At 44.6% G+C, this 144,179-nt stretch overlaps 2 protein-coding genes across 4 annotated transcripts; both read right to left on the bottom strand.

The window, feature by feature from the left end:
* Nucleotides 1–9,310: 9,310 nt before the first annotated feature.
* On the bottom strand, nt 9,311–25,280 carry LOC308578482 (G-protein coupled receptor 83-like; the record flags this gene model as incomplete). The annotated part of the gene is given in 8 exon segments (XM_081178931.1): nt 9,311–10,391; nt 11,456–11,533; nt 14,831–15,385; nt 18,443–18,576; nt 19,728–19,853; nt 24,448–24,779; nt 25,149–25,242; nt 25,245–25,280. Coding segments are annotated over 8 exon segments (1,389 nt in total). The 3' UTR covers nt 9,311–10,357.
* Nucleotides 25,281–69,289: 44,009 nt separating this feature from the next.
* Nucleotides 69,290–118,458, bottom strand: HEPH (hephaestin). Of its 3 annotated transcripts, none has more exons than XM_081178678.1 (21): nt 118,352–118,458; nt 111,835–112,039; nt 107,746–107,990; nt 106,328–106,543; nt 105,493–105,672; nt 104,056–104,310; nt 102,248–102,416; nt 98,065–98,204; nt 96,373–96,504; nt 93,916–94,127; nt 92,812–92,977; nt 89,547–89,759; nt 88,283–88,496; nt 86,013–86,161; nt 81,320–81,454; nt 79,890–79,996; nt 78,285–78,510; nt 74,201–74,340; nt 72,209–72,371; nt 71,071–71,103; nt 69,290–69,629 (listed from the first exon to the last, which is right to left on the bottom strand). In XM_081178678.1, exons 2-21 carry the CDS (start codon nt 112,002–112,004, stop codon nt 69,391–69,393), a joined length of 3,504 nt encoding a protein of 1,167 aa, XP_081034804.1. In that variant the 5' UTR covers nt 112,005–112,039; nt 118,352–118,458; the 3' UTR covers nt 69,290–69,390. The 3 variants fall into 3 exon arrangements, with proteins under 3 accessions (XP_081034804.1, XP_081034806.1, XP_081034805.1); XM_081178680.1 differs by having other exon boundaries at nt 93,916–94,001; XM_081178679.1 differs by lacking the exon at nt 118,352–118,458 and adding an exon at nt 114,645–114,830.
* Nucleotides 118,459–144,179: the final 25,721 nt, after the last annotated feature.

Raw genomic sequence — 144,179 nt, 5'->3', positions numbered from 1 at the left:
TTCTCGCCCAGCTGCACCGCCATCGCCACAGGTGTGCCTTCCGCAGACACCTTGTTATGCACCATTGGGAGAAGCTCCTCCCAATGCATTCCTCGTTTGGACACCCAGGAGACGCACATGTGGTCGGGGAGCCCGAGCCTGCATCCAAATCTCTGCACCTCTTAGCTCTGCGTTTGGAGCAACGACTCCTCTGCCACTTGCCACCAGATGAAGGGACTCTACGCACTGGGAGATACTCCTCCAAAGACTGGACACTGAGCGCCTCCCTTGAAGGAACAGACCAAACCTGCGCAGAACTAAAAATATGTGAGGAGCTTGGCTGGGAGAAAATTTCCCCTTCCACATGCTGTGCGGGCTGAAGCCCCGAGCTCCCAGAACCTGGAGGTGCTGACTGCAAACGAGGCAGCCCTGACCGAAAGGCACCATAGTGCCCATACTCCTAGGATGACCCCTAGGACTAGCTGGGACTTGTATTCTGGAAGGCTGAAATTGAGACAGCAAAGCTCCAGAAGGATCATAAACCTCACTCCCTTCACTCACATCCGAAGGACCATGAGTCTCAAAAACAGTAGAGGATGTTGAGGGGCCGGGCTGCACATCAGGCTGCCTCCCAAATTGCTGGGCCAGTGACTCAAGTTCTGTATTGAAGCAAGCCATGGCAGCAGGGTCTGAGCCAATATTGGCCATAATTGCACTCAAGTGATCCATCAAGCTGATGAACTGCAGGGGCTGGCACAGAACTCAGTGACTGAGAGGGACCTCTAATGACCCTCTTAGAAGGGAGAGCAGGACTGGGGTTCCTTTTAATAGGTATTGCGATCCTTTCTTCTTGCACAGGGGTACTAATTACAATCACACAAAAGGACCCAGGCCTTGAAATGGTGCTCCAGTGCCAACAAGATGGCACTCCTGCCAAGGCAAAATGGTGCTCCCACAAAAAACTAGTCAGGAACGAACCTGTCCCTGCTATCTAAAATGGCGGCCAGAATGAAACAGGGATTTCCCCCCAGCCCTTAACAAATACCCAACTAAGCTAAAACAAAAGGGGGCACAATCAAGGCAAGGAGAGGGAATTCTAGCTGCAATAAAGGACTTAACAAGTGCTAATAGAGCGACAATCGCAATTGCCCAAAGTCGCATATTTGCTTCTGCTGGAGTCGGAACACCAGCCGCTGCAATGTGAGGGAGTGATAAACAGGCAGAGGCAAGCTCCACAATGGGAGCGCCCGGGGGCTGGAGCCCCAGAGGGGCAAAGCTCCTCTAGAAGGATGGGAAAGGGAAGGAAAGGGGAAGAGGACAACTCAAAAAGGAACAATAAAAGGCAATAAAGAAAGGGGGGAATTAAAAAACGGAAAGAAATCACCAAGACGATCCGTCAAAGGTAAGTCTCTTGGCTGCACAGAGGACACACTGTTAGCTTGTTCTGAATGCACGAGCCGAAAGAAGAAGCTCTGGGTCATGTGCATAGGTATAAATAGGTCCCTCTATCCATTTGGACTGCGCCCCATTGGTCAGATTGAACCCAACATCGAGGGACCTACCAATCAGGTGTTGTGGCAAACCAATCCAACCCACCCACAACATAGGAGGTTGGTCTCCAGGTCTCACTGCAACACGTGCCCTCTTTTCGGGAGGACACAATTTATAAATACAGTGGTACCTCAGGTTACAGATGCTTCAGGTTACAGTCTCCACTAACCCAGAAATAGTACCTTGGGTTAAGAACTTTGCTTCAGGATGAGAACAGAAATCGTGCTCTGGCTGCGCAGCAGCAGATGGAAGCCCCATTAGCTAAAGTGGTGCTTCAGGTTAAGAACAGTTTCAGGTTAAGTACGGACCTCCAGAACGAATTAAGTTCTTAACCCGAGGTACCACTGTACTTAGGCCTTTCGTCTTTATTTGCTTAACAAGTCAGTACTCCTCGAATGCTGTTCATTTGACTCTAAGCTCCAGGTGAAGTCTCTGACTAGGTATGTGCACCAAATTCATGTTTTTTTGTTTTTGTTTTGAAATTGCTTATGTGAAGCACAATGTAATTCACGATTTTGTGCCCTTGTTGAAGCAAGCACACATTGAGTGGGGTTCAGTGAATGTTCTTGGGATTACAATGCCCTGGACCATATTCTTTTCTAAATAGTTAAAACCTTTTCCCTGTAATAATAAAACCTGCTAGGTTAGCTTCCCTTTGTGCAAACGCATATGTGATCTAAGTAGTAAGACTTCACAAAATTACATAAACCAAAACAGGCACTGAAGTTTTCAAAAATAATGAAATCTTGTTAAAGAGAATCAAAATGCTGCACAAGAAAGTGGGTTGGGCTCAATAATTCACAATAAAATGGATGAAGTAACATGACATCACCAATTACATCGCTAGCTGTAACTTCTGGTACAATAAAAGTCTTGTACCTTTGTCCAGTGCCTTTTTTCTGGGGGTTCTCAATGATATGCAGTAGTGGCACATTTCCCCCCTAAATTGGTAAAAGTGTGGCACTTACTATAACAACTTCATGTTACAAAAAAGCACTGCCTTTGACCGATGAGGCCAGAAGGCCAAGGCATACTTGTTATCAGCTAATTGAGAAGCTGGCTGTCCCTGGGCTGCTGTTAATTATAGATGGCAAATGGAGCAGGAATCAATTAACTAGCTATTAGAGTAGAGGTCCATCTGGAAGGAAGTATACAATGCTATGCTTGAATGAGAATGGGGGGGGGGGCAGTGCTGTTTCCTGGAAAGTGAGTCATCAACTTGCATTAATGGAAATTCCTGGGCTAGTTAATAATTCACAGACAGCACAATATCATTTGAACTAACTAGTCGCTTATTCACATGCAGGTCCTAGTGACATTTAAGCAGCTTCCTAAATTGCAGGGGCGGTTGTTCTGTTGGTTCAATTCAAAAGCCCATCTTAGTCCAGCGGTCAACAGCAAGCAGCCAGATACCACTTTGGAGTGGCTCGGGAACTGGACATAGAAGCAACAGCCTGTCTTCAAAACTTCTCTGGTGTTTAGAAGTTCCATCGCCATCCTCCTTTTTGAAATCAGGTTGGGTAGGAATGTGGGAGTAACCTGGTTTGATTCACAATGGGTAGAGGTATTAGAAAAGGGGTTAAAGCTCTGACCCAATATCTTGGAACAAAGAGAACCATGTATAGACTTGAGCAGCTTTGGGGAAAGGTGGGATATAAATGCAATGAGTTAATTAATTATAGAGCCAATGTGGTGTAGTGGTTAGAGATTTCTGCATTGCAGGGGATTGGACTAGATGACCCTCAGGGTCTCTTCCAACATTATGATTCTATGATTCTATCTCACTTGGTATAAGGCAACTTCTTGTGGATTCCCACTCTAAATTTCTGAAGTGCCTCTTTCATGCTGTACTTTTTCTCTCCTGCAGTTTCTCTCTGCTTGAATTTACCCTTTCCAAGATATCCGACTCAGCTTCCAAGAGAATCTCCATTTGTTTCAGGAGAGGGTTTCGAGAAATCTTGTGATTGATGTAATTTTAACAAGGGAGATGAAGGTGTCGTGCTGAACTCCACAGACATAGTGATTCCTTATTGGAAAGAGGAATGCACCCTAGTTTTGACATGATTTGGCTTATTTTCCTGTAATGCTGGTTGAATTACTCATCAAGATGATACAAACCGTTCGCTTCGCTCTCTGTGACTGCGAGTATATGATTGCTTGCTTAGTAGTTACATGAGTGGATGACTGTGAAATGTTCACATGGGTCCTTTAAAAATTCATCAGATGTCGCTATCAAATCTGGCTGCAAAAGGAGCAGTAGAAAAAATGTGTAAAAGGCAGAAGGACACCGAGACAGGGAAGAGGCATCTTATTGCCAATATTATTTCTTAGCAATTATTGCCAATATTATTTCTTGGTTACTCTTCAGAAGCAGAAGCAGAAGCAGAAGCAACTTTATACTCTAATTTGCTCTCTTCAGAATCCCAGAAAAGCAGGAAGAATAACAGAGCGATTGAAAGTACAACATATTCTGTTCTGAAGTGCTACTCACAGACAAGCCACAGGCTCCAAGATTAAGGCAAACCTGGATGAGATGGTGGTGGGAGATCAGATCTTCCATAGTTTTATAAGGATAAATGCAGCTGTCTAGGCTGTCATTCAGATCAGGGTATGGATCAATATATCTCTATCTCTGTCTATTGTTATAGATTTGGGGTAGGGAATTTCCCAGACATAGCCAGGATTCACTCGTTGAAAATGGAATCCTAGCGGAATTTTCGGAAAGCGGCTAAAATGTCCCCAAAAACCTGGGCATAAGTGTTGATTTAGCAAAGAGCTCAACAACTGTTGTGTCTGTATTTTCGCATTTTGAAATATGACAACCCTATTTTTTTTTTGGGGGGGGGGCTCCCTAAACCAGGGATGGTGGGAATTGTAGTTCAAAAACAGCTGGAGAGCCAAGTTTGGAAAGCCCTACACTAAATCCTGGAAATCAACAAATGCTAGGATTTTGATTATTTAGGATGTGAAGGTAGAACAGAAGCTGCAGAGGAATTCCTGGGCTAGCCTATGCAAAATGACCTGACCAGGCTTGGGTCCTTAAGGAACAATAGAGGGCCTTTGAGGGCCATTGGCAATGCTAGAGAACAGTTCTTCCCCATTACTCTGAGACAAGGGTTTGGAAGGTTGTCAGGGTAACTGGCTATGAGGTGACAGGAAAAGAGAGTTTCGAGCAAGGGTTGCTGGGAGAAGAAAGAAGAAGGTCTGGGATCCACCTTGGGCAGGCTGGCAGCAGACTAACTGGGAGAGATGCCTTGGCTCTGGGGGTGCACTGCTATGGGGGACAAGCCCTTCCATGCAGACTGAAGGTGTAATTTGCTCCTAGACCTTGTCTCCAGGAAACAGAGATCCCACTGCTGACACCAGTGTTACAAAAGTATTACTGAGCGGTGGCAAGACTCCAGGGGGTTCCAGGCACTCACCCAGGTTTTGTGTTCCTTTGGAGAATTGAGACATGGCAGAGACTGTCATAGCTTTAAGAAATATGGTTTAGTCACCTTCAGTCTGCATGGAGGGAGTCCAGATCTTACATGGTCCTCTGCATACAGCCAGTCCATGACAGATCAGGGACGAACGAAGGCGTCGTTACACCCGGGGCGGGGCATCACTACGTAGGGCGCATGTGCGGTGTCGCTATGTATGATGCATGCGCTGTACATAGCAACACCGCACATGCGCTGTACATAGTGGTTTGCTGGTGCCAGCGTTCCAGCGCCGTACAGATGGTGCCGGGATCCTCTGCTCGTGGCTGCAGTGTGATGGCTGCTCGCACCACTGCGCCTGGGCTGGGGCGGCAGGACAAGCACCCCACGGGGAACCTGGGGCGCACCACCACCCTGCCCCCCCATTGCGACGCCACTGTGACAGATATAAATGCAGTAAATTAATTTTTCTGAAAAATTATATGTTCACAGAGCAGACAACTAAAACATGAAAGGGGATAATTCTCTCTCATGCACTTTGCATGAACATCTTCATAAGGCTGTTAAATGACAAAGCATCTCTGTCCAAATATTTAAATGTAGAAAGATTGTTCCGATTAGGAGGATTTGGCACAAACTCCAGTTTTGTATTTTGGGAGCCTCAGAGACTCCTCATGAAGAACATATCGAAGGGAACCATGTAGGATAGCCATGTTATCACCAAGGTATGAGGTACCCCCACCCCCACTGCCAGCCCATCATGTGAAACAGCTACATGCACATATATGTCATATGAGCACATAGAGCTCTTCCATGTGAGGGTGTATCCTGGCCCAGCCAGGGTCCCTCACATGGAAGAGCTGTATATGTACATCATTATAGTGTTATGAGTTTGGATGGCAGGGTGGGGGTAGTAGGCTGCATGCAGAGACTCTTCTAATTCCTGGAGTAGGCTAGTTTCCTGGTGAGGTGATAACCCTAGGTCAGGCATAGGCAAACTCAGCCCTCCAGATGTTTAGAGACTACAATTCCCATCATCCCTGACCACTGGTCCTGATAGCTAGGGATGATGGGAGTTGTAGTCCCAAAACATATGGAGGGCCGAGTTTGTCTATGCCTGCCCTAGGTAATGGTACATTAAGGGAAGAAAGGAAGTGATTGTGTGCCAGACAGCAAATAAGTGGGCCAAATCCCTCAACTTACTGGGAGTTAGAAAGACTGAGTCGAGAGTTGAGTTGTGTGAGCTGGAAGCTGGCAAGGTTGCAGGCTGGGCAGCTGGGAGACAGGGCTATGCCTGATTTCTCTTGAAGTCCAGGGAAGAGACGCAAGACCCTCTTGGGGTGTTAATGCTGTGAAGCCCTCCATCGTAGGCTCAGGTTGTATATATGTGCAAATAAACCATATATCCCAAAGAAAACACAGTCTCCACTGTCCCTCATTTGAAAGGAAGCATGAACCCTGCATAAGTGTCTGGAACCCCTGGAATCTTGCACTGCTTGAAGTTTGGGGTGGCATGCAATTATATGTTCATAGGGACCATATGCATGCTTGTCGTATGTGCACATCAGCTTTCCTGAAAGCCCAGCTCCACCAGGCATCCCCTGCCCCTAAACTTGGCCAGCTGGTCAGTATATAAACACAACTGTTTAAGGATTGGATTTCCACCCCCCCCCTTCCCTCCCTGCTCCCTTTTCTTTGTGTGTCATGCCTTTTAAAGGTTGCAAGCCTGTGGGCAGGGAATGTCCTGTTTGGATTATAGGTAAGCTTCTTCAGGTACAAATGCTCCAAATAAATAAATAACATGGAACCAGACTGTTGATCCATCCAGCTCAGTGACACTGACTGCCAGAAGTTCTCTCAGGCAGGGGACATTCCCAGCTCTACCATTTGGGACTGAACCTGGGACCTTCTGCATGCAAAGCAGACGTTTTAGATGCTCTGCCATAGAGCTACAACCCCTCCCTGTCATTAAACTTTCAATGACCTTTAAGACTCTTATGCCACGTGTATGAATGTTCCACCCCTTAATTCAAGTGCAGATCATGTTTTTATCATTTAATATGTACAGTGGTACCTCAGGTTAAGAACTTAATTTGTTCCATTGGTCCGTTCTTAACATGAAACTGTTCTTAACCTGAGGTGCCACTTTAGCTAATGGGGCCTCCCGCTGTCGCTCAATTTCTGTTCTCATCCTGAAGCAAAGTTCTTAACCCAAGGTACTATTTCTGGGTTAGTGGAATCTGTAACCTGAAGCGTCTGTAACCCGAGGTAGCGCTGTAATTGAAATAAATGATTTTATTATCCTGCCAGTACTTTCCTTGTACGTGACATTTGGGACCTTCTGATCACACTTACAACATTCAAATCTGAGGTTTTCCTGGACGGCAGGGTCCTGTATTCATCTCTGATGTGCAGCCCTAGCTACACCTCTGACTGCATGACCAACATACAAGAGGGAGGTCTCAGCAGGCTCAGAGGAGCTCTAAAGTTTGCAGAAGTACAGCAGAGAGGGAGAGAAAGAAAATAATATTCCTAAGCAGCAGTGGCAATGCTAAAACAGCCAATGTGAATTAAGAGTCCATAGAATACCAGAAAACTGGCAGTGGTAGAGAGGATTGTGGCATATTGTGATGTTGGCGGAGCACGGCTGGCTTCCTGTAACAGTAAGCACACACATGCATACATTATTTTATTGTACTTATGCTGGACTTATGCCGCCTTTCTATAGTCAAAACCATGATCAAGGTGGCACAATAAACTTAAACGCACTGCAACGTTCCGTTACAGGTCTCACTCACAATGCTCTATTATTCTGTGCAGAAAATAAGTACAGCATATACCTATCCCTAGTGTCGTTTACTCAAGGACTAAAAGTGTAGCTTCTTCAAAAAAGCTTTTCAAAAGCCTCTTGAGGAAAACTTTCCAAAGGCACTCTCTTTTAATGCAACGCTTTAAGGGCCCGACAAAAGGACAATGATTTCATGTGCCTGGCAAATGGGGGAAAGAAGGAGGATGAGATGCCTTAATAATGGAATCCCCTTACATGATCACCCTTCTTATTTAGAGAGTGTCTTCCTTAGCAGTGCATTTCTCTTATTCTTAGAGGCAATCAGTCCCAAGAACAAGTTGCTGCCTCCATGAGAAAAGCTTGGGTACAACTCCATTAAGCCCCAACCAGAATGGCTGGGATGGTAGACAATATCTGAGGGGCCAGGAAAAGGTGAAAAGGTAAAGGAGCCCTGGACGGTTAAGTCCAGTCAAAGGTGACTATGGGGTTGTGGCACTCATCTCGCTTTCAGGCCAAGGGAGCCAGTGTTTTCTCCATAGACAGCTTTCCAGGTCATGTGGCCAGCAGGGCTAAACCGCTTCTGTGCCAGAGCGCACAAAAATGCTGTTTACTCCCCCCCCCCCGTGGTATCTATTTATGTACTTGCACTGGCATGCTTTCGAGCTGCTAGGTTGGCAGGAGCTGAGACAGAGTGACGGGAGCTCACTTCATCATGTGGATTCAAACCACCAACCTTCTGATCAGGAAGCCCAAGAGGCCAGGTGGTTTAGACAACAGCGCCACCCACGTCCCAGGAAGGACTAGCCAGTCAGAACCCCATTCCCAGGAGGTCTTGGGCTTCAGCAGGTAAATATGAACCATCAGCTTTCCCTGCTCCCAAATAAATACATCTTGCATTAAGATTATTCCTCAAAGAAATGGCAGGGGAAGTTCCAGGTTCTACTTGGTGCAGCTCAGGTTGCCAGACCCACCCTGTGAGTGAGAACTCCTGGATTTTTATTTATTAATTACAAGACTTTGTGGACAGCTTGTGCGCTTCAGTTTGGCAGGAGCTGTCTACAAATTATAGCAGTTATTGTGAGAAAGGGATGCTGCCCTCACCCTCTCTCAGTAAACCTCCACTTCCAAGGCTCAGTGATAGGAGGGAACACAGAAGAAGAAAAAGACCTGGGCTGGGCTCAAGAGGAGGAGAGGGTTGTGAGTGTGCATGTGTACCTGGTGCAAGGGCTAGGGCTGCAGAAGTAAGCAGAGCACATGAAGAGCAGCAACAGGAGCCGAACCCTGCTGTCTCTATCACCTTCAGCAACTTCTGGTTGGCCTTTTGTTCTTCTCAAATGAGTCAAAGACAACAAGGACAAAAATTGACTGAGGGAGACTGGAATGCTAAGAGACAGGAGTGGAGAGTGTCTGGACTGGTTTCAGGTTTGGACCCTAAAATCTCAAGGTCAGAATCTGGGATGCTGCTGACCTGTGGACCAACTCTCTACAAAGGGAACTCAATGACATCAATATAGCATCTAAAGTTTTGTGGATTGCACAACACACTAAGGAAGATAATGACACCAAAAAATTCAATTGCACATTTATTCACGATCCAATTAAAAACAATTTCACAATATTGATTAACTTGATCCAGTGATAACAGCTTTTCAGGGCCATGATTGTCATTTAGCAAGAGTCTTAGATACAACATTTAATAATTACTTCACAACTTCAGTAAATTCTTAATATGATGGATGGGCTTACAATCATGAATTTGTGACACAACACAAATATATGCTCTGATCTATTCTTGAGACTAAAACAAGAATATGCAGCAATGAATATTTCATGAGAAATATTTCTATGCATTATTACCAACAAAAGCATGATGAAGTAAATCTATAGCATAAAATGTTTATATATAACTCTTTACCAAACACACACAAACCTTCACCTTGCACACATGCACGGTAACTAATTTATAAGAAAATAAATAACTATTACCAATAATTGGCTATCTTGTAGCAGCTAAAAATCGTACATACAAAAGTGACCAAACAAAATAGCTTTGAAAGCGACAAGAGCAGTAGAGCTTTAAGTTAAAAGCAAGGGTGGTGTTTCACTCTAGACTCCAGCCTGGTCAATCGTAAAGAAGCAATCAATGCGCTCAGAGTGACCCACCTACACTGACTGTGTGCTGTTCCCTTGCCTCTTGGCACCCCCTAGGTAATCCTACCACCCTCAGGGAACCACTGGTCTAAGATCTTTTAGACAAGAGCATCAGCTGGGAATGGGGTTCTAGTGCTGGATCTACATTGATCATTTAAACGTTATTAAAAATAACATTCTATAACATTTAATGGCAGTTTTTCTTTGCTGGTGGCTTGCTGCTCTGCAGCACCCTCTGGTGTTACATTTCAATAATACTTTTTAAAGTTGTAAACGACAAGTGTAGATCCCCCGCTAGGTCTGTGGCATCAGCCCTCTGCTCATCTAATGAGGACTTGTGTGTTTCAATGCTGGTAAAAGACACGTGATGGTAGGAGACAGCTGTGTTTTGAAAAAAGAAGGTTGGGTTCTTAATTTTTTGGAGTGTGGTGGCCAGTGTTGCAGCACTACAGAAGTGGTGGTGAGATCAATCGACATATCTGTGGTTTCCATTCCAGCACCTAAAGAAATAAAGAAAATTATGCACCTGATAAAGAGTTACATCTTTATGAATTTGTTTTCCAGATTAGTTTGTATTTTACTAATTCTGTTAATAGATCTCTGAGAATAAATACCCTGGATATGATTAAACTTGTGCACATGGTAAGATGGGACTCACCGAATTATATTATTTCATACTAACAGGAATTACTTTGGGGGGTTTTGGAACAGAAAGAATATCTGGCGCATACTGGGGAATATAATGGTCTTATAGCAATCAGTTTCTGCTTCATGGGTGATAATGAATCATGTTTTGATTGAACAGTTACTCATTTTCATACATTTAAAATGCCAGATTAGTGTTGCTAATTTGACTCATTAATTTGAAAAAGTAGCAAATTTCAACTGCAAATTTCTACCAGAGCTATTTATGAAGTGAATTTTACACTGCCCAGAATTCTGTGATCTTTTGCAATGCCTTGCACTGGCTGGCTCTGAAATACTGGATTTCCCCCCAATGTTCAAATCTTATTGTATTTTGTGTTCCTTTCACAAAAATGTTCATTCTATAAGTGACTCTTTAAAATCTCGGAACTAACTCTTTATAGATATATATACTGCACATTAAATATAATATTTAAAGTATGTTATGCATGCTACTGTGATTTCAAAATTTTGTCAGTTCTTTGTCAGTAAACCACTTGAACTGACTGCAAATCCTAGAGCTTGCAACAGGCCTCCCTGTACTGAACATGATTTGAACATCATCATCATCATTAATTGATGACCTGCCCTTCACCCTATGGTCCTAGGGCAGGTTGCAGCATAACAATACAACATTCAAAACTATTTAAAACAACATAAGGCAGTTAGGGCCACCACCAGCAACCATTTCATCAGGCTGAAGCAGAGGGCAGTGCCACTTCACCAGCTCAGCTGAAGGACCCTCTCCTTCTCTCCCTGAACTGTCTCCATTCCAGCTAGACTTTTTTTTAAAAAAAAGGTATTTTAGAACTAGTACCCCAAGTGTTGCTCCCCCCCTTCCTCTTCCTCTTCCCCAACCGCTTCTCCTTTTATGCTGTACCTTTTAGGCTGCAAGCCTGAGGGCAGGAGTTGTCTTATTACTGATCTTTGCAAACTATCCTGAGGGGTCTTCTTTTTCCTGAAGAGTAAGGTAAAAATGCTTCAAACAAATATATAAGCATAAAACAACAGCCATTCTCGTTCCTGCAAACCAGACAGATGGAAGTAAAAAAAGCAGGGTGGGGGGAAGCAAATAAGATTTCTTTCTCTGAAACTACTTTAATCTTCTTTAGGAAAGGATGGCAGTTAGCAAAAGTGATGAGCCACAGTGTAAGGTCTAACTTTCTGCAAGGGTTAACAGAAAACCATTAATCTATCCACAAACTTGTGTCTTCATCCAGCAAGGGAGCATATGTGCGCATATATAGTATGTGCAGAAGCAGCACCACCTAGAGGTGGATATAGGGCACACTAGTGTACCAAATACACAGCCCCTGGGGCTTCCATTTTTCTTTTTCTTTTTCAAAGCAAGTCTCTAGTCTACTAGAATGAAAGTTATAAAGCAAAATGTTTAGGTGCCCTTCTAAACAATTTCTGTGAAGTGAGCCTGCCTGGTAGTGTTTTTAGCTGATGAGTAAAGTCAAGAGTTGTGACTGATGAGTGAGTTTTTTGGGCAACTAAAGAGCTGCTCTTTTGCTCTCCGCTTTCATCCACTTTTCCTGCCCTGGTCTCATTTTTCCCCCCAGTCCTTTGCTCTCTCTCTCTCTTCTCTGCCCTTCTTTTTCCCTAGAAAAACAGGATGCATCTTTTCTGCAGTGGATTCCGATACAGTACACCCCAGAAGATATTTCCTGCAAATACTATTACACACTGAGTGCAAGCGAAGGTCAAAGAACCCCTCTTCCCTGAAATGGCAAAAGCAAAATGTGAAAACTTTGTCCAGAAAAAGGGCATAGGCTTATCTCCTGCTGTGCAGGAACTGAAGTCCAGTCACTCTTAAAAATTCACTATATAGTTAACAAACAATAGAATGGTAAACATGTCTACTCAGCAGTAAGTCTCCGTGATCAATGGGACATACTTTGATGTATGTACAGGGCATGGTTTAGGGTTGGCACTGGGAGAAAGCAGGGTTCTTGTACCTTTAACAGCTGTGTGGCAGGCAGCAATTCAACAGGTTAAGCACTTTCAAGCATGGAAATGCAATTATGGGGAAAGTTCCAAATGCTCACATTTTTGTTGTTTATCATACACTTGTAGTGACTGGTTTATTTTGGGGCCTTCCGGTAGGCACACAAAACAGGGCACAAACTTGTATATGACATGTACCCCGTTTCATGAGCTAGTTGGATGGTCCAAACTATCTACAGTGTAGCAGGCACAGAATATCCTGCTGGCAACTCCTGTGAATCTCAGGCTTGATGAAGAACCATGCATGTAAACAGGGGTGGCATCCATGGTTTCTTCTCCCCTATGCATTAAGAAATAGAGGCTTCTTCCAGGATCAGAAATCACACTTACCAGCTGTTAAGGGAAAAGGATGAGGTGATAGATTCAGTCTCCCTGCACCCCTTCCAGATACAAACAACCAATCTCTCCCACAGCACTGTGAAGATGCCTCCATGCAGCCTAGATTACTGAACACACACCTTGTTGGTTCGAAGACCAGGTTTATCCTGAATTATGAGCATTCCATCATAACGTCGACCATCAGTCAAATTCACCCTCTTGGTTCCTACTGAAATAAGTTGCCTGTTCACCAAAGATCTGTTTAGCATCCTATCATTTAAGCACAGGCCAAAATTTGATAACTTGACAAAATTTGACAATGCAAAACTGGATTTCCTCTCCAGAGGAAAACTGCTCCATCTCCAAAGTATAGAAAAAACATGTTGCCAGGCCTCAACAAGGGAGGGTCTGCTGAAGGTCCTAATGTTTAAGAGGAAAAGATGCATGTAGGACCTTCACATACCCACAAGGGTCCCACTTTAAGCAGGACTTCCCAGATCACAGAAGTCAATTCTGGCTTCTGTTTGGATCCCAGAATGTCCCCCTTTTTTGGTCCAACACTCTGATGCAAGTACTCACACCAGAGCGCCAAACCTAAAGACACTCTGGTGTGAGTCAGCAGGTTCATGCCAGAGTGCTGGACCAGAAGATGCTCTGGCATGATCCTGCTGATGATCCCCAGAGCAGTGGACCAGAAGGTGTGCCTCTCCTGACTTCCCTGTTTTGGGGACAAAAATGTTGGAGTGTATGCCTTCACCTCTCACAATCTCTTTCCTCCTGATGACCAAGATGTAAGCTGGATCCAACCCAGAGCTTTTTGCTTTTCAGGAGGGGTGAAACTATCCTTCTTTGGTCCAAAATGCACCAGTGCTGCTTTTTGTGTGCATGCATTCCTGTGCGCAAATAATAGCCCAGGAAATACTTTCAAAACATGCACCGGTGTCAGGTGGCAACTGAGGCACCATGAGGCGTGGTGAGGCAGTTGCCTCAGGTGGCACACTGGGGGCCGCTGGGAGGGGGCGGCAGATCTGGGCCCTGAGGAGCACAGTGCTTGCAGCCTCCTGCACTTGTTATCCTCATCACCACTGTCCACCCACCTCCATTGCCTGTTGTTCTCTGGCCTCATTTTTTCTCCCCTCCCCCTTCACTGTACAGGGGCTTCCCCCATGCCACCTCCAGGCACTTCATTTTCTGTTTTGCCTAAGGTGGCAAAACATCTGTAGCTGGGCCTGCAAGCTAGGCACTAAGGAAATACATTCTGCATCAATTTACTGACTGGGACCTTCTAACCTGTGATTGAAAATGAAGTCTCAGTCCTAATGGTGGCTTCTGTGCCACAGTCAGAAGAGCTTTGTGAGAATGATCCCTTCTACCAAGCTTGGCCCTCCAGGTGTTTTGGGACTACAACTCCCACCATCCCTAGCTAACAGGACCAGTGGTCAGGGATGATGGGAATTGTAGTCCCAAAACATCTGGAGGGCCAAGTTTGGCCATGCCTGCCTTCTACCAAAATCACCACATCTTTCCTGGAGAGATGCACCCTAAAGCTGTGACTGATTTGTGCAAGAGTGCATTGACTAAGTTCAGGCCAAAAAACAATAATGCCTCTGTTTCTCAAATGCCTGAACAGTCCATGCATCTGTGTATGGAGCTGCTGATATCCCAGAGTTGCACTGGCTGGCTAGCTCCATACACAATGCTGTGGGAGCCCTCTGAACCCATTCATTCTTCCAGAGCAGCCTTCATCAGCCTGGTGCCCCCACAGTAGTTTTGCAACACAGCTCCCTTCAGCCTCAGGCAACACACTGATAGGAGTTGTAGCCCAAAATATGTGGGGGGCACCAGGCTGATCCAGAGATGCATCTACCCATTATTATTGGCTGGACATTGGATATCTCTGTCCATACCAAATTCCTGTGGGATGCACCTCTTGTTTGCTGAAATGGTACCTTGCTTGCAGGGGCAATTCTCACTGCAGGTGTGCCTGAAAGGGGCCATTATTAACTGCAGGGTGTGATTTCCAGTGGCCCTCTTCCTCCAGCACATACGCAGCAGGGACTTGAACTCCGAGCGGAAGTTCTCATTCAGCCAGCAGTAGATGAAAGGGTTGTAGCAGGTGCTGCTCATGGCGAACCAATGGAAAGCGAAGTAAAGGATGTTGTTGCTCTGGATGGCCTTGCTAGACATGAGGACTAAGTAGCAATTTAACGGGAACCAGCAGACAGCGAAGACCAGCACGACCACCATCAGCATCTTCAGAGTCATCTTCTTCTTCCTCTGGTGGGCATAGTACTGCTCCATGGTCACATCACCAATGGCGTTCCGCATCCAGATTTTCTTGGCAACCACTGTGTAAGCGATGGAGATTACCGACAGGGGCAGGAGATACAGGAGAAAGAAGGTGGTCAAATCCAGGTACTTCCAATAAAGATCTTTTGGAGGGGGGAAGCTTGGGAGGCAGACCACACGAATCGTTCTGTTTCTGGAATACAGAAGAAGAACAAATTCCTCCATGAAGAGTAGACAATACTGATGGGAGTTGTAGCCCAAATCATCAGGAGGCCACCAGACTGGTGTAGACTAAGCAAACTAGGCCCATGTTCACACCATCCATTTTAAGTGCTATGGATACTACTACAACCATTCATGGCTCCCCCCCAGAGAATTCTGGGAACTGCAGTTTGTTAACAGAGGTATCATGAGGTTTCAGGCAAAAGGTGAGAAACAGGTTTCCATCTTGCATGGGGTAAGTTGGGCTAGACAGACAGCACAGCCCTCTCATCCCAAACTTGTTGGAGTTGCGGGGGGACGGGGATGGACTGTGATAAATCTAGCATCATATAACCACCATGCTTAACCCTAATTAATGCATGAAGGGGTTAAGACCATAAAGTAAGCTGTGCTGCCAGGCTTTACTCGGTCACATCTCCTCACCTTGGGAGAAAGGGTTACCAAACTCTCTGTTCTCTTCTCTTCCACTATGAGAACCCTACCAGTAAGGTGGTCTAATTTGGATGTTCCAAGCCTAGATTGTGTTGCTTAAGCAAGCCACTTTTGTGTTTTATACAAATAGTTACTGAGAAATATTTGCCAATTTTGAAGTAAGTTGTACTGCTGGTCTTTTCTTGCTGCTGGTGGAATATGGCATTTTGAAGAATTTGTAAGGAAGCCATTTTTAACTTACCAAATGTGTGGTCTCTTTCTAAGCTAAGGGGAAGTGGGGAACTTTGGAAGCAACTTAGAAGGGTTTTTTTAAAAGGTCTATCAGCCTTTGTATGGAGGGAGGGAAGCGGTTCTGGTGAACACCAAGGCCACCTTCACAACATAACATTTAAAACAGTCATGGCTTCCCCCGGAGAATCCCGGGAGCTGTAATTTTGTTTTGTTTTGTTTTGTTTTAGGGCCCTGAGTATTGTTAGGAAATCCTCTATTCCCTTCACACAGCTACAGTACCAGCGTTCCCTGTGAAGAAGGATCGGCTGTTAAACCACTCTGAGAACTGCAATTCTGTGAAGGGAACAGGGGCCTCATCACAACTCTCAGCACCCTTAAACAAACTCCAAGTCCCATAAATCTTTAGGGAAAGCCATGACTGTTTAAGTGGTATCATAGTGCTTTAAAGGTATGGTTTGAATGTTTCCCAAGTAGAGCATGGACACCTAAAGAAGCAGCTAAAAGATAGCAGCAGCATTGTCAGAGCTGAACCCTTCAAATAAATTTCCTCTGCAGTACCTTCCCATCTCTTGAAATGCAAACAGGGGACACAGAAAGGGCTGCACTCCTCAATGCCTTCTTTGCCTCAGTCTTCTCCGATAAAGAAAACAATGCCCGACCTGAAGAATTTGGAGCAAATGATTCAGCAGAGGAAACACAGCCCAGAATAACTAAGGAGATAGTACAAGAATACTTGGCTAGTTTAGATGTATTCAAGTCTCCAGGGCCAGATGAACTGCATCCAAGAGTATTAAAAGAACTGGCAGATGTGATCTCAGAACCACTGGCAGTCATCTTTGAGAATTCCTGGAGAATAGGCGAAGTCCCGGCAGACTGGAGGAGGGCAAATGTTGTCCCTATTTTCAAAAAGGGGGAAAGAGAGGACCCAAATAATTATCGCCTAGTCAGTCTGACATCAATACCAGGGAAGATTCTGGAGCAGATCATTAAGCAAACAGTCTGTGAGCACCTAGAAAGGAATGCTGTGATACCAATAGTCAGCATGGATTTCTGAAAAATAAGTCATGTCAGACTAACCTGATCTCGTTTTTTGACAGAATTACAAGCCTGGTAGATGAAGGGAACACAGTGGATGTAGCCTACCTTGATTTCAGCAAGGCATTCGACAAGGTGCCCCATGTTATTCTTGTAAAGAAGCTGGTAAAATGCGGTCTTGACTATGCTACCACTCAGTGGATTTGTAACTGGCTGACTGACCGAACCCAAAGGGTGCTCATCAATGGTTCCTCTTCATCCTGGAGAAGAGTGACTAGTGGGGTGCCACAGCGTTCTGTCTTGGGCCTGGTCTTATTCAACATCTTTATCAACGACTTGGATGATGGACTCAAGGGCATCCTGATCAAATTTGCAGATGACACCAAACTGGGAGGGGTGGCTAACACCCCAGAGGACAGGATCATACTTCAAAACGACCTTGACAGATTAGAGAACTGGGCCAAAACAAACAAGATGAACTTTAACAGGGAGAAATGTAAAGTATTGCACTTGGGCAAAAAAAATGAGAGGCACAAATACAAGATGGGTGACACCTGGCTTGAGAGCAGTACATGTGAAAAGGATCTAGGAGTCTTGGTTGACCACAAACTTGACATGAGCCAACAGTGTGACGCGGCAACTAAAAAAGCCAATGCAATTCTGGGCTGCATCAATAGGAGTATAGCATCTAGATCAAGGGAAGTAATAGTGCCACTGTATTCTGCTCTGGTCAGACCTCAGCTGGAGTACTGTGTCCAGTTCTGGGCACCACAGTTCAAGAAGGACACTGACAAACTGGAACGTGTCCAGAGGAGGGCAACCAAAATGGTCAAAGGCCTGGAAATGATGCCTTATGAGGAACGGCTAAGGGAGCTGGGCATGTTTAGCCTGGAGAAGAGGAGGTTAAGGGGTGATATGATAGCCATGTTCAAATATATAAAAGGATGTCACATAGAGGAGGGAGAAAGGTTGTTTTCTGCTGCTCCAGAGAAGCGGACACGGAGCAATGGATCCAGACTACAAGAAAGAAGATTCCACCTAAACATTAGGAAGAACTTCCTGACAGTAAGAGCTATTCGACAGTGGAATTTGCTGCCAAGGAGTGTGGTGGAGTCTCCTTATTTGGAGGTCTTTAAGCAGAGGCTTGACAACCATATGTCAGGAGTGCTCTAATGGAGTTTCCTGCTTGGCAGGGGGTTGGACTCGATGGCCCTTGTGGTCTATTCCAACTCTATGATTCTATGATTCTTCAGGCATCATTTGTAATATTTGCAGCGACAAATAATGCAGCGGGTGCCCCTTTTAATGATGTCTTGTTTATTCCTCTTACCCCATAGAAAGCCACATCAGCTTCTGGTAGATGGCATGGGGCAGGGAGAAACAGCTTGCCATTAACCAGATGACAGCAATGCAGATCCTTCCTTTCATGATGGACATTCGAGGCCTCAGTGGATGCACGATGACCTAAGGAAGTCACAGAATGAATAAGGTTGTAAATTCTCATACAGTGGTACCTTGGGTTACATACGCTTCAGGTTACATATGCTTCAGGTTACAGACTCCGCTAACCCAGAAGTAGTGCTTCAGGTTAAGCACTTTGCTTCAGGATGAGAACAGAAATCGTGCTCTGGTGGCGCGGCAGCAGCAGGATGCCCCTTTAGCTAAAGTGGTGCTTCAGGTTAAGAACAGTTTCAGGTTAAGAATGGACCTCCAGAACGAATTAAGTACTTAACCTGAGGTACCACTGTACAGGCCTTGACTCACAAACATATTCCTATGTCTTATGGAGATCAATAGGACTCAATCTCATGTAATAGTGGGCCGAGTCAAAACAGAGGTGAAAAGAGGCTTTGTTTGTTTTTGCAAAAGGTCTTGCAAGCTGCTGAAAATGGTCTCTGCAACTGAGGTGGGCAGTGGCAGGGTTATTGCAGATTTGGGCACAAGTGCTTTTCCCTTTCAGAACGTGGGTGATGTTTACTTGCTCCCACTTTGAATTTGCTTAATATATTATTTCATGAACATAAGGACAAATGAAGAGCCTGCTAGGTCAGGGCCGTGGTTCATCTGTTCCAGCATCCGGTTATCTTACTGGCCACCCAGATACCTGTGGGAAACCCACAAGCAGGATTTGAGCACAGGAGCAGCTCTCTGTTCCAGCTCTATCAAGTAGTATTCAGAAGCGTTGCTGCCTCTGACGGTGGAGCCAGGGCATAGCCATTATAGCCAGTAGTTATTCCATGAATTTGTCTAATCCTCTTTTTAAGCAATCAAGGTTGGTGGCCATTATTGGTCAAATCTGAGGCCCATTTAAAAAACAACATCAGCCCATTCCAGTGTTATGTTTGAAAGACATTCTCGGGAAACACCAGAAAAACTGGCTGTCAGTTGATATGTGAAAATGCCTTTATACACTTGTCTTGGAATGCCAGCAAGGCTGACATAGACTGTTTCAGTGTCCCACCCACCTGCCCAAGCAACCTGTCATTAGCAGGCCATTCTGTTTCTCCCAGCTTTTAAAGTGCATTATTAATTCTGATTGTGGAATCTGCATTCTCTTGGTGCAGATTTCGTATTCTCTTTGTAAAATATTGGGATTTAAAAAAACGATACTCTACCTGATGGCGGTCCAGAGCAATAGCTGTCAGAGTCAGCACAGACACATGGACAGAGCAATATTGAACGAACCGGCTCACGTGGCACATCTGCTTTCCAAAAACCCAGGTTCTGCTAACAAATCGGACCTAGAAAGTATAGCAGGCAATTTGTAAATCATCCCAAATGTGGATTAAAGTGAAGGGGTTTCCCCCCTCCCCCAAACAGGAGCTTAATATCATAACAGATCATTCAGATATCGTAAATGGGTTGCTGGCAAAATGTTTTTTCACATTATCAGAATCTTATTATTTTGGAGGGGGGTAATAGAGATACCATGTGGGTGTACAAAATATTTGCATGTCTGAGGACACATCCCACAGTAGACACCCATGTGGAAGCACTCCTAGTTGTTTACTTGTTTGTTTGTTTTATTGCATTTATATCCCACCTTTTCCTCCAGTGAGCTCCAGGGGCTTTCAGAGGCCTCCTCCTTATTTAATCTCCAAAGCAACCCAGTGTGGTAGGTTAGGCTGATAGGCAGTGTGACTAGCCCCCAAGGTTACCCAGTGAAAGCTTCATGGCTGAGTGGAGATTTGAACCCAGGTCTTAGCCTCAACCTCTAGCCATTTTGTCAGACCAAGGAACACAGGATTCATAGTTCCTCTTCAGTGTATCCTTACAAGAGCATTGTATAGTGAGATAGATTGGCAGACAGGTGAACCTGTCATACAACCCCCCATCAACACACACACACCAGATGCAAATTTGAAAACGAGTTACCAAATCTTCCCTTTTAGGGTACAATTCCCATTGAACTGCATGAATTGTTGTAAACAAGGGCAGAAGACTTTCATCACACCAACCAAGGCCGGCCCAAGACTTCTGGGCACCTCAAATGAAGTACAAAACAGCACCCTGCTTCCTGCCAGGGAAGAAGAGATAAGTGAAGATCTACATCAGGAACAAGAGGGGAATAAAGATCAGCATTGGGATCTGCTGCCCCTGGGGATTCTGCCACCTGAGGCAGTCACCTCACTTTGACTCATGGGTGGACTGGCCCTGAGGCCAATTGTAAAAGTGTCTGTGAGGAAATGGGGCCACAATCCATTTGGGATGGCACAAGAGATTTTCCCAGTGGATTGTACACTGTGTTTTCAAAACATTTCCCAAACTAACATTACTTTGGGGGGGGGGGCGACTAGTTTCTTCTGTTCGGTCAGGAGCTGTTTCAGGAGCTGTCAGAGAAGAGTCATCTATCTGCACACCTCCCCAAGCCCAGTATCAAGATAAAGTACTTTAAGTAAGGAGAGGTGGTGAATATGTGATTTAGGGTTAGATTTGCCGTTGATATCAGACACGTGCCTTCACTGTACTCTCTTTGGTGCCTGCTGAAGACATTCTTATTTAGACAAGCCTATCCAGATGATTAGAAAGTTTTAATTTGTTTTACCGTAATTTATTCTGTAGTGGTTTAATTTTTTTATATATTTTAAATTATGGATGAAGTCAGACCATTGGTCCATCTGCCTCAGTACTGTATACATAGACCAGCAGTGGCTCTCCAGGTTTCCAGAGATAGTCTCTCCTACCCTCCTTACCTGGCCATGCTGGGGACGGAACCTGGGAACGTCTGCTTGCAAGGAAGATGCTTTACCTGGAGCAACAGCCCTTCAGTCTCTCCCACCTAACCTACCTCACAGGTTTGTTGTGAGGATTATTTTTAAAAAGGAAAAGGTGGGGGGGACTCTGCTCTTTGGAGGAAGTGTGGGATAACTATATCATTACTGAAAACTGATTGAAAGAACTGGGCACCATTTTTGTTGCACTGAGAAGGGACAGGAAGTTTCTTCATTTTCTAGAGACGTGAATGGTATACATTCTCCTTTGCTCCAATACTGGGGGGAGTTTTAACTTTGTGCACAAATGGTGGTGGTCCAGTAGTAGAGAACAGAGCAAGTCTCTGCTGGATCAGGAACAAAAACTCCAAATGCTTATTACCAGAAGAGAAATAAAGCCAGCCAGTGCAGCGGTTTGAGTGCTGCACTAAGACCTGGGAGACCAGGGTTCGAATCCCCACTCTGCCATGAAGCTCACTAGATGTGACCTTGAGCCAGTCACTTTCTTTTGGCTTAACCTACCTCACAGGGTCGTTCCAAGGATAGCATGAAAAGGAATTACAGCATTTATGCTACCTTGAGCTCCTTGGGAGGCAAGTTGGGAGACAAATGTAAATAAATAAATAATAGATAATAAATGTACACCTTCCCTCTTATTCCCCTGTGAAATCATCACAGTTGGAGGCTGTACATGACTATACACGGCATTCCAAAATAATAGCATTTGCAGAAGTTTAAAAGGTTTAAAATACACAGAAGCTTAAGCACACCCTAGAAATGCACTTTGGTAATTTTAGACTCAGGACTTAATGGTCATATGATGGGTGGGTGGCTTTTTAAATGTGTGTAACTTCACTCACACCAAACATGTGGCAAGTCAGTCCAACTGCATCTGCTCTCCTCCCCCCCCCCCTATTCTGCTGAGCAGGACCCACGGCTTCTGCCCCAAAGTCCTGCCCTGATGGCGCTATAAACCAAGACATTCTGGCACACTGTGCTAGTGTGGAGAGGTCCTCCTGTGGGTCAGGAATTGGTTAAGTCACAGGAAGCAAAGAGCCGGAATAGATAACAGTTCTCTGAATGAAGAGAAGGAGAAAGCAGAGTCCCCAATGATCCCCACAGAGTACTGTGTTCAGCTCTGGTCGCCTCACCTCAAAAAGGATATTGGAAAAGGGTTCAGAAAAAGAGCAACTAGAATGGAGAGTTAGGGACTTTTTCATTTAGAGAAAAAGTGATGAAGAGGCGACATGATAGAAGTTTATAAAACTACACATGGCATGGAGAAAGTGGAGAGAGGAACGATTTTCTCCCTCTCTCATAATAATGCTAAAACTCGTGGACACCCAACAAAGCTGAACATTGGCAGATTCAGGGCAGATAATTCACTCAGCACATAGTGAAACGGTGGAACTCTCTCCCACAGGAGGCAGTGATGGCCCCCAACATGGATATCTTTAGAAAAGGATTAGACAAATTCATGGAGAAGGTCTACCCATGGCGACTAACTATCAGTGGCCATGCTCTGCCTCCGCAGTCAGAGGCAGCAATGCTTCTGAATACCAGTTGCTGGGAACCACAAGAGTTTGCTCTTGTGCTCAACTCCTGCTTGTACGCTTCCCATGGAGGCATCTGATTGGCCACTGTGAGAACAGGATGTTGGACTAGATAGGCAAGCTGTTCCTACACTCTTATAGACAGACACACTGTGCCCAGCCAGCAGATAAAACTACAGCAGGAAGTTGAAATCCAGTACACACATACCAACAACCTGCACACATTGTAAGAAATCGAGAACCATAGCCAGAACTAGACAGCCAGTGTTGGTAAGGTTGTTAGCGTCCTGGGCTAGGATTTTGGGGGCCAGTCACTGTCTCTCAGCCTAACCTACCTCACAGGGTTGCTATGAGGATAAAATGGGAAGACGTCCGTCCACACATTGGGCTCCTTGGAGGAAAGGTAGGATATAAATATAGTAAGTAAATAAACTTAATAGGAGCCTGCTGGAGCTTAGTTCTCAAAAAAGTGGCATAGTTGTGAAGGATGGGAGGTGCAAAGGTCCTGAGGGGGACTGTTATTTTATTATTTTCTTTTAAAAAAGTAGTTTGCTGTTCACTCCTTGTTGAATAACCCTAGAGCCAGTGTTTCCCAAACTTGAGTCTTCAGCTGTTTCTGGACTACAATTTCCATATTCCCTGCTAGCTAGGGATGATGGGAGTTGTAGTCCAAAAACAGCTGGAGACCCAAGTTTGAGAAACACTGGACAAGATAGTTCTCCTTTGGCTTCTGGGATTGGGGTAGGGTTTCTTAAAGAGGGGTATGAGCGAGCCCCCAAAGGCTTTCAAAGAAGGAAACTGACTCCTAGTTAGGATAGAGGTATGCCTCCCCCCCCCGTCAGTCTATTCCTGCAAAAACAGCAAAGACAAACAAAAGTTTATGCCTGTTCAGTACGTTCATCAGTTTTAAGGTGCTGCAATACTTTCTGATAAACTTGCTTAACCTTGAGACTTAAATTGGAGCAATTGCACAGACAGATAAAAATTATTGATTAACTCTTATATGCTTCACATGGTATGTGGAGCTTTTTGCTGGAGGCTGGCACCAGCACAGAGATTCGGTGTGCAGTTTGGAGCAGCCACTTGGAAAGAGGAGGGAACTCTGCATATCATCAGGGGAACCCTTGCCCCTGTTATTTTGTCTCCTGTCTTGGGACTGAGCCCTGTTTGGGAGCCAACACAATGCTAAATGCTGTGGGCTAGCGATTCTAAGACCTGATGACCCAGCTGCTGCTAGCTTGTTCAGATTTAGATCTACAAAAGGAATTACTCTTCCCAAGGAGCAACATCATGGTGAGGGGGAAACCAGCCTGGTCTCATCCATCCACTGGAGAAGATGCAGCTGGTGTTGCCCTTCCCTGCCAGACTGAATACTTATAAGAACTTTGCAACTCAGAGCTAGCCTCTGGATTGGAGTCCCCCCCCCCTTCCCTACCAATCCCTTTTCCTTTTGTGCTATGCCCTTTATGATTCTAAGCCTGCAGCCAGGAGCTACATAACTTATTTTTGCTCACTGCAACTTGCTGGCTGGGTGAGTAGGGGAGCGTTCCCTTCCAGTGACCATTTCTTACCAAAGTGAAGGGCGTGTTCAGGGTGGTGATCATGATGTCCGCCACGGCCAGGTTGGCGATGAAGAGGCTGGTGGCCGTGTGCATCTTCTTGTTCTTCACCACCACGTGGCAGACCAGCAGATTTCCGAAGAGCGAGATGCAGATGATGACCGAGTAGGCCATGATGAGCAGCGCTCTCACCCTGCTGCTCTGGGACGCCCCTTCGTAGCGCGCACCGCTGTCGAAACCGTCTAGGTCGTCCACGTCCCAGTCGTCTAGGGAGAAGGAGCTCTCGTTGTCGAAGCCCTCGAAGTCTGAAAACAAGTCTTCGCTGCTGTTTTCGCTCTCGGCATCTTGGCTGCGGAAAAAGGGATTTGAGAGGAAGAGAGGCGGAGGCAGCCAGAAGGGCCGCTGCCGGCTCATAGTTGGTCAGAAGCCAAGGGTCTTGCAGCGCCCATTGGATTCGGATCTAAGCTTTCTTGCGAGGGGTCCGGAAAGTTGCGAGCCAGCTGTTGCCAGCTGCGTCCCGGCTGCGGCTACGGAGGCAGAGGGAGCCGCCGGGACGTTGGACAGCCTCTGCCTGCTTGCCTTATATCTGCTTTCTCTCTCCCCCCACCCGGTCAGAGATGGGCTGTTACCCCTGCTTAAAAGTACCCCCCCCCCACAAACACACGCTCTGCTCCTCCCTCTGTCCGCCACGCGAGCCCAGAGTCTTGCTGTACCTGGCCGCGCAACGAAGCCGTCAACAGTCAAGGAATGGGGACTAGGAGTGGGGTGGGGTGGGGGCTGACTGTCCCCTCCCTCCCTCCCTCCCTCCCATTTCCCTTCTGGAGGCGAGGCGGCGACGATTGCATTGAAAGAGGAGGAGGAGGAGGAGGAGTCCTCGCTCGGCCAGAGAGAGAGAAAGAGAGAGAGACTCATCCAGCTGAATGCTCCACGCGAGGAGCGAAGAAGAAAGTGGAATAAAGACCTGTTGAGTTGGAAGGATCGCCTGGCCCCAACCCCCTGCAATGCAGCTGTCCCATACGGGGTCAAAACTGCAACCTCTTTGTTTTATTTCATTCTTACGTTTGCATAGCCACCTTTTCTTCAGAGGAGCTCAAAGTGGCGGCGCCGTTCTCTTCCCATTTTATCCTCACGAGAGACCCAGTCCAAGTGGATCAGGCGGATAGTCCCTCTGGCCCAGCATCCTGTTCTCACAGGGGTCAACCAGATGCCTGTAGGAAACCTGGGCACCCCAGCAGCCCTCTCCCCTCCTGTGGTTTCCAGCAACTGGTATTCAGGAACATTGCTGTCTGCCACTATCAACACAACAACCCTCTGGTCTATGTCAGACTGAGAGTGGGTGACTGGCCCAAGATGAGGTTCATGGCCAGGCACGGATTCGAACCATGGCCTCCCTGGCCCTAGTCTGACACCCTAAACACTATACCACACTGCCTTAATTGCCATATCCCCTGACTCTTGCCACTGATGAGACAGTGAATGCCATAGAAGGCAGGAAAAGGCTGCCACCCAGATATATTTTATATACCAGAGGAGAAATGACCTCTGGGAGGAGGGCAGAAAGAAGAAACTCTGTGGTGTACCTGCATCAGCACAACCTGACACCTTCATCTGCCCCAGCTGCAACAAAACATGTCTCTCCAGCCACAGCAGGAGCTTAAACCTTCCAACAGTTTGACTTCAAAGGTGCAGTCTTCCACTGTCTCCAGAGACAGTCTACATCTCCTTTCCCTCCTAAGATCTCAAGGTTGGGTACATGGTTCTCCCCTTCCTCATTTAATCACCACAACAAACCCTCCAAGGTTGGGGGAAATTGACTGCTCCAAGGTCACCCAGCAAACTTCATGGTCAAGTGGGAATTCAAACCCTGATGCTCTACCTGCTGTAACCTTATTCTGCACTGGTTCTCTCCCTCCTTCTTTCCAAAGTCACTGAGAGTTCTGGAGGGCAAAGGCTGCAACCTCTTTTGCTCCTCTGTTAGGGGTCCCCTTCCTGGAGCCTCCCTCCTTTCTTCTCTGTCTCCAAATAGATCTTTTGCCCCTGATAATTCAGGGGGCAAACTGAGTAAGTGGGGAGAGAGCACCCTTAGCTGGGAAGGTTGGCAGACAGCTTAAGCTGTGGGCGGGGAGGAACACAGATGACTGAAAGAGGTACCTACAGGACAGCTATTTGACAATCCAAATAATCAAAGGGATGGAGCGATTCCCCAAGAGGAAAGGTTGAAGTGTTAGGGACTTTTCAGTTTAGAGTAAGAGGCGGCAGGATAGACATTTATAAATATATGTATGTCCTGGAGAAAGTGGATAGAGAAAAGCAATGAAGGGTACAGGTAAGTAAAAGAAAATAAGAAGAAAAGATTGTTCAGGTGGAAAACATACAATATTGATGTAATAGGAAGCATAAAACCATTTACTTACTTATTTACTTACTAAATTTATATACTGCATTTCATCCAAGGATCCAAGGGCAGTTTACAGAATGAAAACACAAAAATATAAAATAATACAAACAAAACAATAACTACCCCCTGTTTAAAAGGCTATAGATCGTTTAAGGAGCCAGAGACCTGGGAAAAGAGGAATGTTTTCACCTGGCACCTAAATATATGTAATGGGGAAAAGCATTCCATATAGTACAAACAGCCTTATTTGTTATTTCTAGCTCTTCACAGGGCAATTCCGGTGAGTGAAGAATATCTGATTTGGGGGGGGGGGGGAATCTAAATGAGACCCAAAGGCTTTTAAATGCCACAGGTACTCCTTTCTTGTTTGTGTAATAATGAATAAAGCTGTACTGCTCTTATGAAACTAAGCATTCCAAATTATTGTATAATGCAACAGGAGGATGTTGACTGTTAGTTTAATTATTGAGATAATTAATACAAGAATGCCATGTTGAAATAAATTTGTCAGACTTAGAGACTCTACTCTCAGATTCTTTTTCAGTTTTTCCATAAAGGCAATGCACCATACCTTGTGATACAAATATTACACGTAGCGCATAGTTCATCTATGGAACTCACTCCCAACAGAGGGAGTGATGGGTGGCTTTAAAAGAGCCAAATTCATGGAGGACAATAAGCTATCAAAGGCTGCTAGCCATGATGGCTGTGCTCTATCTTCACTGTCAATACCTCACAGCTCTCTACCAGTTGCTGGGAATCCCAAGTGGGGAACAGCTGCTAAAGCACCCAAAAGCCCATTTGCCCATGAAGCTCACTGGGTGATCTTCGGCTAACCACTGCCCCTTTCAGCCTAGCCTACCTCACAGTGTTGCTGTGAGGATGAAATGGGAAAGAGCAGCATCATGTATGCCACCTTAAGCTCCTTGGGAGAAAGTTGGGGTATAAATGTAAATAAATTGCATTTTTGGTCTTGTATTTTATGCTTTGTTGTACACACTCTTGAGATGTCTACATAACTGGTGCTATATAAGTATATGTATTTAAATAAATATATATCTCCATATCAAAAAGAAAACCATTCCCCAAGAACATTCTGACCCTATCCCATATTTATTTTATTTTATTTATTGCATTTCTTTCCCATCTTTTCCTCAGAGAAACTCAGTGGCAAATGATGTTCTCCCCCACCCTTGCTTAATCTCCACAACAACCCTGTGAAGTAGGTTAGGCTGAGAGACAGTGACTGGCCCCAGGTCACACCAACTGAGCTTCATTTCTACTTGGGGGGATTTGAACCCATCTCTCCCAGGCTCTGGTTCTACATTCTAACCACTGCACCACACTGGCATACCCTCCAACATTTCTCTGATAATAATTGGGACTTCCCATTCCACAATGATAATACTACTATTTTTACCCCCCCCCCCATGTTACTAGATTGCCCTGGCCACTCTGGGCAGCTTCCAACATATATAAAAACATAAAAAACCCTTTCCTATATAGGATTGCCTTCAGATGGCTCGGGGGTCAGATAACTCCATACCTTCCAACATTTCTCTAGTGGAAATAGGGAACATTCCAGGATCAAATCAGAAACTGGGATGCCTTCTCTAAATCAGGGGTGTCCCTAGAAAACAAGGACACTTGTAGGGTATGCACTGGCTCTCAAAAAAGTCATTCATTTGTAACTTGGTAAGCATGTTGATTTTCTGAAATTACCGTAGTGTTAACAGATGTGATGAGATGCCTTGCACCACAAAGCAGTAATGTTGTTGTATTTAAAAGCCCCAAAACAAAATATTATTTTGAACCCATCTACTTAGTGCATGTGAAGTGCCAGCTGACAGATTCCCCAACTCTTGGGTTGCAAAGGCCCTGGAATGTTAGCTGAGTGACTGGGAGCCTTGAAATATCACATTTCATCTCTCAGGGGAATTAACGCTCATTTCTGGACGAGATGGATCACCATTTGCCTTGGAGGCTGTTGCATCAAACTTGTGAGTACAGTAGCAGGGACCTGCTGGCTTGAGCCAAGACCTCATCTAGCTCTGCTTGCCTGGAACATTCATCACCCGAATACTATCCACTGAGAAGCCCAGAAAGAGGGCATGAAGTCCAAAGCCCTGGCTGTTCCTTTTTGCTGTCTTCAGCATCTGTCACTCAGAGTCAGGCTGCCTTTCAACACGGAGGGTCATTCATTGGGAAGGAGATGTAGCTCAGTGGTAGAGCACCTGCTTTGCATGCAGAAGGTCCTAGGTTCAATCCCCAGTGGCATCTCCAGGTAGGTCTGAGAATGTTCCCTGCCTGAAACTCCTGAGAGCTGCCAGAGACTCAGTACTGATATCAGACTAAATGGACCAGTGGGTTAATTTAGTATGAGGCATGCTCCTAGGTCCTATCTGAGTTATCCAATCTCTGTCCATAAATATCTGTCCAATCCTTCCAAGCCAACTAAGCTCCAGTTATTGGTAAATAACAGTTGGAACCCATACACAATGTCCCCATGTGAGACCAAACAGACTCAGAAGCCCAGGGTTTTATAAATTTCACAAATGTATGTGCAGTAACTTGGGGGTGTGCCCATCTTTCAAACCTTGGGTTTGCTTCCACAGCTACTGTTATCTTCCAGGACCCTTTAAAGCCGGGGTGGCTGACCTTTTGGAGGTCAAAGGACCTCATTGCAAATTCTCTGGGGTGTGTGTGTGTGTGTTCATGTCACAGTGGGAGGGAGTGAAGTGCCACAGAGGGGTCAAAGTCAAGTGATGTTATCATTACTCAGCAGTCGCCTACGCTTGCTTTGCAAATTAGTTTTCTAATATTCCCAAATAATTGTGACACTATTTGTAAGAGCCTGAATTAATTGACATGAAATAATTAGGCTAGCTTGACCGATACTTTCAAAAGTACCTATAATTATTTGAAAGCTTCCTCTGCTCTTCCATCTTTTGCATTCATTTGAGATAAAAACATTCCCTCCAACCTTCTTTTCCCCATTCCGCCTCCAAACAACTGAGGATGGTCACTCTCTCTCTAAATATATATTAGGTATATATCATGGGGGGGGGGATAATTGGTGTGCACTCAGATTCCAGAATAATTAATTTATTGACCAATGTCTTTCTTAAATAAGTACTTGGCATGTACATGGAATCTTAGCCCTGTCCAGAAGTACAGCTCCTTGCAATGCTGGCAGGAGGATGATCTGCACCTCTTAGACCCAAGTTTTGACCTGGGCTATGAAGAGTGTTTTTGGAAATTGTTGAGTGCACCATGTGCAACTCTAGTCTGCTCTGATTTTATGAAGCAGTCTCCAAACTGCTGACAGGAGAAATTGCCAATGCTCAAGAATGCAGAAGTAACAGTGGTGATGCTGCTTGCCATTCATGTCTCCTAACAAGCCACGGCTGATCCTTGCACCCCCAAACCATATGGCCAATGGTGGCTAGAGAGTATTGGGATAGGACCTGGGAGAGGGTTCAAATCCCCACTCAGCCATGAACCTCATGGGGCTTGTCCTTGGGAGCCAAGTCACTGCTCTCAACCTGACCTACCGCAGAGGGTTGTTGCAGGGATTAAATGAGGATGGGGACAGAACCATGCACAATGCCTTAAGCTCCTTGGAGAAAAAGGTGGGATATAAAATGAATAAATAAATACATCTGCACCCCCCCCCCCCGCAACTGCAGAATGGTTCATGATTTCTGTTGGGTGGGTGGTGCGTGGTGCCACCAATATATTGGCAATTCTGGGGTCCTTGGAAATAGTTTGGGGATCCAGATCAGACTCAAAGACCACTGGTTAGCCATCCCTCCATTAAAGGTTATCAGTGTAATAACAACTCCCTGTGGAGAAAGACTGCAGCATTTGGGGCATTTTAGTTTAGAGAAGAGGAAAGTAAGGGATGGCATGATAGAAGTTTATAAAATGATGCATGGCATGGGGAAAGTGAATAGAGTTTTTATTCCCCTCTCAAAACACTAGAACTTGTGGACATCCCTTGAAGCTGAATGTTGGGAGATGTATGACAGATTAAAAAAGGGGGCTTCTTCACATAGCGCATGAACTATGGAACTCTCTCCCACAGGAGGCAGCGATGACCACTAATTTGGATGGCTTTAAAAAAGGATTGGACAAATTCTCTGAGGGACAGAGGGGAGAGGCTATTGATGGCTATTAGATTTAAAAGGTAAAGGTAAAGGACCTCTGACAGTTAAGTCCAGTCGTGAACGACTATGGGGTTGCAGTGCTCATCTCGCTTTACTGGGCAAGGGAGCCGATGTTTGTCCACATACTGTTTTTCTGGGTCATGTAGCCAGCATGACTAAGCTGATTCTGGCAAAACCAGAGCAGGGCACGGAAACGCCACTTACCTTCGCCAGAGCGGTACCTATTTATCTACTTGCACTTTGACGTGCTTTTGAACTGCTAGGCTGGCAAGAGCAGGGACCGAGCAACGGGAGCTCACCCTGTCACGGGGATTTGAACTGCCGACCTTCCAATCAGCAAGCCCTAGGCTCAGTGGTTTTATTTCAATTATTTCTTTTTTTTTTGGTAAGATATTTATTAAGATTTTCAAAAAATTACAGAATAAAAAGAAAAAACAAAAAAACAAAAAAAATAGTTAAAAAACAGTTCAATCTTTCTATCACATATTTTTCATTTGCTTATTTCCCGGACCTCCTCACGCCTTCCTTTTCTGTATTCCAGTTCCAATTGTTAATTCAGCAAATCCCTCCCCTCTTCATTCATCTTAATCTTCAATTTTTAAATATTATAACATTATTATTTTTTTACCTATTAATAACCATTTTCTCATATTCCCTTATAGCATTACAGCAAAATACCACTTAGTTTCTATCCAACATCATTCTACCATTCTTATTTCAATTATTTCATCTCTGAGCCAAAAAAGAGGAAAGAATCGTAGTGCAATCTGACTACCCTATTCAGTGAAAGATTCTCTGTTACCAATAATGCTAGAATTGGCACAAATAAGAAAACATATGGAAATTCAGCTGAGCCTTGACTTAAATCTGCCTCCATTAAACTAAAATAAGCAAGTTATTGTGGGTTCTGCAACCAGGAGGTCTGGAAACATGAGTCTTGTTTTAGGGCTGCATTCTGTTTTGTTTTACTCTCCCCAGCCATAGGTACATATTGGAAGAGATTGCTTGTATAACCACCAGATCTGTATTAAAAGGTTGCCTAAACAACCACCAGATATAAATAGATACATCATATACAGTCATAACTTTGCTATGGGCCAAACCAGATGAGATGTAGCATAGAATTCATTGCATCTTTTCCGGACTTTATTTTCCTTTGTGTGGCTTTTATTCTTCTGCTGCTTCTGTTTTAGAACAGCCTTGGAGGCTACCAATGAGATCAGAAGACTACTAAGAATACTCTCTGATTGCTTTCTTAATTCTTTCTCTTCCTGTTCATTGTTGATTTGAAAATGAGGTCCCTCTGACATGTTTTTCCACCATGAAGAAAAACGGTGATACGGACTTACTGTATCTTTCACTGTGAAACTAAAGTGGTTTGTGGGAGGGTGATTTTGATTTTCCTTTTCAAATTAAAACATGTACGCAAACACAGTTCAACACAGCACAGAGGAAAAAAGACATAGAAGTTGGACAGGTCTAGTTTTGCCCTAAACCGTAAATGTAGGATCCTTTGTAGGATTTGCTGAAGCAGAAATATGGGCAGCATAAGGGACAGGGTATGGTTCAGTTGTCACCAGCTCTACAGCAGCCTTCTGCAACCAGGTGCCCTTCAGATGTCTGGAACTCTGGTTGCAGCCAGCATGACTAGTGATCAGGGAAGATGGGAAATGGAGACATCTGGAGACTAGGTCAGGAGGTTGTTCCACAGACTCATAAGAATATAAGAAGAGCCGGCTGGATCTGGTCAGTGACCCATCTAGTCCAGCATCCTGTTCTCACGTGACCAACCAGATGCCCATTATGGGAAACCATCAAGCAAGATTCGAACACAAGATCACTCTTACCTCCTTTGGTTTCCAGCAACTGATATTCAGAAGCATAGCTGCCTCCAACTGTGGAGACAGATCATAGCCATCATGGCTAGTTGCCTTTGATGGCCTTCTGCTCAGTGAATGCATCTGATCCACTTTTAAGGCCATCTAGGCTGGTGGTTGTTACTGCCTCCTGAGGGAGCGAGTAAGTTAAGGGAATAAGTTATCAATCCGGAATCTTCCAGCCTCATTCAACTCTTGCCCTGTGCTCTCTTCCTGGACAGGTTTGTGGATTGGACCCAGAACTACTAGAACCCAGTGGAGGTGGCCACAACAAAGCTTGTTTGTTCGTTCCTTTCAGAAGCATTCCTTTCAGGCTGGAGGATGGAAGTACTGCAAGAAGTGGCTCAGAAGTGTGTGTGTAAAGGGAGGAAAACTTTTACGGAGAAAGGTAAGGGGCAATGGCCCATGTACTGGGATTAGTTGTGTGAATTCCCTCTTCACTTCCAGGCTGAGTTGTGAAGCTTTCTCTGCAGATAAAAGAAAGTACTTCCTAGAATAATAGCATTGTAGCATTGGAAGGGATCCCAAGGGCCATCTAGTCCAACCCCCTGCAATACAGGAATCTCAACTAAAACATACATGGCATGTGGACATCCAACCACACTACTCCAGGTGTGGTCTGAACAAGGCAAAATAGAGTGCTCCTATTACCACACTATTCATTCAGCACATAGTTAAAACCATGGAACTCGCTCCCACAGGAGGAAGGGGTGGCCACCGACTTTAAAATATTATTGGACAAATTCATGGAGGGGAGGGCTATTGATGGCTTCTAGTCGCAGCTGGAGACAGCAATGCTTCTGAATACCACTTACTAGAAACCACAGGAGTTTGGAGTGCTCTTGAGCTCAAATCCTACTTGTTGGTTTCCTGAATAGGTAACTGGTTGGCCACGGAGTGAAGAGGAGCTGGATTAGATGGGCCAATGGCCACATCCAGCAGCCTCTTCTTATATCCTCTGGATGAACTTGGTCAGTTCCCCTTCACTCAGTAATCTTTCACTCTGTTGTGGTAAACAAGGCTATAGACATGAAAGGTCAGGCTGACCTCCTGAGTTCTGCTTTTTAAATTATCCACAGCCTTGGCTTGAAGTCAGCTTAAGTCTTACATGTATTTCTTATATGTCAAAATGACAGCGAGATTGTCACTTCTCGGAAACAGCACCCACTTTCTTTCTCTTTTTCTCATTCTTTAAATGTCACCAGTGACCCCCCAAATATCTTATGAAACCTTGTATTCCCAAACATGCACTGCAGTTAATAACAGCATATATCTGTTAAAAAAAATGTTCTTCTAAAGTTGTCCACAAGTTAGTACAGTGGCACCTGAGGTTAAGAACCTTCGTTCCGGAGGTCCGTTCTTAACCTGAAACTGTTCTTAACCTGAGGTACCACTTTAGCTAATGGGGCCTTCCGCTGCCACCATGCCGCTGGTGCACGATTTCTGTTCTCATCCTGAGGTAAAGTTCTTAACGCAAGGTACTATTTCTGGGTTAGTGGAGTCTATTACCTGAAGCGTCTGTAACCTGAGGTGCCACTGTATAAACCTTTGGGATTGGATTTGGGATTGGTTTTCTGGAGCATTTGTGAATATAATGAAACACTATTGTCAGGAGCAACATGCCCCCTTTTGCTGCTTGAGGTAGAACAGGAAGTGCCACCATGACAGGAAGTGTTGCGCTGTCATGGTGTCCGTGACAGTTTCTTAGACTTCCAGATGTGCACCGAGCCCCAAAAGACTGGAAACCATGATTGAATGTATCAGATGTGTGTGTGAAGGATCCTACCAGCCTAATAGGCTGATTAACTACCTCCTGGGGTCTGATTGGTCTGCTCCTGCAGGCCAATCAGGTTGTTGCATTCTAGGATCCTACCTGCCTATTATTCTAGGATCCAAGCCCAGTACATAACAGTGTGTGACAGAGAGCAGGGTATCATCCAAACTTACTTTTCGCCCCACACTTTCTAAGCACAGCCCTGTGCTTTCCTAGTCTATGTCTAAGTGATTTTTTTACCCTGCTGTTTTCCCCAGGAAAACCTGCTCTTTAATGCTGAATCTGGGTTTTCTGTGGGTTGCCATCCACTCCGGTTCAGTGGTAAAGAGTGGGTTTTCAGAGGGGAAAGCACCAGGGCAAATTAGAAGCGCTCTGACAAAGAGCTTTAAACCTCATATCTGTGCCTAGAAACACGGCACAAAAGGAAGTCCAGATGAGCCCAGAGAAAGAGAGAAATAAAAACTTGTGGAATAAAAAGCAATAAAATACAAAATGGTGGAAATTTCCAGATAGTGGAAATAAAATTAAAGCTTAAATATATGTAAAATATGTTGGATGGATTTATTTTACGTTTTTTACAATGCATCCTCCCTATCACTGATGTGTGTGAGCAGAACATTTAGCAGAGTTTAAAAACACCATCCCTTGTAGCATTAAAGTGAAAACTTAGATTCACAAAATGTTTAGGGGTATGCGTACCCCTGTGTCCGCCCAGAAAAAAGCACTGCTTCTAGGTTATAAAATACATAGCGGAGTTCAAAAATGAAGTCTCCACTTGAGCAGATACCAGACAGATATCCATCTGCCTCCGAAACATGGTGGAAAAGAAGGCTTAGTTCTGAGGCAGAGGGAAGTAGAAAGGATTTAACCCTTTTGTCTTTTTCCTGTCAGCAAACTCAAAGGAAATGATGTGACACAGTGCCTTCTCTAGTAATCAGGAACTCTGTGAGTCTTGACCCCTTCATATCCTTTAGAAAAATATGCAGATTATGGCCTCAAATTCCCACAAAATAGGCATAAAGACTGGTCATAACAGCACCAGTTCCTGTCAGAACAAACACTTAAACTTCTTTTACTCCTTCATGGAATATTCAAAGCAGTCCATGATCCTCTATGTTTTGTCAAATAAACCTGTCCCACCTGTGCCTTTTTCTAGAAATAAAAGGTGGTGGTCCTCACCAGGTTAATGGCAATCTGGCTTCCATTGCTGCCGCCCTTTCTATAGGGAGTGTATTGTGGGACCCCACAAAATGTTTGCTGCCTAACAAGCCAGACAGCCAGTTGCCCACCTGGCCCCATCTCCTCACAGTGGCTGGGCTGCATCCAGCCCCCCACCCCCACCCCTGTGTTCCAGGTTTCTTCTTTCCCCACCTTCCACACCCACCAAAAGCACCCGGTCTTGCACACTGACACCACTGGTGGGAGCGGCTAAAAGGTGGGAAGTCAGTGTGCATGTGCAACAGTTAGGCAGCTGCACCATGGGTGCCTCTTGTTAAGTTGTAGGTGAACATATCAGACGACACAGCGATTCTTCAAAAAGCTCTTGTTTATTTACAGGCCAGAACTGAACTGGGCTGAAGGGTTCAGCCAACCTGCTTATATAGAGCTAAACTACAAAGCAACAGTAACAACTTTCTGTAACTATCCAATCACTGAACTTCACTTTCAATTCCTTATTTGCATATGCGGACCTGAGTGAAAACTATCTAAAAGTATCCCCCTGCTGGCCCAGGGTGAGAACTTCAGTACATAACACCTCTGAAGCTTTGCCCTGTTGCTGGGCTGGGAAGGGCCAGGGGATAAAAGAATTCACTCTTGCCTTTCCAGCTAATCAGTCTTTTCTTAGGAATTGAGTGCAGGGGATGGGGGAGGCCACCCCTCTAGGGGCCACATGCCATCAATGTGTATGGCCCAAAGTAGGTGTGGCAACCCCACACTCTTGCACGCATGTACACCCACCCACAGGCACTCAATCCAGGGTCTGCCAGGGTCTAGGATAAGCTAGAGAACATTGATTGGTAGGCTGGATTTACTCACCCCTGCTTTGCTCACTCACCCTCTTAAAAGGGCAGTTAGATAATTGTGCCTGCAAATCACTGCAATCCACAGTTTACTGTGCCGCATCCTCCTGATATTGACTTTTTGGGAACTATAATTTTATGGCAGCACTATTGAGGCTTTTCAGAAACTATAACTCACCTCCTTTTATTCCACCCCCCCTTCTAATTCTGGACAGGAAATTACTGAGGAATGGACTCTTGAATAGTCTCTCTTAACTGCCACTTAACGTGTGTTTCTGTTACTGTGTGTGGAGATGGTATTAATTAACTAGTTTTTCTTCTTTGGATATACGAAATAGGCCGTTTTATGTACTTACGGCACTAAACATTTACAGTAATTGAAATTGCCAGGAATCCTTGCTTGATGGAACTTATTTGAAATTAAATATTATAGGAGGGTCTTGTCTGGATAATGCTGCGATGCACTAAAGTGCTTTGTGGAATCTCTGTTCCTGACAATTGCAGAAAAGTAATGCCTCAATAGCACTGAAGAGGTTGAATTTAGAAGCATACTCTGATAATATAAGAGCAACCAGGGAAACAATTTCAGATTTAAGTAGTGGAGTCTGTGGGTAATATGTGTGTGTGTGTGTGTGTGTGTGAGAGAGAGAGAGAGAGAGAGAGAGAGAGAGAGAGAGAGAGAGTTAAATGTCACTCAGATCCTGCATTTTTTTACATATTTGCAGTTGTTGTTTATGAATATTATTTTATAATAATCCCTTTTTAAAATTTATGCTCAGTGTACTTGTAGCTTGAATTTTTCCCAGTAAAGTTGGAAATCCTAATAATAAAACCAAGGCATAAGAATGTGTATGCTGTCTTGGAGGTTGTGTGAAATGGAGCAGTTATCTCTTGGTGCAACAGGCAATATAAGAAGTATGACAAATGCTTTTGGGCTTTTGTAACAATACTGTAGTTTGGATTTTTTGGTCTTGGCAACTGCGTGATAAAATGTCCCTTCATGTTCTTGACACTTCCAACAAACATTTTAAACATTTTTGTGCATTCCAAATAACTTCTCAGGAGTTAAGTACCAATGATACATCATTTTGTAAAAATTATTTTTAAAATCATAACATAATGTGCATTTTAATTTATTTAACCCTTTAGTTCACGTATGGGTTGTTCCATCTGTTCCATCTGTATATTATAACTTTCCCACCTCCCATTTAAACATGCACTCTTTAACTTGTTCTTCTTGCATTTCAAATTTCCGCAAAAGTTTATACATTTTCTCAGCAATATGTTCATCATCTGTATACAATTGTATTTCAAAATCTGTATTTTTTGTTCTATACCAAAAGTCTTTTTATTCAACTTAAATCTTTCTGCTAGTTGTTAATGAGAAATCCATCGGAAACTTAGTGGTGCATCGCACCAGGGCACTGGCCTCTCAGGGGCACCCCAGCAAGTGGGGGGCTGCACGGCTTTGCCAGCAGCCTCCCCTTTCCCTGCATGCCTGCCAGCTGCGTCCCGCCAACCATAACGCTGGCAGGCGCGCAGCTTCCCTCCCAAGCCTCTGCAGGGATCGCTCTCCTGCAGCAGCATGGGGGAGAGTTGCGCCCCCCCATGCCTGGCAGTGCGCAGCTATGGCCACCCCAACACTATCGGTGGTAATTTGGTGGTGCTGGGCGGATATTTGCACCCCGGCACCGCATCTGCTAAAGACATCCCTGCCTGCAGCTGCACCAGGCCATAATCACCAGTGCCACCGAAAATGGTAAGCAGTCGTTCTTTCCCAAGCAAATCGCTTCTGTTGCATTTGTCCTAAACATCTGCAAGAGAGGGCAACATGAGTTTGATTTGTTCTGCCACCTGAAAAGCCTGTTTGGGTAGGGGAAAAGCAGTTTGTGATCATGCAAGAGAAGCATTAATTAGAAACTGACATAGAGCAAGGCAGCAAGAAACTGTGTTCCGATGGGCTCCGTTACAAAAATGTGATTAATGGATGAAAACAGAAATTCATTAAAGGGACCCCAGAGGAAAGCCACACAACTGCCTGCCTGTTAGAATGCTGGACTGTGGAACAGGGGCCAGTTCAGCTATTAGCTATAATGGCCTGTGTCAAAGCTCAGGTGGTAATTAGTGTGTTGGTGCCATAATATTTATAGAATAGTTGGAACATTTCCCCTCCTAACTGATCTGGTAGATATTCTGCAGCGTTCAGCTAGCACTAGAAGTCATGCCTTTGAAACATTAGCAGTGAAAACATTTCTATAGTTTATTGAGATATTTTTTCCCCTGTTTAAAAAAAATAAAATATCTCCATGAATGTCACCTGTTGAATAAATGAAGGCCTTAAAGACAAATAAAGTTGAAATATGAAAAAGGAGCTCAAGGTGGCACGCATGGTTCTCCCCCTCCTCATTTAATCCCCACAGCATCCCAGTGAGGTAGGTTTGGCTGAGAGGCAGTGACTGGCCCAAGGTCACCTAGTGAGTTTCATGGCTGAGTGGGGGATTTGAACCCTGGTCTCTCCCAGGGCCTAGAGTAGACTAACACTCTAACCACTGCACCACACTGACTCTCTTGATTATATATGCCTCCGTTATCTATATTAATGTTATTTGTAGAACAAAATGAAAAGACCAGTTGAAGCTCAGATATAGAGAACTTGGCCTGCATTAAATTTAGATTTATGAAATAAAAATGTACAGAGACCAGCAACAGTAGAAAAAAATAACTTGTGATGCTAAAGCAATGAAAGGGTTTGTGAAACTAACCACATTCTATTCCGCATGGCATCTATTATGTATACAAAGTAAGTAAGCTATCACCAGCAAATCAGCAAATATGGTTGTCAGTGTGCCATAGAAGGGACTGCTGTAATTGTTCATTTTCTCAGGATATCATATTAGGAGCATCATCAATTACCTGCCAGTTTACAAGCACAGATACAAAATCACAGTTTACAATTCTGAAAACACAAATCCTAGGATAAAAAAGTGTGTCTTCAGCACTCACCAAAAGCTGCATAGTTAAGAAGCCGGATACGCCTCTATGAAGAGTTCTACAAATTAGGGGGCTACCACAGGGAAGGCCCTCTCCTGCTTCCCCCACCAACCGCTGAGGGTGGAGGAAGTACCAAGGGCTCCCCCAATGCTCATCCTAACAGCCAGGAGGGTCTGTAGGGAAAGGAGCAGCCTTTCAAGTATTAGGAGTGCAAGTCATGCAGGGCTTTGAACACTAAAGGCTTTGGCCTTTAAAGACTGTCACTAGATTGCCATAGAAATGTTCTGGTATTACGTACTTAGATGGCAATATTGAAGGATATTAATATTCATCAATCTGTACCACTGACATTTTATGAGAGTTGTAGGGGGAAGGGGTGTACCATGTATTTGTTTGGGCTAAACATTAATTTTTTAAAAAAACCTATTTATGTAAAAGAAAGAAAAGAAGAAAAATAGCTCACTGATACCTCCATGACTTAAGAACATCAGGTGAGCCAGTGTCACGGTGACCAACCAGATGTTTCTGGGAAACCCTCAAGCACAATCAGAGTACAGTGGTACCTCTGGTTATGAACTTAATTCGTTCCAGAGGTCCGTTCTTAACCTGAAACCGTTATTAACCTGAGGTATCACTTTAGCTAATGGGGCCTCCCGCTGCCGCTGCTGCCAGATTTCTGTTCTCATCCTGAGGTAAAGTTCTTAACCCGAGGTACTACTTCCAGGTTAGCAGAGTCTGTAACCCGAAGTGTTTGTAATCCGAGGTGTTTGTAACCCGAGGTACCACTGTACAACAGCACCCCCCTCCTGTGGTTTCCAGCAACAGGTAAAGCTGCCTCCAAATGTGGAGGGGAGAGCATAGCTGCAGTGGCTAATAGCTATTGATAGCCTTCTCCTCCATGAATTTACCTAATACAGGCAATCCTCACTTTGCTTGGAGGTTCTGTTCCAGAACGCTGTGTGCATTGACAGATTGTGCATAAACCCGCCCCTTCCATGACACCTTTATGACGTTTTGGGGCAACTTCCGGGTTTGGTGCCATGCATGTGAGCACAATCATGCATCTTTCGGATATGCCTAAATTGGTTGTTGCCTGTACTCTTTCAAAGCCATCCAGGTTGATGGCCATTACGGCCTCCTATGGGAGTGAGCTCCGTGGTTTAACTATGTGCTGTGCAAATGATTTTGGAACCATTATGCCCTACCATTGTATACAGAATTAGGACTGGCCTCAAGGATCAGCACGATGAAGCTGAAGATAGCCCATTGGACCTGCTTCTCCCTTTTGCCATTGCAACCTCTGGTCCAGGCAACGGTGGTGGTAAGGAGGAGGAGGAAGAGTGAGGCAGAAGGGGAACAATAGAACTTCTGCCTGGAATGAGTCATCTGCACTTGGGTAGACGTCATTCTATGAGAGAAAGAGACATGCCACTTTGCAGATGACTCCTTCTGGGCAGAAGTTCTATGACTGGCAAATGTGAGTTGAGTGGGTTGTCTGGCATAGCACAAGTTCCTGGTTGCTGCAGGAGCACTCACTGTTGCTGTGCATATTCTAAAATTTTGCAATGGCAAATAGGGAAATTGGTACTGAGCAGACCACTCCATACTGTGAGGATCTAGGCTTTCATAAGAATCTGTGGCTGCATCAACATGGCAGTTTATTAAATTTTCCTCAGGTTTCCTCAACAGTTGATTTCCACATTATATCTGAGCTTTCGCACAATGTAAAAGCCACTTCCAGAAATGTAGTGCAAATTTAGTGCTCATTTCTATGTTATTTGCAAAAGGTTTTTTTTTCTTTTTCTGGAAGCAAATAACATGGAAATGAACACTAGATTTGTACTATATTCTGCCACAGAAGTGGCTTTTATGTCATGTGAAATATATACAATGCAGAAATTAGCCATTCAAGGAAATGGAATAAACTGCCTGTATCTTTTTTGATACTCTAACCATGGTAACATGTATCAATCCTGAAAGTGTGATATGACACCATGCAGGCCACGTTCAAAGCACAATCCCACTACTGACACCAATGTCTCATGCACTCCTATTGCTAAGCTGTGATAGACTCCAAGGGTTCCAGTGCTGACCCGGGGTTTGGTTTCTTTGGAATGAAGGCCAGAAGTGTCTTTAGGATATATGGTTTCATTGACCCATGTACACAACCTGAGCACAGGATGGAGAGCATCAGTACATCAATGGATTTTGCTACAAACTGGACCTGAAGTAAACATCAGCTGGAGAACACCTTGACATACAGCAGCCCATTAAATAGAAGACTGCCCCCTGTAAAGGACATATCCATCCTAAATCTCAGGGAGAACAAAGCAATCTTGAAGTCAGGGTACGGGGCTTCAATGCCCTGATGTGGCTCATGCTGGGTGTGGTACTTGCTGCATCCCCATGCAGCCCACCGGAACTTGGGTGGATGAGTACGTTTGGGAGAATTGGGAGTGAAGAGGAAAACTTGTTTTTCTTTAGTGTGGGGGAAGAAGAGAAGCAGATTTTGTATTGTTCTGACACACTGTGTTGTAAAAATCTAAATTGGACTGTAATATGAAGTATTTTTATTATTATTACCATCATCATCATCATCACACTGTGGCATTTGCAGTTCTCCTCAGTATGAAAAGTTCAAACTGATGTGTTAGCCTAAGCTCCCTCAATATAACACTGTGTGGTTAAGAGATATTTTGGGCAAAGCCTCTGAATCCAATATCCCATGGGCTTCCACAACTAATAAAAAACTGTTTGGGGAGCGTGTTTGGTGCTGAAATATGAACATCCTTTGGAAATTGGCAAATGTGTCATCTTTCTTGCTCTTCAAAATATGGTAAGCCTACTGTAGTATGTTCTCGAAGCTACCAGCATGAGTTTGACCAAACTGCAAGAGGCAATGGAAGACAGGAGTGCCTGGCGTACTCTGGTCCATGGAGTCACGAAGAGTCGGACACGACTAAACAATTAAACAACAACAACTGTAGTATGCAACAGTGAGCACACAGTGAGCACATGCATGTGCGCGTGTGCACACACACACACACACTTTTTCCTCATCACTGCCACCCAGTGGGCATCTTGATTCACTGATTCACTTGATTCCATCATGCAGCCCTTTGCTAATAGTGTACGAATCCCTGAACATCTTAGTAGACAAAGCCCTGAACAACAACTGTACTCTTTTTGGTGCCTGCAAAAAACCTGTCCAGACATGTAGAATGTTCATATGCGTTATAATCCATTTTTAGTTTATTGCTGATTTTATCTTTTGAATGTTTTCAAGTATTGTTCTTACTGATAATTTTACTGTTTCGTTCCCTTTGTAAATCATTTTGAGGCTGTGGGGGATTATTATTATTATTAAGCAGTATATAAATTTTGTGAAATAAATAAATAAATGTTTTAAATGGTATTGTACAATTCACACTGTAATACAATAAAATACATTATTTAATTTTTAAAAATGTGCAAGAAATAAAAGATGTGGTAAGAATACAATTAAAAACATCCAGCACCGTTACAATCGCTGTGACAAGCGGAAAAAAAACATTAAGTGGTCTACCAAACAAATTTTGAATGGGGGAAAAAAGTTTGGGGTCTGCTGTACTACTCTATTGTTTACACATCCTAGAATTCCAGTAACCTTTTTGTTGTTGCTACTGCATTGCACTGCAAAAAGGCATGGAGAGGGAGATGGAGGGCACTGTGAGCGTTTAGAGCAGGGGTCAGCAAACATTTTCAGCAGGGGGCCGGTCCACTATCCCTCAGACCTTGTGGGGAGGCGGACTATATTTGGGAGGGCTAATTGGAGGCCAGTTACTGTGGAGGAAGTCCATACAGTGGTGCCTCGCAAGACGAAATTAATTCGTTCCGCAAGTTCTTTCTTCTTGCGAGTTTTTCGTCTTGCGAAGCACGGTTTCCCATAGGAATGCATGGGAGGGAGGAGACGTTCCCCCCCCCCGCCGGACATCGGAGCTTCGTTCCGATGTCCGTTGGAGGGAGGAGACGTTCCCCCCCCCGCCGGACATCGGAGCTTCGTTCCGATGTCCGTTGGAGGGAGGAGACTTTTCCCCCCCGCCGGACATCGGAGCTTCGTTCCGATGTCCGTTGGAGGGAGGAGACGTTCCCCCCCCCGCCGGACATCGGAGCTTCGTTCCGATGTCCGGCGGCAGGAGGAGACGTCCCCCCCCCGCCGGACATCGGAGCTTCGTTCCGATGTCCGTTGGAGGGAGGAGACGTTCCCCCCCCCCGCCGGACATCGGAGCTTCGTTCCGATGTCCGTTGGAGGGAGGAGACGTTCCCCCCCCGCCGGACATCGGAGCTTCGTTCCGATGTCCGTTGGAGGGAGGAGACGTTCCCCCCCCGCCGGACATCGGAGCTTCGTTCCGATGTCCGTTGGAGGGAGGAGACGTTCCCCCCCCCCCGCCGGACATCGGAGCTTCGTTCCGATGTCCGGCGGCGGGAGGAGACGTTCCCCCCCGCCTGACATCGGAGCTTCGTTCCGATGTCCGGCGGCGGGAGGAGGTCCGAGGACAGTGGGGAAGACGCGCTGCGCTTCCCCGCTGTCCCGGAGATTTCCCTATGGGCTGTCGTCTTGCGAAGCAAGCCCATAGGGAAATTCGTTTTGCGAAGCGCCTCCAAAACGGAAAACCCTTTCGTCTAGCGGGTTTTCCGTCTTGCGAGGCGTTCGTCTTGCGGGGTACCACTGTACATTAATTGGGAATCTGCAGAGTGGAAAGGCTCCGGGGAAAGACTTTATCCAAGCAGAGTTGATTACATCAAACCAGCACTGGTGGGCTCCGCTTCTGGCAGCACTTTTTACGGTAGTAAATAACTCGGGCAAGGTACCATATAGCTGGAAACATGCTCTAGTACAGTGTTTCCCAACCACTGTTCCGCGGCACACTAGTGTGCCGCGAGATGTTGCCTGGTGTGCCGCGAGATGTTGCCTGGAGGGAGGCGGGCGAGTCGGGCAGCGAGAGGCGGGGTGGCGGCGGCGAGGAGAGGCCGCCCAGCGCGGGGCTCTCGCCGTCTGCCTGCCTGGCTGCCTGCGAGCTCGGCGGGCAGCGCCTCCGTCCGCAGCGCCCGCCTCGCGGCTCTCATTCCCTGCCCCTGCCAAAGCTCACCCAGCCAAGCCGCGCTCTCCTTCCTGCCTCGCTTTGCTGCCTCCTCCCCCCCACCCCCAAAGCTTGGAGGTTCCCCGGCAAGGGGGAGGGAAAAAAATTGAAACTTACACTTTCGTGCGTCCCTCCCGGCGTGACGCTGCGCGCTGACGTCACGGGGCTGTAATGGTGGTGTGCCTCGAGATTTTTTTCATCAAACAAGTGTGCCTTTGCCCAAAAAAGGTTGGGAAACACTGCTCTAGTAGTCCCAATCTTTAAGAGAGGCCACCCAAATGTACCTTCCAATTATAGGCCAATTAGACTGCTCTCAATAATTGGGAAGCTGTATGCCCATTTCCTCAGTAGCAAACTGACAACTTTTCTAAATGAACATAATATACTATCTGAAGCCCAGGCAGCTTTTCGTGAGAACCATTCAACAGACCACTGTCTAATGCTGTCCTTCCTAGCCGAGAAATATACCAGGCCTCTACAGGGTAAACTCTTCGTGGCCTTCATGGATCTGAAATCAGCATTTGACTCCATCCCTAGATCCCAGCTATGGTCCAAATTAAGTCTGATTTTGCAGGACAAACGACTTCTCTTTCTTATAAAAGCCCTGTACAATGGAACCAAACTGCAGGTCCGATGCGGTCGACAGGGACAGCTATTGAACAGCATCGAGATGACTAGGGGGGGTAAGACAGGGTTGCATTTTGGCCCCCACATTGTTTTGTCTATTCTTAAATGACCTAGAAGAGAACTTAATGGACCCAGATGGACACATTCCAAGAATAGGAATGAGAAGGACCCCCTTGTAGTTATATGCTGATGACGCGGCCATCATCTCACGTTCCAGATCGGGTTTGAATTACCTGCTGAGGAAATTTTCTGATTACTGTTCTGGAAATGGTTTATCCATTAATTATGAAAAATCTAAAATTTTAGTTTTCGAAAGAAGCTTCTCCCGGTCTAAATGGGTGCTGGATGGCCATAACCTTGAACAGATAAAATACTTCAGTCATCTAGGGCTCACATTCCATCATACAGGATCTTGGAAGCATCACTGGCAAACCTCCCTTCAAAAGGCGGAGATTACAAAGCTAGCCATACTCAGATTCGTTTTCACAAAGGGCAGCAAATATGTTCCAGCAGCCTTAAGGGTTTTCAACGCAAAACCCGTTTCCCAACTCCTTTATGCAGCAAATGTCTGGCATAATGGGGACCTGCCAAAGCTAGATGGCTTTCAGGCAAAATTTCTACGATCTCTGCTGCAGCTACCCAACTGCATCCCCAACTCCGTACTTCTGTTAGAAGCTGGTGAATGCCCAATTTCAGCTAGAGCGTGGTGGGCTGCCCTAAAACATTGGCTCAGGATTTCAGTGTTTAATCTAGGGAAGGGTTTGTACCAACACCTGACCAATGAGGAATTTGTCAGCAAATGGCAGAAAACCATGGCTAAAAAAGCCACCTCTATTGGTCTGTCTCCCCCCCAACTGTATTACCTGGGTTATGAAGGGCCCAAAAGATGTTAAAGCAAAGATTATGGGATAATGCACACAGTGACTTGCGATCACGATCACACGCAGTCTGTAGTCCGCTGGCAGTAGGAGTTCAATATGGGTATGTCTTTAAGTTAACATCTTACATTAAAAACCTGACAGTACCAAACTACCGAAGGCTTTTCACCAAAGCCAGACTAAATGTCTTTCCCTCTGCAGTGTTGGATGGCAGGTTGAGAGGAGTTCCCTACCAGGACAGACTTTGCTCGTGTGCTCAAGACATCCATCCCATAAAACACATTTTGTTGCATTGTGCTGGTACCTTTGCTGGTACCTTTTCCAGGAAAATCAGAGGCTCACTATGTCAGGTTCCTACTGGAAGACCAGACAAATCTTAGAACATTAGCAGTGGCAAAGTTTTTATCGGTGGTTGCAAGATCAAATGAGCCCTATATTCTAAACAAAATGCTTGTTTAACCTGGAGGCAGGCTGTGTGAATTGTGTATTGTTTTGTAATGATTTGTAATGATTTGTCTGGACTGTAATAAAGATTGATGATAATATTTAGGAGGGGAGAATGAATGAATTCCTATTCCCCACAAATAACCCAGAGATGCATTCTAAATAAAAGGACACATTCTACTCATGTAAAAACATGCTGATTCCTGGACTGTGTGCGGGCCGGATTGAGAAGGCGATTGGGCCGGATCCGGCCCCCGGGAATTTAGTTTGCTTACCCATGGTTTAGAGGTTGCACAAAGATGGAAAGATGCTACCAATATTACCTTGGACAGGTGCCTTTTAAAAAAAAGCTCGATACATTGCTACTGCTAGGAAACTGCCCTATCAGCTGAAGGTTTTGAAGAGTAGAGCAGAAGCAGAGGGCTTTGTTGCTTTCTGGTAGACTTGTGTAATGCATATGAATAAGCAGCTTCACAAAAACCTTGGGTGAGCTAAATATGGCACCTTTTAGAAATACTCTCAATGTGCTTTTATTTATTTTATGTTTTGCTGTGAGCTCTCTAGAACCTGCTGTTCCTTCTTTTGTCTGGCTTCCTCTGATTCTCTTAATCAACCTCTGCATTTATTTTTATCTTCCCAACCTGCAACAAAAAGATAGGTTTTGTTTTCTTGTTATTATTATTTTGTTCTTTTGCCGTTTTTACACTGTACTTGCCTTTTGACATCATTATATATGTACACACACACACACACACACACACACACACACAAATAGGAAATCCATCTTATTACAGAACTACACAGGGAATGTACTTGCTACCACTGTACCATACTATGACCTCCATTGTGTGTCCTGGTCCTCTTGCTATCTCGAGCACCTGGCTTTTCTGTGGTGGTGGACTCTGCTCCCTTGTAGGTTTTTAAGCAGAGCTTGGTTGACCGTCTGCCACATATGATCTAGTTGAAATTCCTGCATTGCAGGGGGTTGGACTAGATTGCCCTCAGGATCCCTTCCAACCCTACCATTCTATGATTCCCCTTTAGTGCTTGGTATGAGGATTGAGCAATGTTCTGCAGGGAACACCTGGCTCTCCATTCTAAATAATTTAAAATAATTTGACTTTCTTTTGCTTTATAGTCTGTTGGAAATCTCCAAACATGGAATGTTTGGTAATCTGCTCTAGTAAAGCATTATCCAAGTCTTCAGTCTGGCTTGGTGGTCTATAGCAGACACCCACAGTAAGGTCACTGTTGTTTTTACCCATAAACTCTCAATCTGCTTTCCATGCTCCAGCTTATGTCATGGATGTCTTCACATGTGTACACATCCTTTACATACAGTGCTACTCCTCCCTCCTTCCTGTCTGGTCTATTCTTTTTTAGTAGGTTGTACTCTCAATTCCCAGATTTCAGTCATGAGTCTTACCCTCCCATGTTTCAGTAATGCCTACTAGGTCATATTTGCCATCTTGTATTAAAAGCTCCCATTTATCTTGCTTGTTTCCCATACTCTGCGCATTAGTACAGAGACAACTGAAACCATGAGTCATTCGCTTCAGCTGCTTCCTCCTTGTAGTTTCTTGCTTGGTGGTCTATAGCAGACACCACACCAAGGTCACTGTTGTTTCTCTCTCCAATAATTGGTGTGGTGGTTAGAGCACTGGACCAGGACCTGGGTGACCTGGGTTCAAATCCATACTCAACTATGAAACTCATTGGGTGACCTTGGGCCACTCACCATCACTCAGCCTAACCTACTTCACAGGTTGTTGTGAGGATTAAAAGGAGAGGAGCTGGACCACACATACCACCTTGAGCTTCTTGGAGGAATGAATGCCATAAATGAACAAATTCAAACCCAAGGGGAACACTTTCCACTCCTATGGTTTCCAGCAACTGGTACTCAGAAGCATTGCTGCCTCTGGAGACAGAGCATAGCAGTAGCAGTAGCAGCAGCAGCAGCAGCAGCAGCAGCAGCAGCAACAACAACAACAGAATCAACAACAATTTTATTATTTCTGTGCCGCCTATCTGACTGGGTTGCCCCAGCCACTCTGGCTAGTAACCTTCAGTAGTCCTCCTCTCCATGAATCTGTCCAATCCTCTTTTAAAGCTATCCAAGTTGGTGGCAATCACTACCTCCCGTGGAAGCAAGTTCTGTAGTTTAACTCTGCACTGAATGAATGACTTTTTATCTATCCTGAGAATCCCTATATTTCCTGATACTGCCAGCATACCCTCCAACATTCCTCAGAGGAAAATAGGGAAATTTCTTACTCCCCCTGCAAAGGACACTCCTCAAGACCCCATTTTTGTTCCCAGTCCTGTAGAGCATTTCCTATCAGAAGACAGACAAGTTCTACCACCACTACGTCAATGGGATACAGCACACCCACCCACCACTGTCCTGAGAAAACCTCTGAATCCCTATTTTATTCTTTTGTAGCTTTACAAAACAAACAAACAAACCCTCAATTTATTAAAAAAACCCAAGACTCCTTGCACCCCTCTATGCTCCTCCTTTCTTCCCACCCAGGATGGCCCAGCTCTCTGCCTGCCCCTCACAGCAAACACGTCATGCAGGGCTGGGGCCTGGCAGTGGCAGCATCTCCTCCTCCTCCTCCTCCACCCGTCCTCCAGTAGCCATTACAAGCTGTCCAAGACAGGAGGTCAGCAACGGCAGCCATGGAGAGACCATGAAGCGGCCATAGAGAGGTGAAAGGATGCTCTCTTGCAGCTGCCACAGCTGCTGCCACCACTTGGGGCAAGCATTGTTGGCACTGGTTTGTGCTGATGGGAGAAATAGGGACATTCCAGGACTAAATCAGAAGCTGGATGACTTTTGTAATTCCAGGACTGTCCCTGGAAACTAAGGACACTTGGAGGGTATGCGTTAGCTTACAGAGCCCTTCAAAACTGTTCTTTGTCTGTGTCCCACTTGAAAAACCTATTCTCTACTTCTTTAGCCTTCTCTCTTGCTAGAAGGTACAATAAGAATGAGTCGTTTCCTCCAGCCATCTGCTAGCCTTCTTGGGATCATTTACCTGCATCAAGAAACAATTGTCTAGCAATTACTTCCCACAATGCCTGTATATATCAGGCTACTGATACTCCTTTGCCGAAATCCAATACCCTGACCAGCTATTGTCTTAAGGCAAGGGTGGGGAATTTTCAACCATCCAAGACTCATCTAAGACCTACTGTCTCTGACCTTTGGCCAGGCTCTTTGGGGCTGATAGAAACTTGGAGTCCAATCCTGTCTTGAAGGTCATGGGCTCCTCATCCCTGATTCAAGGCTAGTCGAATAAATAGTCCTATTAACAAAAATATGATAGCAAACATTATTGCAATAATTGCTTTTTTGTATAATAATAATAATGTTGAAATTATCTACCTTGGAACATGAGAAATGCCTCTGATGAGTAATAGCTATGGGCTCTTTCAACTGAAATCTATTAGTATGATGTCCATTTAATTTTTGAAATGCATTCTATGAAGCATCTCAGAAGAATTTCACAATGCAATAAAATGTATCTACACTTATATAAGGCAATTTTGAGATGAACTGGGGACTCAGAAGAGCTTGGATACCTTATTACCTGTACTACCGAGGCAAAATGAAAGCGGGCACAGAGGGGATGCAGAAGCCTGCCCCCCCATTGCCGACGGTATGGCTGTTTCAATGAAATTCAGAGCCCCCTGCAGCTGGATTAAAGCACAAACAGGAAAGCTGGGAGACTGAATTGTGGTAAAGGGTGTTGTTTAAGCTGTCAATTTCTGTAATTTTTTCAACCCCATGACATTCTTTTAAGACCAAACTAATGCACAACATTCTAAATGTGACTGCACCATAAATTTATTCTTACATAATCTTCCCCATTTATATAAGTGTTTACTGGCAGAGAACAGAATAGGAAAGTCCTAGAGGGAGGTCAATTTTGGAAGTTTGCCGATTAGTTGGAGAGCTGGGTTGTTGCATTAACTAGTGCTCACAAGGCACTGTGCATATACAATGGTCTTGCAGGTCCTTCCTGTTTATGTTTAATTAGCAGTGACTCCAAGTAAGACAATCTTCAAGGCTCAGAAAGGTAAACGACAGGGCTTCAATTCAAAGCCATCGCTCTAATGAAAGGTAGTATCCTTCCATATTGAAGTGTTCTGAGTTCGTCAAATGAGAGCTCTTCTAAGTGGGAGCTCTGGGAAAGGCCAGAGCTCAGTTAAATGAACAACACATTTGCATGCAGAAGGTCTTCAACTCCATCTCTAGCAGCTCCAGATAGGACTGGGAATGTTCTGAAACCCTGAAAACCTGCTGCCAGTTAATGCTGAGTTAGCCGGACCAACGATCTGACTCGTTCCGATCATTGAGTTCATCCTCACTTTGGCTGCCCAGCCCCCCCCCCCCCCGCATTTTGCTTGTGTTGTCTGAAAGCTTTTCCTCATTGTTCCATAGCCGTTCCATGTGAAAATCTGATCCAATCCACAGAAGTGGATCTTTGCAGATGCATGGGAAATCTGAAGAGTAGTTTTGCTTAACGGAGCTCCAATTCAGTGGGTGAGGTGGGATTTTGCAAGGCACCGCCGTGAAAGAACAAGAAAAGCTGTTGGACTCAAGGAAATTAACCGAGCAATACGATCAAAATATGGGTGGTCAGACAAAAGTGTGGATGAGCCCTCATTGTAAGGCTGAGCATTGCTGAGCATTTGTTGTTCCTGCTAGAGAAATGTAACAACCTTGGGTAATATATCCCCCACACAAAGGCTGCTGTTTAAGGTCTACTTGCAGGGTCTCACTCTGATTTGCTTTGTGCCATTCTCCATGAGTCAGGCAGTCCTTGGGAACATCCACTCAGTGTGGATGTTGATGAACCCTTTGAAAAAGAGGGATGTGACTTGTTCCTGAGTCACCTTGGCAACTCTTTGTGAATGTACTCTGAAGGTGAGAGCCAAACTGGAGTCCCTTCTCTCTCATTTTTAACCATAGCACAGCTGTGAGGAGCTCGGAATTGGATTGGAGCAGCTGTGGAAGCTTAACCATTATTTTGCACCAACTGGCACCCACAAAGAAAGCCACCTTGGACATGTTTTCACATCTGCAGGAGCAGAGGTGTCAGATCAACATATCAAGAGTAATGGACCAGGGTTCAAATTCCCCACTTGAGCACATGAAAGCTCACTGAGTCTGGCCTTGAGCCAGTGGCTGCCTATACCACAGGATTGTCATGGAGATCAAGCAAGAGAACCACCTGCACCATCTTGAATTCCTTGCAGAAAAAGGTGGGCTATAAATGCAAGAAATAAATAAATATCATCACATCTTATGCAGGGGTTCATTCCAAGGATTCCGTACATACATGAAAATTGCCTTTACCAAAACCCTTGAAGTCACCAGGATCAGGGACAACCCCTAAACCAGCTAGGGAGACTTTGCCATAGTTTTTAGCACCTCCACAGTTGGTGAATGTGGCTGTTGTCAAACTGGCTTCTTTTCAGGGCTGTCCCAAATCACCGGCAATGTATTGCAACAACTTCATGGTGAGTTCCAGCACCTGTTTTTCCTGGGGGTGGGGCGGGGTAGAGCACATTACAAACATAGTAAAAGCATTCGTAAACATTACATAAAACATCAAAAGTACACAACCAAATTAAACAATTTCCACAGAAACCCTAATACGATCTAAAATAAAGATACAAGAAATTAATATCAAAGCCAGCAACAATTCACCTCCACCCCAACCCCCCTAAACAATACTCCAACCCAAGAGTCTGTTCAGCAGCCTCAGCTTTCATAGCTGGAGTCAATCAGGGCCCCACCTTCTCAGACCAGGTCGTGGGGTGGGAGTAGGGGTGGGCAGCCGGGACTAACAGCCAAGATGGTTCAACTGCATATGGTTGAAACTGTGCAAGTCAAATCTACGTAGGTTGTGATCACACTGTAAATAAATCAATATCTGGAGCGAATGTGGTCTCAGGCTGAAGAAGCTGGCCACTTTGTTTTAAAGGTTCTGCTGTGCTCACAGCCATAAGGTTGTTTTTGGGTTTTTTGGTCATATTTCGATAACAATTGAATTTTGTGTCTGGTAAACATCTGTCCTTGGCATATGCTGGCACCTTTTAAGTCTGAATGACTCAGCCAGACTCATCATCAGCCGGATACTTTCCTTAGGCATCTCTTAGGCGGAGGAAGCAATGGAAGCTCAGGGTCAGGGCCAACTTGGCATGAAATCTTCAACATTACCACCCAAAAGCCCAAATCGTTTTTTTTTATCCTTGGTAAACACTGGAGGGGGCAGATTTTGTAGGCACACAGAAGCATATTGCTGAGGACACTTTGAGCAGGCCATGTGCTTCAGTTTATTGATTTACTTGGTCCCACAGGTTATAGACACAATTACCTCTAAAGTTAATAGTAATCATCATCATCATCATCATCATCATCATCATCATCATCATCTGCCAAGAGGAACAATCAAGCCAGAAAATTTTCTTACACTTCTTTGCTGGGATAAAATGGTCTTCACCAGGTGCCAGGCATCCAACAGGAAAGTCCAAACCTTCCCCATACTTAGATCAGAGTTGAGTTGGGCCCTTCCATTAAGACTGCTCTGTAAACTGTGGTTAGGAAGCTTGAGAGTAGGCGCTGTGCTCCCAACCTCTTCCCCTCATGGTGAGTTGGTACATCTAGGAATGGATATTGAGGCTAACAGACAGAACACCCAATTTAGGAGGGGGGCAAATGACCACCCAAAGAGTGGTGAATAAGGGAAACCAAGGGAAACAGGTCCAATGCCACCTCTTGGGTCAGCAAGGGGGCCACTGGGGTCGGCGCTGATTACAGCAGCATCTTTTCTATTTTCTTTTTTCAAACAAACAAACAAACAAATAGGGGTGGTTAACTTGTTTTCAGCCCGAGGGCTGCATTGATGGTCTGTCACTCTAACGAAGGCCTTGGTGGAGGATGGGCCACACACACACACACACACACACACACACACTACTGGTCAGGCAGGCAGTGTTCTCTTGCCATGTCCTCATTTCACTCTTTATCTCATACACATAAATACAACCTCTCACACAAAAACATTTACGTACACACATGTCACACAGAGAGAATACCGGTACATACCCTCCATCATTTCTTGGATGAAAATAGGGACATCCTATTCAATAATAAAAATAATTTTATTATGGTTGCCCCAGCCATTCTGAGCCGCTTGCAAAATATATAAAAACATAAGAAAAACATTAAACATTTTTTTAAAAAAAACCTTCCCTATACAGGGCTGCCTTCTGATATCTTCTAAAGGTTGCAAACTTATTTTCTTGGCTCAGGGATTGCATAAGTCTATACCCCCCAACATTTATCTGATGTGAAAACAGGGATGTCCTAAGGAAAAACAGGGCATTCTGGGATCAAATAAGAAACCAGGATGACCTCTTTAAATCTGGGACTGTCCCGGGAAATTAGGGACACTGGGAGGGTATGGGAGAATAGCATTTCCAATGCTCCCCATTCCAGTGCTGGAAATGCTGTCTTTACTTCACACAGATTGTTCTGTGCAAAGTAAAACACAGCATTTATATCTACCCCTCACAAACTCCAGTGCTGGGCTGTGCCCTTGTCAATGTTGTCTTTCAGTCTTCCAAGAGCAGGGAGGTTTTATTAGCACTCTGGTACTTAGCACTAAGTTCCAAGTGCCCATTAGAGAGAGTCTTAAAGCTGTGGGGGCTGACTGGCCAAATACATGTTGCTGCCTTAGGTGAAGGATAAGGCAGCACCTCCCACAGTTCATGTACAAAAGCCAGCCAGGCAGAATGCTGGTGCAGGATAGCATCCTCCAATCTTCCGGAGGGCAGCAGGGCAGCTTAGAAACTGCAGTGTGGGCAATGTGGCACACAGCTTTGTCCATGTCCTCACCATTTGCTACCTGAGGCAGCTGCCTCACTCTGTCTCATAGAAGAGCTGGCCTTATTGTGGGGGCTGCTGGATTCCTTACTACTACTACTATTTATTAAATTTGTATACTGCCCTATTCCTGCAGGTCTCAGGGCAGTTCACAACATAAAGCCACAATATAAAAAACACAAAATGCATAGTAAAAACAAGAACAACCCAACAACCCCCCGTTCTTGTGGTTTGGCAGTTTGGATCCAACCTGCAGGCCCCAGGTTAGCTACCCCTGGTTTATTGTCAGGGTTACTGTCAGGCAGGCATGCTCAAGGTGACAGCTACTGGCTTTATCGTTTTTACTTAAAATATGCATATTATCATTTTGTATAGCAAAGCAAACATGTGTAGCATCCAAGTAGAAGAAACAAACTCCATTTCATTCCTAGAGTTCTGTTGGTGCTGTGATTTAAGTGAGCTTGAAATGTGAACCTGCATATGATCAAAATATTTCTTAGAAGAAAATCACGATTGCCAAGATGGACCCCTCCTTCTGCTCTAACATATCAAGAATCTAGAAGAAGTTGTACAGCATGACTATAAAGTCCAGGATCTAAAATTACCTAGCACCATTACTCCTTCTCCTATTTTATTCCTTTTCCCCTGTTCAATCAAACTACAGTTTACTTTGATGTCTGACTTGGCAAACTCTGATATGTGGGATTCCCTCTAAACCAAGATTGCAAGGGACACAGTTTAATTCTAGTTTCCTGGCTTTTGCTTTTTGCCTTTGTTGCAGTGGTTGGCCAAAGCGTTCTTTTGGGGGCTCTAATGAGGGCACTGATGCGGGAATGCAGAAAACATTTGCACCGCTGTACCAAATATCCTTTGAACACGGAGGTTGTGTTTAGCCTCATGACTGATAGAAAGAGTTTCCGTTGGCAAGGCCAGGGTCAAGAAAGTAGGAGGAACATTGGGTGGCTGGACTCAGTGGTAGTTGTGGGGTGAGTGGCATGGCAGGATGAATGGGACTTGTTGGAAGCAGTGGATATTGCTAACAAGGTACATATATAACTTTGCTATGTTTGAAGGAGGAAAAAACAAAAACAAAGAACCAAACCCTCACTTGGTCATATTTTCTTGCAGTCCCAGCCCCAATTTCTCATCAACACTCAGAGGTCAGAAACTATGTGCTTATTTCTCATCTCTTAAGAGCACTGTAGGGCTGTATTGCCTAATCCTGGAAGACCTTTAATCTTCATAATTTGGATTGCTAGTATTCAAGATTGCTGTTGTTCTCAGGTCCTGTTTGCCACCTTCCCATGTCCAAATAGGATTTGGGACACAAGGCCTCAAAACTTTAGGTGATTTTTTTAATCTAGCAATTCATGAAAGTACAACCATAGTCACCATGCTGCCATTTCTTAAGAGAAAGTTGCAAACAAAAGTCTACTGGAATACGCCTTTCATGGATTGCAACATTGATTTTTATTTTTATTTTTTTCACCTAAAGTGCTTGTGAGTTACATAATATCCATGGAGAGAGCCCAGAGCTTGCTATGATTGATGGTTCAGGCTGCAAGTTCTGCCTTTTCTGGGAAATCATTTCTGAGAGGTACACAATGGCAGTTCTGAGCATCAAGTTCTGTCCAATGCACAAAGAACACAGTTTCTTGTTTCTTTTTATCTTTTAAAAATGTTATTGCTTTATTAATGGGGGGGCGTGGGGCGTAAACATAGCAAAAAGAAAAGAAACAAAGAATAAAAAAAAATAAAACCAAAAAGCACCACAGCCAGGTAGGACAAAAGTACAAACATACAGCACAGCTCCAAAGGAATAATAATGTCTTAACTCATACAAATCTCCCATTTACTCCACCTATATATTCTCCACCTATGAGTTCCATCATTATTGAGAATAAAGGTATCTGGCTCAATTAAGACTATATAGAATAAAGGGTCTGTATGCTCTTAATTGAGCCAGACATTTGCATATACCAGTGGCCCTGAGTGACCATGTGCCTCAATATTCGAATATGAAATAAAATAATATATATGGGGGGGGGGGGAGTAGAATTGGTCATCAACCTCTGTCCTTTATATACTTGTAGTTTGTGAGGTATCATTTCAAGCAGGGCCATTTCCAGAAAGCTTACAAAATGTGTTATACAATGACCTAATTATTCACCTACCACCACCTACTAGGTTGGAACTGGCCCAACATTGGAGATCTCATTCCCACTTCACCTGAAAGGATGAACAAGGTGGAACAAGGTGTGGCAGCTGGCAATTGTAGAAAAGGAGCAGAACAGACAGATTAAGGCTTATCCACGCTTACCTTTTCTCCACTCTCTCCAGGCATGGTTCACAATTTAAAGCTCTGTGTCAGAGTATCCATTTTTGCCCTGAACTTTCCCAGTGGAAACCTGCTCTTTAAAGCTCAATCAGAGCAAACATCAATCCACAGAAAACCCAGAAGTGACTTTTGCTCTGATTCAGCTTTAAAGACCAGGTTTTTGGAGGGAAAGCTCAGAGGGGGGGAATAAATGCTTTGACCTGAGTGTTAAAGTGTGGACCTCTGTCTGGAAAGAGCAGTGCAAAATATAAGTGTGGATAAGCCCTATTGAGAAATCAAAAACATCCTTCTCTGCTGTTTGGTCTCCTTTCTTCATCTATTATGGACTGGTACTATATCTAAGCATTTTGACCTCTAGCCTAAAAATTTGTGAATTACTTCCTTCAGTCTTCTAAATGGCTGTTTCTTCATCTTACATATTTTGTGATCTCTGGATGCTTCAATTTGCTCCCCACCCCATCAATGGGTGCTGGCACCAATATCACAGTCAGTTCTTGTTGTATTAGTGCTACATGGTTCTCATTTAACATTAATAAAAAGGGAGGGGGGAAGAAATGTGATTTGCGTTCTTTGTGCCATGTTCATTTGCTTATGTTGCTTTGTTTGCAGCACTGACCCTGGAAGTATTCATGGGCGTTGCAGCCAACAGGAGAAATTTGTTGTGTCACACCCTCACTGTGGGGTCTGTCAGCTGTTGCTCATTTCCACCAATTACATTCCTATGCTCAAATTATGATGAATATCTTTATGCACAACTTCAGAAGAGCCATCGAACATAGAATGACACTCAGTGCTTGCTGCTCAGCTAGCAATTTTGCTGAATTAAATTTACTATATTAAGTTCCAAGCCTCATACTGTGCTTGCCTAATAAGAAAATTACATTCATATTTTATTGATGAACTATTAAAAAGGCAATACAGAAGTTTTTCAGTAGGTGCACGCACATTTGTTAATCTTCCAGAGTAGATTTTGCTCAGTGCTTTGGGAAGCTACAAACCTTGTTTGGGAAACTAAAGCAATCAGTGTTGAGAGTATTTAGTACCCTCTTCCCATAGAAACAAGGCAACACAGGGAAGGATTGGGTTGTTTTTGATTTTATTATTTTTTGTGAGTTTTTATATTGTGATTCTGGGACACAGGTGGCGCTGCGGTCTAAACCACAGAGCCTAGGGCTTGCCCAACAGAAGGTCGGCGGTTCGAATCCTCGCGACGGGGTGAGCTCCTGTTGCTCAGTCCCAGCTCCTGCCAACCTAGCAGTTCGAAAGCACATCAAAGTGCAAGTAGATAAATAGGTACTACTCTGGCGGGAAGGTAAATGGCATTTCCATGCACTGCTCTGGTTCGCCAGAAGCGGCTTAGTCATGCTGGCCACATGACCTGGAAGCTGTACACCAGCTCCCTCGGCTGATAAAGAGAGATGAGCGCCGCAACCCCAGAGTAAGCCACGACTGGACCTAATGGTCAGGGGTCCCTTTACCTTTACCTTATATTGTGATTCTATGTTGTAACCGTCCTGAGACCTGAGGGGATAGGGTGGTACAAAAAATTAATAAATGATAGTAATAATAAAAGGAACTGCTTTTGGCCCATACAAAAAACTTTTCTTCATCACCTATTAATACATAAGTTTTTTGCGGGGGGTGTCCCAACTACACCTGGTTTTGCTGGTTCAGTAGGCTTCTTCTCATAGACTCTTAATGGCACATACACAGGATCACAGGTTTGGACCCAAAGATATCATCCATATTGACCCTCCAAACTGATAACAGTATTTTTAACATAAAGTAATTTTAGAATATTTAAAAGTAAATTAAAAAAAATATATTATGAGGGGGCATTAAAAAGGGCAAAGTTTTTCAGTGTTGGAGGGGAGCTTTGTCCCATATGTCAAAAATCTGAAAAAAGATACTTAATGCTTCCAGACCTAAACATATTTCCTCCGAAGTCCTATTGATTTTGGTTGTCTGATCCAGCCTTCTGCAACCTGGTGCCTGTTTTGGACTACAACTCCCATCAGCCCCTGCCAGACAGACAATATAAGGCCATGGCTGATGGGAGTTGTAGCCCAAAACATCTGGAGGACACCAGCTGGAGAAGGAGGGTTTAAATTTGAAGCAAGCATGCTTAGGATTGCAGGCTTATTTTAAGATTTTTATTTATTTATCATTTGATTTTGAAAAATGAACCTTTCCTTCAAGTTTCCACAGGGGTCCAAGGATGGGGTTGGTGAGGTACCTCTGCTTCTCCTTAGGCTCCACCTATGCAAAATAATTAATCTTCTCGCTCCTCTCCCAGTTGCTGACCCAACAGCCAATCACTTTCCCACATGCATCCTTTTTCCTATCTTGATCTTCAATTTTAAGATACAGTTCTCCAACCAACCAATGTTTACAAAATGGGTATATTAGGGGAAGGTGCATAAAATTGAATATATTAGTGAAAACAACATACAAAATAATATTAGGGAAGATTGTCTGCAGAAACTATGTCCATTAGTCAAAACTGCATGGAAAAATATGTTCATTGGGAGAATGTTGAAGCATTTTCATGAGGATATTATTATTATTATTTTTTAAAAAGCACAAATTGCTGCAGAAATGTAGAGAACTGAATTTCAGATTTGGGGGGGGGGAGTGAAACAGAGAGAACCAAAATTGCCAGAGCCATGCATCCATATTCAAATCCCAGACAAATAGCAAGACAACACAAGGACCCATCATGACTACAGCATGTTGGCTTGAAATTGTGTTCAGAATTATGAATTTTATAAGAGACAGAAAGTGAAATTTGCTCTTGTCCCTCAGATTCTGCCTTATTACTTTTGAGTCCTTTATACGGGACATTTCTGAGGCAACTCAACAAAACCTTTATAAACTGAGTACAATTTCCAGCATTGTTTGACATCTGAGAATTCACACAGGCTGTTGTCAAAGCAGATGATAATAAATTGTATGCTCTCACAGAATAAGGTTACCAGACGTCCCCATTTCCCGGGGACAGTCCCTGGATTTACAAATCAGTCCCCATACAAAATCAATTGAAGTTGAAAAGTGTCCCTGGATTAATTGAAAAAAAAATAATCTGGTAACCTTATCACAGAATGCATTTTTGACACAATAAGAAACTGGAAGCCAAAGGGTCTGTAGGAGTTTTAAGCAAATAAATTTGGTTTTTCTGTTTCCAAAAATTACAGATAAAGTTGCAAGTCAAGCAACATTGATGCATGCAGGTTTGAGAACTGTAATTTCACACAATGTAAAACTGGTTCTATTGGCCACGCAGACTGGAGCTGATGAGCATTGCATTCCAACAACATCTGGAGGACAACAAGTTCCTTGCCTGTTTGACAAGCAAGGCCATCGGGTGGCTCACTTGTTCAGACAGGATGGGGGTGTGTTTTTGCACTTGGTTCTGGTGCTCTGGGTGTAGGTATATTACCTGCCTTGAAGGGGTTGCATTCCCCTTGAAGAACTGACTGTGTATTCTCAGGGTATTCCTAGATACAATACTGATGTTAGAGGTTAATAATAATAATAATAATAATAATAATAATAATAATAATAATAATAAAATTTATTTATACCCTGCCCTCCCCAGCCAAGGCCAGGCTCAGGGCGGCTAACAACCAATAATAAAAACAAGTTGATTGAAATACAACTTAAAAAACAAGGTTAAATACAACGTTAAAACATTAAAACATTAAAATGCAGCCTCATCACAGGAGGAGAAAGAAAAAAAGAAAGAAAGAGGGGGAGAGCATCAAACTGATTCTAAGCCAAAGGCCAGGCAGAACAACTCTGTCTTACAGGCCCTGCGGAAAGAAATCAGATCCTGCAGGGCCCTGGTCTCATGAGACAGAGCGTTCCACCAGGCCGGAGCCAGTGTTGAAAAGGCCCTGGCTCTGGTTGAAGCTAATCTAACTTTCTTAGGGCCCGGGACCACTAGGGTGTTGCTATTTATGGACCTTAAGGTCCTCCGTGGGGCGTATCAGGAGAGGTGGTCCCGTAGGTACGAGGGTTCTAGGCCGTGATGGCTTTATACCAGCTTTTACATTGGGTGGAGTATATGTGCATAGTTCTCTTCCAGGACTAAAAATGTCCTCCCCCCACCACACTCCTCCAGTAACTAGGGTTCCTTCCCACACCCCAGCTGGGGAAAATTGTTGGGATCATCTCTACTTGTTGCAGAGTCTATTTGCACTGTGATCACTGACATGTTCAACAAGAGTTTGGAATGTTTATATACAGTGGTACCTTGGGTTACAAACACTTCAGGTTACAAACTCTGCTAACCCAGAAATAGTACCTCAGGTTAAGAACTTTGCCCCAGGATGAGAACAGAAATCTCACGGTGGCAGCGAGAGGCCCCATTAGCTAAAGTGGTACCTCAGGTTAAGAACAGTTTCACGTTAAGAACGGGCCTCTGGAACGAATTAAGTTCGTAACCAGAGGTACCACTGTATCTGTAGTTTTAGATGTTAATGTTGCACAGCATAGGCCCAAATCAATCTTGCTGAAAACTGAAATCTATGAAGCTGCTCCTTTGAGAAGCTGTAGCTGTGTCTAGCAGGAGGAAAAGTCTCCTGTGAAGTATCCTTGTTTAGTGCTGAAGGCAGGCACAGAGGTTGTACAAAGGCTAATAGGCCACTAATGAGCTTTTCCAAGGCAAAGATTCCCATTAAATATAATGCAATTTAGCAATTCAGTTCCTTGAAAGGTCATAAATGCAATACAATTGCACTGTTTTTGCTTCTCAACAAATCAACAAGCTATTCCCTGGCAACAAAGAAGGGCACCTAGATACGGCATTTTGGGAGGTGCAGGGCAGAGGCACCAGGTCAGAGAAGCATTTACAGGAACCTACATGGGCAGTCTTTCTCCATGAAGATCAACAGCAGGAATCTTGGGTGCAATCTAGAGCTACAAATTTAATAAATGTGTGAAATGAGAGATGCTGCCTGTAAGAAACAGCTTTTGCTCCTGGAATGCCTTTCCTCTAATTTCCAGTGTTATGTGGCTGGTTTGGTAAGTGAAAACACAACTTACATTTCTCAAGGATGTGTCTTCTTTTATGCACCAAGGTGCAAAGTACCACTAGCAAGACCCATAGGTAGTTCCTTTGGCCAAAGGACTTCGAAAAGTTGATGCAAGTGTAGTGGGGAAATGATCGGTATATACATACATTGACAGATAGTCTACGATGTATGGGCAGTAAAAGAAAGTGTTAGAAGGATGTTCGGGAGTCAGTGTTGTAAAAAGAGCCAAGATTTCTATGAAGATGTGTGAAGGAATTTACTGGCATTGATGGATAAGTTTATGGCCTAGTTCTTCCTCTGTTCCTGTGATTTTATTCTGGTTTTAAGCTGTATTTCAATCGATTGTTTGATTTCATATTTTAATGTATTATATATTTTGATGTTAGCCGCCCTGAGCCTGGTCTTGGCAGGGAAGGGTGAGATATATTATTATTATTATTATTATTATTATTATTATTATTATTATTATTATTATTATACTACCTTTTGATATTCTGATAAGGCCATTGCGTAGATGCCTAATTGTAACCTCTGCCTGTTACGTGACATAGAAAGTGTGCATGTGCTTAGATGTGTTAATCTGGAAGCTTATAAAATTTAACCTGCTCTTGGAGGCCTTCTGAATTCATTCCCCAGAGGCTGCTGCTTTGACTGAAATAAAGGTGACTTAAACATCACAGCTGGTATAGTTAATTGAACAAAATCCACAGCACATGTCCAAAGTGAGTGACATCCTGCATTGACATGATGTAGACGATGAATCACTCAGTCAGATTCATTTGCTAAACGCCACTGGTCATCACCCAATACCCCCCTAGTTCATGCATTGGTTATGGCAAGACTGGATTACTGCAATGCGCTCTATAGGAGTTTTCACTTGTGCTTGATCTAGAAGCTGCAGTTAGTGCAAAATGCTGCACCATGATTGTTTAGTGGAGTTAGGCCTTGTTGGCATATAACCCCCTGCTCAGAGTGCTGCTCTGGTTGTCGATTTGCTACTGGAGCAAGTTCAAAGTTTTACTATTAGTATACAAAGTCCTTAGCAACCTTAACAACTGTTTATCTGTGGGACCGTCTTACCTCATAGATGCCCTCTCAAGGTGTGTTGAGTGTGGTGCCCACCGTTGGCTCTCCAGTTTGCAAATGGGACTATGGGCCCCAAAGGTTTAGTGATCCCTGACTTAGCAGTTTTACTTTTGTTGGGAGAATAGGCCTTTGCATAACTAAAGAGATGGTCAAGCACAGGCTGTGTGTCACCACAGACACTAAATAGCTGGAGATCCTTCAGCAACAGTCAAGACAAAAAAATCCACCAAAACAATTAATACATTTCCGTGCAAATTACAGTCAAGAGAATAGAGTCAAATGGTTGCAATGCAACAACTTAAACATACCATGTTACAGCAATTTGTTTCAACTTATTTTTATATTGTAATTTTAAAATTGTTTCAGCCCACCCCAGGAAATCTAAATTATCACAACAACATATACCAGTAATCCGTAGTGAGCAATATCATCCATCTCTCTCTGACCAGAAAGGGATAGGTAACAATTTACAGGTATTGCAGTAGTGTACACCCTCTAAGTCTGCTGTGGCCCTTGATTGAAATCCCAGGGCAGTAAATGACAGATAAATTGAAAAACAATAGGGTGATACTTGACGCTAGTCCTACTCAGAGGAGATGCATTGAAGTTACTGGGTGTGACTAACTTGGTTTCATTAAGCCTAGTGGGTCTACTCTCAGTGTGGAATACCATAATCAAATCTAAAGTAATAATAACATGGTGAGAATTGCATTGTTTGAAGAGAACATTGACTTAACAAACCCCCCCACTCCTTTGCTCTACTTTTAATGCTCTCAGATCATAGTAGAGTTGGAAAGCACCCAAAGGGTCATTTCCCTGCAATGCAGGAATATACAGCTAAGGTATATGATGGTCTTGTTGGTTCAAATTGGCCCAGGGGGCCTATGTGTGTATGGAGGGAGCCTTGCCACAGAAACTCCTGGAACTGAAAACTCCTTTGTAGGAGCAGTCAGGATTCTACTGTGTGTTTAATGGCAGCAATGGAGACGCCAGAATCCCCAAAAAGTGGGATGTGTCAGAGAAGGTCAGTATGGGTCTGATGAGCCAGAGTGTAAGTCATTTCTGGTTCCCCCTTCCACTATTTTACCTTGTGGTGAGATAACCTTGCTTCTCTAATGAACTTCTGGATTCAGAATGTTTGACTGCAGATGAAGGGGCCTGTTTGTTGATATAAAGGTTGCTCATCCAATGCAGCTCTTTCATGTATAAAGAAGCACTCAGCAACCCAGCCTTTGGTTTTGTATATACAGTTCATAGGACACCTGCAGCATAATGAATTGCTTGCTTCTGTGAAAAATGGAAATCCAGTGGAACCGATTCTCTGGCCAGCTAGTAAATGTGGATAATTGAGCCCATCAAATGCTAATATCCATTTGATAAAACTATTTTTATCAAATGGCTAAGGCTTTCCACTCCAGCACCCAGAGGACTTTATTAAATGGTGAGGCTGATGTTTACAGGGTTTTCTGTATCATTTATGTACGTAACTTCTGCCCCAGCCACCCCCCCCAAAAAAAACATTTTAATTATATAGCAACAAAACCATCCAGTCCCCCCCCTTTTCTTCCTTTGGCTGGTAACTGAATTAGCGGCCAGTTATAGACTGTTTCCCATGTTGTCTTGCAGAATCCGGATCCATATTTATGAGCTGATCAGGTCCCTCTCTCTCCAGGCTGTCCCTCCATTACCAAAGAGGATTTAATCAGATGCTAAAAGGATTTATTCTAATACTGGTTTTGAATGATGTGTGAATGTGAAAATGGTGTAGATGTATGCTTAGGAACATTTCAGTACACAGTGCTGTGCTCATCAAGTAAACACCATTATATTAATTATTTCTACAGAAGACCTTTGTGCTCCAGTTCCTGACTGAAATTTTCTTTCAAACTACTTTCCAAAACAAATTTCTCTTTTACACAAGAGTTTGTGGTGGCCAGACCAGGGCAAGTCCATGGCTAAACTCATGCACGTCAAATTCCTTGGCAGTCGGTGCAGAGAACTTGTTGAATTACAGATTTGGCACAGGACATTTAATTATTGGCTTTGGCTGAATTTAACCCCCACTGGTCTACTACCTCTAGTATTGCAAGACTGTCACAAGAGCAACTGGACTAAAATTGTCATCCAAAAGCTTTACTCCTCTGGTTCATCACAACAGTTATTATCATTGGGCTTCTGCAAAGCAGATAATTTAATTAGACAGCACTTTATATATCGAATGACAGATTAATTTGGCCACGGTAAAGGAAATTTTGTCCATGGTATGATTATTTCCCACCTAGTCTTCTTGACACATTGGCACCCTACTTGCAAAATTTAACAGTCCCAAAATACAGATGTGCTTTCACTTATGCAAGACTGAACATACTGCATTCCGCTGTTCTGCAGGGTCGGTTTAAAAAAATTCCACTGAAAAAGCATTTATGTCCATGTGGAGATGGCAGTATTGAATCAGTAGCTCATGTACTGCTAGATGATATTCTTTATAAAGATTTGAGGAGTGAGGTTATTACCCCTCTACTATACCAGGTTACTCAACCATTGCCACTATGTCTTTTCTTCTGACAGCTCAAAATATCCAGGTGACAGCAAAAACTGCAAAACATTTAGCAGGTACAATTAGAATAAGATCTAATATTTGATTAATTTTTTTAACATTGCTCAGCTATTTTTAATATATATATATATATATATATATGCAGGTTTTGGTGTCTTCGGGTGTCTTCCCGTGTAAGAGTTGGGGTGTCTAGGCGACGTTTCGACGAGGTCTCACTCGTCATCTTCAGGCTGGTGCTTTCGGCTTCTTGTTACTAGAACAGAGCAGGATCTCAGTGTTTGAGTTCCTATAAATACTGTTGAGGGGGTGTGGTGTATAGCCTCCAACGTTCTGGGCAGAGAGGGAGTTCCCAGGTTAGTGTGCCTTTTCTTCTTTTGTTCCTTAATTACTTGAGGGATATCTTGAGTGATTTCTTGAGTGATATTCTGAGTACCACTTAGGAGGGTCATTAGGTGTGGATTAGTTGCTAAAGCTTTCGTGTCTTGACCTCTTGAGCTTGTGAAGAGTTTTTCTGAGAAGATGGCTGTACTGCACTTAGTTGTGCTCTGGCTTGGCTTCGTGTATAGGGGCGAGCTGTGGTTTTGTGCCCTGTGCCAGCCAGATCTGTGTAGGGATTGCAGGGGGGTGCAGCATCCGGAGGTGCCACTATGGTTTGGCTACTGGATGGTGTCTGTACTTTATCTGTGGAGAGGGTCTGGGTTTGGGTCTGGTGTGGTTGATTGGAGATGGCGTTCTGTGTGTCTCTGGTTCTGGTGTCGGTTTTTGTGGGGAGGGCTAATTTCCAGATGTCTGGCAGGCGGGACGTGTCGTCACGCTTGTTCATGTTGTGAGGGTGTTTCTCTATCTCGATGGCTTCCATGGTTAGCCATGCTGATTCACATCTCGATGGCTTCGCCTAGACACCCCAACTCTTACACGGGAAGACACCCGAAGACACCAAAACCTGCATTCCTGTACCCGTGAAAATCTACGAAAGCATATATATATATATATATATATATATATATATATATATATATATATATGATTTCTTGGTTTACAAAATTATGTGCAATGTCTCTTTTCCCAAGTTACGTTTTCTACAGATCAGTTACATTTGTTGAGACATTAGTGTTACATTAGGAAGAAAAGCGGGGAAAGAGGTGGAGGGGGGCATGGCTTCTGTTTCACGTAGTGTATGTGTGGGGTTTTATGTCAGCGTCACTTGTGTGGGTTCTCTTTACTATTTGCCTGTATTCCTTTGGTGGTGAGAGGGGTTGGGGTTGGCCTAGGGTGTGGTTGTTTGTTTGTGATTGACTGTGGTGAACTTTGTTTTCATGTATGAGTGGTGTGTGTGTGTGTGTGTGTGTGTGTGTGTGTGTGTGTTTGGATCTGGTTAGCCATGCTGATTCACATGGTGTTGGCGGGTTCTTGTTGTCTTGTTGGGTTCTGTATGTGATAAAGGGTAACCATACAGGGGTGAAGGCGTCTTCTTCTATTTGTCCTTGTGTCAGTTTCAGTTTGTTGGTTAGTTTTTTCTAATAAGGCTATTTCCCATACTATTTGATAACATTGGTCTATGCTTACTCCTGACAGGTCACTGCCCAGCATTTTTTAAAAAAAATCAAAAGAAAGCCTATTGGCTCACATGTTTGGTCTGTGGCTAAAGGATCATGTATCAGTTTTGTCATTTGTATTGATGTAAAACTCCAGAACGTATTTTGTATAGTCAACTGTTTAACTCTATCCCCAGTATATTTTATCTTATCACTATGGCTAGTGGCTAATGCAAATAAAGTTTCTATCTATCTTGTCCATTCTGACAAATGGCAGCAGTGCCTGAAGACCCAATTCCTTTCGAGGAGGATATAAGTACATAATAGCCTGATACCAGTGGAGGAACTGGGGGTCTCAAATTTCAGTGGCACCCTGTGCGGTGCCAAAATTTGGTGCCCCTTGCCTCTTTGCTGAAAGATCAAGCCCTTTTGCGACATTTTCTTGTTGCATGTTTGAATGGGAAATGGTATATCTAACAGCATCACAGGTAGAGGAGAGTTCTACACATCACTTGGAATACAAAGTTGGGATCCATTCACAAGCTCAGCTGCCAGTGATGGATCAGTTCTGGCAAGGCAAAGCCAATGAGAGTATGTAGATCCTGCAAGAAATCTCTTGAAGGAAAGGAAAATAATGAGCAGGACTCAACTCTGGATCAATATGGAGAGTAGAAGACAACTAACTGATGCAATCAATTTTAAACTAATTGCAAACATAATGTTTGACTGTACATTGCATATTCATGGGATGTTTCTTGTTGGGTGGTGGTATAAGGGAATTGTTATATATATGGAAACTGAAAAATAAAGTTAAGAAGTGGGGGGAAGCAGCCAAGAAACAAGACTTTCAGGACTCTGAACAGAGAACAGGGATCAGAGCGCCTGTTCCAAGAGGCACTCAGCCTCAGCTGTGCTAATACCTCTTCTTTGCTTGGATGGAGGGGTGTGTGTATGTGTATGTGTGTGTGTGTGTGTGTGTGTGTGTGGAAGCTTCTGGCTTCTGTGTGGCTGGAAGGTAGCCTACTTCACATAGAGTCACTGCTGCTATTCTGCCCACTTTCTGCCTCAAGCCCTGTCTGGATGGGGGTGAACAGAGCTTACAAATTGCAAGCCTCCTGCTACTTAGAACAGCAAATTAATGTGTACCTTCACTCATTTGCCCCATCTAATGTTTATACAATCACAAGCCATCAAACACTGATTCCTCCATTTCATTTAATTAGCAGTCATGACTATTTTACTGCAATGGCCAATTAGGAAAAATCACCTCTTTTTCCCCAGCAGAGACAAACAGAAGTCACACTGTATGATTTCCTTGTTTTTACTTTCTGTTCATGAAGGGATGGGAGGAGATAGAAGCAGATCAAAGCAGGGAAAAGAATTTGCCGTTAGAAAACAGTCCCATAGAGAAAACAGTCCCATGGAGTATTTGCTCCCTCCTCCCCTATGCTTCCCTGGGAAGATTCCTCCCCACACATGTTGTTTCTCTTCAGTTGGCTGATAAGGTCAGTTAGGCCTGCTGGAGCAGATAGTAGCCCAGCAGACTGTCTGAAAAAACCCAAATAGGAGCAGAAGGAGAGAGAGCAGCAGGATGGGTGGCTTCCCTGAGCAAAAAAAAGACCAAGGGAATGCTGCAGATCCAGGAGCTTTGATCCACAGAATCATAGAATTATAGAGTTGGATGGGACTCCAAGGGTCATGTAGTCCAACCCACTGCAATGCAGGAATCACAGCTAAAGGGTCCCAAACAGATGGCCATCCAGCCTCTCTCTAAAAAACCCAATGAAGGGGAGTCCAATGCCTTCCAAGGGTGTCTGTTCTGCTGCTGCAGAGCTCTTCCTGATGTATAGCGCAATCTCCTTTCTTATAATTTGAAAAATTGCTCCGGATTGATCCTTGCTTGTCAGCTGACTCCCCAAGTTCTGGAGGATTACAGGATTATTGTATAAATGTGCCTGATTAAACTTATTGTGGCTTACTTTGAGTCCTGAATAAAAAGTAGAAAATTAGGCACTGGGTGGCATTTGGAGATGTTTCCTTTTTTATTTTCCCTAAGAGGACAACATCACGGGTGGTTTTGAAACATAGCTCCCAAAGTGATTTATTTTCATTTTTATTTTGCAAAAGGCATTTCAAGGCACTTCCTCCTTGCACGCAGCTCAAAGGCCACAAAAACCTCCGCCACTCTTCTCCAGATGTTAGTGCTTTTTTGTAGACATAAGCTTGAACCCTTCGTCTAGTATGGACCTCCTGTTGCGTCTCAGCCTCTTTTGTCTCTGCAGGTAAATTATCACTCCCAGAAAGGTGCAGGCAATGAGGAACAGCAAGACACCGGTGACGGCAAGGAAAATAATGGTCGCCTCTACTTGGCTATGTGCCAGTTTTGACCCGAACAAAACAAAGTGATGGCCATTGTCTTCATCTTCAGGAGGTGTCTCTGAGGACAAATGGATGATGAAAGGTCACTTTTTGTGGGCGGGTGGGGAGGAAATGAGATTGCATTAACGGAAGTTAACAGTACAGAATGACAGCAGCAAACAACCACTCTGCTGTCTTTTCAGTTTAAGGGCAAATTCACATTTTCCAAGGAAAAACAGGTACTAAGTCTGCAAAACCTCCACACAGTTAGATAGCTAGATGAGCAATAAGGCTAGTAGAGGAATCTTTTTCATTACCAGGAAAAGTTCAACCTGTTACTTGTACCATGCAAAGAACTTGGAACAACTTGGAACCAGTCCTTAGCCCACTTGACCACTTCGATCGCTGGAAATTATTTATTTATTAATTATTGTATTGTATTACAATTTGAATTCCATGGGGTGTTATGTTTCCACAGATGTCAGCCATCACAACGGCTAACTGGGCTTCCATCTTAACCAGAGTTTGAACACTGTTTGCAAACCATGGCTAAGAGGGAATCTTCCTAGCATTAGATGCAGTTAGTCAGTGAAGATGTAATAGCAAACTGTGGCTAAAGCTGACAAGGTTAATGGCTGCTTACCTGGGAAGCAGCAGTTTGCAGCCTGGTGCAGCCACGGCCCAATGTGTGGGCCATCTTCGGCACAGCACGACCACTGGGGGATGTTAGAACCTCCCCCCCTTGGCCATGTGGCTTGGCACCCAAACCCTTTCAAATGGGCCAGTTAGGAGGCTGTGTGTGAGACAGAGGTTGTGGCAACAGGCCTGGCTTCACTCAGGTCTATCCCTGTAGTATATATCCAGGCCACAACCAGACCTCTGCAACTCAGATTGCCATGGGATTCCATCTTAAGTCTCAACATAGTTTGCAAACCATGGCTAAGAGGGAATTTTCCTAGCATTAGCTAGTCAGAGTCAGTGAAGATGTACAGTGACGGGGGGAAAGTATTTGATCCCCTGCACATCAATCTCTGACTTTTGTCTTCTTGGTTTCTGGGGGCTTTCCTGATGTTATTCTGTCTCTCACACCTACAATAAACCTACCATTAAAATTATGGACTGGTCATTTCTTCGTCAGAGGCCAAACAGGCAAAGTTAGCAGGGGATCAAATACTCCCCCCCCTCACTGTAACAGCAAACCATGGTTAAAGCTGACAAGATAATTTGCAATGGTTATGGAAGAAGGGAGCTGGGTAGAGTGCACACAGAGAACACTGACTCCCAGTTTGCACTCACAGAATCATGGAATTGGAAGGAACCCAAATGGTAACCTGATCAACCCTGTGCAGTGCATGGGGTTTGCAGGGAGCCAGCAGCACTGGACCATTGGGTGAACTTGAGGAATGAAAGGAGAATAATGGTGGACAAAAAGGGTGCCTTGCTAGGCTTGACACCGGGAATTGTCCTTATTCAAGAATGCTCAAAAGGGGTATAAACCTGAGATGCAATGACAGCCATACCTGTATAGGAATTGGTCTTCAGAAGCACTGAATCTGAAAAGAAAGTACACAATTTAGTAGGAAGCTAATGGGAAGCACAAAAGGATGGCATAGGAAGCTGTGTTCTACTTAGACGAATGACGTCCATCCAATGTAACAGTTGCTGGGAAAAGATCTCTAAGGTTTCAGGCAGGGGACAACTCCCAGTCCTACCTAGAGATGCTGGGGACTGAATCTGGGACCTTCTGCATTCAAAGAAGATCTTCTAAGCACCAAACTGTGGCCCTTCCCAAGCACTGGGACACTGTACTGGAAATATTTTTATGGGGGAACTGTTTTTAAATGTTTACATTGTTTTAAATAGTTTTTACACTTCCTTCTTGGGCTGCAAACTGTTTCATTTGTTTTGTAAGTGCATATTTTACCCACCCTCTGACCCAGTGGTGAAGGGTGGGTAAGAAATGAGACAAAACAAATAAGCACAAGAGATCCCTGTGTTCAAGCCAGATAAAATGGGTGTCTGTAGCACCACATTCTAATATTAAGAACACAAGAATAGCCTGCTGGATCAGGCCAATGGCCCCATCTAGTCCGGCATCCTGTTCACATAGTGGCCAACCAGATGCCTGTGGGAAACCTGCAAGCAGGATTCAACCCCAAGAGCACCCTCCCCTCCTGTGAGTTCCAGCAACTGGTTTTCAGAAGCATTTCCTCCCTCCGACTGTAGAGGGCAGAGCATAGCCATCAATAGCCCTCTCCTCTTCCACGAATTTGTCTAATAATCTTTCAAGGCAATCTAGGTTGCTTGGCATCAACTGCCGCCTGTGGGAGAGATTTCTATGGCTTAACTGTGCTTTTGCACTCCTCTTGTGACTTCGTCCTTGGCTCTGCTCTGCTTTTCCTCCTCCTGTTCTTCCATCAGTCCATCCGTCTGAGTGCATGGACAGGCAAGGCGGGTTTCTAGCCACTCGGTGCCAGAGTGGAGAGGCTCAATTTTTGTGTGTCCTTCCCCACCCCCCACCCCGGACCTGCACCCTTGGTGGGGGCAACCTAACCAGCCCCTAGGTACAACCGTGACAAAGGCTCTAAATAAAATAATGGTAATGGTAATGATATAATGATAATGATGTTGATAAAAACCAACCTGCTCTCTCCTTACCATGCTTAGGAAAGACTGTGAAGAGGGTTTCCATTCCAGCATGGATGTGATCGGCCACATGGCAATGAAGCAGCCATGTTCCAGGATTGCCAACCAGCATCTCCACCACTTCAAAGGTCCCGGGGAAGAGGTCCGCCACATCTGCTCTGTACGTCTTGCCACTCTGTCATGTGGGGAGAACCCAGAGAGCAAACATTACTTTGGAACAGGGAGGGCTGCCCCTGCAAAGCTACTGCCTGCATCAAGAAGAGCTGGGTTGCTGGGCCAGGAAAGTCGAATCATGTGACTTCTACCTATAAGGTAAGTTGTTTTGGTGTGTGTGTTTTTTTAAAGTACATTTATTCTGCAGTCTTGTTGATTTTTAGGTAAAGGTAAAGGGACCCCTGGGACGCAGGTGGCGCTGTGGGTTAAACCACTGAGCCAAGGACCTGCTGATCAGAAGGTCGGTGGTTCGAATCCCCGCGACGGGGTGAGCTCCTGTTGTTCAGTCCCTGCTCCTGCCAACCTAGCAGTTTGAAAGCATGTCAAAGTGCAAGTAGATAAATAGGTACCGCTCCGGCGGGAAGGTAAACGCCGTTTCCGTGCATTGGTCTGGTTTGCCAGAAGTGGCTTAGTCATGCTGGCCACGTGACCCGGAAGCTGTACGCCGGCTCCCTCGGCCAATAAAGTGAGATGAGCGCTGCAACCCCTGAGTCGGCCATGACTGGACCTAATGGTCAGGGTCACTTTACCTTTAAAGGGACCCCTGACCTTTAAGTTCAGTTGCAGACGACTCAACTTATCTCATCTTGCTATATTGGCCAAGGGAGCCGGCATTTGTGCGCAGACAGCTTCTGGGTCATGTGGCCAGCTAAGCCGCTTCTGGCGAACCAGAGCAGTGCACAAAAATGCCATTTACCTTCCCGCCAGAGTGGTACCTATTTATCTACTTGCACTTTGACGTGCTTTCGAACTGCTAGGTTGGCAGGAGCTGGGACCGAACAACGGGATCTCACCCTGTCGCGGGGATTCGAACCGCCAACCTTCTGATCAGCAAGCCCTAGGCTGTGTGGTTTAGACCACAGCGCCACCTGCATTTATTTGGGTTCAAATCCCCACTTGGCATTAAGCTCACTGAGTGTGACTTTGGGGGCCAGTCATTGCCTCCCAGCCTAACCTACACTACAAGGTTGTTGTGAGGATAAAATCAGGAGGGGGAGAACAATGTATGCCACCTTGGGGTATAAATGTAGGATTTGAAAAATAAAATAAAAAAGGTTGTCGTTCCCCCCGCTTAAAAATAAAAAAGGTAAGTATCTCATTAGTTGCCTCTAGAAGCAACACAGGGATTGTCATAAGAACGTAAGAGCCTACAGCTGCATCAGGCCCATGGCCCATCTAGTCCAGCACCTTGTTCTCACAGTGGCCAACCACTGTGGGGAACCTGCAAGGAGGAGCCGAGCACAAGAGCCACTCTCCCTTCCTTTATTTCCAGCATCCAGTATTCAGAAGCATGGCTGCCTCCAGAACTATGGAGGCAGAGCACAGCCGCTGTGGTCAATAGCCATTGATAGCCCTCTCCTCCATTAACTTGGCCAATCGTCCCTGGAGTCATCTTCCAGGTTGGTGGCCATCACTGCCTACTGTGGGAGTGAGTTCCACAGTCTGTGTGCTGCATAAACAAGGATTTTCCTGAATCTCCCAACATTCACCTTTACTCGGCATCCAGGAATTCTGGTGTTATGAAAACTTTTCTCTGTCCACTTTTCCTCCATGCCCTGTATAATTTAATAAATGCCTGTCATGTCACCTCTTGCTTTTTCATTAAACAAAAACTTTTCATGTTAACTTCGTGGGAGGGGGTGAAGCTGAGAAGGACACTGACCCCACAGTTCTACATATACGGGCAGAGCACTGCATGGATTCATTACATGGGAAAGCTCTGCTTTGTAGCAGCAGACTGACATTACATAGCGTCATAAGGTTATTCAAGCAACAGCTTCAAATGCTCACCCGATAAAGGAAGGTCTCAGCGTGGAAATGAACTGTGTGGATGTCAATTTCCTGGCCCATTCCCAGCAGGTACCAGTTCACCCAGTCTCCTTCGTACATTGTCAACCCAGGCAAGTTTGCATAGAGTTTACCATTGATGGCTAAGCGGGAGGAAGGAAGGAAGAAAAGGTCTGCTTATTGATAGAACATGAAATATTGCAAACTGCTGCTAGGGGGCACTGTTGGTTTTCCATGGGTTTATACAAGCAGAAACATGGGGAAAGTTGATTTTGGCAGGTTACACGCCTTGTAATGGCACAGAGCTGCTATCCATAAAGACGGTAGCAACTCACCTTGAAGCCTAAAAGTCAGAAAATCCTAATAACTTACATTTTTTGTCCATCTTATACCCACAGGGGTACAGTTATTGACTGGGGCTGGTGGGAATTGTAGTCCAAAACAGTTATGGGGGCTACTAGGTTGGGGAAGGCTGAAATATTTGATCTAAGATCCTCTCTTCTGAGACACCAGGAACTGTTACAATCTCTTGGGATGCTTCTGTGGGTGGGGTATCCCCCCCCCCCACATACAATGGGATCTGGTTGACCACACTATCTGGGAATAAAGAGGAACCTTCCCTAGGAAAGGTTGTCTAGCAACTCCGGTAATGGTTTTAGTTGCCTTTCCCCATAATGTAGCTAGGTAAAGGTAAAGGGACCCCTGACCACTAGGCATAGGCGCCGACTCCATGGGGCTTGAGGGGGCTCGAGCTCCCTCAAAAAATTTTTTGGGGGGGCTCAGCCCCCCCAATAATCTCGGGCGCGCGCCCTTCCAGCAGAGCGCCGCCGCCGTCCCCCGCCTCCTCCCCACCTGCTCCTTCGCCAGCCAGCCAGCCGCGCGCCCTAATCGGAGAGCCCCGGCCGTCCCCCGCGAGATTAGGGAATCCCCGGGGGTGGGGGCTCCTGCCTCGCTGCTTCGCAGCACCACCGCCACTGCCAAGGCACTGCCGGAAATCCCGCAAGAACAGGGGAATCCCGACTGGCCACACCTCCCAGCCAGCCAATCGGCTGGCTGGGGGGGCGTGGCTTGCCCTATTTAGGGCCGGAGCCACTTTATTTGCATATTCATGAGCTTATTTATTATTCATGAGCTTTCCCGGGCCCCCCCCAATATTTTTTCTAAGTCCGCGTCCCTGCCACTAGGTCCAGTCGTGGCCGACTCTGGGGTTGCGGCGCTCATCTCTCTTTATCGGCCGAGGGAGCTGGTGTACAGCTTCTGGGTCATGTGGCCAGCATGACTAAGCCACTTCTGACGAACCAGAGCAGCAAATGGAAACGCTGTTTACCTTCCCGCCGGAGCGGTACCTATTTATCTACTTGCACTTTGACGTGCTTTCAAACTGCTAGGTTGGCAGGAGCAGGGACTGAGCAACGGGAGCTCACCCCGTCGCGGGGATTTGAACCGCCAACCTTCTGATCAGCAAGCGCTAGGCTCTGTGGTTTAACTCACAGTGCCACCCGCATCCCATAATGTAGCTACATTATATTACATTTATATCCCACCTTTCTTCCAAGAAGCTCAATGTGGTATACATGGGTTTATGTCTTCCTTTCCTATCCCCACAACAACCCTGTGAGGTAGGGTAGGCTGATAGACAGTGACTGGCCCAAGGTCACCCAGTGAGCTTCATGGCCGAGTGGGGACTAGAACCCCAGTCTCCACGGTTTTAATCCAATACTCTTGACCACTATGCCACATCGACTTTCCCTCTCTTCTTTACAGATGTCATCTCAGGTGCTTTGCTCCTGTGTGTCCTTCCTGCAACACCCCTGCTCTCCCTAGTGGCAGGGTTCAGAGTTTTGGGGTTGAGTTGGTCTGGTTTCATTAACATTATCAGTGGATTCTAACTTAGAAAGGGCATCTAAGGTACAGCCAAAAGTCAAATCCTAGCAACTTCTCAGTCTTTCACGGATTACTTCCAGGAACTAATCATGTGCAAATTGCTACACAGCAGGCTTTTTTCTTTCACAACTTAGCAACAATTAGAGAGAAAAGCTAATGGCTGAAAGTGGCAGGTTCTGAAGTCTGTGCTGCTGCACTTTTCCAATAAAAGGGAGCTCCCCTGTGAAGTCTGAGATCCTTCCTTAGCCCTCCCTCTTCAGAAGGTGTGTTTAATGGTCCTGAGTACAGGGTGCTAAGCAACACCTTCTCGACTCTTGAAACATTGGGTGAGGGCTCAAAGTGGAACTGAACCTTACACAAAACATTCTCCTGAGTTCTCTGCCCAGCTTCCCCAACACAACAGGTAGTTGGTGTGGCCAACCTCATCACACCATAGTGCTGTGGGCCTCCCCCTCTACCCTCTGAACATCAGAAGAGCCTGCTGGACCAGGCCAACGATTCACCTACTCCAGCATCCTCTTCCCACAGTGCCCAACTGAATGCAAGCAGAATTTGAACACAAGTCCGCTTACCCCTTTTGGTGAGGAAGCATTGCAAGATGGCAGAGGCTTCACCCGGCTCCCCATGAGGGAACTGGAACAGCGGTCCCCTTCCTGATAGGCAGTGGGGGCTTAAGCCCCTTCCGCCTATCAGGAACTGTATCCTAGCCTGTACTTGGCTTTGGCTAATGAGGATGCAGGCTGGGACATGGGCTGTGCCAGATGGCAGAGCAGATGGAGCCAACAGTGGGCTTCCCTCAGATCCGCTCCTTGCCCATTCACCATATTTTTCTGTCTATAGGATTCACCGGACCATAGGACGCACCCGACCATAGGAGGGAGAAAACAGGGGGGGAAATTCTCCCCCTCTCTGCTCAGCGCCCCTTCAGCGAAGCGGCAGGAGAAACAGAGCCCCTTCCATTTCTCCTCCCGCTTCGCTGAAGGGGCGCTGTGCAGAGAGGGAAAACTTTGCAGCGCCTCTCCAGCAAAGCGAAGCCTGGAGAGCAAGAGGGATCGGTGTGCTCTCCAGGCTTCAGGCAGCCGCGAGAACTCCCCCTGCTCTCTGAAGGCTTGCGGATAGCTGCCTGAAGCCCCCTGAGTGCAGCGGCAGTTCGCGCTGTGCTGCGGGTGCTTCAGGCTTCAGGTGGCTATCCGCAAGCCTTTGGAGCGCAGAGCTGTGCTCCGAAGGCTTGCACATAGCTGCCTGAAACCCCTGGAGTGCAGTGGCAGTTCGCGCTGCGCTCCGGGGGCTTCAGGCTTCTCCTTTTTAGCCACGGAGCTGGGGCAGGGGAAGCCTGAGCTTCCCCCGACCCCAGAACAGGTCCAGGAGCGGTGGCAAGGTTGCAAGGGACCCCTGACTGTTAGGTCCAGTCGTGACTGACTCTGGGGTTGTGGCGCTCACTTTATTGGCCGAGGGAGCCGGCGTACAGCTTCCGGGTCATGTGGCCAGCATGACTAAGCCGCTTCTGGCAAACCAGAGCAGCGCACGGAAACGCCGTTTACGTTCCCGCCGGAGCGGTATCTATTTATCTACTTGCACTTTGACATGCTTTCGAACTGCTAAGTTGGCAGGAGCTGGGACCGAGCAATGGGAGCTCACCCCGTTGCGGGGATTCGAACTGCCGACCGTCCGATCGGCAAGCCCTAGGCTCTCTGGTTTAACCCACAGCGCCACCCGCATCCCTTATTGGTCTCTTATTTGCATGGGTTGGGGTAGGGGAGCCCGATTCCTGGTCCTGCAAGACCAGGGGCTTCAGAAGTATTGCTGCCTATCTTATAAATATTATAGTTATTGCTGCTGTTATCATTTATTTATTACTTGCCCTTCACCAGCAGGTCCCAAGACAGTTTGCTAAAGTTTAAAATGAAATACTAAAACCAGTTAACACAGATTACAGTCATCAGAATAAGGTGGGTTCTGAAAACACATAATACCTTGGTTGAAAGGCGGTAGAGAGGTCCCTTTCTTTTCCCTACCCCCATAGCCTTTCCAGTGAGAAACCCAAATAAATAATTATGAACATTACTTTTGAAAAGATGGTACCAGTGGGAAATAGATGGCCCAGGTGTTGTTTTTTTAATACAGACAATTCTAGGCAACACTTTGCAATCCAGGGCAAAGGCAGGCAGCCATGCAGGACGAAAAAGTAATAACACAAAGTCACCGTGCATTTTGTTGCTCTCCAGAAACTCTTCATCCTCTCGGTGGGAATGAACCCAGTCCCCTTGGGCATACTTTTGCACATTCTCCTCCAGGTACCAGGACTGATTTTCATCAAAAATCAAGAAGAGGAGTGCAAACTCCTTGTTGACACCTTTCCTTCTCCCATCTAAATCCAGCGCCCCTTTACGGCAGACCTTTAGGGGGCCAATGAGACCACTGAACACATCCTGGGGGTAAAAGGGCAGAGAAAAGTTAGGAAGGTTATCCTAGCAGTTTTACTTATAGACTCCTGTTAGCTGGGGCAGCTTCTGGAACCAAAATAATTCTCCTCCAAAGTACAGTCATACCTCGAGTTGAATGCGCTTCGGGTTGAGCGCATTCGTGTTGCGCTCCGCGGCAACCTGGAAGTAATGGAGTGCGCTACTTCTGGGTTTCACCGCTCGCACATGTGCAGACGCTCAAAATGACGTCACACGCATGCGCGGAAGCAATGAAACGCGACCCACGCATGCGCAGGCACGCAGGTGCGCCTTGCGTTCCGTTCAGGATGCGAATGGGGCTCCGGAACGGATCCTGTTTGCATCCTGAGGTACCACTGTACATTCTACGGGCTACAACCAAGGATTTCTATAAACCAGGGTTTCCCAAACTGCCATATGTCTGGATTTTCCCAGACGTTACTGGGATTTCAAAGGTGGAATTGGCACCTGGGAGTGATTTCTGAAAGGTGGCACGTTGTCTTTTTTCTCTTTTTTTCTGGTGTTTTTGTAAAACAAAAGCTTAACAGCTTTGGGGTGTCCTGGTTTTTAGTTTTTGAAATATGGCAACCCTATTGCCAGGAGTGAGGAATTCTCTCCCTCTCCCAATGGCACCAAGAAGCAGGGAGGAAACAAGAAAGTTATTTCTTAAGATTTTTTTTGAGTCATCACAGTGAAAGACGAAGAATCCAGTCATTCCTCAATGATATAGCATTGCTCGCACCGAGCTCCTCCCTCCTTCCCTTCTAGCAACAACACCTGCCTCTATGGCGTCCATCCATGGTCAACTGTCTCTGTGCCCTTTGTGCTGCACCCTTAACGAATGTCGCGTTTTGGGAGAAGGGTTGGTTATGCGGTCCAGTGACGTGTCAGCTAACTGTTTTGCCTCCCCTCCTCCATCTCCTAACACCTTACAACTCTTCTGTTTTCCTCTCTCTAAGTTGTTGTTTTCCTCACAGCCCTGCTGTAATTCGAGACTGCCATCCTCTTCTCTGGGAGCTACAGGAGAAGGGGGGGGGTGACCTTCACCATTCCTCCTTCTCTTCAGCCTTGTCCCTGAAACCTGTACAGTGAGCACAGGTCTTTGCTTGCAAAGTGTAAGCTTAGTATGAATAGTTACAGATAGGTAGCCGTGTTGGTCTGCCATAGTCAAAATAAAAAAATTCCTTCCAGTAGCATCTGAAGAAGTGTGCATGCACACGAAAGCTCATACCAAGAACTAACTTAGTTGGTCTTTAAGGTGCTACTGGAAGGATTTTTTTTATCTTATTATGAATAAACATCCTGGTGGGGAGCTCCTTTGCATGGTGGTATAATCCTCTCACAAAAGCTAGAGAAAAACTGCAAACCTTTACAGGATCCACACTGGAATAGTAGATCCAAGAGACACAGGCAGAATCATTAGGTCCTGGGCCAGATCTTTCAGGAACATCCCACCGATAGGTGACAATTTCACCTGAGACAGAGACAGACACAGACACAAATTTATTATTATTATTATTATTATTATTATTATTATTATTATTATTATTATTAGAGAGAAATTGACACCTTTCTACTTCTGTTGGAATCTCAGAGACTTATTTATTTCATAATATTCATACTGTAAAGGTAAAGGTAAAGGGACCCCTGACCATTAGGTCCAGTTGTGAACGACTCTGGGGTTGCGGCGCTCATCTCGCTTTACTGGCCGAGGGAGACGGTGTTTGCCCACAGACAGCTTTTCCAGGTCATGTGGCCAGCATGACTAAGCCGCTTCTGGCGAAACCAGAGCAGCGCATGGAAACGCCGTTTACCTTCCCGCCAGAGCGGTACCTATTTATCTACTTGCACGTTGACGTGCTTTCAAACTGCTAGGTTGGCAGGAGCTGGGACCGAACAACAGGAACTCACCCTGTCACGGGGATTCGAACCGCCAACCTTCTGATCAGCAAGCCCTAGTGGTTTAGACCACAGCACCACCCATGTCCCTTATACTATACAGCACTTAATTATATTTTTTAAAAAAAACCTCTAAAGGGTTTGCAAAAAAAAAGATAATACAATTACCAATGTGGAAAATTAACAATAATTTAAAATTTTTGAAAAGTTAAAATAACAATAGACTAGAAGAAGATTAAAACTTGTATCAGGTTTCTAAACATATCTTACAATTAAGTCATTTAGATATCCAATTATGAAATGTTTCTTATTGAAAATCAGGGGCTTACCCACAATTACCTTTTGCCCTGCTCTTCCCAGGCACAGGCCTACACTTTAAAGCTCTGTATCTGAGCACACACCCTTCCTTTCCCTCTGGAGCTTTCTCCATGATATGCCGCTGTCTAAAGGAGCGAACTGGCTCCTTTAATGGGAGGAAATGGCTATTTGGGTTTTCTTTGGGTTGCCATTTGCTTCCATTGAGCTTTAAAGAGAAGGTTTTTACGGGGAAAGCTCAGGAGCAAAAAAAACAAAACAAAAAAACCAAAAACTTCCAAGGAAGGAGAGTCTACCACCTTCCAATGGAGTCCATTCCACAGTCGAACAGCTCTTGCTATCAGAAAGTTCTTCCTGATGTTTCATCGGAATCTCCTTTCTTGTCACTCGAGTCTATTGGTATGGGTCCCAGACTGTGCAAAATAATAGGGAGCCCACCCAGCCTCTAACCATACAGGTGCCTGAGGATGGACTCCAGGTGGTCTATGTGAGCACTGCAGGGGAAAGTTAATAAGAAGCTTGGCCGCTATACATGACACAGGGGTCTAGACAAGGCAACTCACAGCAGAGGGCTAAGACTCACCAGGCATTGCTGCTTCCGAGCCTTTGTTGCTGTTCTTCTCCAGGATTCCATGAGCATGAAGGGAGTAAGGCCGTGTGGCGTTGTTCTTGAACACAATATTGAGGATGTCTCCCACTTCTGCCCAGATGAACGGACCTAGAGGCAAGGAGATGCTTTAGGGAACAAACGCTGTTGGGACAGTGACTGGGAATGGATGAGAACAACATAAAAAGATGTACACTTGAAAGCAGTGCATTGAAAGCAATACGTGGGTGGCAGAACAGTGCTGATACAGTGATGTGCATGTGCTCATGCAATAGCTGTGGCTATTGCTGGGTCAGTACAAAGAATGATCTCAATGTTTCCACAGTCCAAGCTATTGGAAGAAGTGGATCTACTCAAGCCCGCCAAGACGTGCAGGGGGCACTGCTATACTAGGTTCAGAGTGAATTTAGGACCCAGACCCACCCCCCACTTGCTTGCTTCCCAAAGTAAGTCCCCACTCACTAAGTAATGAGAGTTCTGAAGTGAAATATGCAAGCACTATTTTAACCTGCTGCTTTGGGAGAAAGCAACTCTCCAGGCCTCAATGCAGGCCACGTCTCTCAGTTCTGCACAACCCTCCCTGCTTTTACCTGAGTGTGTTTGATTTAGCCTACTATACATGCCAACCTAGCAGTTCGAAAGCATGTCAAAGTGCAAGTAGATAAATAGGTACCACCCCAGCAGGAAGGTAAACGGCATTTCCGTACGCTGCTCTGGTTCACTAGAAGCGGCTTAGTCATGCTGGCCACATGACCCGGAAGCTGTACGCCGGCTCCCTCAGCCACTAAAGTGAGATGAGCGCCGCAAGCCCAGAGTCGTCTGCGACTGTACTTAACGGTCAGGGGCCCCTTTACCTTTACATGGGCATAGCCGGGGGTGCAGCGAGGGATAGTTGTCCCCCCAATCAATAAAAATAAATAAAAATGCTTAGCTAACTGAGGTTCTGTCACCCCCAAAAAAGGCCTGCCCCCCCAAAAAAAAACCTTGCTACACACCCATGTATCATCTTTGCAAACAATTTTAATTAGCTAAAACACTGAAAGGCAGGAGGAGGCTCACTTCTCCTGAATGAACTGGTTAGAGTGGTGCCTGAATATCTTGCTTCAGAATTCTCATTCTTCAAGGGGAAGAGGCTTTTACAAAAGGAAAGGAAAGCTGCAGAAATGGGGAAACAAAGATCCCCCTGCTACAACTAATTAGCCAAGGAAAACCTGGCAAAATATCGTAATGATAAAACTTATGTATAAGAAACATGCAGCACTTATTTTACTCCTCAGATTAAGAACATAACCAATAAGAACCTCATCCTCCATTTATTATTGGCAATTAGATTAGTGATCATAAAGATCTGGAAAACTTTAAATGCAAATCTTTTTGAAGGCTGAAGTTTGCAAGTATGGGACTTCATGCTTATGGACAAACATTTCACAAAAGGAATATTGATCCAGTGCGATGGGAGGACTAACGCTTTCTATATATCCTTTTATTGGCTTTGTTAAGGCAATCAAACATGGTTTTCACTCTCGACAGACTCAAGGAAACTTATTGAGAGATACTTTCATTTGATTGTCTTTCTTGGAATGTTTAAAAATACAACCATCAGCTGCTATTTAGCTTTCTTTTCTGTACATCTACTAAGCCTCCTTTTCCTAGTATGGCTATATTTTGTTAATTGAAATTGAAAAACCAATTACCAAAAAAACCGAAGAAAGAAAAGAAAAATGCAATCTGAAATAATTAAGAAAACAAAATGTATTGCGAAGTTCTTACATTTCTGGATGACAATGTAAATGATGACATTTTCCCTTTTATTAATTGCCCCATAGAATTTTTTGTTATATTATCCCTTCCGCCTTCCACATCTCATGTTCTCTCCGCCCCCCACCTTTTCTAGTTAATTTGTTTTCTTTTTTCTTCTTAGAAAACAAGAATGCTTCATATATAATAGCTATGGCAATGAATTGCAATAATAACGTTAATAAAACCGTTTTTAAAAAGAAGAAGGAAATAGAAAAGCTGAGAGTCTGGGCCCCAGATTTGTTTTGTGCCTAGTACAGCTGTGCTCCCCTGCAATTATCGTCAGACCCATCTCTTCTGATGGCTTGCACTGTGACTAAGCTGCGGTAGTTATTTATACTGACCCAGCTATTTTCCCATGAGAGCGGGAAAGGCATGGGCAGAAAAGAGTGGGCATGGACAGAACAGCCCATAATAAGGAGCACATAATAAATTTCCATCGCTACCCACAGTATACTGAAGAGCCATGGAGAAGGGAAAACAGAAAAACTTATCAAAAGAACACAGCACTCCAGAGATACAGTCCACATTGACATCATGCCATTAAAGTTCTATTACACAGTGGTGCCCCGCAAGACGAATGCCTCGCAAGACGGAAAACTCGCTAGACGAAAGAGTTTTCCGTTTTGGAGGTGCTTCGCAAAACGAATTTCCTATGGGCTTGCTTCGCAAGACGACAATGTCTTGCGAGTTCCTGTTGGTTTTTTCCCTCCCCCCTTTTTCTAAGCCGCTAAGCCGCTTATCAGCTGATCCTATCAGCAGATAAGCCGCCAAAAGCCACTAATAGCGCTAATCCGCTAATCCTTCAATGGGCTTGCTTCGCAAGATGAAAAAACCGCTAGACGAAGAGAATCACAGAACGGATTCTTTTTGTCTTGCGAGGCACCACTGTACCATTTTAAATAGTCAGTGGCTTCCCCAAAAGAATTATGGGAGCTGCATTATCAAACCACACTGGGAATTGTACCTCTGGGAGGGAAACAGGGGCTTCCTACCAATGTTAATCACCCTTAACAAACTACAGCTCCCAGAATATTGGGGGGGGGGGCTGTCGTGACTGTTTAAAGTGGCATGGTGCTCAGATACTGCTTTAAATGTGCGTTGTGAATGTTGCCACAGAGAGACTCCCACCTACATCTGGAGAGGCATTACAATGGGGGAGAAGACCCTCAAGTGCCTAGACATCCTCAGTTCTTACATTTATAATGGGAGTCTATTATGATGATAATTTGAAGTCCAAGGTACATCAGGCCCAGTGCTATATTTTTTTTCTTTTTTATGTAATAATTTTTATTAGTTTTCAGTTACAATAACCCAATAAAAGCCTCGTTGTCAATACCAATTTATAATACCAAATCATAATACAATTAATAATGCCAATTGTTCAAATAATAATAATAATAATAATAATTAAAATAAATAAATAAATTATTTATACCCTGGCCTCCCCAGCCAGAGCCAGGCTCAGGGCAGCTAACACCAGTAAAATTACAATAAAAACATAAGGGGGGACCAATTTAAAATACAGGTTAAGGTACAATTTAAAAAGCAGCCTCATTTTAATGATAGCCCATAGACCAAAACCATAAGGGGGAGGGAAACATAAGGGTCAGACTGAGTCCAAACCAAAGGCCAGGTGGAACAGCTCTGTCTTGCATGCCCTGTGGAAAGATGGCAGGTCCCGCATGGCCCTAGTCTCTTGTGACACAGCGTTCCACCAAGTTGGGGCCAGTACTGAAAAGGCCCTGGCCCTAGTTGAGACCAATCTAACCACCTTGTGACTTGGCACCTCCAAAATGTTGTAATTTGTGGACCTTAAGATCCTCTGCGGGGCATACCAGGAGAGGCGGTCCCCTGCGTGCTAGAATTGATGATTTGATAATTTACTTTAACTCCGCATTCCAATTACACACCAGTCAGAATAACAAACCCTTATGCCTCCAGTGCTGTTTTTCTAGAAAAAGAGGTGCCAGAACTCACCACGAACACCCTCCTTGTTCTCTTAGAATGGCAATGGCACCCACCTAAGAGGTGCCAGAACTGGGTTTCGGTGAGCTCCAGCTGGAAAAAGAGCAGTGACCGGGCTTGGTTTACACATGCAGACATATGATGTGTTAACAGAATGGCAGGGTTCTGAGGCCGGGGAATGCAATGTACCACCTCAGACCACAAGGCATCCTATTTTTTGAACACTCTCCTAGAGTATCAAACTAAACCAAACCATAAAAAACCCACCACTTGTTAATTAGAAAACTGGTAAATCTAGAAACAATTTCCAGCGGTATAGCTGAGTTAGCCTATTGCTGTGAAAAACAAAAGAGTCCTTTAACACCCTGCTGCATTAAAATTCATTTGCAGAGAATGTTTTTACAAAGGGGCTGATTCATAAGTTATACCCCCACCTGCTGTCTGAAACAGTGCAGTGCACTCTACTGTCTCTAGCTTTCAAACATCTAACTCTGCTGCACGTGTAGACCAGGTCATCTGGACGGGTGTTCATTGTGGGATTTTTGTGCACATTTTTTTTTCAGCGTCCATGCAATGCTGTTTTCATCAAAGTGACAACTGGCGCACCCCCCCCCCATGCATTTAATTTATATTCACCCTTTTCTATGGAAGTAAAAAAAAGTAAAAGCAAAAATAAGTAAAAAAGACCCCTGTAGCCAAAGGCCTGTTTCTGATTGTGCTATCTAACAAACTTGCTTGCAGGTTAAGCCCCTGACTTGCTCGAATGGAACACAGGAACAAAAGAAGATCCTGCTGGATCAGGTCAGTGGGCCATCTTTTAAACCCATTTAATTTGGTGGCCATCACTAACTCCTGGAGAAGTGAGAGGAGCAGCACCTACTTTGTGTACAATCCTTCTCCTTACCCAGGATCCCTAGGTGTTCCTCGCCATCCGTCCTGCTCTTTGGGGTCTTGAACGTCCCATTCGTGTATTCCCTGTACACTGCTTTTTTGTACCGGGAGCCAAGGAGTCCGTTCTTGCCACTCAGAAACACGTCACTATACCTGTGAATGCTGAAGTTCCTTTGTGCGTTAATGATGCTCTGTTGGCATTAATAAAACAATAACACACATCTTGTCTGTGCCGGGCAGGTCATGGCTCTAGGGAATCTGGTTTCTGGAGATGTGAAACCCGCTGAGATGAAAGGCTTCGGGAGATGCCTGGAAAAGGCTTAGCATAGGGGGACCTGGGTACAGGTCAGCTATGAACTAGCAGGGGAACTAAAAGTGATAATATCCTGGTGCATGCCCTTGGTGTTGGTGGTGGAATGGTTTCATGAGATCCCTCCAGCCAGGGATTTCAGGGCTGCATTCCAACATGAGCAGCTTTCAAGGGGCCACATCTCAGGGATCAGCAGGGCCAGAGAGGCAAAAGTGGATGTGGCTAGAGCTAAAATGGCCAGAGCCATCTTTACCATTGGGATTACTGGCACGTTGCGCCAGGGCGCTAGCTTCTCAGGGGCGCTCCAGCGAGTGGGGACGCTGCGCGGCTTTGCCGGTGGCCTCCCCTTTCCCTCCTGCACACCCGCCAGCTGCGCCCTGTCAACCACATGGCTGGCAGGTGTGCAGCTTTCTTCCCAAGCCCCCGCAGGAGGAGAGCGACCCCCGCAGAGGCTTAGGATGGAAGCTGCACCCTGCCAACTATATGGCTGGCGGACATGCAGCTTCCTTCCCAAGCCCCTGAGGAGGAGAGAAATCCCTGCAGAGGCTTGGGAAAAGGTCGACAACTCTGGAAAATGCGGGGTGGGGCGCCGGAGGGATCTTTGCACCACGGCCGGATATGCTTAAGACAGCCCTGAAAATGGATGTTGCTGTTATCTTTCTGAAATCAGCTGCGTTCTAGCTGTGCAGAAGTCGGAAGCTTTTACCCACCCACATGTCTTCCCAGCCTCTTTTCCGGCAAGTGGGAGGCATTCTGTTGAAGGACACTCAGGCAAAAGCACTCAGGTGTGTGCGCCACTGAGGGGGTGGTTGGAGCCCTGGCTGCAGAGGTCCAGAGAGGGCCTCCTTTTCCCTCCAGCCTTAGGTTCCCCACCTCTTTCCTTAGGCATATTGCTGCAATCCGCACATTTAAAGCCTCAAAAACCTTCTGTCTTCCATATAGTGCTTCTGGGGAGCAATAGCAGGGCAAGAGCTAGTAAGCATGTTAAAAGGCCAGAGGGCACGCCATCCCTTTTGTGTGCAGCAATAACTATAATATTTATAAGATAGGCAGCAATACTTCTGAAGCCCCTGGAGGGGAGGGGAGAGATGCTCTTGCAGGACCAGGCATCAGGCTCCCCTACCCCAACCCATGCAAATAAGGGACGTGGGTGGCTCTGTGGGTTAAACCACAGAGCCTAGGGCTTGCCAATCAGAAGGTCGGCGGTTCGATGGGGTGAGCTCCTGTTGCTCAGTCCCAGCTCCTGCCAACCTAGCAGTTCGAAAGCAGTGTTTCCGTGCGCTGCTCTGGTTCGCCAGAAGCGGCTTAGTCATGCTGGCCACATGACCCGGAAGCTGTACACCGGCTCCCTCGGCCAATAAAGCGAGATGAGCGCCGCAACTCCAGAGTCAGTCACGACTGGACCTAATGGTCAGGGGTCCCTTTACCTTTACTAGGCTGAAGCTTGCAAGCTGCACTCACAGCAATAATAATAATAATAATAATAATAATAATAATAATAATAATAATAATATTTTCAGGTGGACTTGTCCACCTGGAGATTCAAGCCACCCCCCTCCCCCCACCTGGTAATGGCTGAGCAAACCTGGGAACTTCAGGAAAGTTCTGGGGTCTGACAACCTCATTGCTCCTTTGGGTTAAAAGGACAAGCTGGGTTTTTAAGCTCTCTGTTTTTGAACTGTAACATTATTTTGTGGGTATGGACTAGTAACTGTCTTATGCTGTCTCTTTATAAAATTGCAGGTATTTGTGTTTTTGTTTTGTTTTTAATATTATGACACTGACTATAAGCCCTCTTATGGAAACTTTTGTTTTGAAAGGTGGCATACAAATCCATACTGTAAAGCAAGCAAATAAAAGTTAACTCAGCCAACTTGGCGTGGAGAGGAGCCAGAAGAACAGAAGAAAAGCCTGCTGGATCAGGCCAATGGACTATCTAGTCCTCCTGCTCCTTTCTGAAGCAGACCAGTTACCTCTCCTCCACAGAGCTGTTATATCTTTCCAGTGCCCAACGGCGATCCAGAGCATAGTCCCACTCCACTTCTTCTGCCATGACGTAGAGGGTCCTCACTTGCTCATATTGCTGGTCTGGAAACAGTGTGTTCTTCCCACACTGCTGAACTGAGTAACGTCCTCTCATCCCAGACTGGTAGTGGTTGCTAGTCTGACAGTATACTTCAAAAGTCCCTAGCGGGCAGCATAAACAGAGATGTGCAAGATGGTTGCAGGCAGGTCCCTCCAGATGTTTTCAATCAAAACTCCCACCAGCCTCAGCCAACACAGGAATGCCCCCCCCCAGTGCCATATGGCTGTGTTGGCTGTGGCTGATGGGCTTTGTAGTCCACCACAGGGAGTTCCACAGTTCAACCCAGTCAGATGGGTGGGGTATAAATAATAAATTATTATAATATTATTATTAACTGTCTGCTTTGCGAAGGACTTCCTTTCATCTTTCTTAATCTTCCAACATTTGGCTTCATTGGATGTCCACAAATTCTAGTGTCATGAGAGAGGTAGAGCAACTTTTCTCTATCCACTTTCTCTTTGCCAGGCATAATTTTTATAAACTTCATTCATGTCACCTCCCCCCCTTGGGTTTGCATTTTCAGGACAGACTTGTGTTCTATCATATCAAGCCATGGGTCTAACTAATGAACCCTCATTTTATCCTCACAACGATTCTGTGAGGTAGGTTAGGCTGAGAAGGAGGGTGTGATTCAAGAGAGCCCACTAAGCTTCATTGCTGGGTGGAAAGTTGAACCCTGGTCTCCCAGGTTCTAATTCAATTGCACTCTGCTCTACAATTCTGTGATTCTACCACACTGTGCCTCAATCTTGAAAGCAAAACAAGACCCTGAAAAATTCATCTCCAGGGATTTAGGAGATCTTGCATATCCAAGGTCAGTGTCTGTACATGGCCTTTATTGAAAGCTTGCGTAACTGTCTTTCCTTGGACAGTAAAGGTTATGATTAGACTGAAAATGTTTACTTGCTTCTAAACTGACTACACTGCTCCACACCATGCACTGGAAGCACACACTCCCCCCCCCACAGCATCCTGCAAAATGTAGCCCATGCCTCACAGAGCTGTAATTCCCCAAGACCCTTGACAAACTATAGTTCCCAGGATTTTTTCAGGGAAACCTTGTGCTTTTAAGCATGCATAAAATATATGGTTTGGGCATGACTTATGTCTCCCTTGAGAAAGAAAGGTTGCAAATGGGTTGAGGCATTTACCTTCGCTATCTGGCTGCATGAGGGCTGTGGCAAATGTGTGAGGGAAGAGACTGGCTCCATCTCGCCTCATCCCATTCATCAAGACCGTATTTCCCTGGAAGGTTGCGCCATGGACGTCGGCTTCACTGCCAAAGCCCAAGAGATGCCAGGAGACAGTTTCTTCCCTGCAGACATCTAGGAGAGGCATGTTGCTGAACAGGAACCCATTAATGGCTTTAAGGGAGGGGGGAACCCCAAAGGAAAATAAACAAAAAAGGAGACATTTATTTATTTGATTCATGCATAGACCATACCTTTTCATATACTGCTTTGAATTTGGGGAGGCTTTTTTTTTTTTGCAACCAAGTAGAGTACAAATTTTACAAAAGAAATAAATGAAATAAATAAGAACATTGTAAGAGCCTGCTGGATCAGGCCAAAGGGGCCCCATCAAATCCAGCATCCTGTTCTCATTGTGACCAACAAGATGCCCCAATGGGAAACCAGCAAGCTGCGCAAGAGCTACACTTTCCCCTCCTGTGGTTTGCAGCAACTGGCATTGATAAGCATTGCTGCCTCCAACTTGTTAACGCAGAGCAAGGCCATCATGGCTTGTAATAATAATATCATAACAGTTTCAGTTACAGATAGGTAGCCGTGTTGGTCTGCCATAGTCAAAATAATAAAAAAAATTCCTTCTAGTAGCACCTTAAAGACCAACTAAGTTAGTTCTTGGTATGAGCTTTCGTGTGCATGCACACTTCTTCAGATACACTGAAACAGAAGTTGCCAGATCCTTCTATATAGTGGGTATACCCCTCCCCACCTTCCCACTATATAGAAGGATCTGGCAACTTCTGTTTAAGGTGCTACTGGAAGAAAATCATAACAGTTTATTATTTATAAGCTGCCCATCTAGCTGGGTTTCCCCAGTCACTCTGGGAAGCTCCCAACAGAATATTAAAAACACGATAAAACAGCAGACATTTAAAACTTCCCTAAGCAGGGCTGCCTTCAGATGTCTTATAAAAGTCACATAGTTGTTTATTTCCTTGACATCTGATGGGAAGGCATTCCACAGGGTGGGTGGCACTACTGAAAAGGCCCTCTGCCTGGTATGAAGAATTGGTAGTGAAGGAAGGAGGGAAGTGGAAAGTAAAATCATACGATCAGGTAAAAATCTATACATACGATTGGTTGAGCTACTTTCAGATAAATGAAATCTTTAAAAAAGAGGTGAAAGAGAGGGGTTATGAAGAGAAGGCATCGAAATTTCAGAGGGAGATAATAAATGGTGATCGGAAAAATCTGTCAAATATGTACAAAATACTGTTAGAATGGAACATGAAAGATGAGAAAGCTAAAACGGTGATGACTCGGTGGGCAAAGGACCTCGGCTATGACATTCAATTAGAGAATTGGGAAAAATTGTGGAGAGTGAATATAAAATTTACGGCATGTGTGTTACTAAGGGAGAATATGTTAAAAATGTTATATAGATGGTATATGACACCCGTAAAACTAGCTAAGATGTTTAAAACAGATAACAAATGTTGGAAATGCAGACAGAAAGAAGGGACGTTCTATCACTTATGGTGGGAATGCGGGAAGATTAAAAGCTTCTGGGACGAAGTATATAACGAAATCAAAAAGATATTAAGCTATACCTTCGTAAAGAAGCCCGAGGCTTTTCTATTAGGTATGGTGGGGAAAGACATTAAGAGAAAAGACTGTAAAATCTTCCAGTATGCGGTAACAGCAGCCAGAATCGTGGTAGCGCAGAAGTGGAAGCAGGAAGAAGGCCCATCGATAGTAGAGTGGAGATTAAAATTGACGGAATATGCGGAGTTAGATAAATTAACAGGGAAAATCAGATATATTAAGGATCAAAAATTTATAGATGACTGGGGAAAATTTGCGGATTATCTGGAGAATAAATGTTTAGTAAATACAACGCTTGCAGGATTTAAAGAGGCATTGTAAAGCACTAATAAGTATTGCTTATTGGAAACAACGTATGAAGGGTGGCATTAATGGCAGTATGAAAGAGTGGAATGCGTTACAAAGAAACAAATACGAATGAATGTCAAGGACGCGGAAGGAAGTCCAAAAGTATGAGATGTACTAAATACGGATATTATGTATATATATGGGAATACCAATAAAACTTTTTTAAAATGCAAAAAAAAAAAAAGAAAAGAAAAGAAAAGAAAAGGCCTTCTGCCTGGTTCCCTGTAACCTCACTTTTCTCAGTGAGGGAACCGCCAGAAGGCCCTCGGAGCTGGACCTCAGTGTCTGGGCTGAACAATGGGGGTGGAGATGCTCCTTCAGGTATACTGGGCCGAGGCCATTTATGGCTTTAAACAGCAGCACCAACACTTTGAATTGTGCTCAGAAACGCACTGGGAGCCAATGTAGGTCTCTCAGGACCAGTGTTACATAGTCTCAGTGGCCACTCCCTGCCGCATTCTGGATTAGTTGTAGTTTCTGGGTCACCTTCAAAGGTAACCCCATACAGAGCGCATTGCAGTAATCCAAGAGGGAGATAACTAGAGCACGCACCACTCTGGTGAGACAGTCTGCGGGCAGGTAGGGTCTCAACCTGCGTACCAGATGGAGCTGGTAGACAGCTGCCCTGGACACAGAGTTGACCTGTGCCTCCATGGATAGCTGTGAGTCCAAAATGACTCCCAGGCTGCACACCTGGTCCTTCAGGGGCACAGTTACCCCATTCAGGACCCAGGAGTCCTCCACACCTGCCCTCCCCCTGTCCCCCAAAAACAGTACTATAGGTTTGTAGCCATCAGTAGTCCTCTGCTCTATGAATTTGTCTAAACCTATAGGTTAGTGACCCATCCTTGGCTCTTCTGGAAGCAAGTTCTGCAGTTCAGCTATGCACTGAGAGAAGTCCTCTCTTTAATCTGTCCTTAATCTTCCTACATTCAGCTTTACTGGATGCCCATGCATTCTGGAGTTATGGGGGGGGGGACTTTCCTCTATCCACTTTCTCCATGCCATGGATTGCTTACAAACTTCTACCATGTTGTCTCTTACATGCCTTTTCTCTAAGCTGAAGTCCCAAATGTTGCAACCTCTGATTACAGAGGGGTTGCTCCACCCCCTTAATCATTTTGGTTGCCCCTTTCTGAACCTTTCCCAACTCTATAACATCCTTTCTGAGGTGATAGCTCAGAGTAGATATTTCAGATAGGTGCTCCGATTAATTTCTAGGTAATCCAATGTTCAACTGTGTCTTCATTCCCTAAGATTGGGAGTGATGACATACCGTGCATCCTGTTGGATTCCTTGAAGTCTTGATCTTGAAAAGGATGGTCTTGATCTTGAAAAGGATGGTCCTTTCTCAAGAAGTACTTCAGATTTGCATCCAGATACCAACTTAGATTTTCATCAAACACACCAAACAAGAGATAAAACTCCTTCTCAACACCTTTCTAGGATAGCAACAACACACAGGATGTCAGGCTTTTGAAAAATACCTATTCTCATGCACTAATCATTGTTGGTTATAGTCGCAAGAGCATTGCTGGTCATTCCCCGAGTTGGTGAGGCTCATTTGACAACAGTGAGAAACTAAGCCTTGAGTGTCATTGGAACTCCCTGCCACTGGGGATTCATGCCTTCTTTGTCAACTTTTAAATTTCTGCTGAAATCTTTTCTATTCTGCCAGGCCTATGCTGGCAGTTAATAACACGTCCTACCACAATAGTTATTTGTTATCTGTTTTTTAACTTTTTAATGGTTTTATTGTATGGTTTTATTGCTGTAAATGGCTTAGATTTTTTAATGACAAAACGGCATACAAATATACAGTGGAACCTCAGTTTTCAAACGTAAACCATTCCAGAAGACTGTTCGACTTCCAAAATGTTCAAAAACCACTCAGTACAGAAGCCTCAATACAATAGGGAAGCTCAAAACAGAAGCCACGTGGCATGTTCAGCTTCCAAAAATCGTGCAAAAGCCGAAGCAGTTACTTCCAGGTTTTCGGAGTTCGAAAGTTGAAACGTTCGACTTCTGAGACACTTGAAAACCGAGGTTCCACTGTACTTATAAATAAGTAAGTAAATAAGTAAAACTTTTTGCTTTGTGTTTAATGCTGTAACTTTGCTATTAATTGCCCTGGACTCAGGAGAGGATAGGCGAGATATAAGCAATAAAATAATCGCCATCGTGTTCCAAGTCTACCCACCTAACCACAAGCCACTGTCAATCAAGTAGGGAGCCAGGGAATTCAGACCCTGTAGGGCTGGCAGTTTTGATGGTGGTCTCATGGGAGTACTAATGTAGGTTGAGTCTCAAACAATTACCCATCTCCAGTCCCTTCTGCTGATACTGGTCAATGGCACAACGGCAAAGCAACAAAGCATACCTGCTTATTATGTTCATCAAGAGTCCCAGGCCGACATATAAGCAAGGGCCCCACTAAGCCAGAATTGGTGTCTCTGACTGGATCTGCTGCAGAAGAATACATCCAGGTCAGACAAGGAGGGTCGGTGGCTGTCGGCCCAACATGTTGAGGGACCATCCAGTGGTACACAAAGCTCCCCAGAGGCTTCACAGCAGCTCCGTTCCTAGATAAGCCTTTGAAAAGCAAGAAGGGTTATGCAACTCCTTGTATCATTAGAGCTAGTCATGGTGTAGTGGTTAGAGTGTTGGAGAGACCAGGGTTCAAATCCCCACTTGGGCATGAAGCTCGCTGGGTGACCTTGGGTCAGTCACTGCCTCTTGGTCAAACCTACCTCACAGTTGTGGGGATTTGATGATGATGGGGAGACCATGCACACCATACCTCAGGCTCTTTGGAGGAAAAGGTGGGATATAAAAGCAAAAAATAAATGAAATTTTAAAGCCGTTTATAGCAGCTGGGGAGAGATAGCATTAACCGGGGGAAACCTGCTAAGTGTTCTGCAAATACTGTGGGACTCCAGTTCCCATGAGTCCCCACAAAGATGGCCAAGGCTGATGGGAACTGGAGGGTGCCAAGTTGGTGAGAGACAGTGCTGTGAGGGGGTTAATTTCATGTTTGGGTAGAAATGTTTTCTCTTGTAATTCTGGATCTTACTGACCAGTGCTGTTCAGCAATCTCCTGAGTCTAAGAATTATGATAGGCAGACACTCATTTCTCAAGCTACATTTTCCATACCATCCATCATTCTATATACAGTCATACCTCAGGATAAATGTGCTTCAAGTTAAGTATTTTTGGGTTGCGCTCCGTGGCAACCCGGAAGTAACGGAGCGCGTTACATCCGGGTTTCGCCGCATGTGCATGCGCAGATGGTCAAAATGACGTGACGCCCATGCGCGGAAGTGGCGAAACGTGACCCGCGCACATGCAGATGCGCGGGCGCGGGTTGCGTTTGCTTCAGGATGCAAACGGGGCTTCAGAACGGATCCGGTTCGCATCCTGAGGTACCACTGTACCTCCACTATCTCCCCACCTGCCTTACCCTCAGAGGCCTCAGAAACTTTAACACCTATGCTTAGGAAGAGTTCTCTAATCCCTTGACAATTCGAGTTGTTGTTTTGTCTACCTTTTCGTGGCATTGTGTCTTCTTAATTTTTGTGGTTTGGCTCGTTTCCCCCACTTCATAACCAAGCTGTCAGCATGGCTTGCAACAATAACACAGTACAATTGCATCTTATTCGGGGTTCAGTTTGTGTCTATCCAAAGCCTTGGAGCCGCCCTACAACTGGAAGGGTGGGGTGGAGAAAGAGAAACCCTCGTGCTCCCAGACCCCATGCTCTGAGTGGGCCTTGCTCTCTCCCCCAGCAAGTGGGGAATCTTTTTCAGCTTGAGGACTGCATTTTCTTCCAGGCAGGTTTCCAGGGGCCACATATCAGTGGTGGGTGGGGCTGGAGGCAAAAATGGGCAAGGGAGCTATTGATGGCTACTAGGCTGGATAGCCATGCCCTGCCTCCAATGCTTCTGAATGCCAGCTGCTGGAAACCGCAGGAGGGGAGAGGACTGCCCTTGAGCTTAGATTCTGCTCCTGGGCTTCTTCCCATTTTGAGCCAGGTCCCTTGGAAACTTGTCCATATGAGAAATCATCCCTCTAGCTGAAAAAGGATTCCTCACCTGATTCCCAGCAACTGTTATTCAGAATCATAATTCCTCTGGCAGTGACACATTGCAGGTGGCTCGGCCCCATGCCTAGAAAGCACAGGACAAGAGGAAAACCACTCGGGCTCATACTTTCTACACATGGGACAAGTGGGAGCATGGATAAGCCCTATGTGTCAACTTTTCTCCATCCACTTTCTCCGAAATGCCATGCACAATTATGCAGATTTCTATCATGCCATCTCTTAAGGCTCATCCACACTTATCAAGCCTCACGCTTTCCAGACAGGTGTCCAACTTTAAAAATCAGTGTCCAAGCACTTTCAAAAAAATTTGCTCTGCAGCTTTCCACAGAAAGACCTGCTCTTTGATGCTGAATCGGAGCAAACAGAACCCCGTGGAAAATCCAAATGGCTGTTTGTTCCGATTCAGCAGTAAAGAGCGGGTTTTTGTGGGGAAAGCACCAGAGGGAGGAAAGTGTCGGACATGGAGCTTTAAAGCAGAGACCTGATCCTAAAATATGTGGCACAAAAGGAGGTCTTAATTAGACCTCACTCCAAACTGGAAAGTTCCAACACTGCAACCCTTTCTCATAGGGAGCTCTAGCATTAAAAGCATTGTGAAACCTGCCCTTTCTGAAATAACTGAAAACAACCTCTACTTCTTCACCCCAAGCGATTTATCCTGGTCTTGCTAAGCAAGTGAAGAGCACAGTTTTTATACAGCTGTTGCTAAAATGAAAATGTGCATGTAAGAACTAACCATCCTGGTAAGCAGTTCCTTCCCATTCCTTTTCATAAAATGCACCATGGGGCTGAATGCTAAAAGGCCAAGAGGCTTTGTTTGCAAACGTAACCTGGATAGTATCTCCGACTTCAGCTTTGATCACTGGTCCTGCAGGGAGAAAGACAGGAATCATAGGTCATAGAATTGTAGAGCTGGAAGGGACCTAGTCCAACCCCCTGCAATGCAAGAATCACAACTAAAGATGGTCTGTAAGTTTGCCCCCTCAGTGAGCCATTTTGTTTTCAAACAGCATGAGCATGCCTTATGTCCACTGAACACTGCATGCAGAAAGCACCTATTTATGAGAATTCTGGCATAGCTAAATATCAGTATTGTGCAAGAGCTCTATATCAGGGGTCAGCAACCGAAGGCCCATGGGCCGGAAGCAGCCCACAGAGGTCATTTGACTGGCCCACAAGCCGCCCCCAAACCGAGCCACCCGCTCGCATGCTGTGCTAAACCGGCGCAGCGTGGGGTGGGGACTTGCTTCTGCGGCACCGGAAATCGCATCTACGCAGATGCAAAAAATCGCGGGCGCATGTGCAATCCGACCCACAGAGGGATCTTCCCGGGACCGATCCAGCCCAGGCAAAATAAACCTTGCTGACCCCTGTTCTATATTTAAAAGCAAAAAAGGAAACGTGTGTCCCAAATTAGCACAGGCCTCCATAAGAACATAAGCAGAGCCCACTGGATCAGGCCAACAGCCCACCTAGTCCAGCATCCTGTTCTCACAGTGATCAACCAGAAGTCTCTTTTGGGAAAACCACAAGCAGAACCTGGGGCAAGAGTACTCTTCCCTCCTGCGGCTTCCAGCAATGGACGCAGAAGCATTCACTGTATCTGGCCATGGAGGCAGAGCATAGTCATCATGGCTAGTAGACATGGCTAGTAGTACTCTCCTCCGTGAGTTTGTCTAATCTTCTTTTAAAACCATCTTAGTAGCCATTACCACCTACATTTTGCCCATAGTGAATCATGGTAACTAGGAGCTGGTAACATTTGCTGTTTTGCACTTGCACATTTCTGGTTAAAAAAAGAAAAACTTTTAAAAATGTGTTTGTGGACAGGTACAGAAATACCTCCATGCATGCCCAGAACAGGCAAAGGTAGTAGAAGACAGGAGAATAATGACTGGGGGTAATGGCCAGAAAACATTGTATCAGAAACTATCTATTGCTGTGTGGACAGGAACCAGCAGGATGCATTTGAAAAATCTAAGATTAAAAAAAACAGTGTGTATTGATAGTCAATCATGTACACAGAAAAATTTGATTTTGTTTGCAACAAAATATGGGAGCCCCTCATTGATTGTACCCAGATTGTGGGACTCTGCCTGCCTAGGGAGGGTAGACTGATTCCTCCTTGGTGGTTTTCCACTGCCTTGTGAATACCATTTTTTTCCTAGTAGGCATTTCATTTTTGGGACTGCTCTTGTTTTTAGGTTTTTGTAACACTGCACTGGCTTTTGAATGACTATCCCTGTTTCCCAGATCATAAAATATTTATAGTTGATGTGAGCAGCATTGAGTGTCTCTGTTAAGACAGAAAGAGTGAGTTACAAATCTTCCAGATAAATAGATAAAACTTCCCACCGTGCCTCTCAAAATGTAACAAGTCATAGCCCATATATCTGGCTGGGCAGGAAAGTTAATTTTGATGTATTACCAAGTATTCCGAGATGCTTTTCTTCTTTTGTCCGCCCCTTCTCCACCTGAAAAGTTCCATCCATGTATTCAGTGTATTGGACCTTCCAATATGTTCCCCCAATCCTAGTGGAATTCTGCTTGAAAAACTGCTCTGAAGAACTAAACACAAAGAAGCAAACATGTGATTCCAGGATGCAACAACAACCAAATCTTTAGATTTTGCAGCTTTTGTTGTTGCTTCTGCAAATCCAGCTGCATCAGCCAAGATCCACAGTAGCTTTGATGCTGAACTATGCAAGACTTGGCAAAAGAAGACTGTTTTCATCGTTAACGCTGTCTTTTTAGGGAGGTGGAAAGGATGTTTATGTGTCACATATAAAGGCTGATAGTGCAGGTGGGTGAGAAAAAGTCCAGCTAATTGCCTTTGGGGAGAAGGGCCAGAGAGGCTCAGTAGCAGAGCATCTCCTTAGCAAACAGAAAGTCCCAGGTTCAGTTGGCATCTCCAGGTGAGCCAGGGGAAAACTCATGTCTGAGATGATAGAAAGCCTCTCCTGCCAATCAATGTAGACCACACTGAGGTCTCTTCCACACTTCTGCTTGTTCCTTGCCTAGAAAGCATGAGTCTCAGCGGCGTTTGATACCATCGACCATAACATCCTTCTGGACCGTCTTGAGGGGCTGGGAGCTGGGGGCACTGTCATACAGTGGTTTCGCTCCTTCCTCCTGGGCCGTGTTCAGAAAGTGGTGGTGGGGGATGAGTGTTCAGACCCCATGGCTCTCACTTGTGGGGTGCCTCAGGGTTCTGTCCTCTCCCCCATGCTTTTTAATATCTATATGAAGCCGCTGGGAGAGATCATCAGGGGGTTTGGACTGGGTGTTCATCAGTATGCAGATGATACCCAGCTCTACCTCTCTTTCAAATCAGAACCAGTGAAGGCGGTGAAGGTCCTGTGTGAGTGCCTGGAGGTGGTTGGAGGTTGGATGGCGGCTAACAGATTGAGGTTGAATCCTGACAAGACAGAAGTACTGTTTTGGGGGACAGGGTGTAGGCAGGTGTGGAAGACTCCCTGGTCCTGAATGGGGTAACTGTGCCCCTGAAGGACCAGGTGTGCAGCCTGGGAGTCATTCTGGACTCACAGCTGTCCATGGAGGCACAGGTCAAATCTGTGTCCAGGGCAGCTGTTTACCAGCTCCATCTGGTACGCAGGCTGAGACCCTATCTGCCTGCGGACTGCCTCGCCAGAGTGGTGCATGCTCTGGTTATCTCCCGCTTGGACTACTGCAATGCGCTGTACGTGGGGCTACCTTTGAAGGTGACCTGGAAACTACAACTAATCCAGAATGCGGCAGCTAGACTGGTGACTGGGAGCAGCCGCCGAGACCACATAACACCGGTCTTAAAAGACCTACATTGGCTCCCAGTACGTTTCCGAGCACAATTCAAAGTGTTGGTGTTGACCTTTAAAGCCCTAAATGGCCTCGGTCCTGTATACCTGAAGGAGCGTCTCCACGCCCATCATTCTACCTGGACACTGAGGTCCAGCACTGAGGGCCTTCTGGCGGTTCCCTCACTGCGAGAAGCCAAGTTACAGGGAACCAGGCAGAGGGCCTTCTCGGTAGTGGCGCCCTCCCTGTGGAACGCCCTCCCACCAGATGTCAAAGAGAACAACAACTACCAGACTTTTAGAAGACATCTGAAGGCAGCCCTGTTCAGGGAAGCTTTTAATGTTTGATGTATTAGAGTATTTTAATATATATTTTTGGGAAGCCGCCCAGAGTGGCTGGGGTAGCCCAGCCAGATGGGCGGGGTACATATAATAAATTGTTGTTGTTGTTGTTGTTGTTGTTGTTGTTGTTGTTGTTGTTGTTGTTGTTGTTGTTGTTGTTGTTGTTGTTTTGTTATTTTCTGCTTGTCCTGCACTTTCTAGCCACAGGTCCAAGAGGTTTTGCCTTTGCTCTGCTGCTTTCCCCTTGAAAATCTGTTCTTCAGCACTAAATTGGAACAAAAGGCAAACCACAGAAAACCCGAGTACTGTTTGTTCTGATTTAGGGCTAAAGACTGGGTTTCTCCAGAGGAAAGCAGCTGGGCGAACAGAGGTGTGGCTAAGCCCTAAGTTAGATGAACCAATAGTTTGACTCCATGAAAGTCGGGTTCCTAGGAAGTAGGGAGCATTTCCCCTTTGCTAGTCAGCTCAGGCCAGAGGTGGATAATGTCATAAGAACATAAGAAAAGCCTGCTGAATCAGGCCCTGTGAGATCTTGCAAGAACCAGTGGGGGCTGCCTAAGCAAGGCAGAGAGCTGAAAACTCTCTTCGTGAAGGGAAAACCTGGTGCTAAAAGAGCTTTAAAGCTCTCTGCCTTGCTTGCATTTAAATTGTGGAATTTTAGCCAGTGGTCCTTCAGCTGTGTGTGGTTGAAATGGTGCGAGTTAAATGCACGTTAGATGTGATCGTGCTGTTTATAACTAGCTGAAATCAAGGTGACCTTGGGTGGTGTTGACAGAACACTGTGTGTACCAAGTGAGCCAAAAGTAAGACAATTAAGAGAAGTAGCTCTCACCCAAATCAAGATTGGAGTAGAGAGGCTCATCCAGAACCCCTAGCTTTAAATGAAGAAACCGAGACACATAGCTGTCAATGTTTTCCTTTTTTTAAGTGAAATTCCCTTATTCTGAATAGGATTCCTCGTAAGAAAAGGGAAAAGTTGACAGCTATGCCCAGATAAAGGGCAGCTGGCAGATGGGATGAGAAAGTGCAACTGTTCAGTAATCTTAAAACACCATCAAAAAAGCAACTGCAGAGCAGCCCCACTATCCCCAAGGACACAGAGCTGTTGCTTTGTAAACATGTACCCAGTGTTCTGTTTCCCAAGGAAGCATAATCCATCCCCTTATTTCATTAAAAAAACACTATACCCAGGTCTATAATGCAGAAAGGTTGCAGCACCTGGGCCAAGTAAGAGGTGACATGATAGAAGATTATAAAATTATGCATGGCCTGTGGAAAGTGAAGAGAGAGAAGTTTTTATCCTCTTCTCACAATTTAACACTAGAACTGGCTGACAATGAAGGAGAATGTTGGGAGACTCAGGACAGATAAGGACTTCCTCACACAGGGCAACTGATAACTACCAGCCAGGATAACTATGCTGTGTTTTCAGCTGGAGGCTGCTATGCTCCTGATTCCCAGTTGCTGGAAACCACAGGAAAGTGATCTTGTGCTCAGGTCCTGCCTGCAGGTTTCCCTTTGGGGCATCTGGTCAGAATAGTATGCTGGACTAGAAGGGCTGCTGGCCTGATCCAAAAGGCTCTTCTAATGTTTTGATGATCTACCTCCCAACCTTGGGACACAGGGAATTAAAAGGGATAGGGAGCTCTCGGGATCTGCAGAAGACTACAATTCCCATGATTAGGGGTCTGGGGTATTATCACCATTATTTTTATTTAGTTATTATTAGACTTTTACCCTGCCCTTCCTCCCAAAGGAGCCCAGGTGTCTATCCACTTGCTGCTATTTCTAACTACAGGAGGGAGGTGGACTAGCCGACAAATTTCTGCCTTGTTATCAAACAGACCACAGGTGGACCAACTGCTACGGTTAACCATTTTTAAGCTGCTTTATATTTGCTGTAAAGGTAAAGGGGACCCCTGACCATTAGGTCCAGTTGTGGACAACTCTGGGGCTGCAGTGCTCATCTCGCTCTATAGACCGAGGGAGCCGGCGTACAGCTTCCGGGTCATGTGGCCAGCATGGCTAAGCCACTTCTGGCGAACCAGAGCAGCACACAGAAATGCTGTTTACCTTCCCACCAGAGCAGTACCTATTTATCTACCTGCACTTGACATGCTTTCAAACTGCTAGGTTGGCAGGATCAGGGATCGAGCAACAGGAGCTCACCCTGTCGTGGGGATTCGAACTATCGGCAAGCCCTAGGCTCTGTGGTTTAGACCACAGCGCCACTCGCGTCTCATATATTTGCTGTATGAGTACCCAAATTCAAAACCTGACCTACCACATTACAAAGAAGCTTGGTTCAAAAAATATTTTGGTTTCTTGGGGCAAAGTGCCACACTGTAGCGCCTTGAAAAGTGCAGGTTTAGCTACTCTGTTGAAAAGTCTCCTGTGCGATGGGGACCCCCTTTCAGCACTGTGTAAATGCATTCTCAAGCAGAGCAGGAAATCCACAAATAAAATCCCCCTTACCTGTTTGGCTGCAGCAGGCTTTCCCCAGTGCCCAGGTCTAACCCTGAGGGTCCGTAATTCCACTGAACTTCCTTTGCCGCTATGTAGTATTTGCGAAGTTTCCCTTTCAGGGCAGGCTCTGGATTCTGATAGGAGCAGTTCCTGACTTCATAGAGAGCCTCCATCCCAGCTGTAGGAAGCACAACAGAGCACAACACACTCAGACTGGCCTGCTTGTCAAAACAGCCTGCAGGTTGAGAGTGATGGAGGCAGGGGAGGTCAGGAGCAGCCCAACAGTCAGATCCTGTTCCCCACCACAGATTCAACTTCCAAACTCTATTTCACTTTAAAAAAACACATTTTTTAATAGTCTATATACACAAGGGAAGAAGCATAAAGAAATACAGTATGATCACATCTTGAGAGTGATCAACATGCACAATTTCATCGTTAAAAGGTTGAACCCAGGCTGGCTGAAACTGTGCAAATTAAATGCATACAAGGCAGAGAGCTTAAAAGCACCTTTTGAGCTGTGCTTTCCTAGTGCAGAAAGAGCGTCTAACCTCTCAGACTTGCCTGCTGGGCTCAGGGATACGCTTGGGCAACCTTGTGGGAACTCAGATGGACCCACAAGACCTCAGAAGAGCCTCCTAGAACACAGTTAGCAAAGCAGAAAGCTTAAATGCTCCCTGCCTTGCTTGTGGGGCAATGTCCATGTGGTGCACCAGCTCCAGAAGGTAAGATTGTTCATGAGGGGCCATTCCAAGGGGGTGGTTCGAGCATACATATTTTTGCATATACACACCACCCCTGGAACATAACCCCTGTGCAAGATGCAAACATGCTGTACTCATAATGTTACAGCAGGTCAAAAGAAGCATTAGGTGGAACACTACCATTAAACTTACTGTTCCAAAACATTACTAATTTTTCCCACCATAGGTTGGTTTACATATATTCTTTTGTATTAGATTAACTTAATCATAGTTAATAGAGACCAATTTTTCTCAATTCGTTCATATGTAGTAAGAGATATGCAGCTTTCATGCTTTGTCCCATATGGAAAATCCATCCTTGTACCCTTAGTGATTGCTGGCATCACACATATATTCCTATCTTGGCTCCCACACCCACACAGCACTTAAAACTTACCTTATCTAGATAAAGGTCCATGTTTTAAAGTGCTGCGTTCGAGCTCCCCCCCTCCTTTTTTTGTCCTGCGTTTTCCTCAGGAAAACCCACTCCTTACCGAAGAATCAGAGCAAACAGCAAATCTGCAGAAAACCCGATCGCTCTGATAAAGAGTGGGTTTTACTGGGAAATATGTCAGGGCAAAAGAAGTAAAAAAGTAAAAAAAAAGTGCCTGCTTTAAAGAGTGGACCTTTGCCCAGAAAACACAGAACGAAAGGTAAGTGTGGATGAGCCCTCTCTGCTCAATTATCCCTGGAGGTATGATTCCCAAAAACTACTGCATGGCCTAGATCAGGAGCCACCCAATCCAGCTCCAGGTGGAAGTGAATCAGCGACCTGATTGGCCTGCAGGAGCAGCCAATCAGGCTTCTAGATGAAGTGAATCCGCAACCTAATTGGCCTACAGGAGCAGCCCAGAATTAGCCAATCACGCGGGGCCCATTGTGTAAATAATGTATATATAGCTAGAAGTTTTGGGGGAAAGTTTCATTCAACGCTACTATGAGCTGAATAAAGAGCATGAAATTCACACTCGACTGAGTATATTTCACCCACTTTCTGTTGTCATGGGCAAGGAATTCAGCAAAGAACTAGTGATCACAGTTGCAAGGGGAACTCAGTCTGGGAGACTTCCTTACCTTGCAGGTGATCATGGACTGCGCAGTTCAGCAGCCATTTCCCAATGTGTTGAGGGATCATTTCTGCTGCCACAAAAGTGGCTGGGAAGAGGCTGGCCACGTCAGTCCTGTGGCCCCGGACAATCAGGGTCTGTCCATGGAAGAAGACGGTGTGGATATCAATCTCATTGCCCATCCCAAAAAGATGCCATGACACATGATCCCCAGCACACATGGTCATCTCAGGGAGGTTCCCAAACACGTAACCATTAATTGCTGCAGAAATAGAGATCAAGATGTTAACATGAAAATGGGGTTTCGTATCAGTGTGTGGGTGTACATATATGTAGCATCCTATATTCATAAAAATGTAAGGCTGTTACTGTGCAACTGGAGAATTTACAGTGCCTCATCACAACCCTGGATTTGCATAAAGTAAGGGTGAGAGAAGTGCAGTTTAAAATGGTGGCTTCAAACAACAGCAGAGGTTTGAATAAAGCAAAGACAGAGGTCCACAGGTTCAATGTATCCTGTTAATGTGCACAGAATTTAAATACCTTCTGCCTACTTTTTTTTTTGTAATGCCCCAATATTAATAGATTTGCTTCATTTTCCTTCTGTTTTGCAGTTTGGAGGCACATTGTGACTCGCCAATGGTTGTGTAATTCCTGTGAAGTTGTATAACTGAGTGGCTTGGGTTGTGTTGTTTCCCAATACAGCGTTCCCAGACTCACATTTGCTTTCATAAAGTATTAGGCATGAGTTTCCCTATGGCAGTACCCATATGAGGGAGCAAGTTGTACATGTGAAAGAACAAAAGCTGTGGCTGAGGAGGCTAGGTTGGAAGGTTATCAGAATGGCCTGTCCACATGATGTTCATTCACTGGTGCTCCAGTGGCAAACCTGTGGACGAGATATAGTTGCTAAGGATGATGAGAGATCCCACTTGCCACCCTTGTATTGTGTTCCCTACTGTCAAGTCACGAGAAGTGACTAACACATTCCTCCACTCTCAGAGGCTTGGGGAGGGGTATCCCAGGGGGAGGGGGCCTTGTAAGCTGCAGGACTCCCTCCTCACAGAGGCTCCCCTGGCACTTTACTATACAACTTCCACACTTCAGGATGCTGAAGACACACCTCTTTATCTGACACCTGAGGCGTATATTTTTTAGGAGTCACTTTATTTTTATGATTGTAAGTTGTTTCAAACTGTTTTCAGTGTTGTTTCAATGTTGTAACATGCCTTGGGAACTTAGGGTGAAGGGAAGACAATCCATCAGTCAGTTAGTCAGTCATTTTAATCAGTTATAATTCTTTCAGTGTTTGGCAGCCCTGAAGTTAATACATCTCTGTTCTGTATGATCTCTGAGTTTATTTGATCCAGAGAGGGTGTGCTACAGCTGTCCCTACCTGGATATAAACAGAGGTCAAGAAAAGGTCCTGCCCAACTGCACCCACCATGCATCTTGTTGCTCTCCCTGAACCCCTCGTCTTCCTCATCAACAGTGCTTGGATCTCCGCAGAAGGAGGCAATGTTTTGATCCAGGTGCCAGCTCTCATTCTCATCAACCACGCTGAACATCAGAAAGAAATCCAGGTCCGCGTCATGCCGCCTTTGAGAAACGCTCTTCAGAGTCCCTGGGCCAGGAGAAGATAGGAGTGAATGGAAGGAGCCAGGAGGCCTGATCCTGTAGGGGGAGCATGCTGGATTTCTTCCTACTTTCAAGAAAACCCACCTCTCTTAGCCCTGAGGGAACACACTTCTGCTCTCAAAGCAAGTCTGGCGAAGGACTGTGGGGCTGGCTTCACACAGTGGTGAGCAGCGTCCCTCCTCCAGGCAGCAAGTGCCACCATTTAGTGCAAATCCACTTCATACATTTAAATCACATTCATTTGAGAGCCAGTGTGATGGCCACTCTAACTGGAGGAAAGTGGCAGGACAAATGGAACTGTGGCCGAGCCCTGATATCTTGCCACCTCTGTATGAGTTCAAAAACCAATAGCACCCAAACAAGAAAATAAAACAACATATTATATATATTTATCCTAAAACAAGGCCTTTGGGCCTTGCTTCTTTCATTTCCAGTTCTGCAAATGGCATGTTACAACCCCTGACCTCTTTCTTTCACTTAAACTACCAGGCTGAATATGGTCTAGAAGTTTGTTTCAGTCAATTTAAACCTGAACTGAGGAACAATTCAGGAAAGGTACTTGTGGCCTATTGCACTGTTTGTGATATAATTTCAAAAATAAGCTATGAAATTAAGCAATCTTTTCCCAAGGGCAGCCTTACCTTCTCTACATATCAGCAGCGGCCCAATTAAGCCAGTGGCAATGTCTTTTGCTGCATCAACATGAGAATGATAGATCCATGTTAAACAGGCTGGGTCATCATCCGTTGGACCATGATCCTCAGGAACAGTCCAAGTATATGTGTGGTTCCTGCCCGGGGGGATGGCATCATCCTTCTTAAGGTCTTGGGAAGAGGACTCATCAGGGTATAGGGATCCTGGAAAAATTGAGAAATTGCAGTATACATTCCGTACAATTTCCATTTAATACAGTTGCATTAGCCTTGAGAAGAGCCTGCTGGATCTGGCCCGTGGCCCATTTAGTCCAGCATCCTGTTCTCACAGTGGCTGATCAGACGCCTCTTCTGGGAAACTCACAAGCAGGATTCGATTGCAAGAGCACCCTCCGCTTTGGCGATTTCCAGCAACTGGTATTCAGAGCACAGCCATCATGGCTAGAAGCTACCGGCAGCCTAATATTCCATGGATTGTACTGTTGCACACAACCCCAGCTTCTGAGTTTCAAGAGACTACAGGGGTGCCAGTACATAGCCAGGGTTCAGTTCCATTGGAATGAAGATAAATAGACTGTGTTGATAGGATATTTGTTTTTACACATATATACAATCTGGGGACGCGGGTGGCAGTGTGGGTTAAACCACAGAGCCTAGGGCTTGCCGATCAGAAGGTTGGCGGTTCGAATCCCCGTGATGGAGTGAGCTCCCGTTGCTCGGTCCCTGCTCCTGCCAACCTAGCAGTTCGAAAGCACGTCAAAGTGCAAGTAGATAAATAGGTACCACTCCGGCGGAAAGGTAAACGGCGTTTCCGTGCGCTGCTCTGGTTCGCCAGAAGCGGCTTAGTCATGTTGGCCACATGACCCGGAAGCTGTACGCTGGCTCCCTTGGCCAATAAAGCAAGATGAGCGCCACAACCCCAGAGTCGGTCACGACTGGACCTAATGGTCAGGGGTCCCCTTTACTTTTTTATATACAATTTGAGCATGGGATGGAGGGGCTCACAGCATTAACACTCTAACCTATAACAGTATACTTGAAGAGCTTCCATTTTGACAGCAGCCTCTCAAACTTAACACCCCACTATGAATTGCTTTTAAATCACCCAATGATTAGAGAGCCAGTGGTTAGAGTGTCTGACTAGGACCTCGGAGACCACGGCTCGAATCCCACTCAGCCCAAAAGCTCACTGGATCACCTTGGGCCAGTCATCGCATCCCATGTACACCTTGAGCTCCCTGGAAAAAAGGTGGAGTAAAAATGCAATATATAAATATATAGATAAATAAAAGCATCATATGCAACATGCCAACTCATGTAGAAACATCCACGAAAGCAGAGGTGAGAGGAAACTTGTTTATTATTATTTATTCAATTTATATATTGCCCTTTATCAAAATACTTACCTTCTGAGTCCTTCTTGTAGAAGACACCATGAGGATGAATGGTGAATGGTCGCCTGCCAAAATTCTTCAGGTGTACAATGATGGTGTCACCCACTTCGGCTCGTATGATGGGCCCAAGGAATCCCAGCCAGGAGGGTTTGGGTATTTCTGATGTGTACGTTTCATCTAAGTATTGCTTATACACAGATTTCCTGTAGATGCTGCCAATTCTGTTCTCGGCAGGCTGGAGAAAACTAGAGGCTATCCTGAAAAGGAAGGGGGAACAGCAATGACAATATTGGTAGCAATTTTCATATGTGCTGATACATCTCTCCTGCTATCTGTATGCACAGCTGGTTGTTTTTAAGGGAAGGCAGAGAGAAGAAAATGTGTGTTTTATTTGTTTATTATTAGTCACTTTATCTTGCCCTGGGACGCGGGTGGTGCTGTGAGTTAAACCACTGAGCCTAGGGCTTGCTGATCAGAAGGTCGGTGGTTCGAATCCCCGTAACGGGGTGAGGTCCCGTTGCTCGGTCCCAGCTCCTGCCAACGTAGCAGTTTGAAAGCACGTCAAAGTGCAAGTAGATAAATAGGTACCGCTCCAGCGAGAAGGTAAACGGTGTTTCTGTGCACTGCTCTGGTTCCCCAGAAGCGGCTTAGTCATGCTGACCACATGACTCGGAAGCTGTACACCGGCTCCCTCGGCCAATAGTGAGATGAGCACCGCAACCCCAGAGTCGGCCACGACCGAACCTAATGGTCAGGGGTCCCTTTACCTTTTATCTTGCCCAGAGCAACCCAGAGTGGCTTACACTCAACCAACCAAAAAAACCAACATAGATACATTAAAACCAAGAGGGGAAAAAATTCAGTGGTACCTCAGGTTAAGTACTTAATTCGTTCCGGAGGTCCGTACTTAACCTGAAACTGTTCTTAACCTGAAGCACCACTTTAGCTAATGGGGCCTCCTGTTGCTGCTGCGCCGCCAGAGCACAATTTCTGTTCTCATCCTGAAGCAAAGCTCTTAACCCGAGGTACTATTTCTGGGTTAGTGGAGTCTGTAACCTGAAGCGTATGTAACCTGAGGTACCACTGTATATTAAAAACATCCCACCCACTTTTAAAAACGGGTTTAGTACAGCAGTTCCCAGACTGGATGGTACCTTCCCCAGGGGCGGTGGGGGGGGGCGGGATTCCTAGTTGACGCTAAGAGACAAGGAGCTGGCAGGGAGGCAATGGAGGTAGAAATGGCTATCAAACTTTGAAAAGTTGGCATCACTGGATCAAGTTTATCAGTTTTGTTGAATCACTCAAACTAAAAACTTTTAATTGGGTTTTAAATAAATGTGCAATTAATGAAACTAAACCATTGGTTTAATAAATCCTGAGTATGTTCTTGTTCTGCTTAAGAAACTCAGCTGTGCTTTACTACATCAGATTAGCAGTCACATACCCCTTGGCAAGAATTCTGCTCTGGCAGTTTACTAGGTAAAGGTAAAGGGACCGCTGACCGTTAAGTCCAGTCGTGGCTGACTCTGGAGTTGCGGCACTCATCTCGCTTTGCTGGCTGAGGGAGCCGGCATTTGTCCACAGACAGCTTCCGGGTCATGTGGCTGGCATGACTAAGCCGCCTCTGGCAAACCAGAGCAGCGCATGAAAACGCTGTTTACCTTCCCACTGGAGTGGTGCCTATTTATCTGCTTGCACTTTGACATGCTTTTGAACTGCTAGGTTGGCAGGAGCAGGGACTGAGCAACGGGAGCTCACCCCGTCACAGGGATTCGAACCGCCAACCTTCTGACTGGCAAGCCCTAGGCTCAGTGGTTTAGACCACAGCGCCACCCACGTCCCTTTTATCAAAGTTAAAGCAACCAGTGGGAGTCCTAAGTCCAGCCAAGCAGTGACGTGCTTTTTATCTCTATTTGAAGGTGAGAGGTGCACAGCCATTAATGTGCACAGCGGCATCTTGGGAGGGGTGTTTCCAGCTACCCCACCCTTTGCCCTTGGAAACTGCTGCAGGAGATGGGCTGTGAGCAACATCATGGGAGGGGTGTTTATTAGGACTAAGGTGAAAGTGTAAAGCTACCTTGTTATGCTTCGGGTGATGCATGCTGTTTAAGGAATCTTGTTATATGTATAGTATTAGAATTTGGTTTTTTTATATGTTATTATATTTGCTGTTGTTTTACTATATTATTGGTTTTTGCAGTGTTTGTTCGAAATGCATCTGTTTCTTTGTTGCAAGCCATTTTTAGCATGGTGTGTGTGTGTGTGTGTGTGTGTGTGTGTGTGTGTGTGTGTGTGTGTGCAAAAGCAGGATACAAATAAAATGAATGAATGAATGTCAGACTATGGAGATTTTGAATATTGGGTGCAGAGGGTAGGGTGGGGGGTAGTTTATGATGATTCCAGACAAGTGGGGAGAGGACAGAGGTGAAACCATCTCCCTCCCCCGTGGGAAAGGCAATCTCTTGTATCTTTTACTGATACAGAAAATTGAATTCTAGTAGATACAATTTCTCTCTGTCCCTTGCATAACAACCTACACCAGCCAAAAGTCCTGTATACCGATGTTCAGAAGTGTAGCCATTCTCTAAGCTGTCTAAAACATACATGTACCTGAAGAGTGGTTGGACATGTACAACTCGTTCACGCTTCCAGATGTTGGACTCCCAGCCAGCAGGGTGCCCCTTGAACCAGCTGTGCAAATGCTTGAATTGATTTTTTTATATACCGTATTTTTCGCCCTATAGGACGCACCTTTTCCCCTCCAAAAATGAAGGGGAAATGTGTGTGCATCCTATGGGGCGAATGCAGGCTTTCGCTGAAGCCTGGAGAGTGAGAGGCGTCGGTGCGTACCGACCCCTCTCGCTCTCCAGGCTTCAGGAAGCTATCCGCAAGCCTTGCGAGCCCGGAGGGAGTTCCAGCGGGCTTGCAAGGCTTGCGGGCAGCAGCCTGCAGCCCGAAGCATGGGGCACCCTCCGGAGGGTGCCCCGCGCAGGTGTCCGCAAGCCTTGCAAGCCCGGTGGGAGTTGCTGCTGGGCTCGCAAGGCTTGCGGATAGCAGCCTGTTCTGGGGGATGGGGTTGGGGGAAGCTTGGGCTTCCCCCGACGCAGCCCCGCGGCTGGGGGGGAATTTATTTTTTTTATTCATTCCCCCCCCCCAAATGAGGTGCACCCTATGGGCCAGTGCGCCCTATAGGGCGAAAAATACGGTATAAAAAAGGGAACTGAAAAAAATCCAGAATTACATTGCTTTTGGGGTGTGTGTGTTAATCTCCTTTAATATTTTCACAGATGGATTCAGGAAGGTTATTTTTGGGCTAGACCAGTGGCTCCCAAAGTGAGCAATACCAGGATGGGGGTTCCCTGAGGAGCATGGGGATGGCAAGGGGGTGTTGCAGCTATAAATGTCTATCAGACTTTGAAAAGCTGGTATCACTGGATCAAGTTATTCAGTTTTGTTGAAATAATTAAATTGAATAGTTTTAATCAGATTTTGAATAAATGCAATTATTTATTACTGTTTTGAATTTGGAGTTTCAGCACCCACTTTTCAAGCAGGGAAACTCAATCTGCTGGCAAACATTCGACAGAAGATATTGTCCCCCTCAGCTCTTAAATGCCATGGCAGTGGCGTCAGTGCTACACACAGAAATTTCTGCTTGTGCATGTGTGTGTGTGTGGGGGGGGGCAGCATTGCCAATAAACCACCAGAGCAGAACTTACAGATGTCTCATTATTGCTGCAATACATGACTGATTTCCCATCACCTTCAGGTTATTTCTCAACCTGGGACCTTCCAGACATCTTGGACTCCAGCTCCCATCAGCCCCAGCCAGCATGGCCAACGGTCAGAGATGATGGAAACTGTATCCAGCATCTGAAGAGTCATGGGTTAAATCACATCCTGGTATTTTGTATGTTACACTACTGAAGCTTGGTAATTCTCCTGTTTCTTAGGTAATGTGGCATTAACCATTAAACCAACCAAGACCAGATACATATCAAGAATGTATTATCCTCCATTTTTTTTATATGAAACTCTGAAGTGGCTAGAGTTAACTAAGTTATTAAGCCAGGACCTAGTAAACCAAGAAATGAAGCTCACATATCATTTGCTATGCTTTGTCCTGTGATGGTGTTCTTCCCCAAGGGAGCATAGTTCCAGTCCACTTCACGGATGCCCAGGTAGTAGACTCTGGTGGCACCTTCAGCCAAGACATGAACAAGGAGGTGGAGGTAGAATGCAGTGTGCCATGTTTGCTTACAGGACAACATATCAGCTCTTGGAAGGTCAGTTCAGGTGTCGAGGTCTTCAAAAAGGGAGGAAATAAAAATAAAATCTTAGCACGAGTGAAGAAGGAACAGAGGACACTGGCTTATACTGAGTCAGGCCATAGGTTCAAGCAGTTTGGTACTGGCCTTGCTGATGGACAGCCCTCTGCAGGCTTTCTGACGTGGCCTGTTTCTCAGCCCACCTGGAAACATTGGGGCATTGAACCTAGAACCTTGCACACTCAACTCCTGTTTTCTGCTGCTAAGCGACAGTCTTTCCGTAAGAAAGAAAGGCAGGAGCCGGTACAAGGCCATATAAATCTGCAGATTTTATTTTCCAACAGATGGTGTTTGTGGGTGAATGAAGAGAAGGTGATGTTCTCGGCATGTAATCCACCCCACTACTGTCCATTTAATTAAGTGCCAGATAATGTCAAGATGACATACAGCTTCAAGGACTCTTTCTCTTTGATGGTGGAGCAGGGGCTGATTTAATTGTATCAGCTAGGATGCAGATTTCAGTCTCCTAGTCTACCCACCACCAGCACCCTTCATGGGGGACCTGGAAAAAATGTCTGTATTGTCTTCCCAGGTTCCATTACCAACGTGTCCCACAGCCCTTTGGTTCCTTTGATCCCAGATAGGCTCTAAATGCTTCAAAGTTGGGGCCTTCACCTGGGCAGCAGCCAAACTCTGGCCCTGCCTGCCTTTGGATGGACTTATCAGCCTGCCAAAACGTCTGAAGGGTACCAAGTTAGGGAAGTCTGGGATAGACTCTCAGTGCCCAATTCAAAGCAGTAGCCCATTCCAAACATGACTAAAGCCTGCTAACATTTTTGTTGTTGTTGTTGGCAAAAATAATTATATGGAATGAAACGAAAACATTTGTTTGCATGCCTATAGCATGAAGGTTAAAAACCCCCAACAATCATCAGTTGCCTGGTTTCATATTTTTAGCTACTGATACAGGCAACAAGACCAGAGGTACATTTGAAGTTAACCTGCTGTTATTTATTTTTATGTAGGAGACTACCAGCCACCTTTTTAGCCAAAGTTATTGAGCTTTCTTCAGTTGTTGAGCCAGGTGCAGTAGCCCCTGTGCCTGAATCCTAAATGTTTTGCTATTGTGAAAATAGGATGCTGGACTCTATGGGCCAATGACTTCCACTCTGAGGAGGACCTGAGTGGCCCTATGGATTTGAAAATGATTTTTAATGTGTAATCATTGTCCAGTCTCTCTCTCTCTCTCTCTCTCTCTCCCCCCCCCCATCCCTTTCCCCTTGTATGTGCTGCTCTTTTAGACTGTAAGCCCTCGGGTGGGAATTGTCTTGTTTTGACTGTATGCAAACCACTTCAGGAGCCATTTTGGATGAAGAGCAGGGTACAAATGCTCCAAATAGATAAACAAACCCCACGGTGGAGGAACAAATCAAAGGCCAAATCATTCTGCTGTGATAAGAATATATTTCCTCCTCAGAAATGATCCCAAACAAGTTGGAGTCAGATAGCAACTGCCAGATGCTTCCAAGGTCATTTGTCTCTCCACTTCATTGGAAGCCTTGTAAGTAAGAAACTTACTGTTTTCATTACTCACTTTGCTTAGAAGGCTTCTGATTAAACACAGAAGAACCTAAGCCCACAAGAATCTAAGAAGAGACCACCTGGATCCTCTTCCCACAGGCCAGATGCCCAAAAGGGCACTCTCCCCGCTGGTGATTTCCAGCAACTGGTATTCAGAAGCTGACGTGAGTGCTGGAAGGAAGACCTGCTCCCTGCTGCAAGGCCCGTTTCCACCTGGCCTAGGGGACGGGGCCCACATTTACCCAGAACAGCTAAAAGGCTCCTGAGAGGCCACTGGGACATTGCTGCCACCGAAAATGCTTTGCAATGTAATTAAATAGTTTTAAATCTGTGGCGTTTTAAATGTTTTGGGTTTTGTTTTTGTTTTTGTTTTTTTTGCTCTGTTGTGGGTGGGATAAACGTTTACCATAGATTCCGGCATATTAGGCCACAGGGCGTATAAGACGACTCCCCAAATTGCCAATTTGAGGGGTCAACTTATACGCCCAGTTGCCTAATACGCAGCATCAGTGGGCGGCGGGTGGCATGCCACGCTGGGGGGAAGCTGCCCAGCGAAGCCGGCTTAGCATCACTGGGCGGCGTCCTCCCAGCATGGAGCCCGCTGCCGCTGCCCAGCAAACCCATACCCGGCGTATAAGATGACCCCTGACTTTTTAGAGGATTTTCCGGGGTTAAAAAGTCGTCTTATATGCCAGAATCTACGGTAGTTGGGACTGGGGACTAGTTTAGTTGTAGCATAAATGCTTTTTTAAAAAAATAGTTTCTACTGTTTTATTGTATAGTTTGTATTTTGTTTTGAAGGAGAGGGGGTCAGGGCTGCCTGGGTGTGGGCCCCAGCCAACAGAATGGCTGGGGCAGGTTCCATCGTGGCGGGGGGATGCACTGGGACATCTGATTTCAGAGATCATGGACAGGAGAAGGAGTCACGCTAAGACCAGACCATGTCATTACTGAGGAGGCAGGTTTAGTCGTCGTTTGAAGACTACCCCTGCCTCTAGGTCTGGTCTTGACCGGAAGGATACTGGAATCATTAAGGGTTGTGTGTCATTTGTGAGCAAGCACATGATCTTAAGGTGCTGCTGTGCAATGCCAGGTCAATGATTCATAAGACCACTGCCATCCACGACCTGATTGTGGATGGAGGATTTGACCTGGCATGTGTAACAGAGACTTGGTTGGATGAAGCAGATGGGCCTGTCTTAGCTGCTGCTTGTCCACCAGGTTTCTCTTACGCACAGCAACCCAGGTCATATGGGCAGGGATGTTGGAATATTCTAGAAAGAACTTGAGAATTGGTCTTGAGCAGGTTGCTAGGCAACAGAAAAATCTACCCAGCAACAGGAGCCTTTATAAAGGGCATGTGATCAACAAGGGTCAGTGTATAAATGAGCATGAGTCAGCATTAGGTCTCTGGCCAGATGGCTGAAAGAGGAAAAGATTGTGTTATTTTATTTGTATTTGACCAGTGTAATTTTTTGTAAATAATAAAGATATTCAATTAAAAGGAAACTGCTGCAAGTCTATTAAAAGAAGAAAACCCAAGAGTAGATGCTGCACACACATCAACAGGGATGGGGAGGGTTGCAGTGATTTTTAGGAAGCTTACACCAGGCATCCTATTGGGAAGACCCAGTTTTCTGAGTGCATGTTCTGGATACAGTGGTTCTGCTCCTTCCTCCAGGGCTGTGTCCAGAAAGTGGTGTTGGGGGATGAGTGTTCAGATCCCTGGGCTCTCACTTGTGGGTGCCTCAGGGTTCTGTCCTCCCCCATTCTTTTAAACATCTATAAGAAGCCACTGGGAGAGATCAACAGGGGGGGTTGGGCTGGGTTGTTCATTAGTATGTGGATGACACCCAACTCTACCTCCCTTTCAAATCGGAACCAGTGAAGGCGGTGAAGGTCCTGTGTGAGTGTCTGGAGGCAGCTGGAGGATGGATGGTGGCTAACGGATTGAGGTTGAATCCTGACAAGACAGAAGTTCTGTTTTGGGGGGACAGGGGACGGGCAGGTGTGGAGGACTCCCTGGTCCTGAATGGGGTAACTGTGCCCCTGAAGGACCAGGTGCACAGCCTGGGAGTCATTCTGGACTCACAGCTGTCCATGGAGGTCAATCCAGGGCAGCCGTTTATCAGCTCCATCTGGTACACAGGATGAGACCCTACCTGCCCGTGGACTGTCTTGCCAGAGTGGTGCATGCTCTAGTTATCTCCCACTTGGACTACTGCAATGTGCTCTATGTGGGGCTACCTTTAAAGGTGACCTGGAAACTACAAATAATCCAGAATGCGGCAGCGAGACTGGTGACTGGGAGTGGCCGCTGAGACCATATAATACCGGTCCTGAAAGACCTACATTGGCTCCCAGTGCGTTTCTGAGCACAATTCAAAGTGTCCTATCTGTAATTCAAAGTGTTGGTGCCCTTTAAAGCCCTAAATGGCCTCGGCCCAGTATACCTGAAGGAGCATCTCCACCCCCATCGTTCAGCTCCAGGAGCCTTCTGGTGGTTCCCTCACTGCGAGAAGTGATGTTACAGGGAACCAGGCAGAGGGCCTTCTCAGTAGTGGCACCCGCCCTGTGGAACCCTCTCCCATCAGATGTCAAAGAAATGAACAACTATCTGATTTTAGAAGACACCTCAAGGCAACCCTGTTTAGGGAAGTTTTTAATGATTGATGTTTAATAGTGTTTTTAATATTCTGTTGGGAGCTGCCCAGAGTGGCTAGGGAAACCAGATGGGCAGGGTATAAAATAATAATAATAATAATAATAATAATAATAATAATAATAATAATAATATTGTGGAGGCAGAACATAGCCATTATGGCTAGTTGCCATCAGTCGCTCTCTCCTCCATGAATTTTCTCTGTTAAAGCCATCTAGGTTAGTAGCCATCACTGCCTCCTTTTGGAGCAAATTTCATGGATGATGATGATGATGATGATTTAAATTTGAATGTTTAACTATGCACTGGGTGGAAAAAAACATTTCTCTATCTCCCATCAAAAACTCCCATCGCTGTAGTGCTGAGGTAGCCAACACAGCACCTTCCAAATATTGCTGGATAGCAACTCCCACAATCCCTGCCCATTGGCCATGCTGGCTAGAGGTGGCAGGATTTGGAGTCCAACAACACCTGGAGGGCACATTGCCTACCTGCCTTCCCCTGCTGCAGAGGAGGAACAGCAGTGAAGGGACTTGGTTACAGAACTGAAAATTAAATTCTAGTCTACCCTAAGTATATTTTGAGTTGTGTGTCATTTGTGAGCAAGCACATGGACCACTGAACTTTATTATGGATCAATCAAACATGCATGGATCCCTTGCTCAAATACACTTCCACAGTGCCAGTCCTATGATAGCACCCCTAGGTATAGATTCCACCCTGTTCACTGGGCCTTATCCCCAAGTAAGTGTTCACAGAGTTGCAGCCTTAATGTCTGACATGTTGCTCACCCTTGAACGAAAGCTGTTCCCTAACTCAGCGTGTTGAATTATCCTGGCCTGCTACCTTTATAATAGGACAACATACCCGTCTTTCAGCATGGGTTGCTAAGCATCCAGTAACAAGATGCAAGGACATCAGCATACAAGAACACTATTGTATGCATGTGTGTTTTAAGACCCAACTTGTTTTTATGACTTTAAGTTGTTTTAAGTTGTTTTTAATATTGTGTTTTAATGCAGAAACACTAGGGTTGCCATACAGTCATACCTCGGGTTTTAGACACTTCAGGTCGTGTTTTTTCGGGTTACAGACCGCCGAAACCCAAAAGTACTGGAATGGGTTACTTCCAGGTTTCAGCAGTCGCACATGCACAGTAGCGCTAAATCACGCTTTGCGCATGTGCAGAAGTGCCGAATCGCAACCCGCGCGTGAGCAGACGCACCGCTGCGGGTTGCGAACGTGCATCCCGCATGGATCACATTTGCAGCCCGAGTATCCACTGTATTTCAAAAAGTGACAATTGGGACTCGAAAGTCTTTGAGCTGTTTTCTGGCAGTTCTTTCAAAATGTCAGGACATATGGCAGCACTAAGCAACATATCCTAGGAGCTTAAGGTGAAGGACATGCCATTATTAATAATAGCTCTGTTGTTTGTCTCTTTTCAGTGGCAGAGACTGCAAAACACTTTTGACGTCCGGAAACTATGAAGAAGATGCTCCCAGTCTTTAAATACTGCTTGATAAACAAAATCCCTGTGGTCTACTTAAAACACAGAAAGCCCATAAAAGAGAAAATTTTAGGCGAACATATACACATACACAAAGTTATAATAAAAAATACAAAGAAATACATAAGCAAAAACAGAGAATCCATCACTAAAACATTAAATTAAATTTCAAGAAATAATAAAACAGAGCAGTGTTATTAATCTTATGAGCAAGGGAAATCTTGTTTAAATAAGTGAATCTTCAGGAAGTATTGAAACCTTGCCACAATTTCTGCCTAATCTAGAGTATTCCAGGTGTCCTGAACTATTGCTCCCACCCTAAGTAGCCCAAAAAACCTGGAGGTGGACCAGGATGGCAAAGAAGACCGTCTTAGAAGTCACCAGCTTCAGAAATAATTCCCCTCCTTACCCTCCCCACATCATACCTCAGGTCCCATTGAGAGATGTGACCCACTTGTACATGTGCAATTTGCATGCTTCCTGAGAAGTAAGCCCAACCAGAATTTACACTCAAGTAAGCGTGCCTAGGATTGCGGCCCAAGCAACTTCCCCCTTGCTAACTAAGTATTCAATTAAATAAGTTCACATATCCCTTACTTTGATACAGGAGGAAGAGCTGGTTAGAAGCTGAGACCATGGGAAGGGTTTCAGAACTGTTCCCCGAACATTTTCTTCCTGAAGCTCCAAAGAAGCCATATGATAGCTACAGACGCCAAGAGGGGGCAAAGTCTAGGCCATAAAACCAGCTGATCCCTGGACCCAAGCCATTGGCCTATCTGGAACATGTAATGCTTTCGGAATGCACTAAATAGAATAAATGTTTTGCAAGCTGATTGGCTGCTGAGCAAGGAACAGCCTTATGTTGATCAATTCAATGTCATTAGCATATCTGTATGCCGCCTACATTTGTTTCGTTTTCAGGCTTTAGATGGCAAGGGCAAGCTGCTTGTGCAGCTTGTTACTCCCAGGTCAATTATGACTGGATGTCGCTTTATGGCATTGAAGTGTGAATGTGCATGCCACCTTTTGGTTCTTGGAGGAAAGCTGGTACTGTATATATAAATGCAATAAATAAATGAATTAATCTGGTTCGACAGCAGGCAGTGGCTGGCAGAGCCCTTTGCCCAACTATGGCAGAAAATGGGCAGGGGTGGTCTGAGCAAAACAGCAGCTTTAAAAAAGCAAAAGACAAACAAACAAAAAACCACACACACACACCACACAAAAACAACAACAAAAAAACCCCACAACTAAACTGAAACAAAACTCCCAGCCTTCCAAGCAAAGAGCAAAAGGAAAGAAAGTGGTTTCATCGTGCATACAATGAAGAACCTACAATAAAGGGTTTCATATAAACATTTTTGGTTGGTTTCAGTATTTTTTTATGTTACCCTTTATGGATCTCTGGAGCCAGGATATATGAAGTGGACTTGAACTGGATTTGGAAGCGAACCACTATCTTTCCTGGAGAGTGGGTGGGGGAAAACATTTTTCACCTCCACACAGATGTTCAGCATGGTTATATTAATTAAATAATATATAAAATTGCCTTACAGCATGCGTGTCCACTTGACTGCTTCGATCCGCAGAACTAGCGCTATTACAGGCGCCACACAAAATCCCTTCTGCGTTTACGAGGAATTGATCTTTCTGTGCGGTGTCGCCTGCACTCTGGAACTCCCTGCCTGCTGATATCCTTCAGCATACTCTTTTCGGCACCTGCTAAAAGTATTTATTGTTTAGCATGGGTGCTGTCAGGATTTATGTTGGGGGGCAGGCTTCATGTTGTGGGGAGCAGAACCTCAGTCAAAGAAGTATGTAGTTTTACTTGCGGAGGGCAGCTCCTCCTCTTGGCTACGTCCAGGTTGTTCAGATATGCTATTTTAACGTTTGAAAGTTTTATTTTTTTGTTGTTAATCCAATTGCTTTATTATTATTTTGTAAAATGCATTGAGGTCGGGGTTTTTTTGCGTATAAATTCTTCGAAATAAATACATACGTGAAATGGAAAGAGAAAGTGAAAGGACTGCATACATGTATACGTCAGGAAAGCTAAGTGATTCGCTTAGAGCGCATTCGCGGCCCCAGCGTCGGCAAGCGGCACACCGCTGACGCGCCGCCCCTTCTTCCGAAACCTGCCTTTTTCTGAATAGCCGGACCGCTCTTCCTGCACGTGCGTGCGAGTTTGTGTCGCCTCCGCTCCAGGGGCGGCCAATGGGCGGCCGAGTGCGAGGCCCCGCCCCCTTCATGCAAAGTTGAACTCATTTCTCTTGCCGGCAAAGGTATTCCCTCTGCTTGCACGCCGCTCGGGGAAGAGCAGCCTCTCTCTCGCTACCATGCAGAAAGCGCCCGCTGTTCCTGCCGCGGCTGCCGCGGGGGTCACTGCAGGTCCCGTAGCCCCCGCAATTCTGCAGCTGCCCCCCTTCCTGATAAAGCTGTGGGCTATCATGGAGGATTCGCGGAACGGCAGCATGATAACTTGGAGCCCGGTGAGGAGCGGCGGGATGGATTGGGGATGGAGGGTTCCGCGGGAGCGCGCCGTAATAGACTTGTAGCGCTTCTTCCGAACTCGGACTTTAATGTCCAGAAGCAACAGGCGGCCAATACTGTATTCTGGCGCTTCTGCGTCAGACGAGTTCGTTGAATTTTTAATTTAAAAAATTAAAAATTTATCCCACCTTCAAAGAGAGTAAGATGCGACCTGATAGAAATTTTTATTTTTTATTTTTATTATTTTTATTATTATACTTATAACCCGAAGTCCCGGAGTATGTTACAGTGTTAAAAGCAACTAAAAGCAGCTTATAAAATGATGCACAGCATGGAGAAAGCGGGTAGAGCCGCGGTTCCCAACTTACGGCACACGCCGCAGGGAGGGGGCAATTAGATTTTTAAAGGGGGAGGCAATTTGGAAGCTTGTTTAGACCAAGTTAATGGCATTTTAGGCTTCGTCTACGTGAATAGGATTTCACTTTTTGTACGATAAGAATTAAATGTCGTGGGATTTTAGAGATGCCTAGGCGGGGCTTGGTCAAAAATAGTTTGGGAACCGCTTCGATAGAGGAAGGTTTTATCCTCTTCGCGTAGCGGTAGAAGGTTCCCAACTTACGGCACACGCCGCACAGGGAGGCAATTTGATTTTTAAAGGAGGGCGGGCAATTTGGAAGCTTGTTAAAAAAGGTTTGGGTACCACTGCGAAAGAGGAAGGTTTTTTGCCTTCTCCCGTAACACTAGAACTCTAGCGAAGCTGACTTTTGGGAGAAGGCAGAGAAAAGAAAGTCTTTACTTCACACAGCGCAGAGTTAAACTGTGGAACAGCTTCCCGCAGGAGGCGGCAATCATGGTTCCCAGCCCTAAACTGCTTTTTTAAAGAGGATTAAGCAAAACTCACGAAGGAGAAGAGGGCTATCTGCTGCAAGGGAACTGGTAGGAGGCAGCTATGCTTCTGAATACCAGTTGCCAAAAGCCGCAGGAGGGGAGAGTTGATCTTGTTCTCAAAATCCCGCTTGCGGGTTCCGTAGATAGGAATCTGGCCACTTTGCGAACAGGATACTGAACTAGATGGACCATTGGCTTGATCCATCAAGCTCTTCCTATGTTCTTACATTTTTCCAGGAGGCATTTTAAATCCGCCAGGTGCATTTTGCACCTGGCTATTGGCCACTTGCAACCAAGTGAAGATGCCGACGTGGCAGGATGGAGCCTGACATCTCCACCATCTGGATGTGCGTGCCTGGGGATCCTTGGGCCATGAATGCACACTAGCAACACATCCTGTAGAATTCTGTTCCTTATATTTTAACTGCACAATCGGAATGAATTTCAGGAACCAAAAAGCTGCATTGAAAAATATGATTTTCAAGCTGCATCACCTAGAAATGGCAACTTTTTGGTGACTTTTCTTTTTGGTGACTGTAACATTGGTTTAAGGAGCCATTTGGTGTCTAGCTTATTATATATCTGAGTTTCTCTGTTTCCAGGGGTCCTCCTGTGATGAGGCTGCATTTTAATTGTTTTAATGTTTTAATGTTGTATTTTAATCTTGGTTTTAAGTTGTATTCATTCTAATCATTTTTATTATTGGTTGTTAGCCGCCCTGCAAATCAGTTGCTGACCAATATAAAACAGGTGACAAGGCACACACACACAGAATTAAACCACAGTCAAACTGTTAATGTAAAGCTAAAGAGAAATGTAACAATTCCAAAAACAACTACGAAATAAGAACAGAGTTCGGCAAAGAAATTTAATTTGTTATCCAAGTGCTTTTTCAAGATGCCATCCCTTCACCAAGTGTCTAAAGTTCTAGAATGGTGGGGTTACTTCAGCCATGCCCCTTGCAGACCCAGGGCAGAGCTGCCTGCTTCCTTCCCCATCACACCAGAAGGCTTCATGTAGGGAAGTTAGGAACACCATAGCAGGAACTCATGCAGAGATGTAATAGGCAGCCTCCTCTGTGTTCTGATAACCTTGGCTCGTCTAAGCTCTGTGTTGTTTACTGGCAGCGGCTGCTGGAGGCTGAATTTGTGACCTTGTGCATGTCTATCCAAAAGCTATTCCTTTTTTTAAAAAAAAATATATTTAACTGGTTTTTCATATTAACATTTTACAATCACATATCCAATACACAACATAAAAATAAGATTCCAAAGAATCTCCTGGACTTCACTCCTCCACTTTCTGGGTCCTATTGTTAAACATTTCCTCCTGCTTCTTTTATGATAATCCAAATCTTTCACCTCTACATTGTGTCCAAAATTCACCATTAAACTACATGTGTTATTCCAATCCTACCAGGGTGGATTTGATTTAAATCACTAGTCAGTAAGACTTGATTTAAATCGTTTTTATTTATTTTTTACAGAAAGATTCATTTTTGCTGGTATAATCTTAATATTTACAACCAGCTGAAGGTTTCATTTTTGGAATAATAAATTTTCAAAGTAGTTTTTACAGTTATATAAAAAATTACTGATATGATTATACTATTAGAAATACATAGAACAATAATTATGAAATTATTGTGAAGTTTAATAAGTTAACTTTATATTTGGACAACTATTCTGCTGTACTTTATTGGAAGGAGAAAAATAATCATTTCCTTAATAACAATTAAAACAATTTATTTAACTAAATAACATTTTAGCATGTGTATCCATGTTTGTTGATGTGGTTAAACTATTAAAAAAAACTTAGACTGAGTTTTAGCACACATGAAAAACTTAAACAAATTTTTATTTCCTGATGAATAGCCTTTGGACTATGATGTAACTTAAATAAAAGACTATATTTAGAAAGATTTTTCCTCCAAAAGTATTTTATTTTAAAAATCCAATTTAAATAAAAAATATCTGATTTAAATAAAAAATATCTGATTTAAAAAATATCTGATTTAAATAAAAAAATCTGATATTTTATTTTTTAAAAAAAACATTGTTTTTTTTATCCACTCTGAATCCTATCAACGATTTTAGCTGTTTACAATGGTTTTTAAAATAAATTATAAATTTTCCCCATTCCTTATTAAAATTTTGGTCTTCCTCTTTTCTGATTCTTCCAGTCATTTTAGCCATTTCAACATAATCTACCAACTTAATCTGCCATTCTTCTCTGGTAGGGACTTTATCTACTTTCCATTTCTAGCATCTGCGCAGCCGTGGTCACATACGTGTATTTATGTATCCAAAACGTACTCCCTTGCATTTAGGATTATGGTAGTAGTTTTGTTTTATTTCTAATAGTTAATTTGTTAATTTTGTTAATTGTTAATAGTTAATTTTATTTCTAATAGTTAATTTGTTGTCCTTGATGTGAGTGTAACCTGATGTGTACACATGTTTCTTTTCTGGAATGCACGAATACATTCCGTACGTGTGCGTGCCCATGTATGTTCATATGAAAGCATATAATCTGAGTTGCAAAAGTTTGCATAATTCTCAATGTGGCACATCTTGCCTGGTTGTATCTGTCTGTATTGTCCTGCTCCCCTAATATTTGCTCAAAGGAAACTAGGCATATTTGCACTGCAATTTGCAAACTGGAGAATTGTGCAGTAGTGAACAAGCCAAATCCAATTTCATTGGGTCCACTGGTCTGAAATATTATTACTGTAATATGAAAAGTGCATGTTTTCATGATGTTTCTAATGCATATTTTTAATTGCTCTAATGAGGATAAACTGGTCCTAGCCTGTAAAATTCTACTTTTTGCATTGTTTAGTTTTTTTAATAGGTCAAGATATGCTGTAACTTTGGTGCAGTGGGCAGGTAAATGCCAGCACTGGAAACTAGCTGACTGCACACTTATAATTTGCCCATGTAGTGAGAGAATCAGAAACAGTTGAATGGTGTGATATATACCTACATAGGGAGACTAAGCCCTTTCATGATGCATAGCCAAGTTGCATGCGTGCCTTAGAGAATGGCAAAGAATGCAGAAAATGCATGTTTGCTTTTTTAGCTAGGATACAGTGGTACCTCGGGTTAAGTACTTAATTCGTTCCGGAGGTCCGTACTTAACCTGGAACTATACTTAACCTAGCTCATCTCGCTTTATTGGCTGAGGGAGCCAGTGTACAGCTTCCGGGTCATGTGGCCAGCATGACTAAGCCGCTTCTGGCAAACCAGAGCAGCGCATGGAAACACCGTTTACCTTCCCACCGGAGCGGTACCTATTTATTTACTTGCACTTTGACGTGCTTTCGAACTGCTAGGTTGGCAGGAGCAGGGACCGAGCAATGGGAGCTCACCCCGTCGTGGGGATTCGAACTGCCAACCTTCTGCTCAGCAAGTCCTAGGCTCTGTGGTTTAACCCACAGTGCCACCCGCATCCCTGCTTAACCTAACTTACTGCAAAAGAATACATATAAACCAGCCTAGCAGGCTTATGGGGGAAATTGTATTTTTTGAAAGAAGAAAACTGAGCAAGAAGTTCAGAGATAATGCCCAAACGTATGCTGCTTTCAACTTGCTGTAACAGTATTTCTGTAAGTTTTCTATCTTTGGTTTATTTCATTTATTGGTAAATAATGTTTTACAACATTTAAAAAGCATACCTTAATTTTCTTTGGAGCCTGACTATTCAGCCATGATGGCAGGTGGTAGGGCGGGGCACATTCAGCTGAGTGGGGCCTCAGATTTTGCCCCCCAGGATCTTGCCCTGAACCAAACAAATGACTATAGGTACTTTTTTGTTCAATGAAGTATCTCTGCAGTTCTGGGGTTCCACCACCAGAGGTCATTTAGGGTTTTAGAATGACAAATAGCCTAGCACTAGACGATGTCTGATTATCAAGATCATGGTATACCAACAGCTAAACATTGCAATATACCACTATCGCACAGCGTCCAAAATAACTCCATTCACCTGTACGTAGTTCTGTGCTTATCACCTGGTAACTGCTAGTACCAATAGATTTTTCCTTGCCTTTCGCATATTACTATAACTGTGGTTCTGTAGTACGTATAATTTTTTATTAACACTTTTTCTCCAAAGTTAAAGCTCTAGAAGTAATAAGTACCACAGCAATCAAAGGTAAGGTGAGTTAATGTTCCCTAATAGACATGATTGGGGAGGCAAAGCAGAAATGGCTTCTTGCTCTTTCAAGGGCCCCAGGAAGTTTTGGGTGTCTCACTTTTGTCTCAGACTTTATTCCTCAGCGCACTGTCCTGCCCTGACAAAACCACTGATTTATAGATTTTTACCTTTTTGTTCAGTGAAATATAAGATAGCATAGCACTATGTAAAAATGAGAACAGCAATAATGGAGTTGAAATAGGAAATATATCGGGAAGAATATACCCTATAAGAAAAGCAGGTCCTACATGCCCGGTATTAGATTTTAGATGCGGTTCTGCTATGTCAAAAGGCAAGGGAACTGACCAACAGAAATGAGCATCCTACATGAACACAGGCCAGAAATTAAAAGAGTTGCAGGTATGGCTGGGTGATGTGTGGTTCTCAAGATTGTGATATACCAGGAGCTAAACATTGTATGTAGAGGCGAACGGGCGATGTCCTGGTAACTGCTAGTAGTTAGTGGCATAAAACTGATAGATTTTTAATTATGTTTTACATACTGCTACAACTGTGATTCTTTAGTACAAGTAATTTTTGATTAGCACATTTCTATCACAGGTAAGGTTAGAGAATGCTCCTTAATAGACAAGAGGAAGTCATAGGCACAAATCTGTATGTTGGGGAGAGTTGGGCAGCAACATGGGCTGCAATTTGGGAGGCGGCTTCCTATTCCTTCAAGGGTGTTGGGAGGACCAGATGGGAAGGAATGAACAAATGGAGAGTGGAAGAAATCTACTCTCCATTTTTTTTCATTCCCACCCTACCCCCAGTGCACATACAGCGCAAATTGTGAATTTATCAGGTTTAGCCAGCTTTGGGAAGGCAGCAATATCCCAAAGATAAATGAGACAGACGGACTTTGGTAATACACCTCTGCTCTGCTCCCTGTTCAGAAAAACTGCCAGACTTCCAGCTTAGGGGAGTGGATCATCTCAATTTTGTGGCATCTTAGCTGTGCAACAGCAACTCAGTCCTGCACCTAGCAGGGCATCTGGCTCTGGGAAGGAAGATCCAGGGTTCTGGCATGATCCTAAAGACTTTCCCTCCTTCCCAAAGATGGGAAGCACTTTCTGTGCTTCCATCATTGGAAAGGCGGTGCCAGGGCTCTGACATCCCAGAGCCTTTGCACCACCCTCCAAAAGCCAAATGAAATGGAGGCACTCTTGTGATCTTTGGTAAAATGGCCGCCTCTGGAAAGCCGCTATTTAGTGCCCCCAAGTGGATCTTGGTAATTTTGTTGTTGTTTTTTTAAATGATATTTATTAAAAGTTTAAAAATTACAACAAAGACAACAAAAAATTTAGCAGGACATACATTACAATACATAAAAAGAAAAACAATACAACAATACAACAAAAAGAAACAATAACACTAAAGCACAGATCCAATATTCCCTATCTTTACCTTTCATTTGCTTGTTTCATCGACCTCCTCACACCTCCCTTCTTTGTATTTTTTTAAAATAATGTTTATTAAAGTTTCACAGACAATAAGAAGTTTCAAAATTTAAACATAAGAAGAACTTCAAGAGTAAAAACATACAAGAACAAAACATAAAAATACACAGTAAACAACAATTAGCAGAAGAAAGAAAGAAAAAAAGGAGAGAGAAAAGAACAACCAAAAAAGCAAAACAAAAAATAGGTTAATATTTTCATCTCTTATACTTCATTCACTAGTTTCTTGACCTCCTCACACCTCCCATTTTGTATTCCAGTTCAAATATTAAATTCAGCAGATCCTTACCCTCTAGCATTTATCCTTTATCAATCCCCATTTACATTTTCTTAAAAGTCTTTTGACCAATACCACTTCTTTTTAATCAGACATCATTTTAACATTCCTTAATTTTACAGTGCTTCTGCAAGTAGTCTTTAAATTTCTTCCAGTCTTCCTCCACCGACTCTTCTCCCTGGTCACGAATTCTGCCAGTCATTTCTGCCAGTTCCATGTAGTCCATCACTTTCATCTGCCATTCTTCCAGTGTGGGTAGCTCCTGGGTCTTCCAATACTTCGCGATGAGTAGTCTTGCTGCTGTTGTTGCATACATAAAGAAAGTTCTATCCTTTTTTGGCACCAATTGGCCGACCATGCCCAGGAGAAAGGCCTCTGGTTTCTTCAGGAAGGTATATTTAAATACATTTTCATTTCATTATATATCACCTCCCAGAACGCCTTAATCCTTGGGCACGTCCACCAAAGGTGAAAGAATGTACCTTCTGTTTCTTTACATTTCCAACATTTTTTGTCGGGCAAGTGATAAATTTTTGCAAGCTTGACTGGGGTCATGTACCACCTGTATATCATTTTCATAATATTCTCTCTTAGGGCATTACATGCCGTAAATTTCATACCTGTGGTCCACAACTGTTCCCAGTCAGCAAACATAATGTTATGTCCAACATCCTGTGCCCATTTAATCAAAGCAGATTTTACTGTTTCATCCTGAGTATTCCATTTTAACAGCAAGTTATACATTCTTGAAAGTATCTTAGTATTGGGTTCTAACAATTCTGTTTCCAACTTTGATTTTTCCACCTGGAAGCCAATTTTTTTATCTAAGTTGTATACCTCTCTTATTTGCTAATAATGAAGCCAATCTCGCACTCTATCTTTTAATTTCTCAAAACTTTGCAATTTCAATTTGTCTCCTTCTTGCTCTAGGATCTCCCAATATTTTGGCCACTTGGCCTCCATATTGAGCCTTTTTTGAGCTTTTGCCTCCATTGGTGACAACCACCTTGGGGTTTTATTTTCAATTAAGTCTTTGTATTGTGTCCAGACATTGAACAATGCTTTCCTGACAATATGATTTTTAAATGCCTTATGTGCTTTAACCTTGTCGTACCACAAATATGCATGCCACCCAAAAACATTGTTAAAACCTTCTAAATCCAAAATGTCTGTGTTCTCAAGAAGCAGCCAGTCTTTCAACCAGCAGAAAGCTGCTGATTCATAATAGAGTTTAAGGTCTGGCAGGGCAAATCCCCCTCTTTCTTTTGCATCAGTTAGTATTTTAAATTTTATTCTGGGTTTCTTGCCCTGCCAGACAAATTTTGAAATGTCTCTCTGCCACTTCTTGAAACAGTCCATTTTATCCAAAATTTGTAACGATTGAAACAAAAACAACATTCTTGGCAATACATTCATCTTAATAACAGCAATTCGGCCCAACAAGGAAAGCTTCAAATTTGACCATATTTCTAAGTCCTTTTTAATATCCGACCAACATTTTTCATAATTGTCCTTAAATAAGTTCCCTTTTTTAGCTGTCATATTAATCCCCAAATATTTCACCTTCTTGACCACTGTTAAACCTGTCTCATTCTGAAACCTCTCTCTTTCAGTCATTGTTAGATTTTTCTCAAGAACTTTAGTTTTTAATTTATTCAATTTAAATCCTGCCACATGACCAAACTCCTGGATCAGTTCTAATACTCTTTTAGTGCTAGATTCTGGCTCCTGTAATGTCAATACCAGGTCATCTGCAAAAGCTTTCAATTTGTATTGTTTAGCTCCGACCGTTATACCTTTAATCAGATGGTCCCCTCTTATCATGTTTAACAAAACCTCCAGGACGGAAATAAAAAGCAATGGGGAAATTGGGCAACCTTGTCGTGTCCCTTTCTCTATCTTAAATTCCTCTGTTACGACGTTGTTAACTATTAATTTGGCCTTTTGTTCTGAATAAATTGCACCTATACCATTTTCAAACCCTTGACCGACCCCCATCCCCTGAAGATTTTTCTTCATAAAGCTCCAAGAAATATTGTCAAAAGCTTTCTCGGCGTCCACAAAAATTAAAACTGCTTTAGTATTGATATCCTCTTGCAACTTCTCCAAAATGTTAATTATATTCCTCGTGTTATCAGACAAGTGTCTGCCTGGAAGAAAGCAAGCTTGGTCCTTGTGTATCTCTTCCTTTAATACCTTTTTTAACCTCTTAACCAAAATGTCAGCAAAAATTTTATAATCCACATTTAGCAGGGATATGGGTCGGTAATTCTTAAGTTGTGTCTTTTCAGACTCAGTTTTCGGTATAAGTGTTATATACGCTTCTTTCCACGACTCAGGCGCTTTTCCCCCCCTCCAAAATTTCATAGCAAACCTCCTTTAATGGTTGAGTTATCCAGTCCTTCAGAGTTCTATAGTATTTTGAGGTTAGGCCGTCCGGCCCTGGAGATTTTCCCAACTGCATATTCTGAATGGTACCTTCCACCTCCTGTTCTGTAATTTTATAATTCAACATTGTCTTATTTTCTTGCGAGATTTTTTGTAATCCGTTTATTTTCAAAAACTGGTCTATATCGAACTCTTTCTGAGGCCCTTGTGTATATAGTTGTTTAAAATACCTCTGAAAGCATTTTCTAATTTCCACTGGGTTCTGAATGTTTTTTCCTTCAACTTCCAAATTGGTAATAGTATTGAGTTTTTGTCTTTTCTTCATCTGCCAAGCTAGCAGTTTCCCACATTTATTTGCTGATTCAAAAGTCCTTTGTCTGCACCTCCCTTCTTTGTATTCTAGTTCAATTAATTGTTTCAGCAAATTCTTTCCATCTTTCTCAATTTTTGTTCTATAATTTATCTTAACGGTCTAACCTTAAATTTTTTATTTTGGCCCATTATCAATCAGCTTTTACTTATTTCTTTATTACATTTCCGCTAAAACCATATAACTTCATTCCAGCATCCTTCTAACATTCATTAATTTTGCAATGTTTTTGTAAATATACTTTAATTTTTTTCCAATCTTCTTCCACCGACTCTTCTCCCTGGTCTCAGATTCTGCCAGTCATTTCTGCCAGTTCCATGTAGTCCATCAGCTTCATCTGCCATTCTTCCCTGGTGGGTAGATCTTGTGTCTTCCAGTGCTTTGCGATAAGTATTCTTGCTGCTGTTGTGGCGTACATTAAAAAAAATCCTATCTTTCCTTGGCACCAATTGGCTGACCATGCCCAGGAGAAAAGCCTCTGGTTTCTTCAGGAAGGTATATTTAAATACCTTTTTCATTTCATTATAGATCATCTCCCAGAATGCCTTAATCTTTGGGCATGTCCACCAAAGGTGAAAGAATGTGCCTTCAGTTTCATTATATTTCCAACATTTATTATCGGGCAGATGATAGATTTTTGCAAGCTTGAATGGTGTTATGTACCACCTATAGATCATTTTCATTAAATTCTCTTTTAAGGCATTACATGCCGTAAACGTCATACCAGTGGTCCATAACTGTTCCCAGTCAGCCATCATAATATTATGTCCAACATCTTGTGCCCATTTAATCATAGCAGATTTCACCGTTTCATCTTGAGTATTCCATTTCAACAGCAAGTTATACATTCTTGACAAATTCTTAACTTTAGGATCTAACAATTCTGTTTCCAATTTTGATTTTTCTACCTGGAAGCCTAATTTTTTGTCCAAATTATATGCCTCCATTATTTGATAATAATGGAGCCAATTTCGTACTCTGTTTTTTAATTTTTCAAAGCTCTGCAATTTTAATCTGTCACCCTCTTGTTCCAAAATTTCCCAATACTTCGGCCGTGGATCTTGGTAATTTTGTTCCAGCTCTGCTTGACACCTATGCGGAGAAACCACTAGCACCTCTCTGAATTTTGTACTGCAGCAGAGCAAGGATCCTGGCTCCAGGAATTAATGTCTAGGGCTCTGGCAGGATTCGAGAGCTCTTCCCTCCTTCCCAAAGCTGGACAAGTGCTTACTGGGCTTTGGGAAGAAGGCAGGAGGTCTCTGGAAGCACCTCAGATCGCCCTCCCACGTCCACCTTCCCAAAGTCTGGAAAGCAGCCCAAACTTCCGGGTTGGCGCCATCGCCGAATGGCGGATTCCCTCCAAGCTCCAGAGGGAGTCTGTTCGACAGGGGCCGGGTTCTGCCGCGCCAGCGACGCGGGGACCCTTAAAAACCATGGGCGCGGATGCCCGTGGACCTGGTGACTCGGCTGGCACCGTTAGCGCCCTCCCGACCCGTGAAGGAGCCTTTTTAAAGGCTGCGGAACGGGACGGGGAGCGGCGCGGTGCTGTGAGTTTACTGCTTCCCCTGCCGAGCGAAGCCGCATGCCATTCGTCGGGGAGCGCTGACTTCTTCCTTTGAAGATTTGGACTTAAAAATCAAGAGAAATCAAGATTTGGACTTAAAATCAAGAACAACAACCCGTAATTTGGAAACTGGATGAAAATTTTTCCCTTGTGAATTTGGTACGAGCGGGGGAGGTGCAAAGAGGAAGTCCGTCTCCCCCTCCCATTGTAAACATTTTTAAGCAAGGATTTTACAACTAAGGTCGAGAGATGAGTCTTTTTTTTCCTTTTTGGATAAAAGTTATTAATTCCACAGATTTATAAGTATAAGCTATTGTGCTGGAGGATAAGAGATTATTTTTTGATTAAGTTCCACCCTTCCCAGGACCGGGAGTGATCCGCGAGAGGAGCCTGCTGAGGAGATACAGAAGATTTTGACAGCTGTCAAACTAGCTGTCAAAGTCGGAAAAAACAGAAAGCTTTGGTTTAGCCGGTTATATTGTTATAAGTTGTTGAAATTAAAGAAGGACTGAAACAAATTAACCTGACTTTTGGATTGGAAGTGAAAGGAACACTAAATAACCAGAATCCCTCTAGAGGGGGTTCACGGACATTACAATGGAAATAGGTCGGAAAATACTGGCTGACTTGGATGAGGTCGTTTTTCTCATGGGAGAACTGCGAAAGATGTACGAGCAAGGTCATGTTTCGTCTACAAGTGCTACAAATTTGAAGTCAACAGCAAATATATCTATTGAGCTGGAAAAGGACTTGACGTGCAAAACCCAGGCAGCTGAACAAGAAAAGAAACTAGAGGAGGAAGAGATACACGCCGAACAGGAGGAGCAGAAAGGAGGGGCTGAAAGGTTACAGAAGGCAAATGAGCGCCAGAGGCCTGTCAAGATGGATATAAAAGAAAATAAGGATTGGAAGAGGAAGATTTGGTTTGAACTTAGAAATGAGGAGTGGAAAGATCTTTTGTGGAGATCTGAAGATTTAGGGATTATTAAGGTGGAAGCTGGAGCTTTTGGGACATTTGATCAAGGTGGAAGCTGGAGCTTTTGGGACATTTGGACTTAAGAAACAGGACTTGAGCTCCACCTTTAAACAAGGAGGCCTGGCTGGAAAGAGTATGGACATTACAGAGAGAGTGCCCCTTCGAGACTGGCTGCTAAATACAAGGGACTTTCAAAGAAGCCGGCAGAAAGGGACTGAGAGAGATTTGAGAGCCTCGGACGTGAGGTTGCCAGGCTAATAAATAGATGGACTAATGGACTATGGTTTTGGGATCGAAACCGGGGAAGGGAGGGTGGGGTTTGGAAATCCAAAGGGGGCTTGATTTTTTTTTTATTCTGTGTTTAACTTTGTGTTGCTATTAGTATAAGAATGGGGAATTCGTGGAAGGGAATTAGGGTCGTCCTTAGAAAAAGTTTTTTATAAATGATTGAGGTAAATAAGTTAAAAGTTGATATATAAATTGAATTAAATATAATAATGAATTAAGGTTAAAAATTTAATATAAATAAACATAATAACAAATTAAAGTTAAGAAATAAGAGATAAGAACTTGTTGGACAAATACTTGGACTTGGAATACAAGAAGGGGAGGTGAGGGGAAGACGCGGAAAGAAGTTATTGAAAATGGGATTGTAAGGGATGAATTCTTTTTTCCCCTTTCTTTTCTTTCTTTTTATTTTTTGTATTGCTTGAAACTCTAATAAATATTACTTTTTTTAAAAAAAAAAAGTCTGGAAAGCAGCCCTCCACCTTGCTGGGAGCCCTGTTCTGGGGATCACTGGCTTTGCACATTTTTTGCCCTCAAATTTTATCCCCCTTACTAAAGTAGTGGTGAACATATATTTACCCTTCTTTTCAATGAGGTGTCTATGCATTTCTGCTTTTCCACCACTAGAGGTGCATTTAGGAGTTTTCAATTACTGAGATAGTATAGCACTGTGTAAAAAACAAACAAACCAAGAACAAGAACAGCAATAATGGAATGAAAATAACATTAAGTATCTCGGGAAGAATATACCCTACAAGAAAAAACAGGTCTTATATTTATTAAACCATCGATGAAGTTCTGCTCTGTGAAAAGGCAGGGAGGTAGACAGACTGAATTGAGCATCTTACATGAACAGCGGTCTGAAAGGAAAAGGGTTGCAAGTACGGCTGAGCGATGTCTGGTTTTCAACATCGTGATATGTGAGCAGCTAAACATTGTGATATATATATATATATCTATATATATATCTATATCTATTTGCTTTCGTAGATTTTCACGGGTACAGGAATGCAGGTTTTGGTGTCTTCGGGTGTCTTCCCGTGTAAGAGTTGGGGTGTCTAGGCGACGTTTCGACGAGGTCTCACTCGTCATCTTCAGGCTGGTGTTTTCGGCTTCTTGTTACTTGTTACTGTTCCAGTAACAAGAAGCCGAAAACACCAGCCTGAAGATGACGAGTGAGACCTCGTCGAAACGTCGCCTAGACACCCCAACTCTTACACGGGAAGACACCCGAAGACACCAAAACCTGCATCTATATCTATATATATATCTATCTATATCTATCTATATATATATATACACACACACACACACACACACACACATATATATATATCAAAATAGTAAAATGCCTGAAATAAGGACAGAACTACATAGGGGCAGACAGAGTAATGTCTTTGCAACTGTTGGTAGCTGGTGGCATAAAACTGCTAGATTGTTACTTATCTTTCACTTATTACTACAATTGTTACTTAGTAGTGCAGATAGTTTTTAGATTGACACATTTTATCCAAAGTTGTAATTAGTGGCATATATGTGAAAGGTAAAGTGAGAGAATGTTTCCTAATAAACAGGAGGGAGACACAGGTACACACCTGTATGTTGGGCAGGGTTGGACAGCAACATGGGGGGACAGTGATTTGGGAGGCGACTTCCTGCTCATTCAGGGGAGTAAGGAGGTGCTAGTGGGGAGGGATGTGGGAACATTCTCTCCATTCACTTCTCCCTCTCCCCATACACACACCTGTGCAAAACTGTGATTGCTTCAGGTTTTGTGGGGCAGGGGTGGGGCAGCATCCCAAAGATAGACTAGATATATGAATATTGGTAATCTTTCAAAGCTGATATTTGAGTCCCAACTGCGGCACCAGAAAAACAGCCAGGCTTCCGGCTTAGGGAAGGTGGTGTCAGGGCTCTGGCAGATTCCCAGAGCTCTCGCACCACCCTCCCAAAAGCCATACAAAATGGAGGCACTCTGTAATGTTTCATAAAATGGCCGTCTGGCGAAGCTATTTGGTGCCCCCATGTGGAACTTCGTAATTTTGCCCCGCTTTGGGTTAGCACCCTGTGCAGATAAACTTTCTCTGCTGGCATCTTTCAATGAGCAAGGCGCCTGACTTGGGGAAGGTAGCTTCTGAAGCCCTTCTTCCCTTCTGAAAGTTGGGCATCCGCTTAATGGCTTTGGGAAGGAGACTGCCAGAGCCATGGTGCCACCTTCCTGAAGTTGATTAAGCAGCCCTCCACCTTGCTGTGGCCCCAGTTCAGGGGTTTTCTAAGTTTACATATTTTTCCTGTATACCAGATCCTCCGGCACATTCATCTGAGTGGAGCTGCAGGTTGTACCCCGCAGTGTCCTGTTGCTGCAAAGCCAGTGATGTGTATATATACCTTTTTGTACAATGAAGTATTTATGCATTTCTTGGTTCCACCGCTAGAGGTTCATTTTGGTTTTTGAATAACTGAAACAGTGTAGCATTATGTAAAGACGCTATGGCAATAATAGACTGGAAACAGTATTAAATGCATTGGAAGGAATATACCTACCAAGAAAAGCAGGTCCTCATAGATGACTATGGCATCTGGAGGTGTGTGTGGGGGAATAAATAATTGGAGAGCAAAGGAAAACCACGCTCCATTTATTTATTACACACCCCATACACACACCTGTCCAGAACTGCAATTAAAAAAATTCTTTCTTTTCTTTTTTTCTTATTCTTTATAAGAATAAAAGAAAATGATTATGAATTAGTTTGGAGATGGTATTTAACACTAGTCAGATTAAATCAAATAAACAAGGAATGTTCGGTGATATTTTGGAGGGAATGCCAGGAAACCAGGAATAATGTTCACTTGTCGTGGGGGTGTAAATATTTTCATTCTTTTTTTCAAGAGGGTGTTTAAGGAGATAACAGAAATCACTGGGTTAAAGCTGACCAAAAGTCCAGAAGTAGCATTATTATCAATTTCTGATGGGGTGGGAGGTTTGCAGGCTATGAAGGACTTGCTCACAAATTTATTGACAGGTGCACAAATTATTATAGCTAGGACATGGAAGGGGCAAGGTGAATATAAAATGGAAGAATGGTATAAAGGGGTGTGGGATATAGCTATTAATGATAAGTTAACATGTGCCATTAAGGTAAGATGGGGAATATGCAAGAGAAATGATTTTGAGGAGATATAGAAGGTGTTTGTAGAATTTGTACTGTTAAAACAGAAAGGAGACAAACCATCACAAGAGGTGTTGAAATTTTGGGAGGTTGGATAGTTATAATTGAAGGGTCTTGGGGGTTGGGGGTGCTCATTTTGATTCTTATTTATTTATGATTATTGCTTTGTCAAAAAAAATTTTTTTTAAGGAACTGTGATTAATCTTCTCTATTATGGGTCTTACTGCTGGTACCACTCTGGCTCTGGAAAGAAATCTCCAGGGCTCTGGCAAGGTCCTTAGCCCTTCCCTCCTACCCAAAACCCTTACTGTGCTTCTGTCATAGGGAAGGAGTCTGGCAACAGACCAGAGGGCTGACTCCGCCCTCCCAAAGCCAGACAAAATGGAGGCACTCTGGGATCTTTCATAAAATAGCAGTCTGTGGGAGGCTACTATTTGGCAGCCGCAAGTGCATCTTCTTAAACTTGCACCATCTCAGCTCTGCTTCATGTGTAGAGAAACTGCTGGCATGACTGCTGCATTGATCTGAATCCTGCACTGAGCACAGCGTCTGAGTCCGGGAATTAAGGTCTAGGGCTCCGAGAGCCCTTCCCTCCTTTCCAAAGCTGGGCAAGTGCTTACCGGGCTTTGGGAACGAAGCGCGAGGGTTCTTCTCATGTCCCAGAGCTGCCCCACTACCCTTCCCAAAGTGGGATACGCAGTGCTCCACCTTTCTGGGAATCCAGTTGTAGGGGTTACTGGCTGTATTCATTTTTGCCTTAGATTTTATCCACCAGCATCCTGCTCTGACAAAACCAGTTATGTATAGATGCTTACCTTTTTGTTCAAGGAAGTATTTATTTAATTCTAGGGATTCAACAGTGGCGGTGCATTTAGGATTTTTGAGTGGCTGAAATAGGATTGCATAGTTCAAAATTGATAACAGCAAAAATGGACTGGAAACAGCTGTAAGTGCCTCAGGAGGAATATACTTTACAATAAAAGCAGGTCCTATATGCAGTGTATTAGATCATATATGCGGTTCTGCTGCATGAAAAGGCATGGAGGTTGACAGACTGAAATGAGCATCCAACATGAACAAATGTCAAAAAGGAAAAGGGCTGCAAGTATGGCTGGGCGATGCAAGATCATGATATACCAGGAGCTAAACATCACGATTTGAAGCCGATGTTTGCCGCCCCCCAATGGATCTTCTTAATTTTGCATCTGCTCTGTTCCATATGCACAAAAACTGCCAGGCTTCCAGCTTAGTGCAGGGCTCTGGCAGCATCCCAGAGCCTTTGCGCCGCCCTCCAAAAGCCAGACAAAATGGAGGCACCCTGTAATCTTTCATAAAATGGCTGCCTCTGGCAACACCCCGGGGCACACCCACACATCACCTTCCCAAAGTCTGGTAAGCAGCCCTCCACCTTGCTGGGGAACCAGTTTTGGGATTACTGGCTTTTTGTATTTTTGCCTTGGATTTTGTTTACCATGTCCAGCCCTGACAAAAGCAATGATGTACATATGCTTACCCATTTGTACCATGAAGTATTTCTGCAATTTTGAGATTCCACCAGCAGTGGCGCATTTAGGATTTTTGAATGAATGAGATAATATAGCATTGTGTAGAAGAAGAAGAAGAAGAAGAAGAAGAAGAAGAAGAAGAAGAAGAAGAAGAACAGCAGCAATGGACTGCAAACAGTGTTAAGTGTCTCAGAAGGAATATGCCCTACAAGAAAAGAAGGTCCTACATGCCCTGTATTAGATCATAGTTGAGAATCTGCTCATTTAAAAGGCATGGAGATCGACAGACTGAAATGAACACAGGCCAGAAATTAAAAGTACTGCAAGTAGGGCTGGGCAATGTCTGGTTCTCAAAATCGTGGGATACGAGCAGCTAACCATTCTAATATACTTATATATTACAATGTCTGAAATAAGTATAGAGCTATGTAGAGGCGAATGGAATAATGTCATAGCAGCTGCTAGTACTTAGTGGCATAAAACCAATAGATTTTCCCTTATCTTTCACATATTGCTACAACTGTGATTCTATAGTGCATATAATTTTTTATTAACACTTTTCCCCCAAAGTTAAAACTCTAGAAGTAATTAGCAGTACAGCAATAAAAGGTAAGGTGAGTGAATGTTCACTAATAGACATGAGGGAAACACAAGGACACATCTGTATGTTGGGGAGCAACATGGGGGCGCGATTGGGGAGGCGAGGTGGAAATGGCTTCTTGCTCTTCCAAGGGCCCCAGGAAGGTTTGGGTGTCAGGTGGTGCAGGGTAAATAAATAAATGAATGGACTACAGAGGAAACCCACCCATTCTCTATTTATTTGTCCTACCACCACCACTTCTTCTTAGGCAATCAATCGTAGCTGAGTAAGATTGTCTTCCATGAAAACGGTCTTAACAATGAGTCTGTGAGTAACTGTGGAGGCCAATTCTGGATCCACACATTCTTCCACAGTGGGGACATAGGTTTTGAGACGGGAGTTGATCACTGTGAGGGTTTGCCAAGCGTGCCTTCATTTTAGCTCATTTCTTCCTTTCGTCCTGAGTTCGAGCATCTTCAAAGCCCATGACACCTTTGTTAATGGCTGTTCTCCAACTGGAGTGCTCACAGGCCTGTGTTTCCCAGTTGTCAATGTTTATACTACATTTTTTTAAAGATTTGCCTTGAGAATCTTTAAACGTCTTTTATTGACCACCAGCATTACACTTTTCATTTTTAAGTTAGGAATAGAGTAGTTGCGGGGACTTCCGGGTTAGCGCGAACGGGTAATGGCGGATTCCTTCCGAGTTCCGGAGGGAATCAGCTCCGTGGAAGACGGGTCTTGCCGCGGCGGCGACGCGGGGACCCTCAGAAACCACAGGCGCTTTAGCCTGTGGACCTGGTGACTCGGCAGGCACCAATTCCGCCCCCGACCCACGAAGGAGCCTTTTTAAAGGCTGCAGGAGCGGGAGACGAGGAGTGGCATGGTGCTGTGAGTAGACCGCTTCTCCCACGGAGCGAAGCCGCATGCTATGACCGGAGAGTGCTGACTTCTTCCTTTGAACAATTGGACTCTTAAAAGCAACAACCCGTGAGTAATATGGAAATTGGACTTAAAAATCTTTTTTTCTGTGGAATTAGGCACGATCGGGTGAGGTGCTAAAAGGAAGTCCGCCTCCCCGTCTTGTAGACAAACTAAAGCAAGAATTAGATAACTAAGGTCGAGAGAACACCTTTCTCTTTATTGGATAAAAGTTATTAATTTCACGACTTGGCAGTATAAGTGATTTTGCTGAAGGATTTGAGCTGAATTTAAGAGCTGAAGTGCAACCCCCCGGGACCCGGGGGTGATCCGCGAGAGAGCCTGTTGAGGAGATACAAAGAGTTTGACAGCTGTCAAACTAGCTGTCAAAGCTGGAAAAGGAAAAGAAAATCTGGCTTCTGCTATCTTTGCTGGATATTTTGTTACAATTGGATTTTTAAACTGTTGAAAACAAAGAATTTTAGTAACAAACTAACTTGACTGTTGGGTTGGAGTTGGAAGGAATATTAAGTAACCTGAATCCCTCTAGAGGGGGTTCTGAGACATTACAATGGCTGCAGGTGGAAAAATACAGGCTGAGCTGGACAGAATGTTTTTTCTCATGGAAAAGTTACAAGGCCAGAGTCAAGCTTTGGCTACAAATGTTACAACTTTGGAATCAAGAGTAAACAAACTTGCTGAATCTGTTAAGGACTTGACTCAAGAGACCTATGCAGCTGAACAGGAAGAGATATGTGCTGTTTCAGAGGAGTCTGAAGGAGGAGCGGAATTGCCGAAGATGACAAAGGAGAGCCAGAGGCATGCTAAGATTGATATAAAGATAAACATGACCTGGATGATGAAAATTTGTTTTGAAGTGGAGAATGAAGAATGGAGGGATCTCCCCAGGGGGAGACCTGAAGACTTATGGATTACAAATTTGATTGAGGCAAGAATTGGAGCTTTTGGGACATCTGGAACACTTGGACTTAAAAGGAACAAGAAACAAGATTCGGGCTCCATTTTTGAATATGGAGATCTGGTAGGAGGAACCATTGATCATATTGGGTCGGAGCTTCTCCGAGACTGGATGTCCAATATAAAGGACTACCCAAAAAAACCAGCAAAGAGGGACTGAGAGAGATTTGAGGGCCTCGGCCGTGAGGTCTCCAGGCTGAGAGCTGATAGACTGATGGACATTTTTCTTTGGGGATCGAAACTGGGAAAGGGGGGGTGAGAGTTTGGGAACCCAAAGGGTGTATAATTATATGTTATCTTTTTATCTTTTTACTTTGTTTTGTAATAATTATAAAAATTGGGAAAGTTGTGGAAGGGAATTTGGGTCGACCTTAGAAAAAGGTTTAAAAGAATGAGTATCTGTTGATTTAATTGAGGGTTTTAAGTTAAAATTAGATAATTAAGGTGAATTAAATATAATAATAACAAGGTAAAGGTTGGGGATAAGAACTTGCTGAGTTAACTATTGGAATTGGAATATAAGAAGGGGAGGTGTGGGGAAGTCAGGGAAAGATGTTAAAAAATAAGGATGTGAAATTATACTTGTTATTTGTGTGGTGTTTAATTGTGTTTTTGTGTTTGTTTAAAAATTTGTGAAACTTCAATAAAAATTTATTTTTTAAAAAAAGGAATAGAGTAGTTGCTTTGGAAGACGATAATCAGGCATCCGCACAACATGACCAATCCAGCAAAGTTGATGTTGAAGCATCATTGCTTCAACACTGGTGATCTTTGCTTCTTCCAGTACACTGGCATTAGTTTGCCTGTCTTCCCAAGTGATGTGTAAAAAATTTCGCAGACACTGTTGATGGAATCTTTCGAGGCGTTGGCGATGGCGTTTATAAGTGGTCCATGTTTCACAAGCATACAGTAAGGTTGGTAGTACAATAGCTTTGCAAACAAGCATTTTGGTTTCATAGAATCATAGAATCATAGAATCACACCCCTTTGTAAAGGTTTAATGTTGTAAAAGTAATTAGTAGCATAGCTGTTGCATAAAGCTGTAGGAAACCCACTCTCCCTCTATTTCCCCCCTCAAATACACACACCTGTGCAAAACTGCAATTGCATCAGGTTTAGCTGCCTTTGCAAAGGGGGTAGCATCCTAAAGATAGATAAGATAGATAGATGATAGATGATAGATAGATAGAAGATAGATAGATAGATAGATGATAGATAAGATAAGATAAGATAAGATAAGATAAGATAAGATAAGATATAAGATAAGACAAGATAGACTTTGGTAATCTCTTGAAGCTGATATTTGGCTCCCCCAAGTGGATCTTCTCATTTTTGCAGCACCTCTACTCTGCTCACTGCAGAAAAACTGCCACACTTATAGTTTAGGGAGGGCCACCCTCCCAAAGCGAGACAAAATGGATCCACTGCATAATCCTTCATAAAATGGCACTAGTGCGGGGCTATTTGACACCCCCAAGTGGATCCTTGTAATTTACTGCCACGTCGGCTTGGCGCCCTGTGCAGAGAAACTGCTCGCATGGCTCTTCATCCCGCACTGCAGCAGAGCAAGTCACCTGGCTTGGGGAATGAATATGTCCAGGGCAGAATATTAGAGCCTTTTTCTCCTTCCTAAAGCTGGGCAAGGGGTTACTGGGTTTTGAGAAGAAGGCGGTATGTATTAGATCATATATGCGGTTCTGCTGGGAGATTGACAGACTGAAATTAGCATCCTATATGAACACAGCCAGAAAGGAAAAGGGCTGTAATTAGGGATGGACGATTTTCAACATCGTGATAGATCAGCAGCTAAACATTGTGATATACTGATATTGCACAATGTCTGGAATAAGGTCTGCACTACATAGAGGCAAACGGAGTAATGTCTTGGCAACTGCTGCTACTTAGTGACAGAAAACTGATTTATTTTTACTTACCGTATTTTTCGCACTATAGGACGCACTTTTTCCCCTCCAAAAATGAAGGGGAAATGTGTGTGCGTCCTATGGTGCGAATGCAGGCTTTTGCTGAAGCCTGGAGAGCGAGAGGGGTCCGTGCGCACCGACCCCTCTCGCTCTCCAGGCTTCAGGAAGCTATCCCAAGTCTTGCAAGCCCGGCGGGATGTCCCGCGGGCTCGCAAGGCTTGCGGGCAGCAGCCTGCACCCAAAAGCTGGGGACAGCGGGGAGGCGCAGAGCCGCCACCCCGCTATTCCCCGACCTGATCTGGAGGCTGGCGGGGGGAGAAGCAAGCCTGCTTCTCCCCCCCACCATCCCCACAACCTCCAGATCAGGTCGTGGAAAAGCGGGATGGCGGCGCTCCGCTATCCCGCTTTTCCCCGACCTGATCGGGAGGCTGGCGGGGGGAGAAGCAAGCCTGCTTCTCCCCCCCACCAGCCCCACAACCTCCAGATCAGGTCGTGGAAAAGCGGGATGGCGGCGCTCCGCTATCCCGCTTTTCCCCGACCTGATCGGGAGGCTGGGGGAGGGAGAAGCAAGCCTGCTTCTCCCCCCCACCAGCCCCACAACCTCCAGATCAGGTCGGGGGAAAGCGGGATGGCGGCGCTCCGCTATCCCGCTTTTCCCCGACCTGATCGGGAGGCTGGGGGAGGGAGAAGCAAGCCTGCTTCTCCCCCCCACCAGCCCCACAACCTCCAGATCAGGTCGGGGGAAAGCGGGATGGCGGCGCTCCGCTATCCCGCTTTTCCCCGACCTGATCGGGAGGCTGGGGGAGGGAGAAGCAAGCCTGCTTCTCCCCCCCACCAGCCCCACAACCTCCAGATCAGGTCGTGGAAAAGCGGGATGGCGGCGCTCCGCTATCCCGCTTTTCCCCGACCTGATTGGGAGGCTGGGGGAGGGAGAAGCAAGCCTGCTTCTCCCCCCCCCCACATCCCCACAACCTCCAGATCAGGTCGTGGAAAAGCGGGATGGCGGCGCTCCGCTATCCCGCTTTTCCCCGACCTGATCGGGAGGCTGGGGGAGGGAGAAGCAAGCCTGCTTCTCCCCCCCCACATCCCCACAACCTCCAGATCAGGTCGGGGGAAAGCGGGATGGCGGCGCTCCGCTATCCCGCTTTTCCCCGACCTGATCGGGAGGCTGGGGGAGGGAGAAGCAAGCCTGCTTCTCCCCCCCCCACCATCCCCACAACCTCCCGGCTTCAGGAGAGCCCCACCGCCAGCCCCACAAGCTCGGGGGACAGCGGGAGAGGCGCAGCGCGCCATCCCGCTGTCTCCCGACATGGTTTGGAGGTTGGCGGAAGGCTTCCTCCTCCCCCAGCCCCGCAAGTTCCCAGAGCCATGCCAAAGCATGGCTCTGGGTCCCGTTCTGGGGGAGGGGGAAGCTCGGGCTTCCCCGCCCCAGCCCCGCGCCTGGGGGGGGGGATAAATTTTTTTTGCCTTTATTTCCCCCCCCCAATCTAGGTGCGTCCTATGGACCGGTGCGTCCAATAGTCCGAAAAATACGGTACTTTTCACGTATTGCGAAACCCACTCCACTCAACATTTCATTTATTCAACACCCTTGGAAGAGCAGGAAGTGATTAACACCTTGCCTCCCAGAAATGAATAAATAAAAGGGGAATGGAGTAAACCCACTCCCCATTTACTTATCTCCCCTCCTGTACAAAACTGCTATTGCATTTGGGAAAGCGGTAGCATCCCAGAGTGCTCACGCTGCCCTCCCAAAGACATTGGTAATCATTTGAGGCCAATTTTTCGTGCCCTCAAGGGGATCCTCCCTATTTTGGGTCTTATTGCTGGTACCACTCTGGCTCTGGGCAGGAATTTCCAGGACTCTGGTATGGTCCTAGAGCCTTTCCCTTCTTCCCAGAGATGGGCAAGCCCTTACTGTGCTTCTGTCATAGGGAAGGCGGTGCCAAGGCTGTGGCAGCATCCCAGAGCCCTCACACCACCCTCCAAAAGCCACACAAAATGGAGGCACTCCGTAATCTTTCATAAAATGGCCGCCTGTCTGAGGCTATTTAGTGCTCCCACGTGGATCTTTGCAATTTTGTGGCGCTTCGTCTTTTGCATATAACTTTTAAATTTGCAGAAAGTTGTATAAGTAATTAATACTCTACCTCTCAAAGGTAAAGTGAATGGTGCCTGTTACACAGTGTTGGGCAGCAAAGAGGAGGGGGGCAATTTCAGAGGTGAGGTGGAAATCACTTTATGCTCTTGCAAGGGTGTTAGGTCATGTGGGGGAATAAATAAAGAAATGGGGAGATGAGGAAACTCAGTCTTCATTTATTTATACTTCTCCCCATACACCTACCTGTGCAGAACTGTGATTGCAACAGGTGTCTTTGGGAAAAGAGCACTTGTGCTGCCCAACCAAAGACAAATAAGATGGGTGGACTTTGCATAGCTCAGTTGGTTAGA

This window comes from Podarcis bocagei, assembly GCF_964188305.1.
Source record: "Podarcis bocagei genome assembly, chromosome: Z".
Taxonomy (NCBI): Eukaryota; Metazoa; Chordata; class Lepidosauria; order Squamata; family Lacertidae; genus Podarcis; species Podarcis bocagei.
This window is presented reverse-complemented; position numbering and strand designations above follow the sequence as displayed.

Coding starts and splice junctions, on each gene's coding strand:
- HEPH (XM_081178678.1), bottom strand. CDS start 112,004: ATGTTGTCCTGTAAGCAAACATGGCACACTGCATTCTACCTCCACCTC. Junction 81,455..86,012: donor GGAACACCTAGGGATCCTGG/GTAAGGAGAAGG, acceptor CCTTGCCTCTAG/GTCCGTTCATCTGGGCAGAA. Junction 78,511..79,889: donor CCAGTGTGGATCCTGTAAAG/GTTTGCAGTTTT, acceptor TTTTACCCCCAG/GATGTGTTCAGTGGTCTCAT.